The sequence below is a fragment of the Buteo buteo genome, chromosome 3, assembly GCF_964188355.1.
Source record: "Buteo buteo chromosome 3, bButBut1.hap1.1, whole genome shotgun sequence".
NCBI lineage: Eukaryota > Metazoa > Chordata > Aves > Accipitriformes > Accipitridae > Buteo > Buteo buteo.
This window is the reverse complement of record NC_134173.1, coordinates 21647711-21791889: the sequence shown is the minus strand read 5'-3', so window position 1 is coordinate 21791889 and position 144179 is coordinate 21647711.

Sequence of the window (144179 nt, the reverse complement as noted above, 5' to 3'; positions counted from 1 at the left end):
CAAGTATTGGAAATAAATTGGTAGAATAATCTAGTAGACTGCTCTCAAATGAAAGTTAAACACCTTTTTCTTCTGCAACAGCAGATGGATGTGCTTCCAGATACAGGCTGAGGGGTAAATTGTTGACCTCATTCCACCAAGGGATACGTTTCCACCTGGGTCAGGACAAACTTTTGGTTTCCTTGAAGAAATGAACTCTGAGGGGATTACAAACACCACAAGGCAGGATGTAGCTTGGGCTGAGAGATCTTACTCCCCAATGAAGAAGCACTAAGGAAGAGAAAGTCATGTTTGGAGGATATATTGAGGACGCATTGTATAGAATTATCTGATAAGGAAGTTTTGGATCATTACCAATGCTCCCTATAGAATCAGATCTTCCTAGACTTACCACAGACAGTTGGTAGCTTAAATCTGATTGCTTAGTTTCCTGTTTAAAGCTGCTTATTCTTGATAGAAACTAAAGCTGTGACAGTGCCTGAACTAGAAAAAAAATTGGCATTCAGCCTGACAGTAAGTAAAGGCATCTGCAGTCCATAAAGGTAGTAGTGCCAATATTGGCATCTGTCTTGTTTCTGGTCTCACAGCTCTGCTGTTGAGAACAGTGCATATTACAGCCATGATCTCTGGCACAAAAATTGCTCCATTCCACTGAACTTCCATGGTGTTGATGTGAAATTTTCCTCAAACACGTCAAACATACATAATTGAAAGCAAAGCAAAGACTAGCACTTAATGCTTAAATTCTGTAAAGTCTTAAATTCTAGGAGGAATCTTAAAGAAGGGCTCAGAACACTGTGCACATCAGCACATCTCAGTGTGCTCTTCATTACAGCTATTTTGGGAATGAAAACTATTTACTTGTTTCAGTTAGTAGTTCATTTTCTGTGTCTCTTTTTCAATGGGACAGCTGGCAGGGTAAGGTGCTACTCAAAGTCAGTAAATATGACAGACTGGCTTCTTTTTATATCTCAAAGATTCATCTGCATTTCTTTACTAAGTGGTGTGCTCCAGGACCATTTGTTCTTAAGGTGAAATTTGCAGTATCGGTCTTTTTCCAAACATTACATATTATTGCAGTTTTTGACTGCTATGATTTAGAGTTCTTTCTCTGGAGAGAAATTTGAAGCTATAAAACCCTGAGTAATGACTTAATATCTTAATAAGGAGATATGCAACACACTCTTTAACAAGTTCATACTAGCTCTTTAAAGAAAGATATGTGTTTTAGATAACTGAAAAAACCCCCACCCCAACTTAAGGAAGAACCACTACATTTTCTTTGCAAAGAAGTTTCAAGATGAGCACCCAACAAATACTAAGCTGCTTCCAAACATTGGCCTGTCCAGAAGACTACACCAAGACAAATCTCCTTTGTATCTCTGAGTCGCTGTTGTACATAAACTTACAAGAATTTTAATACATAGCAGAATCGAGCCAGTAGGTGCTGTTACTTTAGCTTGGTTACTGGGACATCAGTCTATGTACTTGGCTATCACTGTTTCAAACTGTCCCTGGAAGTACAATCCCAACTGTGATTCCTTAAGGAATATGGCCAAGCATGAGTACAAAAATGTTCCCTGGTCTCTCTGACTTTGTATCACATTCAGAGTTTTTAAGAGAGTACTTTCTTTTTCATTTAGGGACCAGAGGCACAGGGCCTCGCATTTTCCTTTCCATATCCTTGAGACAGGACTCCACATATGGCACCTCCTCCTCTGTGTAGCTCTTTTTGCTGCCTTTGCCCTTGCCATCTTCTGGCAGCGTGATGGGAATGGAAGTAAAACCTTTTCCTATCCCTCTTTCATCTTCCTTCAGCTTCCTCTGCTCATCACAATCTCACAATACTTCTGTGTGCCACCACAGAGCAGAGTGACACCTCTCTGCTTTCCAGCCTGTTTGTTCCCATGTGCTCTTGCTTAGGGCTTATGAGTGTAGTAGGTGAGCAGAGAAGGAGCCAGCTCACTGTAGGGCTGCCCAGCACCCAGGCTTTTTGCATGTACTGTGAACCTGGAAATCCTGTGGAGGCAGACACACCTGCAAAGGCAGCTGCAGCAACATGGAGAAGGACAGGAAAGCTGTGAAAATGCAGAGACATGGGACAGGATGCAGTTGTCTTGGTTTTGGCTGGGTTAGAATTAATTTTCTTTCTAGTAGCTGGTACTGTGTTATGTTTTGGATTTAGTATGAGAAGAATGTTGATAACACTGATGTTTTCAGTTGTTGCTAAGTAATGTCTATACTAAGTCAAGGATTTTTCAGCTTCTCATGCCCAGCCAGCAAAAAGGCTAGAGGGGCACAAGAAGTTGGGAGGGGACACAGCCAGGGCAGCTGACCCAAGCTGGCCAAAGGGATATTCCATACCATGTGACATCATGCCCAGTATATAAACTTGGGCGAGTTGACTGGGGACGGGGGGCAGATAGCTGCTCGGGAACTAACTGGGCATGCGTCAGCGAGTGGTGAGCAATTGCATTGTGCATCACTTGTTTTGTATATTCCAATCCTTTTACTATTATTGTTATCATTTTAACATTGTTATTATCACAATTATTATTTTCTTCCTTTCTGTCCTGTTAAACTGTTCTTATCTCAACCCATGAGTTTTACTTTTTTGCTCCAATTCTCTCCCCCATGCCACTGGGTAGGGGGGGAGTGAGTGAGCGGCTGCATGGTGCTTTGTTGCTGGCTGGGGTTAAACCACGACAGCGGTGCCTGTCAGGACTGACTCCTGTATTACTGAAGCCAGATGTGGAGGAGCAAGAGAATGGCCCAGGCTAATGCTTCTCTCAGAAGTCCTCTTTTCCAGAGTTGTGACCTGCTGAAATGGTGATGTCATGGAAAAGGAGGATCTTTATTAGCTTTCCACTGAGTTACCATACACACGGATTTTGATGTGAAAAATGCAGTGTAGCCAGATAGAGCAGGACTGCCTCAGCGACCTTTCTTCCCTGCAGCTGCCCTGGCCATGCTGCTGTAGCTGTGTGGTGTTCAGACAGGGTCTGACTCATCTCCAGCAAGCTTAGAGCGTGGGCAGAGTAGCACAAGATGGTTTGTACCTCAATGTGCCATAGTGTCCACAGTCATACTTCCTTCAGTTGTTTTGTGATAACAGTCTGTGAAGCCTCCTGTCAGAATAACTATTCTGAAGATGTTTATGTTTATTTCACCTTTTGAAGGGAAGGATGGAGGTGGGTTTTGGGTCTTGAAGTTCATTATATTGCAATAGTCCTGCTAGGGTTTATTAATATAATTAGATTATTTCAAAGTTTTATATATTTAAGGAAGGTTTTCCAATAAATTCGGAAGAAGTATTAGAAGTCTGCTGAGAATTAGTTCAAACTACAAATAAAGGAAGAGGGTGAAGGATGTACAGTAGACAGTTGTACAAGAAAAATAGCAAAATTAGATTCATATTAATTTAGAGCATTCAGGTCTAGTTTTTCAGCTGATTGATTTACAGCACCACATAGAACATTTTTTATTCCTTTTTTTTTCAAGGACAATAAATGTCCTAAACCAGGGATTTGTAATAACTTGGTAAGCCATTCAGAAGGAAGCTTGCCCACGTATAAGATTGCTAAACTGCTCCTTTACATAAATGAACCAGCTGAGCAATAGTCTGTCAAGAAATAACACTTTGTTGTTGTTGTTTTACTAGAATCAGATCATTTAGGAAAAAAACAAAAGTTCTGGAAGACAAACAAATGTCAAATACAAAGCAGCTGGCCAGACAGAAAGAGAGAGCAATAATTTAAGAGAAAATCCATGCTTTTTAGTCAGTGAGAGTTTTGGTTTTGTGAAGCACATTTAAAGGAAGATTTTTTTGCAGCAGCAGTAGAAAAGAAATATGTAAGAGAGATTTTTTAAAAAAATGAGTATTCCTATAGTTATAGCTAGAGATTAATATCACAATATATCAGCATGCCATTGTCATTAAAATAGCATTCCAGATCTTTTCCTGGCTAAGATCCCAGCAATTATAATGACACTAGAATGTAACAGACAATGTACCAAATTTCTCATTGGGTTTAAAGAGGGAGGAATTGCATCCTTTGGTAAATGACAGTGACGATAATCTTGTGAAGAGACAGAAATCAGACAGCCTTGTGATGTAGCTGAGACTGTCTGAGAAAATATTTAAACACAAATTAAAGGGCCACATCTAGTACTTCAGGTCTAAGCAAAGCCCTGCTACCCTGGGTACTTGGCTTACAGAGGAGGAAAGCTTTCTAACACTATTAAGTATACAGTTTTGTAGGACAAGAAAATTCAGGTCAAATTCCACATAATTCTGGACTATTCACACCCCTCTGAAAAGTAAAGAAGGAATAAGACATGAACTAAGTAAGCAGTATGAGTGTTTTAAGTGAGCACACGCTGACTTTTTTCCCAACCCCATATAGGATGCAATATAATATACAGTCATGATCATCTTGACAAAAGATAGCCAGTAACAAAAACCTTGTTTATATAAAATATAACAACCTCCCCTAAAATTAGACAGCTCTTCAGTTTTAATAAGCCATGAAGACCCTTTTAGCAGCAAAAGAAGTCAACCAAAACCTAGCCAGGGTATAGCGCAGCTGTTCAGTTGCTGGTTTAGTTGGATCAGTTCAGGGACACCAAGCAAGCAGAATCAAGCTGTTGTTCTCATCACAATGTATTTTTCTCCTGAAAGGGTATTTGAGAGAAGTACCTGACAGGTAAAATTACTTAGTATATGACCATAAATCTTCTCTGTTTTTTTTCTGCTGTAACCATTAATTATGAAGTGATGAATGCTTGCATAAGACACAGTACAGTCACTTTATTTTCCAGGACTAAATTTAAGTCTCTTGGCTTGTAACATTTCACAAAGTTTGACACTTGCTTTTCAATGAGTAGGTTAATAATCATACAACAAAGCAATTTTTTATTATAAAGGTATGATAATGTATTGCTTTTCCATGGAAATTACAAGTGCCTATAGCAGCTCTTTATTAAAAGTTATAAAATCATACTGGGCACATGCTGATTGATTCACATCAGATTAACTCAGATTTATCTCATTTAGGTTAGATGAAAAAGGAACAGGTATGGGTTCATTTCATTCCAGAAAATGAAATTCGTAACATGTAAAAGATGTATCTACTTTAAAAAGTGTTTTTATTGTTATTTATAGAGAGATATAATATCATAGTGATTAAATTAATAGTTTCAAGGCAGTGATGAGAAAATTGCTGGTTTCATTATACTGCTTAAGTACTGATAATTTTTTGAGACTATTGCAGCTCTTCTCTAAAATCTTGCCCAAATGCATGAAACGTTATCATCCCGTAAGTCTGATGTTTTCTTAGCAGAAAAAACATAAATAAACCAAAGAACTCCCCCACGAGAGACCAGAAGTTCCTCAGGGAGGCATCGCTGGAAGGAAAAAAAATCATTTCAGGAAGTTCATGCCCCGGGAGTCCTGGTTACACAAAAAGAAATCTGAAGTCTTGCTTGAAATTATGTGGCACTTTCTTCACTCAAAGCAGAGTTTCCCCTAAAGCACACATCTCTTTCCCTAGCAATAGTTTGCCATGGACAATCTGGCAAGGATATTGTTGTCTTCACTTTAATCTTGTCATCCAAAGATGATAGATTTTTTCTAATAAATAATTTTCAGCCTGGGAAATCTTACCATACCAGATTCTCCAAACTATTAAAATGACCTGATATAACCAAGAGGCCACAAAAAATTAAAATTGCTATTTGCATAAACATTGCTCTTGAGGTTGTAACTGTTTTAACTATTTTCACTGTCTGGGACTTTTTTATACTTCTTGAGATGACCGTTTGCTGTATCTGTACACATATCCCTGATTTGCTTAATTATCGCTTGCTCTGCCCTCAGATTATGGAAATAAAATGACACTATTCCATCTGTTGTCAATTGCTGTTTGTGGATCTTTGGGTGCACCACTGTAACAAGAGTATGTATCTATATCACTTGGTGCAGACTGAGAATTGTAACGTTATATCAGTGCCTCTAAAAATTGTAACATATGGAACTATGTATATTTTAATCATAAGTATTTTGCCTGTGTAAGACAGTAGGTGCCTCACAGTACATTTGTATGGATGTAGGCATGAGTGCTGTCCTTGTAAAATTAGTAAGAAGACTGTGGATGTTTCAAAAAGCAGGGTGTTATCTAAATAGCTTCCCAATAGCTGCAGAGTACCTCAGTTGCTCAATCAAGCCCCTTTACAGAAATTGCACAGCAGATACATCAACTGAGTGAGCCCTACCCTGTGATCACTTCAGCTGTTCCTACTGAGAGAACAGACTTTAAGAAAACTATACCCTGTGATGGGACCTCATCCAGGGAACGATGGTACGTAATCATGAAGTAAGTTTTTACTCAGCATTAAGAGGTTCTTGAAACCCCATAGGAAGGGAAGGGGATATGTTACGTAGTCCCTGGATAGAACCCACCATTGCTAAAAGTGAGAACTCCCTGAAAATCTGTCACATAGAAATTAATTTATTATTATGCACAGTAAGCACACGCTATGTGTAACAGTTATGCAAATGTGCCTAAGAGTATCAGGATGCTCGTGCAATGCTTCCAAAGGTTTATAGGGAATTCCAAACAAGAAAAAGAAAAATCAAATGTCTGCTATCTGCAAATCTGAAATTCATATAAGCCAGAATACCAGGCTTCAAAAAAAGTAATGAATTACCTATTCCTCAGCTGAGAAGTGAAAAGACTTGTAAAACTTCCATTTTAAACTTAGGGCTTCTTTACTGGTAGCTTAGAAGTGCTATCTTCAAAATAAATGTTTAAGGAATGTTCTCCACATTCTTTTCCTTAAGTACAGACCCTAGCCTGTGTATGAAAAAGCACAAGAGTTTGTTTGTCTGCATTTCTATGTGCAGTTACTACAATTATTAACTCCATTATGCCAATTTAAAATGGAGAAGAATAATCATTACTATATGTTGTTAATTCTGCATCCAAACAGCCATTTATATGTGCATTTAGTCTTATGTCTAGAAAGCAAGCCAATGTTACTAAACAATTTTAATAGCCCTTATGCTCTTAATAGTTTCTCTGATTATTTTGCTCTTGCAAAATATTCCTTTGTATACAATTTTGTATTTGAGTCATGATGTACAGTAGAGAATACTGGGAAGATCCTTAGCTGATATAAATCACTGTAACTCCACTGATTTCTTGCATATGCATGTTTTCGTGAGCTGAAGTATTGGACCAATTTTTCTCCTGCTCCTGTTGTGCAGAACTGTAGAGCCATGCTATTATCTTTTTCTCAATTGTCTGTGGTGAAGCTTGCTAGTTTACCTCAAGGTAAGTCAAGTATCTTCTAATAGTGAAGGACTGAGTCACTCTTTTTGTTATTTCCATAGGAACTGAAGGCATCAGGTTTTAATTCAGCCACAATAATAATTTGAATGAGAAAATGTAAGTAAAATCTTGTGCAAGTTGGCACATTTAATTTACATTTCAAAAGGAATGTAGTGTTGCTTTTGATAGTGCAATCATTTAAGCATGTGCTTAACTTAGAAATTAATCAGACCTGAGAATGTAACAGAGCTTATATACATGCTTAAGTGCCTTGCTAAATCAGAAACTACATCCTCACATCACAGTTTGTCAAGTGATGTGATAAACCTAGATCACTTTTGTTCACAAATCACATAAAAACAGGTCCAGATTTATGTAACTGTATTTATTATTCAGAAGTATTTATTGAATAGTTTATATAGCAGTATGAAGTCTAGGTCTGAATTGCCTGCTTTGGATATGTATTTGTCGCAACAGTCGTGACAGCTATTTTGATTACTAGAAAAAGTTTTTAGTGGAATAATGAATAGCTGAAGACTAGCTGTTTTACAGCTGAATGATACAGATTTGATATGTATATACACCTTTGCCTCCCATTATGTCTCCTCTGCTGTTGTGGTGCTCATGCTAATCATTGATACACCAAGGCAAGGATTCAGTTTAGTGGTAAGCAAGATGATGCAGACTCCATCTGTAATCAAATCCATGCTACCCACTGCTGTTTTATTCTTAAGTATTATTTCCACCTTCATTTTCATGCATAATGTAGCTAGAAGACTAAAATGTTTTATTTACTTTAATATAAGATGAGAGTTCAGCAAAAGTTCAAATTTCTCTGCACAAAAGAGTATTTGGAATTACTGAACTTCAGCAGAAATTGAGGGACTTGATCAGCTTTCAGCAAATAAATACTGTGTTCCTTTTGGTCGAAATAATGAAGCAAGGAAGTACCAGGATCCATTTAGCTATCCTAGCAAGTCTGCTTCTTCCTTAGTAGGGAATATATTCTGCCATCCTTTTCATGCTTATGAATAATTTTCTCCAAGACAAAAATTGACAAACTAGGTCTTGTGAGATCAAATGACTAATATATGTTGATATGGGACCTGAAGCAGACCTAGGGCCCTTCAGATGGTAATACTTCTAGACGTTTTTTTTAAAACATATTTGTGTACTAGCTAATATACTTTAGCTATTCCTGAGGATTTCTAACTATGATGAGGAAAGATGCCTCAATGACTGAGAATGAATTTGATACTCAGGAGATGTCTGATCAATCACTTATCCTGTCATGGGTTTTGGGGCAGTAACTCAGGTGCCTAAACACAGGCATCTGTTGCCAGTTCCAATGTCCTGGCCTCCAGCTGTGGATGCAGAAGAGCACAGGTCACCTATGAGTCCTGTGTCATCATCGCCTGCCTGGTGGACTTGTTTTGGACATAGTTAGTAGCGGGACTACATACCTTCATGAGAGATCCCAAATCTCTCCCCCAGTGTGACTTAAGCAAGTCCCTTAGGCTCCAATTATTAGAAGTCATACATGCAGGTCATTATTTAACGAGACTTGCAAAAACCTCTAAGCGTCTAACTCCGTTTACTGCTGAGAAATGCTTCAACAATATTAAATACATCTTTGGGTACTCTAAATACCTGAATATCCCTTTAAAATGGATCTTGCTCTGCATGTGGGTATTTGTAAGATGCAAAGAAGCAGGGTCAGCAGTGTGGACCCAAGCTAGTATCTCTGCAAGGCTTGAAGTGGTCTTGCACACGAGCCCAGACTGGTTGACACTGGTGTGTCCCCAGAGTGCATCACAATGCAGTGGGAACATGTTTTTGTCACAGATTGCTGGTTGTCGGAGAGTCTTTCTCTTACATAGAGTTATTGTGAGAGTTAGACACCTTAGGAAATAAAGAGCAACAGGAATAAACATTTTCAAAATAGCCTTTTAAAATGCTTAGTTTCCACTACATCTCAATTAAGCCAGTTCCAGTTAGGGCCTCAATTACTTTTGAAATTGTGGTTGTAACAAATTTTTTTTTTCAACATGCAGAGGAGAGAGCAGCTCCCAGTCTATGCTCATTAATTTCTGTCTTTGCAAGAAGCAGCTGAGGGATTATTTTCAAATGTTTTGTAATATTTAAAGTAACTTGTACTGAAAATGTGGTGTTCTTCTTCCTTCATATAAAGAGCAGTGTGTTTTGCCTGTATGACTTTTATCATGGTTGTCCTAGATTCCTGAGACAGAAGTGAAAGGAATGATTCATGTTCTCTCCCTTTAGTTTAGGTAACATGATATTTGGCCTTAATTATTCTCTCAAATATGTTAAAAAAAATAAAATTATGATTAGAGTTTGATAAAATTTCATATTATGGTAGGCTGAAGCAGTAAAACAAAGCCAGAACTACGTAGAGCATGACCTTTCCTTGTATGATGTCTCCTTGTATAAAAATAAGTCTCATCAGGCTGTGATTTAGATGCCAAGCCAAAAGATGGTAACTGTAATTAGAGGCTTAAAATGGCAAGATGAAATATACTTACATTAAGTTTAAATTGAAGCCTTAAAAAAAACAGGCAAATGTTTGATAATTTTTCCACGGTATTTATTCAGTACCCAACTAACTTATTTCTTGTTATTTGTCAGTTCTGCAGCATCTTATATTATGGAAATATCCTCATTAGTAGTATCCTCAGTGGAATAATTGGGGCATTATGATTTTATATTATCTTCTGTACAACCAGGCAAATAACTGCTGTGCCTTTCTAACATTAGTTTCAAATGTACAGGGACAATACAAAAAAGCACTGAAAGAATTATTTATATGATAGGTTTGAAAATCTGGGAGAACTACATCTTCTTATTTGCTGCAGGAGGAGTTTGAGGGAAAGTAGAGCAGAGAATAAAATTTCATTAATCCTATGTTGGTACAGATTGTTTTAATTTCATACCATTTTTATGTCATTGTACACTTTATAACGTGATGGTATCTTGGGTATTTTTTTGGTAGCTGCTCAATTATTATGTGGTTTGTAATGAAAATGCTGACACAGCTTTAACAATTCAAACTCAATTAAATTCAACTGTATGTACAGCATTATTCTAAGAATATGGATAGTCATTTCAGGAATAAGTTTAGACATTTGCCTTGGAGCAAAACATGACTAATACCTGTAAGCTAGCAGTAGAAAAAAAAAAAATAGAGGCAAAAATCTTTTTGACCATGACTGGAGATAGCAAAAATACTGTAATCTCAGTAACAGCACTCTGAGAGGATACTGTAAACACAGTTTATGATATAAAAAAAATTCTGTAACAACTGTAGTGTTTTGGCGATAAATTGTGAAATACAAAGCAGAAGGGGAAAAGACTCCTAAAGAACTAAAAATATTTTCAAAGAAGGGATAAAAAATTGCTTTCCACCTCCCAAAGATAAGGTGGGTGCATTTTCAAAGCAATGCACTGAGACTTAACCAAGCAATTCTTACTGACTTTAAAGAGAGGTCACATTTGTTATCACAACTTTGAAAATCTGCCCGCTAATGTGCTGTAGTAATTATGGAAAACCTGTAGCAAAGAATATGATTTTTTTTTCCCTCACATGCATCAGTGAGATAATTTAGATACGTAATCATCATATATTCTTCACATGAAAGTTTTTAAAGTGATTATGTTCTGTAACTGGGCCTACCCAGAAAATGACACGTGGTTTTTCTAGTTCCCAATCATTCTCTGCCTGTTTATTTCAGTCACCCTGGAATTTCTATCTCCTTCTTCCCAACTTCCAGGTTGCCTTCTGAGCAATACAGCACATCCACAGGGAAGATGGGAAGAAGCTTCGTAGCGCACGGATCCTTCACCTGACTTCTCCACTTGCCTGCTGCCTAGCCACATAAAAGGCATATAGAGGCCAAGGCTAAATGATACACATCCTCTTAATCCTTCCTGGCTTCTCACCTCCTTGCCTCTTCATTCTCTTTCCCATCCCGTCTTCCAACTTTGTTTTAAATTCACACATTTTCCCCATTGCTCACTATCTGGAGTGAGGATCAGGAAAGTAAAATGGAATTTTGCATCATATACAAAATAGTCTTATGCTCTGGCTGTCAATGAAAGAAGAAGAGCTTTTAAAAGAGAAATTACCATCAGGAAGCTGAGACCAAAAGGGACTCATTAACCTGTCTGCTTCCTTTTGACAAATACACGATACGTTTAGTAACAATCAAGCACTGCCAATGGAAAATCTCCTATTATTTTAAATCTCCTGTTGAAAAATAGTTTTCTTACGCAAAATTATTCTGCTTCTATTTTCAGGACCGTCCCTCTCATGATTATAATTCCCCAAGTCAATGTCTGTTATTTATATCCACACTTTACTCCTGCTGAAAAGACTGAGGCTTAGACATCTATTCAGTGTTTTCTGGAGACAGAAAGTGAACTGAAAAAACAAAGTCAGGGGATTTAGTAGAGGGTTTTTTTAAAGTAAAATTGACTTTCTGTAGTCGCTGCAAATCATTTTCCTGGTAAGTAGGCAGGGTTTTCTGATCAAGAGTAATGGCAACTGAATTTTTGCAAATGTTATTTTTATTTCAGTTTTAATGAATGCATATATATAAATCTTAATTTTGAAGAAATTTTTTCTTGAGCCTGTTGGGCTGGACTTCTCATTTCACTGTTGGACAGCCAAGGTATGACGGACAAGCATGGGTAATTCAATTTGGCCAGCCTTGTTGAGTGACTGGAGCTGTGGTCTAACTCAACATCCTGCTATAAGGAAATCAAAAATCATGCCCGAGTGGGCCTAAGTCCAGCATGTTGTACCTCATATCTGTTCACCTTATTCTTCCAGCTTCCTTCTTGCTTTCCTCTTTCTTTTGGCACCAGAGGTGGAGTGAACACATAATTACAGGATAAAGTTGCACAACATCTGCCTGTATTTCATGCCATGAAACTTCCCCTGTTGGCCATCTGCCCCCAGAATATGTTCTCATTCACATGGCTAAGGGGTGCTACAAAATGTTAGCTGGTGAATCCAGACTATTTTAAGTACCTGTTAATATATTCTGCCCTCCTGCTAGTTGTTATGACTTCAATAAATTGTAGTTTTAGAAAAAAAAAAAAGAGAGAAATTTGAAGATAAAGGAAAAGGACAAATAATAAATCAGTCAAAGGTTTACTTTCTTAGCAGAATATATTCCTCTTAAGTTTTTATGTAACATCCATAATGCAAAGCTAAAGACCAAATTCATTTTAGGCAAATGTGATAGTAATTTAGACTAATCTTTATTCTTGTGCCACAAAGAAGAAAAACAGTCTGCTGTCTGATGTTGACCCTAATTCTAGTTTGGATTAGACGTGCACAGTACTAAATTTCCTAATGCAGCTCAAATCTAAATACTTAGGTCCCCTTTCCAGTTGCTACAACGCAGACCTTGGAACCAACACAATGTGGCTGGCAACATTCCCTTTTCCATTTGTGCTCCAGACATTTCTTGTTCTGCCTGTGTATTGGGTTTGCACGTGTATTGTGTATTGGCAAGGTCTTGGTTGCGGCAGGGCTACAGGGGTGGTTTCTGTGAGAAGATGCCAGAAGCTTCCCCTATGTCCGACAGAGCCACTGCCAGCTGGCTCTAAGATGGACTCCAAGGCTGAGCCCATCAGCAACAGTGGTAGCACCTCTGCGCTAACAGATTTAGGAAGGGGGGGAAAGTTGCTGTGCAACAGAAACTGCAGCCGGAGAGACAAGTGAGAACATGTGAGAGCAACAACCCTGCAGACACCAAGGTCAGTGAAGAAGGAGGGGGAGAAGGTGCTCCAGGCGCCAGAGCAGAGATTCCTGTGCAGCCCATGGGGAAGACCGTGGTGAGGCAGACTGTCCCCCTGCAGCCCATGGAGGTCCACAGTGGAGCATAATCCACCTGCAGCCCGTGGAAGACCCCACACCAGAGCAGGTGGATACCTGAATGAGGCTGTGACCCCATGGGAAGCCTGTGCTGGAGCAGGCTCCTGGCACAACCTGTGACCCCATGGAGAGAGAAGCCCACTCTGGAGCAGGTTTTCTGGCAGGACTTGTGACCCTGTGGGGGACCCACTCTGGAGCATTCTGTGCCTGAAGGACTGCAGCCCATGGAAGAGACCCATGCTGGAGCAGTTCGTGAAGAACTGCAGCCTGTGAGAAGGACTCATGTTGGAGAAGTTTGTGGAGAACTGTCTCCTGTGGGAGGGACCCCATGCTGGAGCAGGAGAAGACTTCCTCAGGTTGCATCTCTTTTGCCCGTGATGGTAACTGGTGAGTGATCCTTCCCTGTCCTTATCTCAACCCATGAGCCTTTTGGTATATTTTCTCTCCCCTGTCTAGCTGAAGAGGGGAGTGGCTTCGGTGGGCATCTGGCATCCATCTGGGGTCAACCCACCACAACCTGAAATAGCATTGTATCACTGAAGAAACCTATAAGCCCTGTTTTTTTACTTATATCTTTTATAATTGCTATTAAAATGGCTACATCTCATTTCCACAAAGAATATTTAAGTGAAATAGCCAATCATAATCACTGAGTACAGTAAAGATTAACGTGCAGCATATACTTAAGGACATTAAATTAAAAATACAAAAATAAGGCAAATTATAGCCATGGCTGTGGAAAGGCTCTAACACTGAGCTGTTACAGTTAAGGTTGAATTACAGTCTCTAATGCAACTCTCTGCCACTGCTCCCTCCATTTCTGAATATTTCATCTTGTTGGTAATGTTCTGTTTCTGATTCCTACCCAAGGGCAATTAAAAAAAAGTTAGAACTGAAATAGTCCTTTTTTTTTCCTGAATATAGCTAAACCCAAGCTTTTCCCATTATAAAAATAAAAGAAATAGCATCTCTTTCTTGAGCAGCCTTACAGACAAAATAGCTATGTGCTGTAATATTCAATACAGCACAGGAAGTATAAAAGTCCTTTCCATTGCTCTGAAGGAAATTAATTTTAATCTGCCCCAGTCCTGATCCTACTTTTACCTGTGTCTTTAGAGCAATCAGAACAGATCCAGCAGCAGAAGGCTCATAAATTCCTTTTCCTGATCTGAGGCTATTCTAGGATTAGATCACACAGTCTTTATACAGGAGAGCCCTTGTTCTCAGAAATAATTTTTAAGCACTGCAGTAGGTCTGCTATATGTGATTAAGGCTCATCCACACAAATGAGAGTTGAGCAATTTTTCTTCTAATTGTTATCTGTGCTTTAATCCTTTTTTTGTTAATACTCATACCGCCCTTTTCAGTGGTTTTTCCATTTATGTGAGATATCTGGATTTTAAACGGCTTATGCAAGAGGTCACAGGATATTTAGTAGAGATGCTGCTTTTGCTGCATTCAGTGGCAAATCATTGATTAGCTTCAAAGAAGTTAGAATTAAAAATCACAGAACTTTGTTAGCACAGAACTCTATGATATCTAACAGACCATGTAGTCTCCCCGAAAAACTCTTCAGATGCATTGATCTTCAGCTAGTTACACAGCTTTAAAGCACTGATATTAGGTTCATTTTACAGACTGTAAGACTTAAGACATGCTTTGTCTTAATTTATATCCTTCTCAATGTGAAGTCCAATTTCTCAACTTCTCTGTAGGAAGGAATTTGGGGTTTGGTTTTGTTTTGTTTTCTTTTGTGGTTGTTTTTTTGTTTGTTTGCTTTTGTTTGTTTACTAGTTATCTGTCTTCAAGACCACAGTCTAATTTGTATTCTCCTACTTCTCAAAACTGTTTTGTGGAATCTCATCAAATACCTTGCTGAATTCAAGTATACTTTAGTCCACTTATATTATATCCATAAATCTTGTTTTTACATCTCTGAAAGAGATTAATTTCAGTTGACCAGCTTTGGTTTTGACAATTGCACATAATATTAGCCAATGTACTTAAAATATCTATCCGCTTTATTAATCAACCCTTCCTGTTGTTGAAACAAAATTTTCAGTTTCAAATTTCTGAAGTCTTTCTATATGCTCCATGGGAAAAAGTAGATTCAATATATTCACTTTAAACCTGACGCACTATGTCATGCAGATTTGTCATGCTGTCAAACCAGCCTTCACAAATCCTATGTAATAATTAAAGATGTGTTTCATTATATGCGTTTGTGTCTAAAGGATATTACTATTATCAGCGACTTCTCATTTATGGGAAGAAATCAAAAGTTTATTTTTTAATAACTACATCCCAAATTACTTTGCAGCTCATACAGCTGCTTCCCTTACTCTAGCTTCCACAACTGGGTTTTATAGAGAGAAACACAACTGAACTGTACTCAGCTTTGAGGAAGAAGTGCTCTCCTCCTTTGCTAAGATGCAGTGTTTCCATGTGAGTTCACCCATGCACACCCATGCAAAGTGTTTTTCTGAGCATGCTGGGCCAGTGAACACATCTTCCACAAGGGTAGAAGATGACCATCTGGAAGGTCCTTTTCTGCTGGGCAGCTTTCAAGCCACTCTTCCCCAAGCCTGTAGCATTGCATGGAGTTGTTGTGTCTGAAGTGCAGGACTCAGCACTTGGCCTTGTCTTTGCACTGTGAAGAAGAAAGTGAAGATTTGTTAGAGAGTGCACTAAAAACAAATATATCACATTCATGGTCTTGTTAAAGACCCTAATTTGGCCCATTTCATGAAAAAAAAAAAAAAAGAAAAAAAAAGATTGGAATGACTGCATACAGTCCTAGCTATCCAGAAGGCAAATCAGCTGGAGACTGAGCATGGTAACAGTATGCCAGCTTCTGAGCCCAACTCAGTCTGACAATAAATCCCTGTGGGACCAACGGAGTCTGTCACTAGTAATGAGATACAGCTATCGGCAGTAGAGGTAGCTTTAAGGTGCCTCCTACCTTCCTAGTAACAGCAGGCTCATTGCTGAAAGCACTGAAAATTTTACACATTAGTTATTATGCTAAATTCAGATGGTAAGTTAGCAAATCCAACAATAATATTATTTTTATTGGCAGTTAGGAGATTCTGCATAGTTCCCCATGCACAAGTGTTAGCATTTTTTTTTTTAATTTTTTTTTTGCAAATATTGTTAGGACTGATTAAAGTTTTGGTTTCTGATTCTTATTATAATGTGTCATAGCAATTAAATGTAAAGTAAGGATACATAAATTATATGCTACAATAAGCATGTCTCTAAGGTAGACATCACATGTCAGTACAAAGATTTGGAGACAGACAAATCAGCTGTCAACTATGCTAATTGCAGTGCTCTCTGAAAAATGACTCTACCTTCATCACCAAAAATAGGACAATATAACCTGTAGCTAAATAAATAGCATAATTATGTGTTTGCAGATAAGCCATTTTAATTCATTTGGGGATCAGTCCAGAAAAGACTTGCGCTCTCTCTTACTGCTTATGTCTAACTGCTTAGAAGACCATAAGACCAGAAGTTATTTTTTGTTCTTTCCTAAATCAATAGATGCTTCTTCCTCAAACAAGGTCGAACATGGCTCATTTATTTTATAAACAATAAATTTATTAAACATAACTAGCTATCTATGCTGCAGTGAAGAAACCAACGAACACAGAGGTTAGCACAAACACATATTATAAAATAAAACCTTCTTTTTATCCATCTTCATCCAAAAGTTGTACTTAATAACTATGCTTTTCATGCTTCAGCAAAGTGGTTATTATAATAAGAAAAGTCGGCTTAAATAAAAAAAGATTAGTAAAAGACACTATTTGGAGGACTTCAGTATTTGTTTAGTTCTAAAACTCCGATTTTTGGCAACTTCAAATTTCAGCATACAAAAATGTTTACTATAATTCTGCAGAATTGCTCCCACTGGTCTTCACTGATTGGTTAGACCATGATCCCAAGTCCACTAAACTCAGGAGGCAGGCTATCCATGATCTTGGAGGGCTAGTGCAAGCCACTGGGGTGATCCCACTTCCACTAAGTTAGTAGTGGTTCCTTCATTGTTGTCAAGGTCTAATACCCAGTCTTGTTCGTGAGTACCAGGTGCACAGGACTTTATCACAAAGGTAAGTTGTGAGAACCAGCATTGTTTTAAACACTGCCATGAATAAATGCTTGTCCAGCTAAGAGAGTCCCTGGAGATTTTGTGCTGCGGAGAAGATGACAAAGAAAAAGGAAGCACAGCTCTAGTGAGAGAGGATAGCAACTGCTCATATCCAGAGTGACAGAACAGAAGCTGGGTGTTACTAATGACTTAAATTAATTTCTCTCCTGCCTTGGCCTAAGACAACCTCAGCTCATCTGATCCCAAAGAAGGTGAGGCAAGGGAGAAAATAGAAACCAAAATATCAGAATGAATATGAAATATCAAAGAAAAGAAATAGATACAGATGAATATGTGAGTATTGTAATTGCCTAGTGCAAATACACAAGTGTGTGTTAACTTACTGCAATTCATAATTGTCTTTCATAATTTTATAGAAAAAATATTTTACTCTCCTATAATCCCCTCAATAAGATAAAAAATATATTAATTCTAGCCTGTGAAAAGCCAATTGCTAAAATATTAGTAGATGTTCAGTTTAGTCAGAAGAACTGAAGCGGTCCATTCTTCTTCTGCCTGCTCTCCACTCAGCAGCCTTGCTTCTTCAACCAGCTGAGTGAAATCCTGCAGCTCAGTTCCTCCTGCTCCTAAACCTCCTTTCCAACAGTCTGTCTCAGAGGAATCATCTTCTTTTGATGGCACTCTTTTAACAACCTTCTGATGGCACTCCTTTAATAACCTTCCTAACAGGATTGTGGACAACTCTACTAGAATAAGGGGGATTACCTGATTCAGTTTCTGCAAAACCGTACCAAAAACACAAAGGAAGTTTTCACAGACACACAGTTATATCATAGCACGTGCAACTGGTTGGCTGAGGAGGGGAACAATGCAATTTCCTTGGGCTTATTTTCCTCTTCATTTCTCTCTGCAATACATCCAAGTGGGCAGGAGATAAACACTTCCCTATAGTTGCAGGGTAGCTGGCTCTAGCTGTGCAAAGCTGTGAGAGACTCCAACACCTTAATGTTGCTGAGACCCTAGATACTGCTGTGGACCTGAAGGTAATACTGCTGTTGGGAGAGGTTGAATCAGCTTTCCAGTGCAAACATTTGCCATTTAATGGAAACTTACACATTTCTAACCATGTTCAGCTCCAGGACTGAATCCAGTGACGAAAAAGTAGGCTTCCCATATAATTACTGCTATGCAGCGTGATATATCTTGCCTTCTGTTTCCTGTCTAAAGCAGACTATTCTTTCCACAAAATATAATGCCAACTGCTGTTATGATTTTTTGGCACATTCACGGGACTTTCTGTGAATGATATGGCATCAGTAATGTTATTTATGCAAGCTGCCCATCTAAACTCAAAATACCTTGGCACCCACTCCTATACCAAAGCTCCCAATCAATATGTGAACAGGCTGAATGCTGGCTGAAAACATAGACATGAATGTAGGCAGCCAACACATCCTTTTTTATGATCATATGTGTGCTTAGGGCAGGAGTGCCAGCAGACGGTCTAGCAGCTTGCTGCTTAGACTCAGAGACATACCCCTTTCCTCTTTGAATTTAAACTGCTTTTTTTTTTTTTTAATTTTGAGGAGTACTTGACTATTCTTAAGTCTCTTTAAGAATACTGATGTATTGAAAAGCACCTTGTATTTGTTATTATAATGCACAAATCTTATATTTTTCCTAGAAGAAAATCTTTTCCAAGACAGAAATTCTACTAGTAAATATTTTTTGCCTCTTGGACAACATTTTCAAATGGAAAAAGTTTCAAACAGTTTTCAAACAGTCCTGAAAAAAATGTTAATAGGTCCTGTTATGTGTGATATGACAGAGGAAATACTGTATTCATTCTGACTTGGGGTCATATTAGATCAGGGAGACATGCAAGCCCTGTTACAGATAGATGTGGAATTGCTTATCCCATACAGGCTAAACCTAACTCTGGCCTTTTTTGAGTTGGAGATGATTAGAAAGGATTAGGTCCTTGACACAGTAGTCTGACCTCCTTCTCTCAGGGTATTACAGTAACTCTTTGTACCCACATAAAATTCTCAATTGCTTTTTGAATCTTTTTCATTTCTAGGACAAAATGACTTTCTGTGTAATGAGTTCCTCAGTTTGGCTTCACCCATGCTGGGTGATAAACTATTTTCTCTTTTTTAAAATTTTGAATATCCTATTCCTTGTGCATTAGGAAACAAAGACTTATTTGATTTAAAAATATTCTGAAAGCTGTGTCAGTCTTTTCAAACTCTTTGCAAGAGCTTTTTCTCACCCACTTATTCTTATCACTCTTCTCTGAATGTGCTTCTTTATTGTGCATATTTTACACAATATTCCAGACAGGAATAATAGAAAAAGCTGCATTTTTGTTGCATATAAAATAATTATTATATTCTTCATACTATTGATTGTTCAGTTCCTTATGCATGCTTAGCATAGTATTTGCTTTGTATCTGGAATTGCGTAGTGAAGAGAGGTCTCTGTTTAATTGGCTGCAATGACGTATAAGATCATTGACAATGTAAAATCCTATAAAGTGTATGAACGTTTAATTCTTCTCCCCCTCATCCCTCACACACTTCATGTTACTTGTATTTGTTGGTACTAAAATGCATTTGCCCATTGTTGTAACATGTTTAAATCTTTCTCTGACTATATGTTACCCCATGACTACTTTCCCTAGGAGCATGCGGCTCCTTGGAAGTCAAAAGAAACTGTGGTAACTGAGTCTCTTTTATATATAGGGACATGCTTTATCTATAGGGAGATGTTCAAAGTGTCAGAGAAGATAGGAGAGAGGCACAGCGTTTCTTCTTAAAACAATGCTAATTACAGCCTATCATCTCACACAGGCATTCTGCCATATTAATTCTTGTTTCAGCCAGGTACAGGTATAAAAATTTTGTGTCTCATGCACTTGAATAAGAGGAATTTTAAAAATATAGAAAAAACATTTGCTACCTGTTAGTACTTTGGAGCGGCAATTGTGTTTGATCAGGAATTTCAAATGTTGGATAACAAATAAACCATTTTAGTTTATCTGTTTCAGAATGCTGAACTATATTAACTTCAGGACTAGTAGTTCATTGCTGTTGCTTGAGATATCTGTAAAAATTATTCTTTTGACACTTATTCTTGTTTTCCAGTATTTTTCTTATAAAAAAAGAAAAAAGGAAAAGACAAAGAAACCATTGCTTCTCAGCAATATGCTTGATTGTTGCTTGATTGAATAGTCAGTGGGCCAGTCTCTTCTTTCACAGGCTTCCTACTTCTATTATACCACAAAAATACAAAATCTATGGAATGCTAGAGGTTTTTTGGAATTAAAATCTAGAATACTTAAATTTGAAACAAAATTCTAAGTTTAAGGAATTCCAGGGCCTACTTATAAATATCCTGAGTATTGGCAGTCAGGTTTCTCACTATATAAAAACCAGTATTAAAATATACATACATCATATACATATATGTATGTGTGAATTTAAGGGTCTAAGGTCTAACTTTGTCATTCAGCTTTGATAGTGTTAATGTCAAGATGTATATTCTAGGGCAGAAGAAGATATCTGTTAACTTCATGAACCCAAGTTGTGGTCAACTGTAATATTTATAAAAATGTTACTCTAATGCCTAAAGGTAATATTTGCTAGTTAAGATTTGGTCACTTGCTTTTTTTCCTAGAGCTTGGGCGCATGACAAAACCACATGGTATTGTTACAGCTGACTGTACATGAAATCTGTCAGCCACAGGTATTCTTACAATTAATATCTTTTACAGGATGTTATTGTGCTACTGATTTAAAAAGCTTTTCTTTAACCTATTCTTCTGTCATAGATTTACAATCGAGGAAAAGTAATTCTGTTGTTATGAGGCAAATTCTCCTCCTTTTTATGCAGATGTGAATGTACAAAAACTTCTAATGAAATTTTTATAAAAGGAACTAAAATATCAATGATTTATTTTTAAAATTCAAAGGTATTAGCTTTTGATTCACAATGAAATTTTTCTAACAACATTACCAGGAACTAAAATATCAAAAGAAATAATTGTGGTTTGGAAATACAGACTGTCAGCTTTTAATTTACAGTCATGTCTTTGATGAATGCAAATGCCTTTTCTGGAGTTTTCAAGGCCTTTGTGGACCTAGAGCTCCAAGAATGGTTTGGGAAGCCCAGTGAGGCACAGGGCATAGGAAAGGATGTAGAATAAGGGGTACTTCAGTGTTAAGTTCTGCAATGAAACTAAACATTTGAATGATCACTACTTTTAACCATGCACAATATAGCTAGAGTGGGAGAGGGTAGGTGGGAGAGCCAAAGCTACTTTTGTCCTGTTCAGGTTGTCTGAGTTATCACGTAGGGCTGATATTCCTACATCCCAAATTCACTGAGCAAGACTGCATGCTGGAGAAAAAACAGTTCCTCCTGCATATACTAGCAGTCCTACTTTTAATAGTAGCCCCTGGTGTTTTTTCATAAAGCACCTTAACTGCCAGCATTGCAAACAAGCAAAAGTGTTCCCTGCTCTCTGCAGCTCTCTCCTGGCTGCAGGAACTGAGCAACAGAGAGAAACAAACGCCTCCCATCACTTCGATGTATGCCAGCCTCTTCCTTCTCCATTGCCCAGCCTCAGCCAGGCTGCAGTAAATATCCTCGCGCTAATGCTGCCTCTGTTTATATGACATTCAGAATTGATAGCTTCAGGGAATGGTATTATACAGTGGAAATAGCTTGCAGCTTGGGCCTCAGCTGGTGAAACTAAATGCTGAAGTGCTGTGAAGGGTGACTTATTCCCAGTCAGCCAGCTATTTGGTTTCTCTAAGGTCTTTGACAGATGAGCAAATCTTGTTGCAGTAGTTTAAAATACCATCCCCAGCTGTCAGCTCAGCTATTCTGCTGGAGGGTACCGCCTCCATAATAGTGTTTGCTATTTGCAAAGAATCAGTCCTTCTAATTCGTAGCCTGGCATTTCACTCAAACTCAGTTTTAGTGGAAAATGAGCCTAAAACACTGGACTCCTTACCGGGGGTCAGAAGTACAAGTAGTTACAGCTTTCTCCAAAGCAAGAACTCTTCTGACTCAGCCATACCAACTTGAGATTGAAGGTGTCTCGAAATCGAGTTTTGTGATTCATGGGTATTTTCAAATATTCTTTCTACCAGATATCAGAATCAAAATTAAAGCATTTTTATCATTAAAAAAGTATTCCACATAGCTTTGTTCATCCTAACCTGAAGGGTAGGACCGATAATACTAAGGAGTTTTCAAATTGTTTGCAATATCCTATTTTAAAAACCTATTTCACTGCTTATGGCTTTGCCACACTTGGAAATGTTTAGTCTGAAATTCTGCACAACCTAAGCCTGAATTTTCTTGGAAAACTGTTTTAATGAAAATAGTTCTACTTTCCTGAATCATGAGACAAAAGAAAGAAATATTTTTTTGAAAACATTATGGAAAAAATTAATTCAGTCAGCTCAAGTCTCCTTTTAGGACACCCCTTTTAGAGCAGGGAAAGAAATGCAACAAGAAGTGGCTGTTTGTAACATCAGCATGTCTTCTTCTGGGACCAGGAAATTGCTTTAGAAAATTTGCATATCTCAGTGTGGATTTGCTTGAGTCTAACAGCCAAATCCCCTGAAGTCATCCTTTCTGGAGATCACTGTAGCCTCACATCCCCTGCTGCTGCTAGCTCACAAAAACTGCCCCCCCTGGAAATTAGCTGGACTGTCCTCAACACCTCACAGCTCCTGTCTTGGGCTATACTCTGCAGGGGTCTTCACAAAGTGTCTGACCATGTGATAAGTGGTTGGAACCACGTGATCTTTAAGGTTCCTTCCAACCCGAATCATTCTATGATTCTATGATTCCATGATTCCATAGCTTCAGGCTATGGGAATAAAGTTGTTGTCTAAAATGGCTGAAACATCTCATTCAGTACACATGAAGATTTTATCAAGAGAGAACATACGCATGGCTGCCGTGGGTCCATGTGGTTCCTCCAAGACTGAACTTCTGATACCTGGAGAAGTAAAAGATCCTGGATCCACAGGCATTGACAGGAGTGTACTCTTCCAGTGGTCTGTGGCTTAGAAATTCCTGGACTGAAGAAATTTCTCGACCCGGACAATACATGTTGATTGATTTATTTAACTGCTTTTTGAGCCCCTGTAAACTTTTGGCCTCGGCTATCTTCCATGGCAATGAATGCTATACTTGAACAGTGTGCTCTTTGAAGAATGGATTTTTAATGCTTTGAACCTTCCACCTGCTAATTTCTTGTGATGGCTCGTAGTTTTGTACCATGAGAAGCGTCATTCCCTATTTGCGTTCTCCAAGGTACTCGTGATACCCTGTACATCTGCTGTAGTCCACTTCAGTTATGTTTTTCAAGGCTGAAGAATCCTACTCTGTGTAATCTCTCTCTGCATAGTCGTCTTGCCTTGTAACTGTCATCTTGAATTCTCTTGTTGTATAATACCCTTTCCTGAGATGGGATAGGGAGAGGGGAATACACAAACCATTCAAGATGAAGGTACATCACCACTTCACAATATCATATGCATGTTTTCTGTTCTTCACTCTTTCCTTCTCTTGCTGTTTTTTCCAAATTTGATAGTGTGGTGTTTTGTTTTTTGTTGGTTTTTTTTTTGTTATTTAGTACTGACCTGATACTTTGAACTGCTAAAGTTAGTCTAAATTTTTTTGTCTGAGGAGCAGCAGCTAGTCTAGAGACTGTCAGTGATGTATGGTTAGAATTACTTTTCCACATGTGCAATGCTTTATGTTTATCGTAAATAAATAACACCCTCATTGTATTGCCTAGCTACCCAATAACCTAATAACCTTTAATAATTCTTCTCATTTGGATTTTGGTTTTACTGTGCTGAATAATTTAGTATCAACAGCAAAACTTTTGTATTTGCTATCAGTTCCCTCTTACAAAATCCTTACAGTTATAGGTTGTGCAGGAGAGGCAGTTTCCGGAGTGACTACTTCACTTTTTCAAAAAATGGGAAGTTGTATGGTGAATGAGGCAGGAGTTTGTCAAGAAGAAAAGAAAATCTTAGGTGTCATGCTACATATACATTTAGGAAGAACATTGGCTTGACTTTGCCTGACACTTGATGGCTTGCTTTCAAGGTAGCTGTGCAAAAACATTAATCTTGCATAGACTGAGTTGTGTATAGTACATATTTACATAATAGCAGAGCCACCAACACATTGCTTTGAGCAGAGGCATGGACACAGGCACTGGTGTGTATGTGGCTGTCCACACTGTTTGCCAGCACGCTTCTGGCACAGTTTTATTCTGGGCTGACTGGCACGCTCCACCTGGATGGGGCAAAAGCAGGAATACATCCGGATACATGCTGTTTAGTACCAGCTGTGATTCCCCAGCACAGTGCTCAATTCTTCTGGATACTGAAATACCTCAGAGACCACTCCCTACTGCTTCAGTCTCAGCTGGAGTTCATGATGCCCCTTATGTTCCTATTAACGTTTGCAAACAGCCTTTTGGTTTTTTGCTCACTCTACTGAGAGGTCAACATCTTTAAGAAAAAATCTCTTGGAACACATCACATAACCTTCAATGAAAGTTGTTCTGTGCTGTTAGGCTGGTCCTGCTTTTCATATGTGTACTAATGCAAGTATCATGCTTTTCTGTGCTGTAAGATTACTGTTGTAGTATAACTATAGAAATAGTAGAGAAGTGCCATCTGTGATGCTGAGAATCTGAATGTACAGTGTTTATTCAGCTATGAAGAGTTTATTTTGCAAATACGCATCTGAATCTCTGTAGAATAAACTATGTATAAAGTATTTCATTCTGCCAGTTATGTTGCATATCTAATGCCTTCCCCTTCACTTTCCCATTCTACTCTTTCTTAAAGACACAGAAGGGGACAATTTGAATTCCCAGTGAAGGCTATTTCTCTTTTTAAAAGATTTCCAGGTCTGTTGACTCCTTCAGTGTCCTGGTTTCAGCTGGGATAGAGTTAACTGTCTTCCTAGTAGCTGGTGCAGTGCTATGTTTTGAGTTCAGTATGTGAAGAATGTTGATAACACTGATGTTTTCAGTTGTTGCTCAGTAGTGTTTAGACTATAGTCAAGGATTTTTCAGCTTCTCATGCCCAGCCAGGGCACCTGACCCAAACTGGCCAACAGTGTATTCCATACCATGGGACATCCCATCTAGTTTAGGAACTGGGGGGAGTGGGGGCGGGGAATCGCCGCTGGGGACTGGCTGGGTGTCGGTCGGTGGGTGGTGAGCAATTGCCCTGAGCATCATTTGTACATTCCAATCCTTTCATTTTTGCTGTTGTCATTTTATTAGTGTTATCATTATCATTATTAGTTTCTTCTTTTCTGTTCTATTAAACCGTTCTTATCTCAACCCACAAGTTTTACTTCTTTTCCCGATTTTCTCCCCCCTCCCACTGGATGGGGGGGGAGTGAGTGAGGGGCTGCGTGGTGCTTAGTTGCTGGCTGGGGTTAAACCACGACATTCAGAAGTTCCTTCTGTCTCAGAGGCTCGCTGATCCATCTGTGCTTTCCAGCCTAGAAGATCTCAAAGAGTTCCCACCTAGTTTCTTTGCCATTTCTTTTCTACATGCTGGATCAGATGTGCTTCTGCAAAGGAATTGTGGTGGCGTACTGCAGTACCGGTGAGGTTTACTACCCATACCAAAATCATGAAAATTTTGCAACAAACATTAAGATTAAAAACTAAAGCTGGAGATCCAAGCAGTTTTTTGTTTCTTTGATGTTTTCTTGGCAAAATGCCTCTTCCTCAAGATAGATTTCTGGTGAACTGGGGCAATAATATATTCTAGAATACAATCTGGTATTAGAGAAACATTTAGAAATAACTTTTTTCCCTGATTAATTTCTAGGAATTGTGAGAGGGTTTTGTTTTGTTTTGTTTTGTGGTGTAGCTTATCTGTGGCCTCCCTACAAGTCAGAGGAAAGAGAAATCTAGTGCTACACAGACAGTTCAATAGCTTGATGAGTTTGGCCTAGAGCCTAAAAATAATGATTGTGGGTGTCTATTATTGGGCATCTAAATAAAAAGTTACAAAGCTACAGAGCCACTTTTACTGTTTTACTGTGTTTATGAATGCTCACTGTTGAGACATCAGAATATTTCTGTTTAGGGGTATAAATACATGTTTAGAATATTAACATCCTGAACCTTCGTATGAAGAGTTTTTCCTTTGGTATTTCATAGGAATGATTAAGTGAACAAAAATTTAGATACTCTTATATGAATAAGCATAATACCAAGAGAGTATATGAAGAAGAGCAAAAAGGTTTTGATATTTATACTAAAGGTTTCAGTTTTTTCTATGTATCTAAAATTACAATGTTGTGACCTGAGCAATAATGAAGTAGTTTTTATAGAAGAATTTTGTGCAAGATTTGGTTTCTAAATACCCTGAGTTTCATTGTACCTCTGCCTTGCTGTTTCTAACTTGGAAAGTGTGAGGTTGTGCTGATGTGAAATGGTAGTATTATATAATTCCCCAAGATGGTTGCTTCAGAAGCATTGTTTTTTCCAACTCCTTTGTTATTCACCCTTTCCACTTTTTGTAGTATTAATTTCCAGTAGGTTTGTCACTCTTAGTTCCATAAGCACAGGACAGTCCTGTCTTTAGCCCTGAACTATTCATTCTTTAACTAGCTGTTCTAGGATGTGTCACCCTTCCTTCCATTTGTTAATTAATTATATGCTAATTAGAAGTAGCTTACTTTCCATCTTTTATTCTTTTGGAAATGGCACATTCTCACCATTTCTAATTTGCTTCTTTCCAAGTATATTGCATAAAAGCTGGTAAATATGCTGCAGGATTATTTAAAAAGCAAGTAAACAAAATAAATCAACCAAAATAAAAATGTGGATGCAAAGAAGAAGATAAAGCGTTGAAGCTGGGGGAAAAAATAAAAGATCTTTGGTAGCCAAGATGCAAGTATTTTTGATATGCTTTGCATCAAATTTATTTAGCTGCATGGCTACTTCCTATTTTTTCTTTAACTTATCTTTATGGATTTTAACCCTTTGACAGGTTCACAAATGCTGCAGTTTCTGCTTTTTGTGTTCACAGCAGGAAAATAATAGTTTAATCATTTTAATGACTCACTGCCTGTTAGTTGTAAGGAAAACCCCAATCTTTCACGTACTGAAGAGGTTTGCAGCATTGGCCTGTCTTTTGCCCAGAGTGAGGGAAATGAATCACTAAGATAAATATACTTTTATTTAACCCCCAATGGAGTTTAATACTGGTGCTTTATTGCTTTATTTTGTGTAGAAAACAAAACAAAACAAAACAAAGAAAAACAATCAAATATTTTGCCTTCTTTGTGACAGACCTTTTAAAGGTCCAATTTCCCACAAGCTTTTTGTTCTAAATGGCATCCAAATCTCAAAACATAATTCCTAGGGCCCAATCATACAAACAAAGAAGGAGAAAGTGGCCAGAGTTTGTGGTTTTGTATTTCCTGCCTGCTGGCTAAAAGAACTAGCCGAATTTGGATTTTGAAACAACAGGAACTCATGTCTTTCTGTAGACTTTCTCCTCAGAGTAAAAGAAGAACCCACAGAGAGTTCAGACTTTGTGTATCAAAACACAGTACTTATTCGGGACTGACAGCAAAAGCTCTAACTGGTCCCAAGTGTGTAGAAAGTTTGATCTGAAGTGAGAAAAAATATACAGAGAAACAAATAGAAAAGGCAAAAATAATAACCCTGTAGTTCAGAGGAGGAACATTCTGGCAATATTAACTTCAGATTAATTAGCTAGATGTGTCAGTTCTTGATGGACAAAAAGCATGCATAGAGCAACAGCTCAGAACTGCTGGAAGTCTTGCAAAAACCAGAGGAGAGGGAAGATGATGCTGTTTTAATGGCAGATATGATCACAGGTGGTTCTGACTTCTGAAAACTTAGATATGTTTGCTTCCTTGCAGATTTTATCAGGCAAATCAAGAGAATCACTGCCACACATGCTAAATAGAGCTGAAAGGAACACTTCTCATCCAGAAATCTTGAGTTCCACCTGAATTCTAGTTTAGAAAGAAGATAACCTTTGAACTGCAAAAAACTATAATCCCAATCACCAAATCCAGAGATGGTGGAAGTTATCCTTTGAAGAAACAAGTAAAATTGACTCTGTATGTATATATAATACACTTGCTTCCTCTCCAGCACAGCAAGTTGCTAGAATGGTGGGGACCGACAGTCCCAGTTACTGAATTTGTTTAATCTTGGGGACAAACTCAAGGTTCAGGTAATAGTATAGTAAACAAATAGTGTTATGTTTATATATTAGTTTTACAGTCACCAAAGTTTTCTTAAAGCTAAAATCAGTTCAGATTATTGGTATATACTTGAGGAATTGACTAAGATATTTGCTGCTTGTGCAATATTCCCAGATAAAAATTCAGCTTTTCTAAGGGGAAATGTATGAGAGATATCTTTGTTAATTTTCATTGTGGAGACTGGCAATCAAAAAGTTAGATGTTAATCAGATACAATCAAACAATCTGATACAGTTGTTTCAAAAATTGTAAATTTATACTGATGAGATAAACTTCGTTCTACAAAAGTCAGATACGAGCATGTCACCTGCTGAGAATAAGAGATTAATCCTCATTATTTCTCTTCTTGTAATTTAAATCAGGAGATAAGAGTTTTCCACTTCTCAGATTTTGTTCAAGGAACAAAAAATATGGAAAGAAACTTGATTTTTTTTCCAGTATGAAGACTAAAGACTACCCTAGACATGTCCACAAATCAGTCGAGTTCTCACTTTAGAATTGCATTTCTTTTTAGGCAGCCCTCGATAATATAGCTTGGACAAGATAAAATGAGGTACAGCAGAACAAAGATTAACACAAATAATACAGCACCTGTTCCATTCAATCCATTTTAACTTTTTAAATGGGAATTATGAGGACACTAATCCTCTGTCATGTAACAGCTGGGTCATATGGAGGGTAACATCAGTGATTGTCAAAGTACGTCCTTAAGCTCACTTACGCAGTGTACACTGAGCTCCACAGAATTCAGCTCAGAAAATAGGATACTGTTGTATAGTACAATACAGACATAAAATAATAGAGGTGCTTAAGAATGATCTGCTAGAAAAGAACATTAGTTTGTCATGTTGTTTTGGCTTAATTTAGTGCTTCAAGGGACAAAGAAATTGTCTTGTCTTTGTTACATTGCCTAGAGAATCTGGACAAACTCTGAATAAAAGTCACTTAGGTATCAACAGGGCAACATAAGAGGAAAACATAAACATCTAAATTAATATGAGAGAATGAAAAGACTTCTGCCTAACTCAATTAGCTCCTTGAGAAGCTAAGCTTTTTCTCAGAAAGCTCCTTCTGTGCCTGAAGTTCACCTGTCTTGCAGCTGAGGTGGTAGCCTAAGGACGTTTATTTCATTTAACTTTAGTCACTCTAGTCAACAGAGATTGACAGGCATTTCAGGAAAATAGCTTACTCCATCTCTAAAACAGGTAAAGAGTGGCTGTTTCTCCCCTTACTAAGGAAACCAAGATTGCCAAGCTGGCTAAGGGATCATTCCCTAAGTGCTTGTTCCATCCCATATTGGATGTCCTATGACCCCTAAAGGCCTGGGTTAGTAGGCAAGCTTGAATCGTGTTTGGCATTGGCTGCAGAAGCTAGTGCAGCACCTGATCCGAACTGGTGTTTATGCCTTTTCCACAACAGCCTCGGCGGCAGATCCTGACATCATGGCAAAAGAGAGCATCCCTCATCAAGGCAATAGGAAGACGTTCAAAGGAATGACTCCCTTTTTTTCAGACATCCTTAACATTAGCCTTATATTCTGGGTTTGCTCCAACTTGCCTATTTAACCGGCACTGCCCTGCAGCCTCAAGTATGTGCACAGACACAGATGAAATATGAAATCTGGACTTTCTGGCACAGAGATTGGAGTATCCAGCCGAGGATGCTGTGACTTGAGTAAAGGCCTTTGTTTCTGGGGCTGTATATGCAATTTACATTAAAAAGTTGGCTAAAAGCATGACTCATGCAGTGAAATGCCTGTCTGGGAAGCAGAAAATGTAGGTGTGAATCCTATATGGTCAAGGACTAAGACCCATTCTCAATGAGGGCTTTAACCAACATATGGAAAATGGGTAACCCTCCTCTGGTCCTATCTAAAAGGACCATGAGGCATTCCTTTGTGCCAAATACACAAGCGAGGGGTCCAAGGGAATTGATTTCTAGTTACAAATCTACTTGTGTATAGGAATCTAAGGTGTATATATAGGCAACTAAGGCATATGTTTAAGAGAAAGAATGAATTTTAAATATACTCCCCCCTCTGGCATTTTCTACCAACTGACCTACTTGTTTTTCAGGCAGTTGTCAGTTCCAGGCAGTCTCAGGGGCCCACATTTCTCCATTTCTTATGAAATGAACCGAGGCATCTAAATCAAATTCTCTCTTTTTTTTTTTTTTTCTTCTATCTGGTCCCTTTCTTTCTGTTTCATTAATTTATAATATTTTCTTCTTGTCAAGTGCTTTCTCCTGTGAGAGACTTGAGGTACAAAATTAATGTCAGAGAATGTGTGAAGAAGGTATTAATGTTAATCTGCTACTACAATGGTATTTTCAACATAAGCTCTGTAACAACAGTACCATATAATGCAAGACGAGACTGAAATAGCTGTGAAATTACCAAGCATTTTAAGGGTCACATTACCTACAAAGAAATATGCCAGGGTCTTATGGAAAACAGTGATACTGGATACAATTTGATATTGCCAAATAGGAGAGAACATCTTTTATGAAGCTGATCAGAATTCGTGACCTGCATCAAATAAAAAACTCTTTAATAAGAAGTATATGAACTCTGTACACAGTAGTCTTGAATAGAGAGTGCAGTTTTTGGCAGCTATTCATCTGATTATAAGTTGTTCTTATTGAGCTCACAAGGTCACTGTCCAAAAGAATTAATGTACTCCTGTCATGATTTAGGAGAAAATTGAGTAAGAAACATGAAGATAATTTTACATCTCTGTTTGGTATAGGTGCGACTGAACCCACCTCTGGTATATTATATTACCATTACCAGTTCAGATCTGGTGTCTCCAGGTCAGGAAGCATGTTAATAGATCAGAGTGGGTGCAGAGGAGACTGTAATTAGAAGCCTGGAAATGTGCTACATAGTAAAATGCTTGAGAAGTTGCCAAAGAGAAGGTTAATGGGGCACTTGACCAAAGCCGATGAATATTGACATGGAGGAGTGAAACTTAGGTATGCATCTGAGCCTAGAAGACAAATATAACTAGATCCAGTGGCTGGAGCACTAGAAATGAGCTGCAGGTTCTTAACTTTGCTGGCAGTTAACTGTGGGAAGGGTTTTACAAAGCACTATGGTGAATTCTCTATCCCTTGGCTATTTTCCCTCCACTTTGGTTTGGGTGTTTTTGTTGTGGTGTTTTTTTGTTTGTTTGTTTGTTTTCTCAAAGGGAAGCCCTAGTTTAAACAGGAATGAATTTAGGAATTTTTCTGACATCTGCCATGTGTCTCAAACTGCAGCTCTCAAGCTGGAGTTTAGAAAATATTTTCAGAACAGGGATGGGTGGGTCCCTGAGAAGCCTATGTAAACCAAAAGGGAAATGTGAGGAGAAGGAAGTATCTGAAACAGGTAAAAGCCCACTGGTGGAGAAGTGGGTTTTTACCAGGAAGGCTTATATTCCTTAGCTTTCTGCCTCCTTCCCTACATTAAGAATCATGTGCGAAGCAGATGTTTCTGGGGATGCACAAAGGATTTACTTTCAGAAATGTGACTGCAAAGGGTCGCAGACAGGGTGATTACACGGATGTCTTCTGGCCTTCTAACTTATGTACTGCCCCATCATGCTGGCTCATTTAATATTTTCATTTTTATTTGTATACTAGTTATTCAATTTATTAATAAAAATACAACAGTCAAGAGAAAAATATGGAAGTTATTTCTGAGATTTATATTTTGTAACTTTTGAACCCACTACGTTATACATTTAATGGTCACTTTAAAGGGACATTTTACAATCATATTGACTTCTGATTGTAAAGCAGGAACCGATGAGATAACCTACTTCCTATTTCTCCTCAAGTTATATTGCAACAGTGAGCAATTTCTCAGCTGCCACCTGCAAGTTCTCACAAATCATAACAGAGTTTTTCAAATTGGAAAGCTATGTCAAGACCCTAAATCAGTATTTCAGACATGTCAATATATAACTTCAATTTCAAAAACACTCAGTGCTTAGAAACTCCCACTGACCTCTATGGAAGCTTCTCATTACTGAGTGTTTTAGAATAAGGTTTTAAGATTCCATAATAATGGAGAAGCCTAATTTGTGTCTCGAAGTCTTAAAAACATTGGCTCACTTCTTATTCATGATATCTCACTCATATAGTCACAATTCCTTGGCAGTTTTGGGCCAGGATTTTTTTTTCCCTCTGTGATAATAAAATATTAGGTTTTAATTAAAAAAAAAAAAAAAAAAGGCTTAACACTGTAAAATGATAGAGAAGCTAAAAGAATAATTGACTGTGAAAGTAGCTCCAAAGTAGGTCATATAGCCAAAAGCAAAACCTACTTCTGTTGTACTATCACATTTGTACAGATGTGCCACTAGTATTAAGGATATTTAAAAAATGACAAAAGCAAGAAAATTTCAAGTTAAATGACTTGACTTGTGGAAGTGCTGAGTACCCACAAATCTGACTGAAGTCAGTAGGAGCTGCAAGCACTTAACACCACTGAAAATCATGGAAAATGTTATAGTTTACTTTTAGTTTGTGCTGATATGTCTTTATAATGGTAGGATTTCCAACAGTGAGAGCTTGTGATTTCTGGTGGCACTGCACTGCATAAAGTCCCCAAGCCTTACAAAGAAGTCTGCCTATAGCATTAGCTATATGGGTCTGTGTGACATTTGTTGAGACTGGTGTGAAGGTCTTCCTCCATGCACACATCCCAGAGCCTTGCAGAAATCTCGGCAGCCCATTTATGGGATTGCACTGGTCTTCTGGCAAAGTAGAGGTTATGGGCACCTTGGACTGAATGAAATTCCCCACTGAGAGGGCTTCCCACTATTGAAGGGTCATGTGGGACAGGAAAATACCTAATTAAGCTCAGTGAATATGCTGACCATAAACCTCTTACTGATTGTGGCAATCTTTCTCAATAGTAAAAATTTTGATAGCATTTGAGTGATACCTGAAAGAATAGGCAATAACAAAAGAGCTAGGGAAGAGGGTTCCTCTATGTATGTAATGGCCTCAAATCCAGAGACTAGGAATAGAATGGGATCAGCATTGTTGACTATGCCACATCAAATGTTAAGATTTTGTGTTTTTTTTTTAAATTTTTGTGTATGAGTTATATAAAATGCCAAGTGCTGGATTGTCTTGAAACATCTGTGAAACATCTCACAGAAAAAGTTGAACCTTTCTCAAAATATTTTTTGTTTGAATAGGAGATTAATTGGAAATGTTTTGCTTGAGCAGTTTAGTTTTTGCTAATTGGGGGCAGAAAAAACTGTGCAGAAAAATCCTTTTAGCTACCACTCTTGAAACTCAGGAATCAGTTGTTATTGTCTCAGAGAAACACATTTATTTCTTAATCAACACATTCAAGGATTGCCAATAACCAGCAAGAGACGTAGGATTACATTTAGCTAAACTTTGATATGACTTGACAAATATGTGGAAATTCACAGTGTGTGTTCACTGTATTAGATGGACTGTTTATAACCCTTTGATACTGTTTCACTGAAAACAGCTAAACAGAAGAGATTAGCTCATTTGAACAGTACAAAGCAGTCATCTAAATGACACCATATTATTACTTTTCCTTTATGAAGAAGACAGTGGAGCTCCTTTATTAACTACAGAAAAATATAGAACCTTATTTATGTCCTGATCCCAGGAGGAGTAGGAGGATCCATAATTTTTAGGGTGCCTTCTGTCCTAGTAGATGACTTCAGCAGAGGCTTTAAATGCTCAGCACCTCTTAGTTTCAAGCCATTAGCATTCATGTCCCTCTAGGGAATATGGACTTATTACTCACACATGAAATGAGACGCTGCTGAGGTTAACAGCCCTCATAGCTCTTTCCAGCTTAGTGTCAAGATGAGTAAGTGACACCAATATGTGTTTGCAGCCTAGATTAAGTGCGTGCTTGAAGAGGGCTGTGCAAGGCAAGATGACAACTGTCCTGGGTGGCAGCCTCCTGCTCCTGGGCTGCCAATGTTGCTCTACCTGTAATGGCTCTTCACCTGTATTATGTTCCCAGTAAATTGGACAGGACAGGACGATATGCTGCAAAGGCAACCACAGACACCCTTGGGGAATGAACTCCTTGTTCAGCCTGAATCCAGGAAGTGACATTAGATTTAAAAGGGTGGCTGTCAAATTCAAGTGGTCTTGTTCTATGTTGCAAGGTCACCATGGAGTTGTGGGTTTAGTTTGGAGGAAACTCTTGAACACGTTTCCATAGGAGATGGGTCCCATGTCTAGAGAAAGATTAAAACCAAATGGGGTTAGGCTGTCATCTGATGGTAATTAAGTAGCTCAGCTGAAGTTCAGGCTCTTGGAATGCTACAGCAAGATGAGTGAAATGGTTTAACTGATAATTTAGGGGAGTGACTTTCAACAGGGTATTTGAACATAGCAAGAAAAAGGTTTTTTGCTGTGCTGTTCCGAAGGTTGTGCTGCCATACCTTCACTGCTCTTACTACCAGTTCATGCCAGAATTAAGGCTAAGTACTTCTGTCCATATTAAAAGCATACTTTCATTTTGTAGGGGGAAAATAACCTGTGCAGCCTGGGCGTGCACCTCTGCAGGCCCTTGGAACTTGACTGGGGCAAGGGCACCGGCACCCACAGTTTTAGTGCTGTTGCTGGGGAGCACAGTAATGTATCTTGGTTTGGTATCCCCAAAAAAGAAATTTGCTTTCTTGTAATACCCTGTATGTTGGAGCCTAGACTCCTACAACCACTAGGAATCTGTTTCTCAGGTGCATGTGCCATTGTTTTTTTTGTTGTTTTTTTTAATACACTTTTACTTAATATAGGAAGTATCAGAGCAAATCATTTTATAAATTAGTAATACAGTGCCAAAAAATTCTGTGCCCAGACAGAGGCCACAGTGAAACCAGGAGGATTGCCACCTGCCTGAGTGAGAAATGCCATTCTCAGCTGCTGAAATGATTCTTGACTGTATATTGTCAATATAATAAAAAAGAAAGGGAGGATTTTTAGAGCCCCTCTCTGGCCATGCACTGTTCAAGCTTCCAGCTTTTGAGCTGTGGCCAGATGCATCCCCCAGAGCCCATGTACCACACTTTCCCAGAGCCCCTTCTCTCTCCATCACATGTCTCAGCACAGCACTGTCCAAAAAGCACAGTCACTTTTCCTTTGCTCACTCTGTAGAACGTAGGTGGCTTGCAATGCTGTGCTGAACAATGTGGAACATTATTTGTAATAAATTATTTTGCATTTATTTTCTAGGCAATTGTTTTAGTCAGTGTTGTGGGCAACTATATTGTAATGTATTTAACAAGTATTTTAAGATTATAAACCCCAAAATAACTAAAAGAAGCATTTTCTTATTTGTCTACTTTACCTTCCCAAGACATCAACTACAGGACAAGTACATCTTTGTTAATGTCAGTAAACCAGCATTAAATCAGTATGATTCCTGAGGACTGTCATGAACTTTGCATCAAGAGAAGGCTGAATTACTGAAGACTAAAACAATAAATACAACATTTACTTTATTTACTTTATAGCACGTGTTCTAGCCACTGAGTTCAGTTGTATTTCCTCTCACTCTTGGAAAATAATTGAATATTATGTTAAGAATACAGTATTTTATGTTTATCCAAAAAAAAAAAAGCACAGTCTGGAATTCATATTCACATAAGATCATAGGATGCTTTATATTTTTCAGTAGAAAATTATCTTGTGCCTTTTTCATGGTTGTTGTCCAGTCTGAAATGATACAAGCCATGTTTGAAGAACTGTGGGAAAGTGAAGTGACTGTATGGTAGTGCAGAGTGGAGATGAAGTGGCAAAAGAAATAGGAGTCATATAAATAATAAATGAAATTGCTTCTTTTTCTAGTAAATAAGTGCAAGAGTGATACAATAGGTGCCCCATAAGGCCACTGTAACTATGGCAACAATGATACATGTACTATCTTCATTGCAGATTATCCATATAAATATCCAACTGATGGACCATACATGGTGTATACTTCTACCATAGCCACTCTCTAGCTGTCTTTTTATTGCTATGAGTGGTCTTCAAGTCCCATCTTTATATTTTTAGAATCTTTACAATACCTTCAAAGGGAAAAAAATGTTATAATGCATCCAGCTACAGTTCCTTCTCACTTAATAAGTCAAGACTATTTTCCATGAGAGAAGCAGAATATGGATGAGCGTGTGTAGGTGTGTGCGCATGGGCGATGGGCATGGCCATCAGCCGCTGTGCCCTTTAATCTCCAGGCTTTCAAGGTTCTCGCTTTTGATACTCACCTCTTTTGGAGAGAACTGGTTTAGGCAATATTCTAGTTTATGTATTGCACATCACTTAGACTACAACCTAGAAAGGGAGGATTATTTTGTATATTCTCTAACTGCCTTGTATTAGGTTTGGCTGCAGCTGGGGAAAATTATATGAGATTTCTCAGGACATGTAATTTCCAGCTGCCTCAGAACAGACTGACCTGTTCATACTGCAGATGGATAAAGCTCTTTAAACCCTCAATGTGTGTGCCAGGAACCACAGGGGCACGAGGCTGAGAAGAATTCATACCATGTGTTAATTCTCTGCATCTCATAATCAGAACTTCTTTTTTATGGATCTGTTCCTTTTCCTTGGTTTACGAGGATACTTGCTTGTTTTACCTATTTAACAGTGCAGTTATGTCACCATCCTGCTCATACTGCTATTGCTGCCAAAATGTAAATTGTGTCCAATTTATAAATGCCAATAATTTCAGTCTTTTCTTTGAAATATGGATAAATAGCTCATGATTTCTAAAGGTCAATTCCTATTCAGAATTGCTTGACTTAATTACAGGGAAGAATTTTCAAATGGCATTGTTCATCACCCTGTGGCACACTGTGTCACACTCCATCATTTACATTGCAGGGAATGATTTCTTGTCCCTCTCTGGTCTACCTGTACTGTATAAATGAGGAGCCCCTTTTGTGGTTCACAGGATATCTGAAAAGTATATATTACATATATTCAGTCTGTTACCTCAATTATAAAAAAAGAGACTTTTCCATTCTTCAGAAAACTTACATTACTATTTGCAGTACTGTCACTGTCTGAAAACACTGTTGAAATCAAAAGCATATCTATCTGCAGAATGGCAAATAAACACAAAAACACATAAAAGTGGCATAGATCTGTGGGGTTTGTATTTAGCAACATCTGTGATGACTAAAACTGTAGCCTTCTAGAATTTCTTAGGGTCATCTTGTCCCTGTACGTCTGGAAAAATTGGAGAAAACTGACGGAGAGTTTCTTTGTGATAAACTTTATTAAAGTCCTTTTCCAGTGAAATCCTAGATAAGAATCTGCTGCCTTGGAAGGATGTATTGATCACTGCTGTCCTCCGAATTGTTGCTGCAGTTTCTGACATGGGTGATTGTACCCTTGTGAAGCGGTTTCTTAGCAGTAGATGATCCATTAAGTCTGTGCACTGCCATTACTCTATGGCAAAGTGACTTTACGTAGGAAGTGAAGAGATCCACAGGTACTGCTGAATCCCACAGATAGAGTGACAGGGTTTTGTATTAATATAACTGCTAATCCAGTTGAGCCTCCAATTAGATATTTTATATTTGTTGATACTGACATCCCAAGTGGATGACAGTATTTAGTCATAAAATGCTCACATAAATAATTCAGCTGAATTTGGCATGGCTCACACTGTAGCTACATAGAGTCCATTGCAGCCTCTTTCACGTGCAGTAAAATCCAACCCAAGACTGAAAATACCTCAAGCTTCATCTTCCCAAAATATTACAAACCATTTCTTGCTAAACTGCATAAAACGAAGTCCATGACCCAGAACTGAATATTAGCATTTAATTGGCTATTTTTCCTCTAGCATTTGCTGCTATGCACTTTTTTTTTTTTTTCCTTTTTCAAGGCCCCAGGTACTGAAATAGGACCCTGTGCAGGAGAGGTTTGAGATAAGTTTTCTTGTGCGATTGATCAGCACAATTTCCTGAGCCTATGTCACAAGGCAGCAGCAGCCTAGCAACTACCCACATTTTCCAGTGCCTCACTCTGGACCGGCAAATACATCCAGTTGCTCCTCTATGCACAGCATAATTAGAACAGTTCTATCTTTTCTCTGGATGTCTGTAATGAGTGGGATCTGGTGTTACCAGCTTTATCCGAGTAATAGGCATTTTAAAAGAAACACTGATGACACATACCTCTCATCCTGCTCTTCCGCTTTCACTGAATGCCGAACTGGTTGGTTGATCACCTGTCTGCTACATATTGCATGAGATAAGCATTCCTCACAACTGTTTTTGTGGGGATTCTATTGATCAGTAAAATCAACACATGATTTATTATTGTGTAACCATTTTACAGAGAAAATCCTGAGCAAAAATAAACTAAAACTTACTCAAGACATGGAAAAGACTATAACTCTTGTAAGGGCTACTGCTACAAATACCTGTATTTTTAAACAGCTGTCTCACATTCTCAGTTATTCATTGTGTATAGAGACAAATGACACTGAAATACAGTATTACAATAGTAGTTACTGGAAAATACTCTGTTTTAGCAGTGACATTTTATATATTGTATAACATAATGTGATCCTTTTGATACAAAACACAGAGCAGGACAGAAAACAAAATGAAAGGTGCCACAGACATTTGTAGAAAGATTGTTTGAACAGGAAAATTGGAATTCAGAGCGAATGCCCAATGCTGCTTTATGTTTCAGTATTTCAGTCCTGTTATACATTTACATTTACATATTCCATCTATTTCCACAAGAAGGAAAAAACACCCTGGGTAGGAAGACATGTTAAGGAGGCAAACTGAATTTCTGTGTGCCTCAACCAGTGGACAATTATAGATGCCTACAAAAGACAACTCTATCATGTTCTACTTAGAAAACCGCTTTGGATATAGGATGAGTGGGTGGAAGTTGATACAACACAGCTTCATTTCTGCTCAAACCACCTCTATGAAAACCTAATATACGCTAAAACAAATGATAAATACAGAATGTCTTCCTTAATGTCAAATCTTGATTAAATCGTAAGAAAAGAGACCTTGGCAGTCTAATACTGCTGACTCTGTAGTCGATGAAAGCAGTATGTGTAATGCAGTTTGGATGTCATACATTATAAAGCCGAATATTATGTTGTTTTGAAGTGTTTATAGATGGTTAAGCTCTCAGAGAGGTAGTTTTAGGCATACATCTTAAACATTTGTGTCTTTAAACAATGTTAGGAAAACACTTTCAAGTACAAACATTTTCATACCATGTTTATCATTGCAATGGCAAACTTGTTATGGATATACAGTTTCTATACACTATTGTGATACATTGCCATTCTCCTTGCTCTCTTTAAAGTTTCCCAGGATTATACTTTAGGGGAGTAATAGGATGATAAAAATACCCTGAAGTGGCAAAAGCTTCTATGCAAGTTGTAATGTTAAGCCTAGAATTATTTTTGTTTTAAACAAATTGGGAAGGGAAAATCAATCTGTCTTGTAGTCATAAAGAATAATATTTTTTTTAGATTTTTTTTGTTGCAGTTGAAAAACAGCTTTGTTAGTTCAATGAAATGGTAGTAAGGATTATAAACTAATCCTTTTTGATGAAAATGAGAAATACGAAATAGCATAATAATTTCATTTTAACAGTTAGACATAACAGTTGCCAAATGCACACTGTTGAGAAACCAAGGAGAAAAGGGGCACTCAGCTTGTGAGCTTTATGAGCACAGGTCAGAGGCAGGCAGCTACAGCCTCAGTGGAGTAGTTCCTCAGAGTGCTTAATGAACTGATAAATTGGTTTTCTTACTTCGGAGTACTCAACTTTAAAAAACACATGAATGTCCCTGATCATTTTTACTGCATCTGCATCAATCAGTATTGCAGTGAAATATTTGTATTTGAAGTAAAATGTTTATGCAGGAAGACTGATGTTAATCTGAACTACATTTCAAATGCCACTATCTGTAAGCCAGTATTGCAAAGGGGGGAGCCTCCTGCAGAAGAACGTGGCTGTGGAGAACAGAATTAGGACAATGCCAAGATCATAGTATGAATATCTACAGTACTTTCTTACCTTAGATTGTAGGGTTCAATTATATGGAACTTAGTTATCGGGCCTGAAAGTAGCTCATGGTCACAAGAGTGTTCCAGACGCCTTTAGAAGGCTTTGAACAGACTAAACAAGAAGATAGAAGAAGAAAGATCCCAATTAGAAAAACACAGGTGCACATTCCATGATAAAGGGAACTTGGCACAAACAACCTCAATTCAGGGACTTATCTCGACCAATTGGACTAAGACAAGTCTTGCATGCTCTAATTAATACGGCCAATTATGTCCTATGTTTATGCGCGTGTATAACTAACCTTTTCTTACGTCTGTGCGCGTGGACAGTACCGATGTAACCAATCACCGTTTATGCTTGTGCGCGTGGACACCAAATGCTTGCATGCAGCAACCAATTAGAATTTCTAAACAACTTATAGAATTGTATAAAAATGATCGGCTAAGCAATAAACGACTACTACTTTGATCATCATATTGGTGTTCCATCATCCGGACCCCAGATGGATTAACCCTAAACCCTACATTAGATCATAACTTCTGACATATTAAAAGAAGATTGCCTCATCACATGTTTTAATCTGAAGACAACCAGATTACTCTAACTGGCAGGACTCCTCAGAGGTTTATTGTTCTACAGCATCAGCTGGCACAGTGCTAATTAATCTCAACTAGCTGTGGGTGGAAATATGTATGAGAAAGCCATGGGTGAGCTAGTCCCCCATGCTCCTTTCTGAGTCAATGGACAATAGGCAAATTTACAGTTTGAATATGAATATCTGGGCTGGTTTTGATGTCTACATTAGGATGGGATGCATCACATCTCAGAAGTACGTATTTCTTTCCTTTGACTCCAGAGGGAAGCTATATGACTAATCCATACATAGATGTCTACACTATAGATCAACATACTTTAATCCGAAGAATTGCACCCTTTGAGTGTTTTGGTTAGAAAGATAACAAAAAATTCACACTGCATAGCTCATGTAGTATTAAAACTCCAGATTTGGTAGGAAGTTTGGAAACATAATCACACTCTGAGGTCAGTTTAATTTTTAGGGCTTCATATTGTACCAGCTAAGTCAATTGTAAATTTTTATGGCAGAATGAGGTCTTGCATGCACCCTGGGACTAAAATCTCTCCAGTTAATGAGGTATTTGGTGGATATGAAAGAAGTTTCTTCAGAGATCTGTAGGTGAAATGATTTAAGCTGCTTATACGGTCAAGGTTTTAATGCCAACTTGCCAATCAATAGCACTTCTGCTCCTATCCAGTGAGTACAAGTTGAAGCAGAGTTCATTCACTTCACTTTTTGTGTTACGAGAACTGGAAATTCCTGATGTGAACAGCACCTCAGTGCTGTGGTAACTGAATGGGACACTGTGTGCCACTTCTACTTATTCTGAAGCATGAAAAAATAACATGGTGCCAAAAATAAGGAAGAAGACACGTGCCTGAAAGGAAAAGAAAGAAAAGTTATACCTGCTGCCATTTTATCTGTTTCAGCTGTCTGGCAAAATGAATTTACACCCTGAATCTCTTTGCAAGGAGTTGACCATGTCCTGTTGCCGCACTAATGGAGTGAATGGCATTCTGCTTTTCCTTTAGTGTGTATTCATACTGAAGAAGTACTGAGACAGACCAGTCATCAACGGGGAGGATATTGCTGTGGGCACCATACACACATATGCTTGAGAGAGGCACGTAGAAGGGCAGCTCACTGGGAACTGCAGGGTCCTTTTCCCTTTCTCCTACAAGTAATTTTGTATTCACTGATATCTCTTTTTTAGGGTTCCTTCAAAAGCTGAACCTGAATGCACAGGTCAGTTAAGAATCTGATCAGGCAAAACACTCACATGCATCAGTCCTGTTATATTTAGCTGTGCCCTTTTTATGACTGTAGAGGAAGTGTTTAGCAGAGCTGCAGTTACAACCAGCATTCAGAGTGGTATCCAGATCACTCGGCTGAAAAAAACCCAACAAATCTCAGCTTCTTCTCATTTGGAGGAAGTGGGATACTTATCCCAAATTTGTTATATCATGTTTCTTGCCAGAAGTCTTTTGTGCATGTGTGTGGAAAAAGAAAAAAGAATCATCATTATCTTAAAATTATTTTTATCCAGTGAACAGCTTCGTCTGTCCCCTCACCTTTGCTTTCCAGATATTTATCCTGCAGTACATGCCTGCACAACTAACAGAAATAAAATTTAGACTCATTGTCTTCTGAGATAGAACTAAATCACTGTAGCAGCACTAATCTAAATGAACACCATGGGGCAAACAGCAGCAAATTTTTATTTGTAAGTGTAATACTGTTTTCAGTATGAGAGTGTAAGAATTTGTTCAGACACCACACTGTAAGGCACTTAAATTCTCAAATCAACATTAGGAAACTCAAAACAGACACCATTTATACATAAATCTTTCCCAAATGGTTCCATATTTAGAAGGTCCAGGACAGTGGCAAGTATGCATAAAGCTAGTTTGCTGAATTTAACACTTATTGCTGTCACCTACATTAATCCAAATTGCTTGAGTAATTTAAATGACATTGATGGCTCACAGAAAAAAAATCCATTGAATTCTAGGAAAAATAGAATTATACTTTCTCTCCAGCCATGTGATCTGGTTTTGGCACAACATCAAGGTGTAATTTCCAGTCTTCCAGTGCTATATTCCTGACAACCATAGATGAAGTTTGAGATTATGGGCTTTTTATCCACTACCATATTACACATATAAAAAGCTAGATTTAAATTAACATACTCCGATTAAAATCACAAGGCTATATTGATGAATACTCTTTGAGGAGCTTGCTCAATAGTTGAAGGTATAAAATGGTTTCAGTCTGCAAATGTTTACACAAATACTGGCATATGGCACATGGAATTATTTTTTCCATACTAGGAATAATTCTGTTGGCTAATACCACACAAAAGAAGTATTATACTTTCATTATATCCATATATGCATGTAAATTTTTCATCCTTCCATTTCTTAGTACAGAAGGACTGGGATTTGGGAGCTCTATGCTACAAAAGAAGGAACATTCTCCTTTGACTCAGTGGAAAAGTCCAACAAGTCTATGGGCCTGCTCTTTGAAGAAAATTATGTTAAATTTTAACCATGCATTATAAACTGTAGCTGAACTGAATTGAATGGATGTAAGCTATCCTGACTAAAGACACTTTCTTGAATTCTCTAGATAACAAGAGGGCTCAGCCACTTCCAATATCAAACTCTCAAGCAAATTTTGATCCCAAAGACAGGAACAAAACATTTGTCATAACCTCCATTGTTTTTTTCTCTTCCCTGAGCATTGTTATTTAATGTTTAAAGGCAGCATTGAGCATGAAGGTTTACAGAGAACAAAGAACTCATTCTTGACTCCAGGAACCTGCAGTCTTATTGATGAAATAAAAAAGACACAAAATGATGAAACATCAGCAAAAGTTTGGAGCAATGAGGAAGAAGGCAATGAATCGGATAAGTTTTTTCATGCTATAACATGGTCCTTTTTTTCAGTTGTACAAACAGGGAATGGTGGTTGGATGACTGTTGAACATGGGGTAGAGATGGTGTTACACTGTTTATTGTAAGTTGATTCTTCATCACTGTTTTTAATTTTATGGGATTCAAGAAGAAACATTCAGAATAATTGCTGATTTATGACACCAGTACTAATCCTGTCAAGCTCATGAAGTCAGATTAATTTAACAGAGATTGTGTGAGTGTTTTAGAACTGTAAATAATATATAGCAGCTAGGCTAATATTTTTCTGATTGTTTAATGTATTCAACTGCTATATATTCTTGTCGTGGTTTAACCCCAGCCAGCAACTAAGCACCACGCAGCCGCTCACTCACTTCCCCCCCATCCAGTGGGATGGGGGAGAAAATCAGGAAAAGAAGTAAAACTCCTGGGTTGAGATAAGAACGGTTTAATAGAACAGAAAAGAAGAAACTAATAATGATAATGATAACACTAATAAAATGACAACAGTAAGTAATAAAAGGATTGAAATGTACAAATGATGCACAGGGCAATTGCTCACCACCCGCCGACCGACACCCAGCCAGTCCCCGAGCGGCCAAAAAAAAAAAAAAAACTGCCTCCCCCCCCTTCCCAGTTCCTAAACTAGATGGGACGTCACATGGTATGGAATACACCGTTGGCCAGTTTGGGTCAGGTGCCCTGGCTGGGCATGAGAAGCTGAAAATCCTTGACTATAGTCTAAACACTACTGAGCAACAACTGAAAACATCAGTGTTATCAACATTCTTCACATACTGAACTCAAAACATAGCACTGTACCAGCTACTAGGAAGACAGTTAACTCCATCCCGGCTGAAACCAGGACAATTCTAAAACTGTTTTTCTGAAGATTTTACTGTGAAAACTAAAGGTTTTCTTTAGAAAGTTATTAACAGATTCTTCTTGTCTTATTAAAATGAGAAATTAGGTTCCCCTTGATTTATTTTTTTTTAACTATTAATTACCTCTGTCTGTTGCTTTACCTGTGACACTGTAGTGACATTCTTAGGAAGGAATTCTAATTACTTCAAATTATATTTTTAATTGCTTTGTTTAAGTCTGTTGCACTGGTTTGTGGAAAATGTCAGATGTCTTTCCCAAATACCCACATCAAGAGCATTGCCACTGAGTCCATTATGAAAGAGTCAGTCCTGTTTTCATCAGCAATCTTGAGCCTTCCCAAATGCAGCTCAAAATCTGACACTCCAAAGCAGGCTTTGAAAGTATTAGAGAAACATGAGATGACAGTACTTTGGCCACCGCCCTTGGAGAGCTGGGCATCATATGTCAGTAGGTGTAGGAGGGATGGTGTGATTTCCAGGATTATAACTTGTTTTAAAGGTTATTTTATAATGGTATTAATCCCTACTGGGACAACATTCTTGTTCCTGTATTAATATGTTAAAATTTAATTGTTTTTATACTTGGCAATGTAATATCCAGTTTTAAACTGCCATATACAGTTTTAAAGGTACAGAATATTTGCAGGTAAAAATAACACAGTTTAACTGATTTCAAACTCTCAGCACCAAGACCAAATCAAGTAGACAGTGTTTATATAAATATGACACAACTCAGCCTACAGATGTACAAACTTACTGTTTATTTCAGTAGGAGCTGCATATATGAATCTGGGGGTGGGATAGGTTTGACGAGGTCTTGGCTGGGTGAATAGGAGCCTTTATTACTCCTATGGATGTTAAATTGGAGAATTCAGTATTGCTTCTGTATGGGTATGAGATTTTGGTCAGCATTTCTCATGTGTGTGAGTCCAGACCTCCAGCTCTATATTATCTAATGCAGTCTGGAGGCCCTTAGCTCCTGAGTGGAGGAGCTCCTGGGAGGAAACCAGCAGGACCAGGGCCAGCTTGGATCCTCACGGAGGAGGATGCACATTTAGAGCCTTTGGGGACAAACTTTACTATCCAAGGAAGAGTCACAGAAGGGACAGTGTAGCTGCATAGGTGGGGTAAGACACAGGGAGAACTGTCCTGTAGAGAGCTCCTGAGAGAGGTCCTGGGTAGGAGGAGGGTTGTTAAGAGGGGTCTGAGCTGGGCTCTCCCCAACTTGCAGCTGGTGGCTGGATCCCTGGTGGGTGGAAAGCAGGTGCCACATGGCTGCTGTAGCCTGCAAAAGGATGAAACAGCCGCAGAGTCACTCTGCAGCCAGAGGTAAGGTAAGGATTTAGTCCAGCTGTGAGCAGAAGGCAGAATTTCCCTTCAGGAGATGTGTAAAGTGCAAGCTGGCTGAATTGCTGTTGCTGTGGAAACCATCCTTTGAGTCTCTTTACTCTAGTAAGTGTAATTTCTCAATCATAACATTACACTAATAAAGTTTTGGGTTTTAATATCCCTTTTTAAAGCCAAAAGAGAAAGGAGAAAACAGAATTATGACTGACCGCACATTCAAATAAGTAAACGTATATTTACCTGAATATATGGCATGGTATTGACATTAGTAAGCACTGCACTAACCTTTATTTAAAGGACTAATTAAAATAATTGCAAATGCACGGATTTGATGGTATGGGTGTGTCATGGTTTAAACCCAGCTGGTAACAAAGTACCATGCAGCCGCTCGCTCACTCCTCCCACCCTAGCCCCAGCGGGATGAGGAGGAGAAAATATAAAGAAAGGCTTGTGGGTTGAGGCAAGGACAAGGAGGGATCACTCACCACTTATGGTCATGGGCAAAAGACAGGTTCAGCTTGGGGAAAAAACAAAATCAATTTAATTTACTACCAATCAAATCAAAACAAGTCCCTCCACCGCTACCAGAATCCTGCCACACAAACCCAAAACAGGGTGTCTAACCAGATTTTTTTAAAATGTCTTCCATTTTGCCTTGGGGTTAACATCTATGCAAAATTCACTCACGAGCCTTGAAAAACAGTCATAGTGGAACCATGGGATATTTTAAGGGACACTTCCAAATCCTGTTTAAGCAAAAATATATGTTTATAAAACAAGCTATTAAAAATGGTATAAATGGTTAGAAGTTGTTTTTAAACATTCTTATAAGAATAAAAAGCAATCTCCTTCTGTATGTCTTGTAGCTTTCACAGTGCCTTGCTGTTTGAAATAACTGTTCTTGTAAGCAAAATGAGGCTGGTGGCTTGCTCTTTTTCCCACACACAATGAAACAGCAGTAGCATCAAAATGACAAAGCAGTAATCATCAAGAGCCCTGTGAGATTTTTTTTTTTTTTTTTTTTTAAGTTGTCAGAAAGGATAAAGCTTTTGTTGGAAGCAAAGCAAGGAAATATTCCAGAAGGGATAAATATCCATGGGAACATCTGTCCCCGAAGGGAATGAAGGCAGAAAGCAAAGACTCTGGACATGTACCTTTGGTAAAATTGGTTCATCAGTATTTAGGAGGGATGATTTCCGGTTTTGTAAAGAATGGAGAATCTTAGACAAAGGGAAAGGTCATATTACAGGAGCAGAAGCTCCAATTTTTGGTGACAGATTGGGTGGGTGACAGATTAGTTGAGAGAGGCAGAAAGGCTTTAAAGTATCTAGTAAAGAGGATACATTGGAGCAATCACCAAACCACAGCATCTGATGTCTAATAGATCCAAGCATTGAGGGCCATGTAAGCTGCAGCTGTATTTGTAGCATATTTTATTGCTGATGCCATGAGTGTAGATAGTAATCAAGGTGCTTTGGAGATGTCCAGGAACTGATGAAGTATGGTGGAGTCAGTATTAGTGAACGTGAGTGATAAGTTTTTTCTGACTAGGGTTTATGGATAGTGATTACAGTTGATTCTATAAGGATAAAATTGGAGGAAAAGCAATTACTGATTCAGACCTACAGGCAATGCAGAGTTACAGGGCCCAGATTCTTGTGCACTACAGCTCTGATTAGTAAAAACTAAAGATGAGGGAGCTGTGGGCAGCTGTTAATCTCAGGACAGAACAGTACAAACTAGTTCTTGAACATCCATACCTAACACTAAAGACAAGAAATGTGTGTTCTTGTAGATGGCTCCTTTGGTGTACTCTTGACCATAGTGGAGTTCCAGGCTGGCCCAAAGGACCACGACAATCTCCATTTGTGGACAGGTTCCCCAGCCCTTACAGACTTACTGCCTCCCTGCTCATATACAATGTGCTGCATCTGATGAGGATGCTCAAAACAGGAGACAATCACTTTGTGCAAGAAACTGGGGGGAACCTCTGGTAACACATTTAATAGAGAGACGTTTTAGTATGCTGAAGTCCTACAACTCTTTTGACATCAAACTGTTTTGTCTGAATATGTATGGGGTGATATCCTGAATGCCATATTTGGCCACTGTAAATAATTTGAACAAACTGTTCTTTGTAATGGCCCTGCAATGCTGATAAATCACATTTCTAGAGATTTCTCTCCCTCTCTCTCTCTTTTTCACCTTCATGGATGTGGTAGTGTAGAATTGATTTGAACAAGTGGGCTTTTTTCCACTCAGACAATTCAAACTGTGTTTAACAGTAAAAGTAAAGGGGAAGGCTGCTTTGGGTTTTCATGGCACCCTGCAGTGTGCTGAAAAATAGTCATTTCAAGGACAGGTAAACATAAAGAAATAAAATCATTCTGCCAATGCTTTGCTTCTTGTGACAGAGGTTTGGCTTTCCTTGTGTGCAGGGACCCAACATTTGGAATTTTTTTTTAATGCTTGAAAACTCAGGCAATTTAAAGCACAGATTTGACTCTGACATTTATTTGTTTAGCTAAGTAAACCATGTCATAGGATCTCTAGACTTCAGAAAACTATGTAGTACTATTCCTCCATATACATATCACTTCAGGTCATTCAGTTAAGGTAAACTACGTCTAATAGCTATTTAGAAAGATATTAAATATTTTCATTGTTGAGGAAACAATTGCCGTGGGTTTTTTGCATGGATCTCCTATACATCTATATAATCTTATCAGATCTTCATATTACCAGATATATACCTCTGGCCTTTTTTACTTGGGTCTTTGTATCCCATAAATGACCTTGTCAACAGTTTCCCTTGCTTTGACCTTGGCACTGTGTCCCACCCTGGAGCTTTCAGCAAGTTCAAGAGAACTTGAATCCTATTGAAAACTTTATGCCTTTGCAGCTATGAGTGTTCAGCAAAGTTTGCAGTGGCAGATGGCAGTGCTTCAGGTTTTTGTTAGCCAGGCAGAATATGGTATCTTTATCTTTATATCAGGACAGAAAAGCAAACGTGTTTGTATACATACGGAAAATGTTCCCTGTTTCTTTAGCATCAGTATTTGGGAGTCTTTCTTCCCCCACTGCAGTTGTCAAAGTTCTTATGCCAAGGCGCCACTGCTGCTGTTTCAGATGCACTGGGTGGGATTAATTTAATCTAACTGTAATATCTTAAAAACTACACATTTAGATCAATTCTAAATGTTTGTCTAAGGCAAGTCACACCGAAAGTGCACATTTCTTTCCATTTCTCTATTGCAAGACATGAGACAATTACTTTAAGCATGTAGCCTTTGATTCCTGCCTTGTAGCTAAATGGAGAGGAATCCCAGCCTCTTGTTTTCACACAGTCCATTTCCTGAGCGGCTGCTTGGTTTAGGTCAATGTATGGTTGTTTATCTTTCAGTGCACCATTTGTATTTTTCTGGCACTTAATTATGGGTACACCAACCTGAGGAGCCTAGGGGCATATTTAGGAAGCACTCTAGAGAGTCCGTAGAGCCTACACCACCACAGAGCTTCAAGCTGCTCTGTGTAGTGACATGTCTGGTGACAGAAGAGGTACTGCTGCCTTAGAACAGGATTGCATCCAAGTGGGTAGGGAGCAAGCTGAGCCCTGCTTCACGCTGCTGTCCAGGATATATTGCTTTGATTTTGAAGCAGACTCTGTTGCCAGCATCTCTGAGCTCCATGCACTGGGCACCATTACACAGTGTAGGTCGGACCTGTGTGTCCAGCAGCTGTACTTTATTCTCCTGTCCCTTCAGTCCTAATAAATTACAACACAAAACTCAATGGATACATCGAATCACATATGATGTCCAAAAAATAACTCCACAGTTCCTCACGTGACACGTTGCCACTGATTGCTCTGGAGTTATTCCTGACTTACACTGTTGAAAATAGAATCTGCCTGCAGATGAGTGGGGGTGTAAATGAGGCCACTGCTATTGATCAAATTTTTACCTCTCTCACATATACTGATTGATGTTTTCTGACAAAGTTTTTCTACCAAAACAAAATGTATTCATGGCTTATTAAGCAATGATGGAGGAGTCTATTTACCCTGTAATTGCTTCCTTATTTTGGTCACATATTAGGCAGTAACATGTCTTCTGCAATACAACCATCTCTTGGAACCCCAAATATATCAGGTTACATTGTGGTTTCTTTGTTAAATAAAACTTCTTTGGTACTGTGGGCTGAGGTTTTATTTGGGGCGACGGGTAGGCGTAAGCCTTGTTATTATGTTTTTGGCTTAATTGTAAAACCCTGAGAAAGGTTTATTTATGTTTCCAACTTAAAGTTTGACTTTGGTTTAAGCACCAAAGAAAATCTTGGTACAAATTGAAAACCAAGAAATTGTATCCTTTAGGAAAGTGGATATCTGGAAATTTTTTTCATCTCCAAACCTGATTTTTCCAAAACAAGGAAAACATAAAAGTTTTTTTGATTCAGAACCATCAAAATGCTCGTTTCAATTCTTTCTTCTCCCCTAATATCTTGAATGGAATGTTTACATTAGATATTGCTGTAGTAAAATCAAAGTTGAAACATTTTAAAAAATTAATGTAAAAACAAACTTATTTGATATTATCAGAACAAACCAAGAAAATATTTTTTTTTTTGTTTAAAATTTAGGCAAAACTGGCCCAAAGCCAGGAGATTATTTTAATAAGACTGCACCTTCTGATGGAAGACTAAGTTTATTTTTCCCCCCTGTTCTTTCTTACACTTTTTCACTAAATTTTTAGTATAGTGCTTTAGTATTTTTTGTTACAAGAGACATTCTACTACAGCTGGACTTCTATTTGTTTCTAATGAACTATTCGTGATTCAGTCTAGAAAATTAACAACTGTTGTGATTTTGCTGCTTTTCTTGTAATCTTGGATGCAAAGCATCATTTTAACTTCTGAAAAACATACTTCAGTGCAAGATATGGAAAAGGAGAAGGAAAAGGAAAAGGAAATGGAAAGCACGCGTGCCTCTGTCTGTGGAATGACTCTTTTTGTTCATACAACACAGCACTGGATCCTACCTGAGTAGAATAGGGAAGATCTTCTAGTTGATGAGTGTCACTGGAATGTGGGGAAGAAAAACCAGGTGACGGCTTCCTACTTACCCACTGTGACAGAAGACTTACGATAAAGTAAACATTTAGAGCACCACTGAAAGACCAATCTTCCTTGTAGGATTAAAATCAAAATATGTCACCTCTTCCTGATGACTGAAGAGCCCCAAGTGGGATTTCTGAAATAAGATATTATGAAGGTGAGTGAAGTGGCTCAATGTTTAGCCTTTACATGTCTTTGTTATGAAATTTCCTTATTAATATAAAATTGGTATGGAAGTAAAATGAGTAACAGTTCTTTCTTTTTTATTTTAAAGGAGTAACTTATTAACTCCCAAGGCTACCATGTTGTGATATGAAACAAACATGAAAATTTAGCCATATGTTGCACAGCTGGAAATGGCTAGCAGAAAGCAAAATATGTCTTGACCCAAAATGAAGCATGTTAACTAGAACTAACCTGTGACTGAATATCAGAAGAGACATTGTAAAATTGCCATTTTCCTTTAATTTTCCAAGCAAGCAGTGAACTACTTAGACTGGATAGAAGGGAGACCATGTTTAGAATTCTTAGAGAATTAATTGTAACACAATGAGAAAGGGGCTGGTTCATTTGTCTTTTGCTGGAAGGCTGTTTTTGGAATAAGTATGTCTGATACTATGCAGTAAAGTATATGAAAAAAAAAATCAGGTTCTTTTTTTCCCCTTTTGCTAGAGCTTAGACAGTTTTGAATGAAAAAGGCTGACATGTTGGCTTTGAAGCAGACTGCATACTCATATAAAATATGGTTCTACAGGACTCTGAAAATGAAATCATAAAAAAGTGATTGCTTTTTTTTTTTCCTGAAGAGACTTACAGTTGGTTTGCCTCCCGGGCAGGCTGCAGGGACAGTGGAAGCAACACACTCTAGAGGGGAGCAGGGTAAGGTGTTTAGAGAACATCAGTTTCTACAGTGAGGCTTCGTGTGCCCCCAGCAAGCAAAATTAAGAGAAAGGTGTGCAGCATGATGGCACCCATGCATCTTTGCAGTGCATAGGAGGTGTGGAAGACCACCCAGTTTGGGCTGACTTGTATCTCCTATGCAGCACCAGCATACACTGCTGGAAGAGACTCATCCAGCTCCATAACTCCACTGCCAAACCCAGATTAGTCGTCAGCTAATCTTTCCATGATGACATGACAGGGTTGCATTTTATTTCTCACCTGAATTAATTTATTTGCCTGATATAGAATATCAGATGGACAGTTTATTGGTATAGAAGAAGAGGCCTTTTTAACTCTTCAATGGTGTTTTGGGCTAAACCTTAGAATCATAGAATCATAGAATTTTTGGGGTTGGAAGGGACCTTTCAAGGCCATCTAGTCCAACCCCCCCTGCAATGAGCAGGGACATCTTCAACTAGATCAGGTTGCTCAGAGCCCTGTCCAACCTGACCTTGAATGTTCCCAGGAATGGGGCTTCTACAACCTCTTTTTATATTATCTTCTTAGCTTTATAAAATTTCTACTCACAGAGGCACCTCTTTCAAGAAGAGATTAGAGTAAATATAAATAACCATAATATTATATCATTAAAGATTAAATTCAGTTTATATAAAAACTTAGGTTACTGAGCCGGGCCTTGTTTTCTAATAAAAAGGTTCTGAAATGTATGAGGATTAAAAGAGAAAAGCTGGGAAAGCAGCATACCTCAATTATAAATTTCAGTGCAATTTTTCTTTACGTTTCTCTCAGCCAATGCTAGAGTTCCTCTCCAGCTTCTTAAATGTGTGGCATTTTTCTTTGATTTAGTTAAAACAAAAAATTCAGTACCTATGTTACAGCTGTTGCTTTTGTTGGTAATGCATGAAAAGCAGAATTCTCTTGTCTCTTCCATAGCTTTGTTGACTCTGCAGTGCTGACAGTACTAACAGGCTTTCTGTCTGTCAGTAAAGTCAGGAAATGTGACAATGACTCTGAGGAAGAAGAAATGCTGAGTGTGAAGTGTAATTTTTTTTTTAAAAGTTTGTTTCTAGTGATGTGCCCTAAGGAACACTGGGTTTTGTTTCTAGTGATGTGCCCTAAGGAACACTGGGTTTATTTTTCATACTTCCTTTTGGTCTGGAAGATAAATGTTAAAATTTGATTTTTAAACTAGAAAGTATAGAAATTATACTTATCTATATTATCACTTATAGAAAGTAGAAATTAAGAAAGTATAGAAATCTGGGCACAATCTACTTAGGAAATAAGAAGAGCCTCCATCCCTTAATGTGACTGCCAAGTCCTGAAGGGGATCAAAGTTAACCGGTGTAGCTGAGAAGCACTTGGTGAACATTTATAATAGTGGGGCATGGCACATCCATGCCTAAGATTAACTGCCGGTAAAGATTATGTCTTCTATAGAGAATATGTGTTCTATACAGATTATGTATTTTATGTTGAAAGGTTCTTACACTGGTATGGTGGAGTTGCTTTGGAAGATTAGAAGTATATCATTCTGCTTTTGTGCTGGAATTAATACATTAGTATTCCTATTTTTCATTAATTCTGTTATTTTTACTTTTTTTTTTTTTTGAGTTTATAACTCTGTATGTAGACTTCTAGAGCTGAGTGAGATCAGATGCAGGAGTAACACAGAAATGAACAACCCCATGAAACTGAGGATGAGGGTGAGTGAAAGCATGCAAGGGACATGAGGCAGTAGGGGCTGAGAGTGTGGTTGGGTTGCAGAGCAAGGTGGGAGCTTTCCTGAGTGGTGAACCTGAAGAGACAAGATTATAATCAACAGAGATTATAGAAAAAATACTATTTTCCATCCTTTCTTAAAAGAACATTAAAAATGTAAATTATTATGGCTGGATACAGGCAAGCTTACACAAAAGGACAGCAAGACAGGACTGATCAGTGTGGCAGACTTTAAACATGCACTTTGGCTTGTAGTCAGTTCATTAAAGGGAAGCTGTAAAATAGGTCTGGAAGTGAATAAACACCCCCTCATGTGTTTCCATTCTGAGGACCAGTCTCAAAACCTGAGTGACAGGAGGAGGGTGTGCCCGAGGGCACCACAGGGAATTGGCAGTACAGACTGGTAGTAGTGCCCAGTTACATCTCCTGCACGAAGGCAGTGAGGGGTGGAATGGCCCACCAAAATATTGTGGAGAAAGGCAACAGCCTCATGTGGGCAGAGCAGAAAATTTGCATCAAAAGCAGTATTGCAGGGAGATACAAGAAGGCTAAGACTACCCCTAGGCTTGCCAGAGAAAAATCACTGCCAATTTGCAGGGTCTAGGGACGCTCTCATGGCAGCAAGCTCAGCTCTTCTGCAGAGGGGACAGTCTTGTGGTGTATTGGAAATGATACATCCATTCAATAAATGACACCGACGAGATCTGAGGGGAGGCCATCCACTTGCTTTCAGATGTCAAGATTTGATTAGGGAGCTGTGAGGAGGCTCAGGCTGGGAAGTTTTATAGCAAAGAATGGCTGACTCTCAAAAAATAGCAATGAACAGGTGAAAAGCTATTGCTTTAAGCACAGTGATTATAATAATAAGGAGGCTTTAAATCTTTTTTTTATTGTGATCGCTCCTATATTTGCTGGCAAAACTCTGCACTACCTGTGATGACAGTTCATGTCATGTTTGCTGTTAAAGTATCAGATGACAATGTTCTTCCTCTGCTGGTTTGAAAGCCCAGGAATAAAAAAAAACATCTCTCAGAGGCAATCTACCTTTCATGCTTTATGAAAATGAAAGTAGATTGATTTTTGTAGAGTCAAGGTCTCATGCATTACTTAGCAAGGATGATGCCTGCCATCCGTGCTGGGACAGAGTCAGAGCCTCTGGGGCTGGCAGAACAAGCCTAGGCTAAATATTCTGTAATGGATGGTGGAAAGGACCCAGATTATGTTGGACCAAGCACAGGAATGGACCTATAGCACCTACCAGCTACATATATCCTGTGGGGCAGCCCAATTTCTGTGGGACAGAAATTTTCCCAGAAAAAAAAGTCAGCTTCATTTTAAGATTAAAAAAAAAAAAAAAAAGGTTTAAAATTAATTAGTAAGGTAGTGATTTTAAAACAGTTTAGCTGTCCTTATGGCATTTGTCTTCATATTACCTTTTTTATTGTTATCTTGATACCTTATTTTCATATTTCATTTTTCATCAGCTTTTTATATTGATAAAATGTAACTTAAAGATATCTTCTGGAGTAGGCCTGCATATTGCTGCAGCTGGGCAGGAGATTCTTATAAATAAGGATGGTGGGATAAAGGATTAGGATTCTGTTTAGCAACATTGTCTCTACTACTCACAAATGAAGCTATTTCTGTTAATGTTTCTACTACCATCTTTGGGACTATGACCCTTTTAGTGGAAAAGAGGCAAATCCATCATTGCCAGTTTTAAAACCATTGCACATCTTTTAGGGATCTCCAGCTGGGAAACAGACTACTGAATTTACTTCACTTCATGATTTCGTACTTACTCTTTCAGACCCATGTGAGGATTTACCAGTTTATGTAGGTGATGCAATAAAATAAAACCACAGTAAGCTTTAAAGTAGGAATTAGAATTCTGAAAATTAGGAATCAGCAAACTAAAATATTTTCCAAATGCTTGTTTGATGATGCAGATAGATACATTTCTGAATGAATGATTAAATACAGGCAAATGCAGAGAGAGAGGGGCAAATGCTAAACCAAGCTACAATTACCATGTAGGTTACCCAAATACATGGGAGATCTAAAACATTTCCCTAATAATATAAATGAAGAAAAGACTAGCAGTGTTTTCAGAGTAAAAAAAATTAATCTTCAACTATGTGTCACAACTCCAAAATTAATCTAGACATGTGAAAATGAGAATGTTAACAAAGACCATGGCTTCTGTATGCTAAAGCTGTATTGTTATTACTTAATTTATGGCAACAGAATTTTGAAAATAAGACTGTTCGTGAAACTAAGTAATGAATTTAACTGAGACTAGCACAGTTATGACTATGCAATGGGAATGGGATGGAAGAGGCAAAAGGCAGTGAGAAGCTATTCAATTAGCAACATCTTTAGAACAGCAAGTCAGTGATAGGCTAACACTTCCCCAGGTCTCAAAAAGAGCAATCTTTCGTATTACAAGTTATTTCCATGTGATAAGCAGCAAGGACATTGCATCTGTGTTCAAGAGCATCTGAAATTTGTCAGCTGGGGAAGAGGAGAGGAGGGAAATACTTTTAAGGAGAAGAATGCATACCTTTTTAACAATGTATGGGTACTGGAAAAGGATATTAAGTCATACTAAGGCAGTTTTTCAATAATGACAAAAGTGCAGCTTTTTTTCTCATCAGGATTTCATCCACCAATGGAAATGAGAAACTAAAGATGACATCCTGAGCCAACTGAAATAAATGGAAACACTTCCAGTTCTTTAATGGGAGCCAATTTTTTCTCATTACTAATTTTATCTTCAGAGAATTATATTGAGAGAGAAGACAAGATTGTGGTGGAAATAGTCCTGATCTGACCTGAAGCACACAGTAAGATGAAATGATGCTAGTTAGTGTGTACATGAAGAGGTGAGAAACCTTAATATATGGTTCATATAGTATTGCTTGCTAAGCTACAAGAGTAGGAAATAATAGTGCTGCAAGCAATTTCAAGCAAAAGGTAAAAAATAGGTTTTGGAGTTTTTTTGTGTTGTTTTGGTGGGATAAACAGATAAATACAAAGAAAACTAAAATGTCCCATTCTAATGCTGCTGTATAAGCTCTGAAAGGTCTGTTTCTTATCATACAAGGTATTGAAAAGTCATTGTATTATTTAGGAGGCAGTCTCCTGGGTTAACCACCAAAAAAAATGTTCAGTTATTCCTAATTTCCAGAGTGAGGAGAGCAGCAGAAATCCTGGCCTGAATAAGATCACTTATTTACTTTTCTGGGCCCAGATTATGGTGACTTTGGGTAATAGTGGTTGTGTCTAATATTTAAGTTGTTTTCTACATTAAACCAGTGAATTAACAGAGCAGAGAACTGGTTTGGACTCCCTACTCTGAGCTGCCCTTGCCTCCTGTGCAACTTGGAGCTTTTTGGCAATGACGTTTTCAAACCCAAAGAAAAATTGCTACAAGTGGGTGCAGCCTTGACAGTTAAGACAGCTAATCCCTCTTTATACATTTTGTATGATGCTACGCAGTTTAACAATAGTATACTCACTCTTCAGGCAATGTTTAATGCAGAAGGAAAAACTTCAACGCCAACGGAAAGTCTAGACAGGATTGCATTGTGGATGTCAGCATCACTCAACAGCCATCATCAGGCAGCCTTCACCCTTCCTTTTTCCATGTCAGTAGCAGGAAGGATTATAGCCATGTAATGCTGTTTCAAAGGGAGATTTTCAAAGGGAAGCTCTGTCAGGAACAGCCCCCATTTCTTCCTTTTGACCCAGACAGGAAATTTTTCTTTCTTTCATAAATCCTGGGGAAAAAGCCCACAGCTGTTTCATTCCCCAGAGGCTAGTCCAGGACTGTCCTGCTGTGATACAATCTTCTGCTTTGGCTTCAACAGTGCTGTGCCTGTGAACCATGATAATTTTACCAGGTGTTTATGTCCTGGCATTGAGATTAAAGACTCAATTATTTCCAGCCATTTCTCTTCCTAATTTGCTCAGGAAAAACTGGTTACTCTCAGGCACTGCAATACTCAAGCTAAACTCTATTTATGTAAAGTAATGTAAAAATAAGGTATAGGTAGTGCATCTTTAGTAGGTAAAGTAAAGGCCGCTGAAAAACATAACTTAGAGAAATTGTATCCAGTTAAATCTGCTGTAAATAACAGATTCTGCAAATATCTTCTGCCAGGCTGGCTCTCCTTGGCTTGCATTTCAGCAAAGCTAATTCCACCACTCTTCAGTCTAAATCCGTGAAGTTCCCCCAAAGAAGCCACAGTCAGTGGATACAAAACCTGAGGAAAAATAAAAGCCATCTTTCTCTTTTTTGTTGAACTGGACTGAGCAGTCTGGCATATTATGGGGTACAAAGCAGTTCTGGGATGATTCATTCTGAAATTAAATTGGTTGCAGTCAATATTTTCCAGTATCTCCTCAGGGCAGAGAATGAAATTTTTCCTTAGCACGCTCAGCACAGAAGCAAAGACACTCTCCTTTACATCACGCTTTTTTCTTCTGAAATTTCTTTCTTTCTCTCTTTCTATTGCTTTTTTCTTTCTTGGTTCTTTTCTTGATCTGGTTGAGAAAAATGCAGATTATTCTTTACATCTGACACAAATAGTGTATCTGTACCATTGCCTGTCATTCTGATAATGCATGTTGCTTCGTCTGCTAAAGTTATATGGGAAAGTAAAGCTCCCTATATTCAATACAGTAGCTGAACTCTTGTCATGATACAGAACTTCTTCTCCTCTTGTCAGAGTGTTGTTGAAGATCCCCTTGGATAAAGAAAAATGCCAGATTTTTTCTTTAAAAAATTTGCAGATCAAATTTGGCATTTGTAGGACACCAAAGCCTGTGTCTGGTGTGCCTCTGCCTCACAGCCACAGAAACATTTATCCCTGCTTGCTTTGCAGTTCATGTTTTCTCACTTACGAGGATGTCCTATATTTCTAACTTTACAGGCATTATTATGCAAGGCTGTATTACAAAACCACATGATTTTTTTTGTGAAAGTGATTAGGAAAAGGATGCACAGTCTAATCCAAAGTCAATCTTCACTTCCACAAATTTTAAACCAAATCTGGATTATGGTCCAGAAGGCAGCCCTAACATATATAAATATATTTTTTATTAACTCTTTTAGAGCATCATGCAATGTAGCTACCATACTTATATAGGTATACATATTAAGAAGGATATTCAAAACATTTTATCAATATTTAAGTATGAGAAGTATTTTGATTAAAATTAGGTGTGGTTCAAAGCCCTCTTACATAATACAATATTTAATGGCTAGTTCAGCTAGGTCTGTCTTCAGATTTGCTTGAAATATCATATGAGATTTCTGTATAAAATTACAGTCACTTGGAGAGTCTCCCTAGAGTCCTTAGCAGCTCTCTGACTTAGCCAATTAATATGGATCAAATCATAACTTTTGTTAACTTCCCCCTGTCATCTCTTAAGAGGAAACCAGAAAAGCAGGATATTAAAAATGACAGCTTGTTTCCTTCTAGTCGCCTCTTCCTAGTTTCAAGTCAAAGCAAAACCAGCTGCTATTTAAAGACTTAATGAAAACATGCAATAAATTTCAAGATTCATTGATTCTGAAAATTTCATTTAAAAAATAAATAGATTGGTTGATTTCTTTATCAATTCTTATACCAATGATATCTTCCAAGTGATTGTTCTGATTCCTTATCTATTGCTTACTAACTATTGTTAAAAACAAGATCTGGTCTTGGATGGATGACCCATATAGTCACTTTTAACTTTTAGTATTCATATCTTTACTCCCTAGAAAGTGCAAGTAGCTTTGCTTTTAATCTGTTTTTGGAATAGACTTAGTTGTGAAAATCATTGCAATTTAACTATCTGGGCAGAAGAATTCGAACAAGAATAAAAATCAGAAGCAGGCGGACTATTAAGATGTGTAGGTGTTTCTATCAAATAAAGGAGAATAAGAAATACAACAAATATTAATGTAGCATGATCATATTACACAAGGGAAACTCAAATAAAGCTGCCATGTGTCTCAATCATTGTAGTGTAATGGCGATTTCAGTCCCCTCTTTCATAGTGTAACATCCTTTTATATAATTTGAAAATGTGCTCACTGCCTGAAAATTCGTGGCTTATCCACAAATAAGCCATTATGCATATAAACCATAGTGAATCTAAAAAAATAAGGCTTTCAGGAAACATCAGGCATTAACTTATTTCTTATTATTAACTCTCTTTCAGTTTACTTTGTTTTCTGTTTATTTTTTAGCTTCAGGTATTGCTAGGATTAGACTAAACCTTATATGACCTTTTTCTGGTCATTATTTACTGGGTTACCAGTTTGGCAAATGGCTGTTTTCAAGTGAATTACTTCCCTGCTTGAGTCACCAGTACATTTTAGTAATAAAAATTTGGAAGATATCTATGGTTTTTGCTAAAATCGTAGTGGGTGTAATCACAGGGTAATCAAGGTAAGTTGCTGTATATATGTGTTTATGTTTGTGGCCATAAATATTTAACCACAATGAAAATATCAACCACTATTCCAAATTCTCTTGAGAGGCAAGGAAGTCTTATTTCCGTCACTTCAGAAATGAGAAGTTGAGCCCAGGGAAAATGAATGGTTGCCAAGGACCCCAGCAAGGACCCATGGGGAACGGGTAATTCACCTTACATCTTCCTGAGTGCTGGTCCAGTGTCTTCACAGTAAGATGGTCATTCCAGTTCTTTCCATTCTCAACATTCTTATCAGCCCCACCATATTAATGCTTTAGAATAATAAATAACATATCAGTCAAAAGGTGGAATAGCTTATTCACTTTCCATTCTGAAGGTGAAAATAAAAAGCCTGTAACATTTTTTTCTCAAATAATAGTATCTGACAACTTCAAACAGGAAAATGACTATTCAGGATTCAACATCTGTATTCAACAGATTCATGAGCCACGAGCTGTGCTCCCAGGGAAAGTATGGTAGCTGTTCTTTCAGGAAAAATGAACCACTGCTGCCATCTTATTTGTAGTGCTTAAAGTTATTCTAGACTCAAAGCTCCATAATATTGAAAAACTCAATAAGAAGTTGAGAGTACCAGTGTCAAATTAGAGAAGAAAAAAGTGCACAGACCTCAAGAACTTTGCAAGGGAAGATTTAGTTTTTAATCAAACCAGAAAATCAATATAAATATTACTACAGAGCATGATGAAATACCTCAAAATCAGTGTTACAATTTGGTTTATGGTTAGGCTAAAGATGCATAAAGATGAAGAATTAATTTGCTGAAGTATCCTTTTGAGATGTCTAAGCATTTAGTTATTTATTTGTATTTATGATACACCAGAAAGATTATTAGAAGTGTTAGCTGGAATTTGTCTAACTTTGCACATTAGAAAGTTAGCTGGCTTGACTAAATGTATTATCTAGGTTCTTTTTGTAGCAACAGAGAGAAATAGTAGCCTCCAAGGGATAATATACCATATGGTATAGTCATCTATTTCAGAATGGGATGAATTCCTGTGTGGAAGTGTCTCTTTCTCTCTTCATTGATTATAGAGGGATCCTTGCTAGACAGTACTTTCTGGACTAGAATCCCAAGACAGAGTTTTACTGGTTTTTTTAGGAGAATATCACTGTCTGAATGGGATTGCTCTTTGGTCCACAGTATGTTCTGGTTTTCTAGCTTTTTGCATGAGATGTACAGTATTTCCTAAACCCAGCAGGTGCTAGTATGAATAAATATCTAAGGAACATGGTCTTCCACGTCACAGGCAGGACAGGCTACATGAAGAAAATTACTGTAACTGCCATAAGGTGCATTTAATGTTTTTAAATAAAGGCCTTAGACATAAGATTTCACATCAGACATCAGCGTTGACTTTTTTACCAAAATGGAGGTTTCAAAATCACAGCAAGAAAGTCCACTGAACACTTACCAGTTGAATGATTCATCCTCTATCATTGTATAAGGCCCACTGATTTTAAAATGAGAGTATGATGTGAGCTTTTTACAAAAAAACTGACTTTTTGAGATTAATTATTAGGCAAAAATGTAGCTTGGTAACCTACATAATATCTTTTATGTCAAAAGCTAAAAAAATAGTAATCAATTTTATATGGCTTTTCACATATTGGAAGCCACTGCAAAATTTCTTCTGTTGAATCTTATTTGAATCAAAAGATGAAAAAATTCAGAAATGTTTCCTGAGAAAGCCCTGATAATCTTTGACTGACATTCACATTTACTATGGATATTCAATTTGTTAAATTCAGGAAAATTAGGAAAAAAAAAAGTTTTTTGCATCTTTTTCTTCACAGTACCAAATATCATCTAACTATTGGAAACACATATCAGTTCATTTAAGTTATTGCATCATTATGTGACAATGTATATCTACAATGTGGTTGAAAAGTGTGGCATATTTTAATCCTTGAAGAAAGGAATAAACAATTAGAACATTGATTTTATTGTTCTTACTATTGATTTTTATTATTATTTACTTGGGTAAACCACACACAGCCTAGTAGCTGGAAAAAAACATATTAAGAGTCAAATCCTGACACAAAAAATTTGGTAATCAACAACACAGGAGAGGAACATTTACTAGCTTGCTTTCCTTCATTTGTTATAGATGTACTTAACAGAGTTTAAGAAGAAGCCTAATACACCCTTTTAAAAAGGACTATCTCATTTTAGGATATGTGTTCACAAATTTCATCACAAAAAAGGATGTTAGTAACTGTCCTGGGGTGAGCTCTATTTCTGATAATAGTTAAGATGCTACACTACCAGTTGCATGTACTACCAGTACCATGTTTGAAGATGCTTTAATGGTATAATGTAATGTTGCATAATATGGTATAGATGTAATCTAGATGTATGTGAAATTGAGCAGATACATGTATCCACGTTATACACAGTGTTCTTCAGATCATCATACATGCATACACACGTGTGCAAGCTTTTATTCCATTTTATGGTATGGGAATTAGGTGACTGTGGAAAAGGTGGAATGATTATCCATCTTTAAAAGACATTTTCGGTTTCTATTATCTGTTTGTGGGTTTTTTTTTCTTTTAATAATGGTTAAAATCTAATAAAACTCAATAGAAACAAATAGGATTGTTACTTTTGAAAGAACAATGGGTCATGGAATAATATATACGTTGTTACAGAAGAACATTGTATTGGGTTTGAGTAGCAAGTTTTCAGTGGTGGGGGGCTACAGGGGTGGTTTCTGTCAGAAGCTGCTAGAAGCTTCCTCCATGTCCAACAGAGCCAACACCAGCTGGCTCCAAGACAGACCTGCCGCTAGCCAAGGGCGAATTCATCAGTGATGGTGGTAGCACCTCTGGGAGAACAGATTTAAGAAGGGGGGAAAAAACCTGCACAATTGCATCCAGAGAGAGGGGTGAGAATATGTGAAAGAAACCCCTCTGCAGACACCCAGGTCAGTGAAGAAGGAGGGGGAGGAGGTGCTCCAGGCACCAGAGTGGAGATTCCCCTGCAGCCCCTGGGGAAGACCATGGTGAGGCAGGCTGTCCCCCTGCAGCCCATGGAGGTCCACGGTGGAGCAGATATCCACCTGCAGCCCATGGAGGACCCCATGCAGGTAGAGCAGGTGGGTTGCCGAAGGAGGCTGTGACCCTGCGGGAAGCCCGTGCTGGAGCAGGCTCCTGGCAGGACCTGTGGATCTGTGGAGAGAAGACCCCACGCTGGAGCAGGTTTTCTGGCAGGATTTGTGACCCTGCGGGGGACCCATGCCAGAACATTCTGTGCCTGAAGGACTGCAGCCCGTGGGGAAGACCATGGTGAGGCAGGCTGTCCCCCTGCAGCCCAGGGAGGTCCATGGTGGAGCAGAATCCACCTGCAGCCCGTGGAGGACCCCACGCCAGAGCAGGTGGATGCCCGAAGGAAGCTGTGACCCCATGGGAAGCCCACGCTGGAGCAGGCTCCTGGCAGGACCTGTGGACCCATGGAGAGAGGAGCCCATGCTGGAGCAGGTTTGCTGTCAGGACTTGTAACTCGTGGGGGATCCACACTGGAGCAGTCTGTGCCTGAAGGACTGCAGGCTGCAGAAAGGACCCACACTGGAGCAGTTCATGAAGAACTGCAGCCCGTGGGAAGGACCCACACTGGAGAAGTTCATGGAGGACTGTCTCCTGTGTGAGGGACCCCACGCTGGAGCAGGGGAAGAGTGAGGAGTCCTGCCCCTGAGGAGGAAGGAGCAGCAGAGGTAATGTGTGATGAACTGACCCCAACCCCCATTCCCTGTCCCCCTGTGCTGCTGGCAGGGAGGAGGCAGAGAAAATTGGGAGTGAAGTTGTGCCTGGGAAGAAGGGAGGGGTGGGGAGAAGGTGTTTTAAGATTTGGGTTTACTTCTCATTATCCTACTCTGATTTGATTGGTAAGAAATTGATTTTCCCCAAGTTGAGCCTCTTTTACCCGTGACAGTAATTTGATGAGTGATCTCTCCCTGTCCTTATCTTAACCCACAAACCTTTTATTATATTTTCTTTCCCCTGTCCAGCTGAGGAGGGGAGTGATAGAGCAGCTTTGGTGGGCACCTGGTGTCCATCCAGGGTCAACCCACAACAAGCATGCTTCAGATAATCAAAATATTTCAGGGTCCATTAAATCCATCAATATTTTACACAGGGTTAGAGACATTTCCATGGTTGGAGGCAATCCAAAATGCTTATGGTCTGTAAATATTAAATCTGATCCAAAAATTCTCTTCACAGCCTTGCATGTTAATTATTTCTGAAATACCTTATAAGCAAAAAAATTTACATCTTCCCAAGGAAACAGGTTTAAAGTTAAAACATAAAATTTTAACCTTTCCAAAAACATTATTTAGAAATATACTAATTTTTGCTCCATTAAAATGACATTTTTAACAAATGCACACTTTAAAGAAGTAGTAGATGCTACATGTCTTTAAAATAGATCGGTTTTTTTTCTCATTAATTTTTACAGTCAGATTTTGGCAAAGGTTGACAAAGTTAAAAAAAACTGTCAGAAAATGTATACATTTTTACCAAAGGAAAGTCACAAGCAAAACCAGTTTTTTAGTAGACCATGCACAAATACATTTTGGCAGGTAAGCCATTTGCATTTTAATCAGCCAATAATTACACATTTACCTGACTCGGTGGTTTGGAGAAAAGTTAAAAGCTTCCTAACCAGATATTTTTTCCTGATGAACAATTATACTCTATCCAGTAAGTGTGCCATTAGGGAATTGTGACACAAGTGAATGCCAGATTCAGTTTTCAGCTTAAATCCCTGTCATGGATAGATGCCAGATTCTTAATTGCTCTTGTCCTCCCCCTTGGTTCATCTTGGTTCACACAGGGAAACTGCTGTTCCTCAGCTCTCATCTCAGATACCGTGGGATGGTATCTTCTGTAAACAGAGAGATCACTTTTCTAGCCTTCACCAAAACCATGCACTTCTAAAAGGAAGTTGATAGTCCACTAGTTTGGGAAGAAGACAGGAAATAGAAGTATCTCACCAATCTTCATATTATTATTTATTTCAGGGGGGTTAAGGTTGTTTTTTCATTCAGTGTTTTTCCATGTAAGGACAGCTTCTCTAATTATGCAAAGGTTAATCTTAGCTTTTACAAAAAAAAAAAAAGTACACGGATTGACAAAGCCACTAAAATATAGCACGCTCCTGTTACATACGACTGACTCAGTGGACAACATCAGTACACATATGGAATGCAACTGGATAAGTAATGCTATTTGCACAGTTTTTCTAGAAAGCCATGTAAGAGGATTCAAAGAAAAGATATATCTTGTATTATATGTCAATATTACCCTACCTCAGATGTCCTACTTTAAGTCATGAATAATGTTTTTTGTAGGATGTTTTGGCATGTGTTACTGACCACATTTGCAGTGAGCTTTGCATTCACCTCCAGCCAAGTATGTTAGCTTTTCTTCAATGAACATTTTCCTGAATTTGGACCTTTATGGTCTAGTACTGGAACTATAGTAGTTTTTTTTTCTTTCTTCCAATTATTCTATGTACCCTCTTCCTTCCATTAAATACATTTCAAAGTCTGTTACATGAAATTTTAAAGAGGATTTCACTCAGAACTGATAAGAAAAAGCCTTATTCTGGTCAAAATTACTGGCCTTTTCTTGTATTAATTGCAAGGATCAATTGATGCAAAAATAACAGAACATGCTCTTAAGTTTCACAGTCATGGAAGTGTTATCAGGAAGGGACCTGTGGAGGTCATGTAGTCCAGGCTCTGGTTCAGAGCAGGACTAGGTTGAATTTGCCCAAGGAAAAATCTTTTTTTCATGTATGCCATTATGTATCCAAAGTTATTACACAGAAAGATACATTTAAAGCAAAAGTTTAGAATGCTTTTCAAAGATGTGTCAAATTACTGAGGGTTATATTTAGATTAAGAACAAAATTGCTTCATTCATCTGTAAAACTTCTTTTAAGAGCAAAAAATTAATTTAAGTTTTCTGAAAGTAAAAGTAATCCTGAGAATACAGCATTTCTCATTTAGGTATTATTAAAGGGAAATCTCAAATATTTCATTTAAAAATGCTAACTGTAGTAAAAAGTTACATTGTACAATGTAGAATTTCTATTAGAGGATAAATGTTTTGAAAGAAGAGTTCAAAACAAATGTTTTGAAAGAAACAGGTTTCTATGGTAAAATTTTATCAGTTTTTATAGAAATAATAGAAATATTCTTCATTTATATTTTGTTTTGTCTAACAGATTTTCACTGACTGTGATTAATTACTAGTGGGACAGAATTCATAGATAAGGAATATTTGTCTCAAAACTGGAAACTCCACATTTAAAGACAAACAATTTTAGTGCATGAGTAGCTCCTTTTTTAGTTTTGTTTTCAGGTTTTTTTCAGTAGTCCTCTATGTAGACAGCTAGAAAAGTTAGAATATCTGCTTCCTTTCCCTACATACACGGACAGCTTAGGGTGTTTTATTAAAATACATTGTAGTCATACCAGGTAAATGCTTCCTACGATTCACTCAAGAATTTATCAGCAATGTTACCAGAAGCAGATGTTAGCTACTGAGTTAATGAGTTAATTCCTGTTAATTGCCATAAGCATGAAATCTAGCTGTCAGGAAGGAATATACTGCCACAGTACCCTGCCATAGAGGAACCCAAACCTGAAAGACTCAAATCTTAAATAAGATACAGTTGACATTGATGCAGTTGGCTGAATATTTAGCTGGACCACTGTTTCAGTAAAATTATGTTTTCATTGAATTTTTGCAGTTCCCTTTTTGTGTTATATACTGTAGGAAATGGAGAAGAGGCATGTCACTTGTAGAACAAATGTAAGTTTATTGTGCACACCAAATGTAAAATAGAGGCCTTTGGTATCCATTCATTCATGCAGGTTTTACAATACTGATCCTCTGCTGATTCAGTAGGGTAGTTTAGGTGTAAAATGAAAAGATATTTCAGGACCCCAGTGTAATGTATGGAGTGTAAAAATTAAACTCCATGTTTTCTAATCTATTGGAAATCTGGGTTAATGTGAGTTGGTACTGTCTCTCAAAACAAAGACAGTTTTTACACAATGCAGCTGCTACTCTTTGGAAATCTTTTTAAATTTGAATGTAATTTTTTACATTTTTTCAAACTTTTGCTTTTACATGTGATGAAATAGTGAGAAAATTATTTACATAGATGACTATACAGGAAATGAGACAAAAAAGAGAGACAATCCAAGATACTTGCTGGAAAACTACAATGTGTTATTTATAATCATCATGGGAATTTTTAAAAATTGCCAGGAACTAAATCTGGAACGATGTATTTCCTTTATCAAAAATGAACCATAATCCCAATTGCTAATTTTTATTGTATACATGAATATTTGCAGAATTGTATGTTTTGGGGTTTTTTCCCCTTGGACTAAAAAAGTCCACCACTCTCCTGCAGAGTTTTCCTATTGCTGCAGCCACAGATGATCTTGCTTTCTAATTTGTGTATGGAAGGAAGGCAGGAAATAGTCTGCTAGTAGTTGTAGGAATTAAAAAATTTCCATCTATCCAATATATTGCATGGGGACATGCTTCCCAATTAAAACACAGGTGCACATTCTATGTGTGAGAGATGAGTATACTGCTGCCTAGCAGCTGATTTCAAAGAAAACGTAAATGTGTTTGGGTTTTTTAGGAGTTTGGCCACCAAAATAAGCTAATAATTACTTAGGTGAACAAAACTCCATCAATATTTTGTAGGACATTTTCTGCCTGTATTTTTCTTCACCCTTATTGCACAAGCTGATAACTCTAGTGTGAATGTTCAAACCCTTCAGAGTGACCTGATTCCCTTAAGGTATCATAAGAAGAGATGTTCCCACTTTGTAGGTGTCACTGGCAATCGTACACCAGAGCTGTTTCCATTACCCTACCTCTCCAGTGCCCTTCTAGGTCTGAGAGCTACCACCTCACCTTAGCTTGGTGAGATTGTGTGCTTCACCACCCAGAGAGCTGTCATGGCTGTCAGCATTGTTCTCAGCACAACCTAACAGCTTACAGTTAATTTTACCTGAATGGAGCACATAATTAGAAATGTTAATATAGCCACAGTGTTAACACATTAGTAATAAAACTTGACATTCAGAGTTTCCAAGCTGTATTTATTTAAGGTTTGCTTTGGCTTATAGCTGTTTTTGTTAACCAGTAGCAAAAAAGCCTCATGTTGTGCGTATTTCAGCTGTCCTTTGTAGTCAGGAATCATCTCAGCCAGAAGTCCACTCAAATCCCTGTGTTTTCCTCTGGATTGTTTTGCTGCTTGTGTAAACTGGCTCATGAACCAGTACTTCCACAATCAGGAGGAAAAATGTAGCCTGGTTATGAGTGGATCTTTATTGTCTGATTCTCTCATTGATATAAGCCATGTCTGAATCTTTTTCCTTGTTTGGGATCACTGTAAGGGTGCTGTCTCTGGCATCAAATTAGGGTTGAGCCAAGGCTCTTTAGGATGGGAGTGCTGATAGAGTCTGTCTTCCTGTCACTTATGGGGTATCCTGGGTAACATCTTTGGCCCACTTTGGCAAGAAATGTGATGAAAACTAAGTAACAAATTCAAAGTTATGGGCTGAGAAGGAAGAGATAGAGACAAATGCCCATGGCATGATTGCAAAATCCTACAGTTTAGGAAAACTGTAGATAAAAGGGACTGTAGATAAAATGTGAAAGAATGTGCCCCTTCAGTGATGATCATTTTTTAATAGATGTGACTGCAAACAGAAATGGTGAAATATGTGGGCAAAAGGACCTCTGTCTAATGTATAAAATTCTGTTAAGATGTCTGGAACAGGTACCTTTCCTAGGCTTAACTCCATGAGGCCTTTGCCTTTATAAAGAATCCAGGGTGTATTTCAGAGAGCTTATTCTCAAACGTTTGTCAGGGAAAGGATATGAAACACAACCAGTTCTGTGAGCCAGAGAATTGTGTCTGCTTGGGGTTTGGGTTTTAACTTCAGTGTCCTCTTAAAACACCCCATAATCCTCCTTTTACCCAGATCTTCAGGTAGGGAGATATTCTCTGAGACATTATCAGCTCTTCACCAGGTTCAGCAGCCTGAAGGTTATTTATATTGCTGCCACCACATTAGCAGCGACCATTTTAAAGCCTTAGATTTAGGGCTATGTCAGGGAAAAGCCCCTGGCAGTTGAGCTCAAATGGGTCTCTGTTGACTGGCAGTTACTGGCAACATCCATAACCGCTTGGTCTACTGACAGCCAGACCACCATCTTTTTCCGAGCTGCCATTGATTTTTGTCTGGCTTTCTTTTGCATAGAAATGATGGGTATAGGAGTGGAAATTAAGGGTCAGTGATATGGAGCTGCAAAAGGAGCTGTGCATTAGCATAGATGTAGCTGACAAGCTGCAGTTGCCCAGGGAATTGATGAGACCAGCACCGCCGCTGCCTTGTTGAGCATTGCTCTCACCTGCATGACATACAGGGAAGAGCTCTTCTGAATGGTGCATGCTGACCTCTCCAGCTGGGTGGAGAGGTTCCGGGTTAATTCATGGGGTTGTCAGAAGGGTAACTACTATGGTGCTTCTTATTTGAAGCATAATCGTGACTTTGCTGTCATGCTGTTTTTGAATGTGTCCAGAATAATTTGATGTACATGAGCAGCTTTATGATGCTGTGAAAGCAGAAAATTCCTTCTGTCTTTGAGGAGATGTCCTGCAGTTTTGAAGATACAATATGTATACATATCTGTGTGTACATTCATCTGTCATATTTAAGCATGACACAGACAGATGTCATATGGCCATGGTTATTTATCTACAAAAATATTATGAATTCAATTATCTTATATCATTGTTTTGTTGTCCAACTTTCATTTGAGATTTCTGCCTGATCACTCTGAGAAGACTAAAAATTGTTCTTGCATGTGTGCCTGTACTTCCTTCTGCTTTCAGTTAATGGTACCATGCATGGAAACAGTGAGTCTGGGTTTACAGACTATATCAGACTTACAGTCAGCTCAGATTCAGTATTATTTTTTCAATAAAAAACAAACACTGAGCTACAAGAGCTGAAAGCTAATTTTGATTTGTTGATCTTTTAAGGAATTTAGAATCAGATTATCTGTTTCTGGAAAGGAGGAATCTAAGTATCTGCATTCCCATGTTTTGTGCAAGGCAGCTCAGGACTTTCGTCTGCTGATGGACTGTCCCAAATGCTTACCACATACTGTTTCTTGAGCTACCTCTGCTGAAACTATTCTGCATCAGGAAATACAAAATGGCGTATAATTGTCTATACATCATCATTAAAAGTATATTTTCCAAGTAGAGACCAGAAAAAAAATCATAACTGGAACTTTTTAGCGATTTTTGCAAATACAGTGGTGACACCAGGAGGAATAAAATGTGATCTAGTATGCACTGAATTGATGTGTAGCTTCCATTTGATTTGGTATGTAAAGTGTGTGTGGCCTGATCCAAAGTCAACATAATTAACTCCTGATGTTCAAAATAAGACACGCAAAAAGGGTTCTGTAACAACCAACCAACTGTGCTGTGCATGTGTAAGGAGGTGAGGATGATAACATAAAGTCCAGGACTGAATTGTCTCACACCTTTGTATTGTTTCTTTTTCTAGCTATGGTGCCTTGTTCTGTATTTGTTTTGCCTTCACTATGGCACCCATTCTTGAGGACATAAAGTATATTGACCATCTGATAGACCATTATTTTATTTAGAGTTTTTTCCTTTTTCATGGAAAGCTGTTAAAAGGTTATACGATCTTTATTATTCTTTGTACCTTTAAGAAGCTCAGTGAAGAAGTCATATTCTCAGCATAGCTGAGGCAAAGATTTGTCAGGTAAATAATTTATTTTATGAGATCATCAGTTGTAGCTGAAGAAAAGCCTGTCCACTTTCTGGTTCATAAACATCCCACTATGCTGCTGGTCTGAAAGAGTATCAGTAACTCTCATAAAAGATTTTTTTTGTGTCTCTGCAAACATCAACTTAGTTAATTATGTGGCCCATCATGGCTACTCCACTATACTTTGAACACTGGCTAATAAAAAGGATGAAAATTCAAACCTTTGTGCTAGGCTTTTGAGGGTTATAAAGGTGAAAAAAAGCAGCAAGTTTGGTTCACCCTGTCCCCTTCCCCTGATTTAGCTGTGTGGTCTCCCAGGGCAGGAAGGATGAAGGTGAGCGCAGTTAATCATTTGAGCATCCGTGGCAGGTTAGATGCAGGACAGGCATCGCTGGTATAATACTCTCATGGTATAGATTCAGGCTGTGCTGCTTTCCATAGGAAACCAGATCATCATAATGTGCAAAAGCTTCTGCAAATTGTGTGGTTGAGACTGTGGTACACCCTCCCCAAACAAGAACGAGGAGGAACTTCTCCAGCTGTCCTTTCCCTCTCTCTTACAGCACACAGGCCACATATTCATTTCTAATTTTCAGTGTCAGCTCATGAAGGCAGTATAAATTTACAGCTATTGAATAGCATTTAAAGATATTCAATAGTTTACTCTGAAAATGTTTAACTGCTTTTATCCCACTGCTGGCAAACAGTGACCTTTCCATTTTAACCTCAAATGATGTGTAAAGAAGTGACTGCACAAGCAGGAACGCTGTCAAGAACCTAAAGCTAACCAAGCACTCACTGTCTGAACTATTCAGTACCAATCAGTTGAGCCCAGTCCTGACATGGCAGGGTACAAATTTCTAAAATACAACAAACCATGGATGCTGGGTAAGTGTAGCAGAGCATGGTAAGAATGCATTGATTTTGCTTGTAATTGAAATTTTGCAATAAAACATTACATTGTTAGCATAATTACAAAGTTTTCATAAGGAAAGAAAAATGTTTAAGGCTTGAATACTAGTTTATGAAAGGTGAAAATTGAGTCTCTTTGGTCCCAACTGCAGTTTTGTTGTAGGAATGAATACCAGTACCTTGTGCACACATACTGAAATGTCATAAAAGAATTCACTGCAGAAAAGTAGGATGTCTTACTGCCCCCATCTTGCTGTCAAATGACATTGTTTACATACTGATTCCCTCCTCAGGGATGTGCCTCAGTGGCATGTCTTTTGGCTAATTAAGACTTGAAAATTCAACTTTCTAATCTGCACCTTAAATCCATAAATGGTAGTCAGGGTGAAAATTGATGCTCCTGTGAATATCTCTCCATACCTCACAATGAGACCCATGCATTAACCTTCAAAGATTTCTACAGTAATGGATCAGTGTGCTTTAAACACTTATGAGTGATGTCTTCTAGCTTCATTAATGACTCTGCTAATTACATAGTTAATCATGTCATCTTGAAAGCCGAAAAAAAATAGATAACAAACCATGGCTGTTCTTTTCATAATTTCATTGCTCTTTTTAGTTTCACTGTAAAGACACAATATGATAAATAAAAAACAATCAACTACATGCAAGTACATTTTGACCTTTGTAGAGGAAAACAACTGCTTTTATGGCAAGAAAAAAAATTATATTTGTGTTTCAGGATTTCAGGCCATAATGCTGAGTTTTATGCCTGTTCAGAAGCTCTTGCATGGGTTTATTTCCAGGCTATTCCATCAAAAAACAGGGCAAAGCCACTACTATCTTGGGAGAACTATAATGCCAATGAAGAAATGGCATAATATTAAGCTTAGTACAGAATGGTTCAGACAAAGAACCCCAGTTCTGCACAGAGAGAGTATAGAGCAGACAAGATGCTCTTTCTTCTCATACTGCTTTCTCAAGTGCTTTCCTTTCTGCTAGGCCTTCGATACTCAAGGTACAGTCATAAAAACTGAAATAACATGTTTCCTGGCCTGCTGTCCCAGAACCTCCCTGACATTTGTGGTATGCCTGGATGTGCATCTGAATATATGTATCTATATCAATGTAAAATTAGCTTACCATAAAACCTGTAGTCCAACCCCACATTATTCTATACATAAAATTAGATCAAAAAGAATTTGTTTACCTCTTGCTTGCTTATTATTTAGGTGGTAGTGGAGCTGCACATGCCCTGATGCCTTAAGAACAAATAAGGAAATTATGTTTGTTGACACAGTACTGTCTTGAGGTAGGCTGGAGATGTGCCTATAAATAAGACCAGAGCAGCAGATATTTCACCAGTGGGAAGGGCCTTAAACTGTCAATGCCTTAACAACCTGCAGCAAAAGGAATATCTGCAAAACAAAGCAAACACCAAAGGAGTATCATCTTTAATTGATACTGTCTCCTTCCTTTTATTAAAACAGTTGTAATGAAACCCTGTTTTTCTGCAGCAGGCCTAGTGTTTGAAGTGTTGTCAAGATCTACACACAGCATGCCAAGCTAGAGTGTTCCTAGTAAAGATCCTAAGTGTGGGGGCAATTTCTAACTAGCAAAACACAAAACAGAAGGCATGAAGAGCAGCATTTGTACCTTGATCTTACAACAACAGATGTTGTGTAAGCAACAAAGCCTGTTTGCCACAGTTTTCAGACCAGATCTGCTGTTGAAAAGACTCATGAAGACACAGAGGGGGAAAAGATCCCATCCATGAACTCATGTTAAGAGCCCAGTCTTACACACCTACACTGTAAAACACTGAGCACACCCTATGTCTTTCCTCATGCTTCCATGAGGAGAACATGGAGCCTATGTGTTCTTCTCATGTTTCCAAGCCAGTGCCCAAAGAGTAGCTGCACTGCTGCCAAGACCATTGTCCTTTCTTTTCTCAAAGGAATAATTATAGATATGCCAAATGCCCCTATCTTCTGGAACACTCATGACATTCATGATACAACAAGTAACGATGGTCCTCTGGGCAGGGCAGCTGTCTCTCTTTTTCTGCTTCGGGCTCAGATTTCTTGTCATTCTGAAGGGTCAAAACAAAACCAGGAAATATTAGTTCTGTACTGGGTAAGTTCTACTTGGACCTTACTTGGGCAGAAACAAGAAAAGTAGCAGACAATTAACATAAATAAAACAAGAAGGCTGGGCTTCAGCAATGATGTACCCGCCTTAAAAATGCTTATTTTCAGGCAAAAGAAAGGTATTTACAGCAAATATTAAAAAGGCATAAATAACCATGTTATTGCTCCTCAGGGTTTATTCTGAGTATGGATTTATCTCAACTATTACCTTTGGTATACATGTTAGTTGCTTCTCAGGTTGGTGGTTGTTGAACCACAACCCATATAAAAGTATGAGAAAGCCTCTTCATTTAGTAGCAATTCAAACTCCAGGTGCTAGGGGGGAAAGAACAACCTGGTTAGATAGCAGAGTCATAGAATCATAGAGTATCTCGAGTTGGAAGGGACCCATAAAGATCAACAAGTCTAACTCCTTGATCCTAGCAGGACTACCTAAAACTAAACCATATGACTAAGAGTGTTGTCCAGATGCTCCTTGAACTTGGTGCCATGACCACTTCCCTGGGAAGCCTGTTCCAGTGACTGATCACCCTCTCAGTGAAGGACCTTTTCCTAATGTCCAATCTGAATTTCTCCTGATGTGGCTTCTTTCCTGTCACTGGTCACCAGAGAGAGGTGATCAGCACCTCCCACTCCACTGTCCCCCTTGAGGAAGTTGTAGACTATGATGAGGTCACCCCTCAGCCTTGTCTTTTCCAAACTGAACAAACCAATTGACCTCAGTTGCTCCTCACAAGTTTTTCCCTCATGGCCTTTCACCATCTTTGTTGCCCTCCTCTGGACACACTCTAATAGTCTGATGTCCTTCTTGTACTAAGGCACCCAAAACTGCACACAGTACTTGAGGTGGGGCCGCACCAGTAAGGTGTAGAGTGGGACAATCATCTCACTTGACCAGCTAGCTATGCTGTGCTTGATGCACCCCATGATACGGTTGGCCGTTTTGACTGCCAGGGGATACTGTTGACTCATATTCAACTTGCCATCAACCCAAACCCCCAGACCTCTTTCTGCAGGGCTGCTTTCCAGCCTCTCGTCCCCCAGTCTGTATGTATAACCAGGATTACCCCATCCCAGATGCAGAAACTTGCTCTTTCTAAATTTCATACTTTTATATTTTTCCTTTATTGTTATTCTTTTGTTTGTTTGGTATTAACTTGATCCATTAAAAATCAGGCCAGTTACAGGGAAGAAACTTCTCATTTTAACAAAACTTGAATTTGTTTTAGAAGGATAGGATCTTCAAGACAGGAAACATAAATGTATATTCAGTTCACTATGAGTTGAAATTACTTATTCAGCTAACTGTCTAGAAGTTCATTGTTTTGATAAATGCGCCTTAGCTTGATCTACCTTCTCAGAAGTTAGATGCCCTAGTACACCTGGCCCTTAAGAGACGGAAAAGGAACAATATATGAAATGAATGATAGTGGTTTTACAAGGTGGTCTGATTACATTTGGAAGTCCTGATGATACTTTCCCAAAACCCCTACTTATCTGGAAATACTTCTGAAAAACTTATCTGTTCCATCAGTGTTTGTGGTGCATTTTATACACTTTTGAGTACTTCGGATTTCTGATTGTCAATAGATCAACTGCATCTGATGATAACTGAAATCAGATGAAGTTTTTTTGATTTATAGAGTTTGTCTCAATGAAATAGGTTGATGCTGATATCTTCCAGGTGTGATTTATGTATTTCCATCTGCCACAGGTGAAAAATAGGTTTCTTATTTCCTCACAGACTTTGCAATACTTCACTCAAAAGGGGAAACTTTCGCATTCCTTGTGCATCCAAAGTTTCTTCTCATTTTGGTTGCACTCTGTAGGGAGCACGTGAGCACTACTGAGTAAAGATCATATGTAACAAACAGTTATTCTTAATCATTCTTATAGCTTAGAAAATACTGCACATCTCTCAGAAATTTGAGCTGCACCTTTCAATATCTTAAAATGCCTAAACGTATACATACATAATCAGAGGGAATTAAAAAAAAAAGAAAGAAAGAAAGAAAAAATAACCTATAAACATTCATTGACAACAAGCTTATACATAAAGACTATCTCTAGTTTCCAACTCATCAGACAGTATATTTGAAATGTAACTGGAAGTAATTTTTACTTGATTGTGCTGACATGTAAAAACATCACACGTAAACTAGAGAGTAAAAGCAAGGAAATTCAACTCTACTCTTTCAAGCTTCATTTAAAATTCTCAACAAGCACTTCAAAAATTGTAAAATCAGAACACCTGAGAAAAAATACCTTGATTTTACTGTTAAGTGGTTGCTATATAATAGGTTTATTCATTTTCATGAAGCAGAGTCTGATTCTTTCCTTGTATTGTCTTTTCAATGCAATCATGGGTGTAAATCCTGGTGGGAACATTTGAGCTTTGAGAAAGAGAGTGTCAAAATAGATACAAAGATATTTTCAGAGGCAATTTAGAACAGTGAATATTTGAATCTTGCTCTATTTGAATCAAAACAAAGTAAGCAAAGTCTTCAGAGTTTATTGACACTATCAGTTCATCTGAAATATGTTTATACTAATTAATTGCTTAGACTAGGTTTGTTTTGTATTATGCTTGATAAAATGAAACACATCTCTTGGGATGAAAAGAGGCTGATGCTACTTCCAAAGAAATAAATGATCCTGAATGATGTTTGGTTTTCTGTGCCTCAGCCTTCCAGATTGCCAGCGATGGAAAGAGGATAGCTGCTAGCCCTTGTTGACGGCTCTGTCCATGGTGTATGGGTAACCTACAAGAAGACCTCGTGTATGCCCTTTGCTTTCCAATTGCTAAAGAGGGGAAGTGATACCGTGCCATTTGTAAAGTACTCTGAGGGATGTGGATAAAGGTCTTGATTATCATTAGTGCTTCTACTCTTCAAGATGTTCCACTGTCTGTTTGAATGAGTAAAGAGCATTTAGATCAAGAAACAAGCCAAATTATATTGCTATTTCAACACACTATCTCCTTCTTTAATATTTTTATATGAAAAGTATTCTATATTAGTGATTACATATGCAGTGTGCTCAGCTGTGAAGAAGTATTTCCAAGAATGCAAAGCTATGGTTCTAAAATTGCTTTGCCTCAGCTGAAAATACTCTTAATTCAATAGACAGTACACTGAACGTAAATTATTTTAATAGAATGTATTGTGCTGGGAAAGGAGACTACACTATGCTAGGAATATTGATCTGGGTAAAATGAGATTGTCACTCTTCCTGACATAAATGTTATTACTCTTGAGAACAAATTTCTATCAATATACTTTAATAGTTACAACGTCTAGCAAATAATCATGTTATTGTGTGAACCCAATAGGCAGACATAAAAGACAACATTCTCCTTAGTTTCACAAGTTAAGCGAAGATTCTAGTAGACCTTCTGAACTGGCCTCACCTTATTTTAATCCTGAAATTCATAATTTTTATATAGCTCCTATTTCTTTGGATTTTACCCATTCTTTCTTTTCTTTCAGTTGCTTCTTTCTTTAATATTCCTCATATTTACATGGGAAAAATAGAAGTTTAAATGCCAAGTCCCACCTCTCTTTAGTATTCTGTTAATATAAATTCCCTGTTAACTCTCATTGCACTGTTTTCAAATTCTACCCAAATAATAGTTGAGATTTGTTTCTTTGTTCTCAGACTTTTAAATTTCTCTGCCTCTCGTTTTTGTCTTCTGCATATCCTGTTCCATTTTTATATTCTCTTTTATCTTTCACAAACTCTTTTTACTGCAGTGCAGTGAGCCTGCTTCCAAAAATGCAGCAGAGGCTGAGCTGTGATTCATTTATCGCAAAGGTGGAGTCCCATATCACCCATAGCTTCAGTTGCCTGTAATGCTGTCCTGAGACTAGCCAAAATGCTGCTTTCATTTCCCCCCCATAGTCCCTCAAGGGAATGAAAGGCATCCTAGATATGCATTTTCAGCTGTCATGAAAGGCCATAGGGAGAACTACATCTATGGGCACCAAAGAGCCCTTTTGTTCATGGAAAGCATGTAATGGGTGGTTATACAGACCCTAGAACATATTTTGTTGCTGAACGGAGACTCAGCAGTCCTATCAAAGGAAAGGATCAAAGGAGGATAATGATGCTGATAGTTTAGGTAAGGGGCAATCCTATAAGGGAAGCTTACTTGTGAACAAAAGTTGGGGATTAGGTTGTCAAGCCTGCTTTCACTAAATGCCATGGAAAATACTTAACTAGCTTCCTCTGGGGCAATGGGGAGAATGTAAAGTGTTTTTAAAAATTCCATCTTTGAAGAGAAAAAATGCTACACATTGGAAATTATTATTTTCATACTCTGTTATTGAGGATTCCCTAGAGGCACTGCAGCCTTAACTGGCATCTTTTTTGAGTGAGTGCTGCTGCAAGGACTAAGAGATGCATCAAAACTCATTTGAACCTTTGAGTTACTTGGCTATTGCAAGGGTCATTTATAAAACGGGACAGCATTTGAACATTGACTCAGTATTTGAATATTCACTGTGTTCATACACTTCCTTTTTCCATTAGAAAATGAAAATAAAAAGAGCAAAAGAAGCATGCCTCTTTCTTTTAACCAGAGTAAATTGTATCAAGACAGCAGTTACCATATGGCATCATAAGTGATCACAGTTCTTGGTGACATAGAGTGTAAGAGATGCATGAACATATTCAAGTGGAGGCTTCCTCAACCTTCTCCACTTATAGTCAGGATCCAAAAATGAAAGAATGAACTCTGCAGTTACTGATCAACTAGGGATGTAACATGCTGAATTTGTTGGATGCAATTTTTAATCAATACAAACATACAAAACTTCTCAGAGGCATGCTGGTATCACTTTCCTCTAATTGTCTCAGAAAAAAATTGAATGAAAAGCATTTCTGCTCAGCAGAAACTTTGATAATTTTAGGTAAATGCAGCATGTAGTTGAAAACATGTGTTTGCCTTATCCACCAGTAACACTTTGTTTCTAAAACACAAACTTTCAACTCAGGGGTTATAATTATCTACTTATAAGTTAACCAGCATAGCAGCACTAAACATGGTTGCAGTTCATCACTGATTATAATAATGACACTGATCAATCTTTTTGCAAAGTAACTAGAAAAATGTATTTGTTAGAGGAAAATTTGTCATTGGCAGTCCAGGTGAGGTAAACAATATGACAACCCTGAAAAATTTGGTAAGGGAGAGTATGGAACATGCAGTCAAGTCAAAGTAAATCTTTGTGGCATAAGGAATAATCCATTTGCTTCCTGCCATCAGAAAGCTTTCCTCTTGGTTTGCCTGTCACATTTAATATTGACACCTTCTGCTGAGCAGCAGAAATATTGGGAGCCCTCTGTCTGGGTCTGCTTGAAGAGACATTATTGATACAGAGTGTGCAGTGCATTTTATTTGTGTAATTTATGGGTTTGATTTTCTCATACAAGGGTATTTGCACAGAGAGGAGGGGGTCAAACAGCATTGTTAGCTGTCTCTTAAGCTGTAGCTTTAGGTCTTAAAAGGCCTAAAACATTTCTGGAAATGTCACTCTGACCAAAGAATCAATTGAAGTCACAGAGATTACAGAAAACTTCCAGACACAAAACTTTGACAGAAAATGTATGCAAGAGTATGAAATTCTACCAATCAGTAATTATTTTGCCCTTGTGTTGACTTTTAACCACTTTCTTTTAGCAAAATGTGGCAAAAAAAGGTCAGCCAACATAGAAATATGCCTTCTTGAAAGTTCCAGAAGAAAACATTGATTTTTTTTTTCAAGGTAAAGCTAAGATGAAAAAAAAACCAAAACAGTCAGATGCTCCTTTTGTAGAATATTTTGAGGTGTTCTGGATTTTGTTGTGCTTCAGAATAAGGTAAACTTATTCTAACTTCTTTACCGTAGGAGTCCAGCAGATCTAGGTCTAGCCAATGCCTTTGTTGCTTGCAAAATTTTCTCACATAAGTTGTGTCACCTGGTTGATTATAATGCAGGATTTCTTATCACATACTAAGAGCAAGTACTTATAATATTGCATGTAACACTCTTACTGCTCAGATTTCCTGTGCCATTACTCTGCTGAATTTGCTTACACAGCTTGACTTACACAGATACTTTGTAAACTGATAGAAAAGTTTGTACACAAGATTTTATCCATATTTAACTTTAGACTGTGTCTCATGCACTAACATGCCACAAAATCAGATACAATTTAAGGAGTAAAAGACTAGGATCACTCTTCACTACCTTTCTTTTTCAAAAATAAGAAGTCAAGCAAAGGTAGTGAATGAATAGATTTTGTTGATTTCTCATGGCACTCTTCCAAAAGGAGAAATATATTTTTAGGACACAGACATAACATTTAGATTATCATCCATCTAAACTTTGGCTGAATTAGGACCAAAGATTTTGTACCCTATTAAACACAAGTATGAAATTTTGAATAGGAGATAAGATGCCAAAAATATTCCCCACTGATGTCTACAGGATTCAGATAAAAGGACTTGATTCAAGCCCACAGACACTACCTTAAAATATTTAGGCAGCATTTTCACAAGTGCCATTTTGGGTGAGGCTAAGAAAAATGTTTAAATACTTTAAGAAAGTCAAGTTTTACATGTTCAAAACTCATCTTTGAATATATTGATATCCAAACCAGAAGTAATTTATTCAATATTTAAAAAAACCCTGAAAAGAGAATCTTGTTGAAGGTCAGGGTTACTATGAATATTTGTAAGATAAATGAGCCTATACAAAAATGGCACAAGTTGCTCAGTTGATTGAATTATGGTACAAATGCAAATCAGAACTTTAGCAATGTATTAAGACAAATACACAAATGTAAAGACTTTCTGGAGTCCATTATTTACTTAACAGGGTCTATCATGCAGATGTGTAATTAGCGATTTCTTATAAATTTGTGGGTTTTAGCTGTACCTAATACAGCATAATTGTCTACTAAGTTAATGAGTACATAGGGATTCCTAAATCTGCAGGTTGCATGGTTGCCATGTGTATATATTTAAGTCATGAGCTCAAAATCATCACGGTGATACTGAAAACCTCATCTAGACAGGATACTACTTCTCTCAGTTAAACAGCAGCTATGTTTATTAGCAATTCTTTTTGCCATTAATTGGAATAGCCAAGCTGAATGTCCTTGACCTTTGAAGGGTAAGAGAAGCGACATTTTTGTAAAAAGCAGCTCTTTCCACATGAAATAGGGTACTCCAAATAGTGGGCACATAAAATCAGCAGTGACTTTTGAAATTTGGGTAGTAATTTTTTTTTCATAGCTATTAGCAAGACTCTGTTCCATAGTGAGGTCACCTAAACTGTGTCTGAAGAGTTAAATAGTGGTGCTTCACTTACGTAAAAAACCTATAAGGGAAGAAGTAAAGTGTCGGAACTATAAAACCAAACAATTGTTAAATCCTTTTTCTCCCTCTCAGTGTGTTCAGCGACGGGTGATTAGTTTCTATGAAATTTCTCTGAATCCAGAGCTGATAGCTGATGCTGTGCTTGGCCAGTGTGATTGCTGATATAAAAGGATTTACCTTTATCTTCTCAAGCTGGCCACAGTTCTGTCTTGAAATATAATTTCTGCCTTGAGAAAAGACAGTCCTGAGGAAGGCAGTGTCTCCTCCCCGAAAACTGGGCGCCAGACCTCCCTTCCTCTTGTGGCTTTGCTGCTGTGTGTTTGCATGTGAAACTATTTAGGTGTCTTAAATCTGACGTGAGAGATTGCACTGGGGATTGCACTGGAAAACATAACATGGCCTCTGAGAGAGTATTAAGTATGCTGATATTTCACTCCATTCTCACTGGTAGGTACTACCTAGACTGTATTGCATCGACTTTCTAATTTATTTAAGAACAGGAGATACTTACTTTTCTCAGATGTGGTTGGAGTTTTACTCTGTGTCATAAATGGCATTTCCAGTTCTTAAAAATTTTAATTGACTAAGGAAGGGTTATTTTATTTTGTCTAGCAATGCCAGTGCTGATAGCCATGTTCAAGAAGCAGTCAGATTTTCCTTTGTTATTCTCCCTCTGTGTGCAAGACAACACGTTAGTAAAAAGCACCTTTGGGCCATGTTGTGCCATCAACCTTCTGAAACGCTTTGAAAGTGCATTGAAATCAACAGGCAGTCCTATTTAATTGTACTGCCTCAGGGTATTTACTAAAAGCTGCACTATTTTATTGGATCAGATAAGCAAGAGAAAAGAAATTGGCACGTAATTAGAAAATACAGTTCTTTCCAGTTCTTGTTCAAATTAAAGCAGTCCTGTCACTCTGGATGGAGTTTTGTTGGGCAGGCACAGAAGAATAATCAGGAAAAGAGCGGGACCTTGGATGGCACTGCTCATAGCATGCGAACAGCTTCCAAAAATGTTTTTTTTTGTTTTTTATCAGGAAGTGAAGGGCTGGCAGCTGGTTGCCATGGGCTATAATTCAGCAGAGCACTTTAGCATGTAAGCAAATGAGACTTAAGCAGGTCCTCAAGGCGCTGATTCAGCAAAACCTGCCCTTTCCCCTCAGCAAAGCTCTGACTTGACTGCAGATAGATGGTCTCTGTTACTGCAGTGCCTGCACCCCTCGTGCTCTCCAGTCTACTGTCCCTCAGGAAACGACTGAAAGATAGGTTCTCCTTTTTCAGCCTGGTAATGGAAGTGGACAGAAAGGCAGGGCAGGGAGAGATTTAAACTCTTGCCAAGTTTTCACAAAGCCACACTGAATAGCAAGCTCATCAAGATGCCAGGCAGCAGCACGAACACTACACCACTTTCTCTCCCTCACTTTGTTTTACCTGAACAGGGGCTTGGTTATTCATGTCCTTAAGTCTCCAGCCAAGCAGGGTGGACAGAAGTATTTGCCAAAGAGCTTTGTGCTGACCAGAATATTCTCCATGTTACCAAGGAGTGAAGCACGGTGAGATTATATTTGCTTATGTGCCACTGAAGATAAGAGAAAGCTTCTCAGAGCCTTCTGCAGCGTGAGCAGAGACTCGGCATTTTGTACACAGAGGAAGATGTCGGTAGTACTTTCCTGCACTGGAAGACAGTCACAAAGAGAAAAGGCTTTATTAAGTGCTCTGAAAGGATAGAACTATTCTTTAACAATAAATATGTAATTCGAACATCTGACTAGGGAACCTTGTGTGGTATGAAACTGCCCCAAAGAAACCTTTATATAAAAATACTATACAGGATTTATGAAACATATGGAAAGTAAAAGTTTCTAACATGGCTAGGAACACTATGTGTCAGTTCAAAAGTGCTTTGGAGCCTAGGTTTAGTATTTCAGAAGCTGAAACTGCTGAGTTTAGGGACTTTACCCAAAAAGAGGCTTGCCCCTGGTATTGCGCACCTTGGTGCCAGATGTCCATGTAGTTCACAGTGTTGAGTTAGGCACTTTTTTCCCCTATGCACTAAATGGGAACAGCGCATGAGATTGGGCTGCAGAGCACCCCTCTGGAGACAGCTAAGATGGACATGGGCCCAAAAAAACAGCGTTAATCCTGAAACTGCCCATGGGTGAGCAGAAGCTTTGGAGTTCAATGCAAGCTTGCAACAATTTAATGGGGAAACCTCATCAGCCTTGGAGAACAAAACCTGCAGTTCACTGTCTGCATCCTTTCAGCTGAAGATGGACAGCCCCGCAAAGCGAAGGGCCAGGAGAGCAAGCAAGATGACTTCCTTCTCTTCATAGCTGCAGGATGGATGAAATACAGCTAATCACCTCTCTACACGCTGAAAGTCATTTTACTTAATATCTACCTACTGTGTCATAGTTTTGTCCAGTTGTCCAGCTCTGCCCATGAATCAGGACCATTATCCAGTAGTACAATGAGCCTTACAGTTACTGATATTTGCAAGTTTTTAGAAGGACTAAAGAATGACTTTGAAAGCAGCATATTAAGATTTGAGGCTCTTCACACTGCACAAATACAATTCTGAGGCATTTTCTTACCAGAGCTAGAATCTAACAGGACATGATGCTCTATGAATGCATTTTAGCATATCACTATTATTTGCAGACCAGGTTAACAACTAAGATTGTAAGATTGTTGCTTTTATTATCTAAAATGTCTTCTAGACCCTGCATATTCAAGACTTCTGAAAACTCATTTTGTCTTTCACTGATTGTTCATATTACTATGCCAACAGATTATTAGAATGCCAAATGGAAATTAAATACGACCCCTTATAGATGTGTTTGTAATATAACAAGTAATAGACATGACAAGCTTGAGGAATGAATGAGCACAGAGATCGTGAAGCCTATTTCATACCAGTTTCCACATAGTATGTCTTCCTTTTAATTCTGACCTGTTCTTTGGTAATATTGTAATGGATAGCAAACCCAGATTTGTCATGATGTTCAGATTAAAACTAAGACTTTATTATTCATTCACTGGAAATAAGAGAAGCACAGTAAAAAACAAGGTGGAATACTACTTCTCAGAAGTCTTGGCTGTCAGAAATGATGAATTTTTTTATAATATTCAAAAATAAAAATTGTCAAACAATCAATAACAAATTTTGAGCATTTAAATTAATAATGATCTCATGCATGATAAATTACTTCTAAGAAATGAAAGTTCATTTTCCTTGTAAGAAGAATTACAAACAGCACATCTTGGAGTAAGGGCCAAAATTTTAATCTCCATCTCACAGTTAAGCTTATTTATATGAATAATTAATGCCAGATCTAACAGGTACTTATCTAAATGTCATTCTCTCTATATGACTTTCACTACAAAATGAGAGTTTCTTTGGTCCTACAGTATGGTATCTATGTATAATGTTTCAAAGCCCTAAAATGTTGTTAATATTGATTCTTTGTATATTAGTCCTACTTTTAAGAAAATCAGCAGTGCCAAATAACTGCAAAAAAAACTTTACCTAGATTCTGAAGGTAGTTTTCTTCCTGCTATGAACCTAATAAATCATCATTTGTGGCACCATTTTCCTGTCCTGCTAGCAGAAGGAATATGACCAAAGAAGTGCCTCAGTCAACTCTGTCCCCTCTGAGTCTAAGGTATTGGTAACTACAACATTTAATTTAAGTCAGTAATTGAAGAGTTTCTGGTCTGGAATCTGGACCAGAAATCACTAATTGTAAGCATCTGGATGCCACCTGCCTTCAGTCTTACATTTTACCTAGACCAAAGAACTTGTAAACTAAGACAGTGTCTCCCAGCAAGCTAGAGATGTGATCTGGAGAAGAACAAAGCATTCATCAAAAAAAGTCAAGGGGATTTAGAGATAAAAACTAAAGAATGACGCAAATATTAAGATGTTGGGTTCTTAATTTTCACCTGTGGGAGAACTTTTGCTTTTGCAAACTCTCTGTTATAAAAATCTTTCATCAGCATTCATGGTTACTATTGTACACTGATATATGAAAATATCATCACCCTTTAAAGTTTTTGTTCTTCTACTAATTCTTCAATTCCACCCTGCCAAAACCTATGCTATTAAGGAACCTTATCATTAGGTAGCAATCTTGTTGGAAATTTAATTGGAGAACTCTAATTCTTAAGCAGTTCAGAATGATTGTTTCTGATCAGTTTTATCACGTTCCTCGCCACTGAAGTGCTTCACTGTCATTAACTGTTAGTGTATAAAACTCTTCTGTGGGCACATGATTATTTCTGTTTTGTGGATGGGAGAACAAAGCAGAAAGAGGCACTAGGAATAGGAGTCATTTCACCTTGTTTTGCTGCCTAAACAAATCAGGTGTATAGTTTAAGCTGGTCATCTAAGTCCCTCTCATTAATGTTATTTTAGATGCTTATGGAGTGGGGTAAATTGTCTTCTGGGGAGGCCTGATTCTCTTCATTGACTCTGGGCAGAATTTATAGGAGGGCATCCCATGCTAAGCAGCTTGTCCAAATACAGAGTAGGGGATGAACTCAGGTGCACTGGGTACAAAATGAGTGTGTGGTCCAGGAAACCATCTATCAGGCACTGGCTCAGTTTTCAAAGTTTTTGTGAGGGTTTCCATACAGACTGCATTTTAGATGGTGTAGTCAGGAGGGTTGTTTTGTAGTTCAGAGTAGAATAGATTTTAGGTGTATTAAAATAGCTGCCAATTCCCACTGGGATTAGACCACAAGAACTGACCCAGAACTGGATGTGTTGTCTTCAAGGAGATCCAAACAGTGAAATGCACAAGTGTGGGAAGGCAGAAAGATGGGAATACCTTCCTCCAGCATAACAAACTCATAACCAGGGTCTGCCTTAGCAACAGATGAGGTAGAAAGTTGCCCAAAACTGGGAGTGACCATAGCTCCTTTGTTAAGTAAGAGCCCTGGGAAGCCAGACTGGCCACTGCTCTTGGTGCATGGGAAGGAGCTGTTGTGTTTGCTGTAATGATAACTCCAGAGGAGGGTGGCCCTACATGAGGCAGGAGGATCCTCTCCAGCCCTCCTGTCCTCTTGATGTCAGATACAGAAAATCTTGTGGTGGATTAGGAAGTCCTGTTTTAAATTGTTAGCTAGCCAAGATCATTCTGATCTTTTCTGTTCTTCCTGTTTAATGGTGTCTCACCTGGAGCACCAATTCTGATCCTTTCTGTTCTTCCTGATTGATGGTGCAACCCTCTTGGCAGGAGAATGAACCACTGACCCGATATGGAGCGACTTAGCGGTCAAAGTGAGGAGGGGATACCTCCTCAAACAACCACTGAAGACCACCCAAGACCCCCACGCATGCAGAGAAGGCATCTAATGTGTCATGGTTACGTAATCTTATGCACGTGCATTAGATAGTTTGAATATGTATTGTTGGACTAGTTTAATAAATTAGATGCAATTGTTATTGTATAAAAGAGACACACCTGATGAATCTGGTGTGCTTGATTTGTGGAAAGTCCACCAAGCAATATCTCTCCTGAGTGTGTGAGAATGGTCTATTGCACACCAGGTAATGAATCTGCTTTTAGGACAACATTCTCAGAGAGCTGGGAGGAGAAAAAAAGCTAACTAAACTCTCCATCACTCTCTTCCCCTCTGTTTTCCCCCCCATTCTCTATCCCCAGTCAACCAGAGCTCCTGTTTTCCCCTTTCCAATCAGTTTTGCCCACCCTTTTCAGAAACCTTGGGGCAGCTATGTATGTCTCTGCAAGTAGTCAGTGAGAAAAGGAGACCCTTTCATTCACCACACAAACACATAAAAATCTCATCTGAGGAGCAGAGAAAACTCCCAGTTAGGGACAGTTTTGCTATCTTCCCTGAAAAAAAAATAAAATTAAGATCCATGTATTAATTGCTTATTCAGTATAATTTGGCAGCTCTTTTGGATGGTCATTTTTCAATCCATAACTCATGAAATACATTAGCTGTTAGGACTAGTAGCTGGTTAGACTGTAGCATTATAACTTCATGAACAGGCACTTAAATGATGGGGTTTTGTTTTGTTCAGTGACTGGATGATTGAAGTTTTATGATCAGGAGCAGAACTCCATTAAATTGATAGAGAATTTGACTTTTTCATAGGGAGGATGAGTGTAGCTTGCAAAGAAGACAAAAGCAGTGTGGTGGTGCGTTTCCTTCCCCCTCTCTGGGCTGATCTAAGAACTCAGGGAGTCTCACTAGGCCTTAGCATAAGTGTAATGAGTTGGGTGGTTAAGCGTCCCTTGACCACACCAGTGACTCTCACATGGCTAAGACAGGGAGTCATGAGGACTGTCTCAAGGACTCCTGCTGTCCAGTGACAACAACAAAAAAATGAAAGTAGAGAAAACTATTTCTCTCATAAGAATCTTGAGACATCCCAGCCCTCCCCTGACAACCTTGTAGCGTCCCGTATCTGAATCTTAAGTCATTCTCCAACAGCCTGAGTATTCCTCATCTGAATCATAACTCAGGTGAAACAGTACCAGCACAGCTGGAATCCCAGTAATTGATGACTAAAGTCAATCATCTCCCGAATATATAAGCAGCGGTACTAAGTGAGGCCCTTTGAGCTCTCCTGGACCACAGCAGGCTGTGACCAGCATCTCCCTCTAAGTGGGACGCCTCTCAGAGCTTGCAAACTTTCCTGTTTGCAAAAATTGGGGTCTGTCACTGAAAGCTGACGAGACTGGGCTGATACTCTCCATTCCTTGAGGCTCGACACTTAGCCCGTTGAGAAAGATGTCAAAGCATTCGATATGAATATTTTCACTGAACTCAAGGGGAATTTTTAACAGGTGTACTGCTTTTTCTTGCTTTTATGTATATCTCTTAGTGCCTTTATGCATGTGTGTGTACTAACCTGAATATTCTATAGCAAGTATATTACAAGTTTTTGCTTTTCAAATCTACACTTAAATTACTGTCATGAACTTTATTTGACTATGAATGAATCTCAGGCTGTTATTATACTCATAATCCCTTAGATATAAACTGTTGACCAAGTCTGGGACTAGGAGTCAATCCAGCCACACCTAGACTCTGGCAAGAGTTTAGAAAGCAAGGGGATCTTCTCTGAACCTCGTGACTCAATGGGAGGGTCTCCGTTACCCTTTTTAAATTCCCCATCTCTCTACAAATCACAAGAAATCAATTCTAACTCGATTTTTAATTGTATATTTCTCTTTTTTTAACTTACTGCATTTTCAGTCTCTGTATACCTAATTTTAGTCTGATTCTAACTTAATTTTCCAGTGTGCATCTCATCCATGTATTAAGTAATAGAGTGAACCTTGCCATTGAATCCTGTGAAGTCACTCTTTTATTTAAATTCCTATTAAATCATTTTTCTTTTGCTTATACCATTGGAGGTGATTTTTAAGTGGTCCAAACCACTCCCTTTTGCAACAGGCAGGCAACAGGATGATAAACTTTTAAAGAACTTCCAACTTTCTCGTTTCTGTTTCATACGTGTTATAATTACTAGGAAAATCGTATTATTTTAATATTGCTGGGTAAGGTCAAATTCAAAGTTTCTCTGCAGTCACAGACAGGTAAAGGACTGCTGTTGGCGGGCAGCATTCATATTGCCTTTCAAGCTCAGGACTAGATGTTTCTGTGGGAGCCATTTTAGAATTATACTTGTGTTACATTACAATGGGTAAAATATACGAATCCTACTAAAGAAGGCAGTTGCTTTTCTTCAATGAACTGCATTAATGTGGTCAATAATCTCTTGGATCTAGAACACTTTTCTGGGGACATATCCCCCATTCAACACATGTTCTTAAAAAGTTTCAAAGACATTTTCTGTTTTTCCATGTGCTAGGGGTGCATGCCATCCCCTCCACTGATGATAACAGACAACTTGCTGCAGTGCAAAGTGAAAAGCTCAATCCCAGCTATAACAAGTGCAGCCAAGTAGCTTCTTTCTCATTCAGTCAATTTTCTGCATACCAGTTCCTCCAGCTGGGAGCTGCAGCAAGGCTTCTCACTGATCGGTTAAATTTCCTGTTGTGAGAGATTGAATTGATATCTCGAGTTGTTTGTCTCAAAGATTGTTTGTTGTGAGAGACTGGACTATCATCTCAAGCCATTCCTCTCAAGGATTGTTTGCTGTGAGGAGCCACTTATCCCAGAGATGGCTTGTTTAAGAAGGACTCTCCTCTGTCCAAAAGGACGATTACTAGGCCATTGAGGCATCCAGGGGAGGAGACAGGCCAGAGCTAGCAAAGAATATGGAGACTACCATTCTCACGGAAACTGTAGTCTTTGAGATAAGATACTGGTTTCTGGTACTGATCACACAAAGGTCCTGTGATAGATGAAACCTGCAGCGTGGGAACAGTGCATGAACAGTATGTATGTGCATGCTTCATCAAACTATGCCCTATTAAAAAAACGTGGAGACAAGCCGTGGTGTGCGCCCATCATGAAAGAATTGAAGACTGAGGACCAATGGGACGCCTCTGGATCCATGGCGGTGACTATCCTTGCAACTCTATCCCAACTGCTTGCTTGATTTCTGCCTTTTCTTCCATTCTATCCTATCGCTACTATTTTCTACTTTTGATAATAAAAGCTCTTTTGGATATACAGCATTTGACCTCGTTTGTGTCTTAATCTTGCTCTTGGGATCGTATTGAAACCTTCCCCAACATTGGATCAGGACACCTGTTCAATACAGAATAATATTCTTCCCACTTAATGCCTTTCAGCACAGTCAGCAGCACACATGCACATTTTCCTTCCATTGAGCTGTAAAGCACATCTGGGATGCCTGTGTAAATTCTTAAATGTGAATAAATTGTAAAAAATCTTTGTGGACCTTTGGCACTCAGGTGTGCTCCTTAGTTTTGGCCTGCATGCCAGAGACTTGCTGGTTATCAAAAGATGTTTTACCTCTCTTTTAGACTCTGTGCTGAGAGCTCTTGACCTAACATGACTGTCTTCTGTGGGGACACATTTGGAAGAAATAATGATTGGTTTTGAAGAAATACAAGTTTTCCTAAAAAGTATTTTTCAGGTATCAAGTTGTTCATTACTCAAATGTCCACAGTTATAAGGGTGAAAACATAGTTAAATTAAACCAAGTTCAGTCTATAACTTTCATGATGTAGATTTTTTCATGCTTCTTTCAATATTGATCACATGCCAGAATAATGAAAATGCAAGTATTTTCAACCACTTATAGTCTTCAAAAAATGAAAAATACCATTTCTATTCTGCAGTCCTTTGAGTGGCTCTCTTGAGATGTTATCGCTGTGTAAATTTTCCAGGTAGTCTTTAGCATCCCTTGCTAATCATCATTTTATTCTTATTTTTAAAATGACATAAGGGGAAAAACCCCAAAACAACAGAGTCTAAAGTCATGCAGATCTGTAAAAGTTGTCAAAATAACATTGTTGATTATTATACAAACAGAGCAGAAGACTGGTGTTGAACGGACTTTTGTACCAATCTACTTATTTATTTGAGAGTTATTGATTACCTTGGAAAGTCAGAATCACTAAAGTGTTTGAATTAAGGTACTAGCTAACTAATCCCAGATCAATTTTCTCTTTACTGAGAAGTCTTGGAAGCAAAATTATCAAGGAACATCTTGAATAGGAACAAAGTATGGAAGGGTAAATGCAGAGGGGAAGGTTTTGGTAGAAGGGCAGGAAGCTATCATCTCCCAAGGAAAAAAGAGAAGTTTGGAGATAATCCAATGATAACAATTGCAAATGATAACATTAAAAATAATAAAATATTTATTATAGACTTAAAAGTGGAAATAGAGGGGAACTGATGTTATTTAGAATTTATTAAATACAATACAGAGAGAAGTGTAGCTAAATACAGTAAAAAACTCATGTCACAAGAAGTAAGGGTAATAGTTTTTGAAGGTGTATTAGGAATGAAGAATGCTAAAGTTATTCATAAAGGACGCAAAAAAGCATATATGTTCAATAAATGTTTCTGCTCTTTATTTGCAAAATAACAGAGTTGTGTGATTTGTTTTCAGAGGAAGACTATACACTTTCCAATTTTCTAGTACCCAGGAGAGGTGAGTCACACTTAGCCAGAGATAGATATCTTAAATATCAGCTGGTTTTGATAAACTGAATCCAATCTGTTTGTGATAATCTTTGGTCTTTTAATATATCACAGAAACTCAAACAGAAACAGAATAATTTATTTAAATTTGAAAAAAGCAAGGATCTGAAGAACTGTTGGCTGACCTGAGTGAAATTAAAGGGAGAAGGTTGGAGGTTGGTAGAAGCATTGGCTGACAACAAAACCAAAACTTACGGGTGCAGCAGATGTAAGTCCTTCAACAAAATTTTGTGAAGAGCAAGTCTTATTTCCATTCTTTGAGGTAAGAAAATTGGTTAATAGCAGCAACATAATAAACTTTTATAAGTTTGGTATTACAATTAAAACATTAGCACTCTAGAGCACTAATAAAATTCATGCTAAATGGATAATGAAGGGGCCAGCTGAGAGCTATTGCCAATGGGTATTTGCCTTGAAATAGAGGTCCTGGAAGGATTAGGACTAGCCTGATACTAAGCATTTTCAACAGTGAAGGTGTCAGTGATAAACATTGCCCAAAACATGACTGTAAATGGTGCAAGGACTTGTGGAAGAGCAGTGTGAGACCCATCACATAGAAGGATCTGTATTACATGGTAAGACAGACTCCACTGAAATGGAAATGGAGCTTTTAAACACAGAGAAATGTGAAAATCTCCACCGAAGAGTAGCAGGTACCTGTAGAAGTGGGGATGGTATACTTGTAAGGAATGACTTGAAAATTATCCAAGAGTACAAGGGGGAAACCAGTCTAGTTCCTGATAGAGGATGTGCCAGAGGGTTGAATGCAGCTCCTGGATGAATGCACAAGGGACTAATGAGTAGGAGGAGGGAGCTAATGCTTTTTTTGGAGACTGCCACAGTCAGAGCATTAGTAGGATTTCCCCCATACAATTCTGATGTGTACATTTAACAAATGCTTCGGGGGGGGGGGGAAGATTGGGAGGAAGCTTTGTGATTTGAATGAGATAAAGAAAAAAGCTGGACTGCAAATTCACCATGGCAGACATAAGCTAAGAGATAACATAAACAATTGCTGAATGCAGAGCACCAAATTGTTGCTTGTATTGTTTGATTTATAGAACTTGACAAAAATTCCCTGTGAAAAGCAGCAAGGTAGTTCTTAGCTTTGCAAACACATTTTCTACAATATTAAACAGTCAGTGTATATTCCCCAGACTTAGAATGGAGAAAGGCTAACACTGTCTGTTGTTTATTTTTAACTGCAGCATTATTAAACAGAACTGAAACAGCTACGGTACTGATGTTAGGAATGCAGAATTCAGCACTTGTTGAAATCAACACAAATATTCCTACTTCTCACCTGTCTCTAATTATTAGTGTGGTGCAGAATTAACATATAGCAACGGGTGAGGTCCAGGTCCATAAGTAAACCTTCTAGATGCTGTTATAATGCACATAACAGCTAGTAATAATAAAGAAGTATGATCCCTGGAGTATTTGGAAAATTAACTATGATTTGCCTGGCTCCAATATTTTAAATTCCTGTTTAAATTCATCTAGGGGGAATGGAATAGTTATGAAATCAAGTTTGTTCTTATTCTCATACCTAGTGAACAGTTTCCACAGTAAATAAGCACATAGCATCACATAATTCAGTGTAATTGGGCAGGTTTTGTTTTAATGGGTTTGTAAGCCAAAAAAAAATGGACCCACTGAGAACTAGTTCTCCAATTATTTTGTTTTATTATTATTTTAACTAACAAGTGTAGAATCTCTCCTCAAGAGCACACCCTTTCAACAGAGACAGTGATCTAGTCCTTGTATTCCAGACACCCAAGTCTAAAAATTATTAACTGTAGAAGTTGCTTTTTGTAGTGCCTTTTTAAAAGCCTTTCTTTAAGAGGTATACATTACTCTGTTTCTAAGTGAAGCAAAACAAAAAAAATTTTATATTTCATTACTGAAGAGACTATTTTCTGAATTTACCCTTTCTTAAATTCTATATAGCACGTATCTAGTCTAGATGTACCCCTTTTTTTCTGTGTGTTTATCTAGATGCATTTAACTGGATGGCCCAAACAGTGATTGTGTAATAAGCTATATAATTGATTTAGGATATGGACTTAATAACAGGCAGGTGGTTGAAGTAACCTATTATTACTGCAGAATTAGTTTTCAGTAATGCATTCTCTGTCCTGTTTTTTCTAAGAGAACGATGGCTTAAGTAGCTGGTTGACGAACTGTTGTCACAGATGTTTTACATGTATCTAGTGGAACTGGGCTCAGATAATACTTAGGGTATGTCCAATGACAAATTTGGTGTAAATAACAAACCAAAGCATTATGCCTTAGCATTTTGCAAAGTAATTACCCAAGCTGAATAATTCAAAATAAGCCATTGCTAAATTAAAAATGTGGATGGTAAGCAACCTGTGTAAAATTGCTTGGATTCAGTATCGAGTTACCAAATTGTGGCTGGTGATTTCTTTGAGAAATATGGCTGCAATTGCCAAAGTGTTCCTTAGTCTATATTGGGCCTGATTCTATAACCATGTGCATAAGGCTACTTGCAGCAGGGAGAGTTCTCAAACTGAAGTCCTTAAGGGCCTATCCCCTGCAACAGTAGAAATTACAGTGATTTTTTTTTTCCTGCTTTCATTCTGCTCTCTGCTTCAGCTCTGTCTATTGCTTTCAAAACCTTTGCCCTCTATGTTGCCTGACATCCCAACTTCATATATCTGTGTCCACCCACATAGGATTTTGTGCTCAGAAGACTGCTGAATATCAGATTATCTATAAAACTCAAAGCAGAAGATTCATTCCATATTCTTCTGCTTCAAAAGAAAAAAACCAGTAAATCTGGACCTATAGCAAAATAAGATGCAAAATATTTTCATGTGTATTATACCACTTACTTTCCAATAGCATATACTAATGAAATAAGAATGTAAGTCTTTCTGTCTGTTTATTCCACTACAGATGAGCTGATTTGATTATGCAGACACATGTGCTTACCTCCTTCAATTTTCCAGGAAACCATATTAAAAGTGCTGGAAGCTAGAAGCGCTCCAGCTAGAAGCTAAAGCATTGAAATGATGTGATCTGTAAAAGAACTTACACCTTAAGAAAGATTTAATGTTTTCTTTTCAGACCTAAGTGCAGCATATTCCCATCAGAGTGATTTGTACTAGAAGTTAATAATTAATGGAGTAATATAAAATTTGAAATAGTAGATAGGAGGCTATAATAATACTACAGATGGCATTAGTGTCCGGTATTGCCTCACAAAGGGTGAGAAATATGCAATTTTGAATACAGATTGTTCTCCAAGTAAAAGACCACAGTTTAGAGGATCCTTTTGCCACCTTTCACAAATCAGCTAGAAGAGCTCTGGTAAGTAGATGCCTGATATACAGCATCATTGTCCCACATCCAGCCTGCCACATATGGTATTATATCGCCTGCCCCATCAGACATCTCATTAGCGGTCGGGTCTGACCATTACCATGGTAACAGGAAAAAAAACCCCATTGCTCTGGCAGTGCTGCCCAGCAGCGTTAGGTAACACATCTTGTTTGGTTCAGCATGAGCGCTGCAGCGGCCAGCACAAAACCCTCATCACCACTCAGGGATCCTGCTTCTCCTTCCACAGCTGGTAGCAGCAGCAGGTGTTCCTGTGACCGAAGGAAAAGCTTCCGATGATAACCCTTTTAAGGAGCACAGATGTCATCTCAAATTTTTGTGGGCATGTCTGTATGATTAAACCACAACTTCAATCTGTTTGCGCTGTTGCTCTGTGCGCCTGTTACAGAGCTTGCACCTCTCCAGCTCCAGCCCGCTGAGATGCACTTAGGAGTCCGCTGTGACTGGCAGGATGAGACCCCTCTACAGCACGCTGTCTCTTGGCAGTGCTATGCTGGACCAGAGACCATCCTCTTGAGCTAAGCTCTCTTCAGTCCTTGGGCAGTGTTTCCTCTTCACCTCTTACTAATGGTGATTGAGGACTGTGGCCAAAATCTATTCTTTTTGCTGAGAAGGTTTTAACCTCCTCCACAGCTTTCCAGATCAAGTACAAGTATTTTCCTCTTCTACATCCAATGATCTGGGTTGCTCTGCAGAAAATTTATCTTCATACTTTGGACCCACTAGCCTACTATTTCCAAACTGCACAAGAATTTACTTCAGCAACCCCACTGCATAGGACTGGTATGTGGCTAATGCTGGCATAGTGTTTATGTTTATTGTAACTTACCAAAACCATAAGTAGTTTTTAAAATTACAGGTTTTAAACTGCATACATTCAATAAAAAATTGCAAGCAATTGAGAAGTTTTACTAAAAATAATCTTTCCCTTGTTTACAGCTGAAACCCAGCCATTGTTTACCAATATGCTACTGTTTTAATTATGTGCTGTCTTTAATAGTTTAACTGCAAGTCTGCAATTAAATAATGAGATCTGAAAATCTTCACCCCTTCCTCCAAACAAATTTTAACAAAAAGTATGGAATTCCAACTTCTAAAGAGATTTCTGCATGAAAATATCTGTTGGTATGGATGTACTTTGTATTGGGACTTTAACTGAAATTCAGCAACATTGATAAGTCAGTTTTGTATTACAGATAGTGCAATTTTGCCTTTAAATATCTGCTGCTTATTTCCACCGTCCCTTCTGCAGATGTGCACGCACACATGCATATGTATATAAACTAGTAATGGCCATAGATGCAGAACGTTATTACCCTACACATCTAGCTATAATATCTTCATATAATATGTTGTTTCCATACAGGCACACATTTAGTTCAAATACAGAAGAGTTTAGGCATGTGTCTGTTGGTTTACTTATTTTCTATGACCCACCAGGGCATGGTAGGAGCTCCTCTGTTACTCTAGTTATGGTAGATCTGTGACATGTGACATGTTTTGGACTTCTTTGGACCTTGGGAGCTATAAGCCCCAACAACTTGTTGAAACTCAGAATTCAGCTGTAAACCTAAAAGCCAGAATTTGAAAATCCTTAAATATCTATTATCTTAGAAACAGAGATGCAGAAGACTTTAACTTAATTTTTTCCTATTATCTAAACTGAATCTTCCTTTCTACAGTTTATCCCCATTACTACTGCTCCTGTACTGTAAGGTTATCTCTTCACAGAAGATTGTATGCCTATGGATATTATCACTGGTTTGGGGTTTTTTTGTTTGTTTTGTTGTGTGTCCCGTTGTCCCGTCCTCCCCCCCCCCCGGCATATAGACAACTGCAGGTTATTCAGTTTTTCCTCATAAGTCAGACTTTCTAATTTCTGGGGCATTCCCACTCCCTTCTACTGGGCACTGCCCTGTAGCTCTGCACTGTCTCTAAGCAGATGTACCTGTACCAGTGCCAGTGAGCTAAAATGGTGCCAAATAACGTTCCTCTCTTGTGAGATTTTTTTCTTTCAATTCCTTACACTTTTTTCTTGCTTTGTGACATTTTCAGATTAATTAACATACTTTCTTTTCCATCTCATATGATGAATAATGTGTAGTACTAAACCTAGGATGGATGGTATCTTTATTTTGTATATGCCCTATCCCCTGTGATAGTGATCAATGCTACTCTAAATCCAGACTTCCACCTGGATTTGTCTTCTATAAAACAACTGGAAAGTTTCCCCTGCTGTCATAAGAGAATACCATGATATGATGTCAGAAACTTCTGCTTTTTTCATTATAATGAACAGTCATTAGATACAATAAAATAAGATAAAATTCACTGGTTTTAATACTTTTAACAGGATTAATATTTGTGCCATCTGTGATGTCAATTTTCTGACACTGTTGGCTCATTAAAAAAAAATATAGATATAATCATTATGCTTTGGTGTGCTCACAGAAAGCCTACATATTTTGGAAGTCCGTGACAGAATGGATACAATCAAAGAGTACATCTTGTAAGAAACTGAATTTAAAGTGTCATTACAGTGCACACTGAAGAAAGTCACTGCATTCCTTTGTGCCTCTAGCTGTGTCAACATTACTCTGTCCTCTGTTTTTCTTCAGATAAGGGATCTGAAATAAAGCTGTAAAAGGTGACCTGAAAATAGATTTATTTTAATCTCGTTTGCTTAAGCCTTCCTCTTGTCCACTTCACCATGATGTTTTTTTCCCCTGCATCTCTCTGACCCTACCCTAAGCTGCCAGATGCCTGCCTGCAATGCACTTCTTACAAGTCATCCAAACTCTTTAAAAATCAATGAGACCCAGCTGAGTGGAAACTCTATCACACCCTACGCTAAACAATTGATTTCTGGCAATGCCCACGGGACAGCAGAACATGCTGAAGAGTTGGCAGGCTATTGACGGCTTCCTGAGCTGAAGTTCCCACTGTGCCTGCTCACGTGCTCTCCTTGCGACTTGTCGTCTGCCAGGAAATCCCAAGACTTGTTTTGGCCCTCTGGGTGGGGAGGGAGGAGTGCTAGGAGATGCAGTTTCTCTTTGTGGCAGTCACAGAAATTTCATGTGTAATTAGTGTCACCAGCTGGTACTAACTGGGAGCAGGGGGAAAGGATGGTTAGGAGCTCCATATCTGTTGCATACACTTTCAGTTGAGGCTCCTGCTGGCATCTTAATTACAGGGAATCCTAGAGCATTTTTAGGTTGAATAGTGCAAGTTTTAGCTTAATTAGGTTTAAATTTTCTCAGCTTTTTGTAAGGTGGGGAAATCTATGAAAGCTTCCCACAGTATTGACGATTTGGACCATTTGCCCATTAATTTAAAAGCCTATTTCAGAACTGATTACTTGCAAAGTCCTGGTCCTACTGAATGGAATAGCAAAAGTCCCATTCATCCCAGGCAGGATTTTACCCTTAAGTGAAGGGAAGAGAACTCAATACTTCTCAGGTTTAGGACCAATAGATCTTTTTTTATTCAGTCTTCAGTTAATATTTGTCATGTCAAAGAGCCTGAATGTGACTATGCTTTGAAGCTTATATATTAAAAAATATTATCAGTGTTGGAAAATCCAGCAATAATTATTGCTTTTCATGAAGCATCTTGACATTTGTTGTACATTAGGAAGTAACAAAACAGAAGAATCTACAGGTTTCTATGTTGTGGGTTGCTAGCATAATGGCCCTATAATATACAACAAGCCAGTGTTATAAGACTGCTATGATAAACTGTGCCAGTGAAAAATATATCCTGGAGTTATGCATAGCGAAATGATATACCATTTTAATTATATGTCATCATTTTAAGACAGGGATTTTTTCTCTTGCATTTACAGAGTATACCAATCGCAGGCTAGTTGAAGTTGAAAGGTACCTCTGTGATCATCTAGTACACCTGGCCCTGCTCAGAGCATGGTCAGCTAGAGCAGATGGCTGAGGACCATATCCAACTGGGTTTTGAATATCTCCAAGGTTGTAGACTCCACAGCCTTTCTGGGCAATCATTACAGTAAAAGAAAAGAATAATAATTCTTATGTTTTAATGGAATTTCCTGTATTTCTGTTTGTGGCCATTGTCTCTTGTCCTGACACTGAACACCCCTGAGAAGAGCCTGGCTCCATCTTCTTTACTACCCCATCAGGTATTGATACATGTGGATGAGATCCCCCTGAGCCTTCTCCTTAACATCCAGGTTGAACAATTCCAGTTCCTTCAGCCTCTCTGGACATGAGGGATGCTTTTGTCCTTTAATCATTTTTCTGGCCCTTTACCTGACTCTTTCCAGTACCTTCATGTCTCCCTTATACTGGGGAGCCTGGAGCTGGACACAGAACTCCAAATGGAGTACTAAGGTGAGATTAGCATGTCATGCCTAGTAGACATCCACTTAACTTTCAGATGTAACAATATGTGTACTGTAGTGCTGGTGGTCTCAACGCGTACGATCCAACCCAGGGTCAAGGCAGGCTTACAAACTGCAAACAGCCAAAATACAGTTTCTTGTAATAATAAAAAAAAACCCTAGATGACAGCTAGGATAGGTGCTGTTTATATGAATCAAATAGGGTTGCCTTTGTGATAGGAAATAATCGGATTGCAGTCTGTGAGATAAAATGCAACTTGCACTCCAGAAAACCAAAATGAGAGAATGTATAGAAGTGACATTGCAGACTCAGTTGGCAGGGACTTGTCATTTCCATCCTTTTGCATCTGCCTGGATTTAGTTAGTTATTCTTAGCCATTTCACATAGATTAATATCTCCCAGGATGGCAATTCAACCACTTGCCTCGCCAGCTTTCTCTAGTTCCTTTTTGTTTGTTTGTTTCAGTGTAAATTCCTTACTGATTGTTTTCTTTGAATTATTCCTCTTCATCTTCTCTGCATCATTTTTGTACTTTATTAATATACAATAATAAATGTCACCTTCATTCCTGACTTGGTATCCTTCTTCTTCGCCTCTTTCAAGCTCTCAGATGGCAACATTGCTTTCCTTTTACAATTTTTTTTTCCAACTTCTGCCTTCATTATTTGCATCTTTAAGCAAATTCCCCAAAGCCCTATAGATTCTTGTGGGAGACTTTCTCTACTGGGCTGTTGGATTTGCATCTCTCATCCAGGACACTGTGTAATGTTGCTGCTTGATGGCAACACATTGGAAAAAAGTTCTTTTGTGAACGAGTTGCTGCCAGGCTCCGCTACACCAAGTAGAAAAAACCACCATCAGCCTGGTTAAGCAGGATGCAGTGGTTAAAATGCCAGCCCTCATCTAAACACAGTTTGCACTATTAACCAGCAGTAAGCCTGCAGTCACTCACACATGAGGTGATGGTGACTTAGAAAATCTGTTGGAAGCACATTTCCTTTTCCTCTCCACTCTCTGATGGACTAGAGGTGGCATGTGGGAGATTTTGCTTTTGCCTGGAAGTTATAACTGCCATTGGAGGAGTATCAAAACAGAGTATTTGTTTTGTACACCCCCATGCTGCCTTAAACTGCCAATGGAGTGGGTTTCAATGAGGTTACCAGACTGCACCTGGTACAGACAGTTTTCCCCTCCTAGAAAACTGCAACTTCCCTCTTTTCCAAGGAACTGCATTCTCTGGCATAGTGCCAGTCAGGTTGGGCTGGCGCTTAGGAGCAGTAACATCTTAATCCAGCATGGCTAAATCCTTGATGGTTCATTTCTCATAGCTCTGAGGAAAATCAAATAGAAAAGTTTTCACACAAGATAGTTTCCTTCATATCAGAATATGACTTTGAAGATGGTATTGACTTCTCACTTTCTATGTAATAGGCTTTGCTGCACTTTACTAATGTTATCTCCAGCTGTTAGACTATATTCTTCCCAGAGCCTGGGGAGAGCACAGGGATTTTGAAATTAGTCCTTGTTCACAAATAATTGTGTTTAAAGCTATATGATGCTCCTTAGAGAAGATAACAGCATGACTCTTGCCTCTCCGGTCTCCAACAACTGAAATAAGAGAATAGTAGTTGCATTTTCTGTCAGGAAAAAATATATTTGTGTGTGTTAGAGTACTGGTTAGATTTTGAGAGCTTATATATTGGGGGGACAGGAAGAAGGCAGAAGGGATGGGGGGAGAATACTTCCTCTAAAACTGTGGAAACTTTGGACCCTGGTTTAACACAGTCTCCAGAAAGCAGGTGCCACCTTGCAGGATAAGTAAAGTGAGTATTGAATTAAGCAACCACCTACAACTGTTTGCTTCAGAACATTGCTGGTAAGCTGCAGAGCCATTTGTACCAATTTAGAGTGACCCCGACCAAACTGTGGGACTAAAAATTGTTTTCAGTTTTCCTTTTTTGTTGCTCTGGCCTACCAATGTTCTCAATAAGAGAAACCCCCAAACAACAACATTTCATGGGGTCTACTGTCTGAAGACCAGGAGGAAACAGTTGATTTCTACATTTTCACTTGTTTGAGAGAATTGTAAACTTTGGGTGGCAGGGGAAAGATTGAGGGGGGGAAAGCCTTTTTTTCCCCACTAAATATTTTTCCTGTTAAAAAGAATTGTTGAGTAGACATAACGATTACGTCAGATTCTGTTACAGAGAGAAAAACATGGAATCCTGTACTCATTTTCTTCTCAAACCATCAGTTTAAATAATTTGCTTTCTTTAGAATAGAAGTGAAAAGAGTATTCATTCTCCTGTCTATAAATCTGTTGTCTCTTGCCAATTAGAAATCCAAAAATAGATTGTCTTCAAAGGAATGCATTCTGCGTAATTGCTTACTTCCACAATGGCAAGAAAACCTATAATATCAATATTGCAGCTTGTCAGAGGTGGTAAGGATCTTAAGGGTTTGGAAACTTTATTGAAATTTGAAGCAAAAGCTCAAATGAATCTGTGTGAATTTGAGTGATGTCTGTAATCTGTTTTTATAACATTAAAACATTATTGCAAGACAGCCACATAACCAATGAAAAACATTCTGTTGCAAACAAATATTATTAACACTTGGATACAGTGATTTATTAACTAATCATAATAAAATTATCAAATCAGTGTAAGGAATTCTGCAGCTCTAGATCTTTACTGAATGATCATTGTATTTTAATCAAGCTGCTGAGAAATAAATTATTCATTTTAAGCCTCTTACAAATTTCAGCTACAGTGCCTAGTGGAGGTTTGATACGTCATGTGCCATTTTGTGTACATACACAGAACACAGGTCTGGATCAGCTGAGTGGACCCCAGGGTGCTACAGTTTGGGACACTCGACTTCCAGCTTTTGGCAGATGCTTGGCAGAATATGCAATGTCTAAATCAGCACTTGTGCTTCTGTGCATGGGAAGATTAGCCTTGTAAGAATGTGCCAGTACACTGACTAGAGAGCTTTGCAAGGCTAATTATACCAAATACTGTGTACATCTGAAATCTCAGTCACCGTTAGCATCCACATGCCCTTTTCTGGTCTGCTGGGAAGCATGTCCTCTGCTTTAGAGTTGTAATGCCTGAATCTCCTGTGGTCCTAGGCTCTTCTGCACTGTATTAAAGAAATATTTCAAGTTCAGGATGTCTGAATGTTGAGGATGGAAATCTGAGCTGCTGCTTTTCCACAGTTTCTGCATCATTCATTGGTGGGGAGGCAGGGAGCTTGTTCATCCACAGCTAAGTCCTGCTGCCTCATATTAATATAAGCTAAAATGATGTCAGGGCCTGGTATCACAGTGGGACCTATTGAATCTGCAAAGTATCAGACTAAGATGTACTTCATGTTATTCATTTGGCTTGTGCAGCCTAGATCAGGGCATTTGAACAGATCATAATCTTGTTAGTGATAACCACAGCATAAACATACTTTTCTAATGGGTAATGCAGCAAAATAAATAGGCAGAGTGCTGCTAATAATAAATGCTAATCTGTGTGTTACAGATGCAGAATATCTTGTATACATTAGCAACATTAGTCTTTACAACAAAAAATGTAAATTTAATAGTGCAAATTCGTCCAGAAGACCTGCATTACAAACACTTCCTAGCTTTTACAGCATGTATTTGCCAGTAGGATGCAAAAAAAAGTGATCCATAATTTTCACTTAAATGAAAAAACATTTAATTTTCATTTTGGTGCCTTGATCTTGTTTTAGTGCCTGCTTATACATTTTCTAACTTTTGAAAATAAAATAACTCATAATTATTAATGCGAGCTGCTAGTTGTCTTGCTGCCCCAAGAAAGGTAGACAAAAAATGCCAGTGCTTTTCAGCTCTTGAAAACATTTACATTTTCACCAGGTTAAACATTGTTATCAGTGTATCTAATCCAAGTCTCTTACATGGAGCACAGCCTCCATCTCGTCTCATGGCCACCCTGTCCCCATGAAGTGCTTTGCAAACCTGAACACTGATCTTTACAAGCACCTCATACTGCAATGGTCACATACAATTCAGCTTCAGCCTTGCAGGTGCCCAAGCTTGTCCCCAGTCAGGCACTGAACCAGTCATTTGTGCTGCACACATGAAGAGGGGCCAGGTAGGCTTTGCCAAGCATCCTTCAGGAGCAGGGGGAGGCACAGACAGGCTGGGAAGGTGTGAGGGAGGGACCTGCAGCAGCCTCCTCAGCAGACCTCCACACAAGGGCTAAATGGCCAAAATATCTACTCTCTGCTAGGTAACCCCAGCTGTGACTGTATGCCAAGCCTCCTTGGAGGCTTGCCTTTAGGTACCAATTCAAGAAAACACTGCTTTTCCAGTGCAATAATTTGTATATGTTTATCATTAGGAGCAAGACTACCCATAGCCTTAATACAGTTTATGAAGAGGTTCATAAAATAACCCTTTTGCAATCCATTTGCACAGTCCTGGAAGAAAGGCTCACCAGTGGAGCCCAGAGATGTGCTGCAAGGTGTGCCCTTGGATCCATCCTCCCTGAGGCCAGGGGAGGGGACGAGACAGGCAGCAGGTAGGCAGGGTTAGTTTTTTGCTGTCTGTGCTAAGGAAAAGGGCCCACTGCAACTTTTTAAGGGCTTCTTCAGATGTTTGTTCTGCATAACAAGGGAGTGCTGGAGAAGTGATGTTTCAGATATGAATGCAGAATTTAAGCCTTTGCTTGAGGATGGGATGAACAGCGTTTTATTTAGGGTTCTACATAAAGGCACAGTCTGTCCCTAAGTAGTTGTATATATGACCTAAAATATTTGTTTTTCCTTCATCAAAACCCTGAGTGATTTTCCTCTTGAACCTCATTCTTTGTTCTTTTCAGAAATGCAATAAATACACCAACTTAATGCATTAAATATGAAAAGACTTACTGAAAGGGCGCAACTTATAAATGATTCAAAAGGCCGTATGCTGGAAAGCATCAATTTGAAAACATTTATTATTAATTTCACAGTTTAGATGGGGTTTCTATAGGGCAGTCATTTATTAAATATTGACTTCTGTTAAGTCCACCAAATATGTTTATCTATCTGCACGACATCACATATAACCAAATAGCAGCAGAATACCAAAATGTCCCCATCACTGATGTAGGTAATGAATAGAAAGTGCTTATTTTGCTAAGGTACCAAACAAAATCAAAGCATTTAGTTGAGACAGTAAACATTGTGTCAGTAAAGCACAGAGTGATTTCAGAGTTGGAACAAGTAGCATTAAATCAAATACAGGAAAAAAAAATTTGGCAAAATGTTATAAATATTAATTGAACTAAAATAAGTATGTTAATTAAGGATGTGTCACCTTCAAAAGAAGAAAATTACTTTGCAGACAAAGATTTCATAATCTGAACCAAAACTACTACTGACTTATGGAAGTAATAACATCCTTCTGAAAGGTGTACCTGAAAGCACTGTGCCAAACGCTGGTGAGTTAGCTCATTCCTACTGGCCAGCTCTTTCTAGACTGAACAGATGGTAATTTACTCACACTGTTCACACAGGTATCATTCTGTGATAGAGCCCAAACAAATGACAGTGAAGAATTAACATGATGATGACTTTTTTTCACCCCTTTTGGATCATTTCATGTTAGCCAGTTGGGTGCTGCATTAAAAAAAATGAACAAGTGAGGTCAGACTGTATGGAGGTGCATGTAGACTGACAGGGGCTCTCCAACAACATACAAAATTACTGTTGATTTCCCAAACTCAAAAAAGAAGAGTTAATAGTCATTGTGATGTTATTGCAACAAAGCATTATAATTAATGTTAACTACATTAGCACCAAGATGAAAGAAAAATATATGGCTGTACAAACTTGTGAATTAATTAGAAATTACTGTTGCTGGATCTACTTGAGGTGATCTGAATCCTTGTTATAACTTCCCCACCTCCCCGGTCATGCTGGTCGTTCACTGCGATCACTGTGTCTATGAGCCAGAAAGGAAAGGGCATATCCATAAAGAAAGCCAATTTCAAGAAAGTGTTTTCGTTCAATCAGTTCCACATCTCCCAGGATGGACATTTTGGGACTCTGGATTTTTTTTTGCAGTTCCTGTGGTCAAACTGTTCAATAGCCAAGCAGTCTTCCCACAGGATTAAGAAATACCCAAAGTTGTTCACAGTTCATTAAGCCTGAGTTATATTCACTTTTAGCAGTTCTAAGCAAGGCTAAGTAAGCCTATCCTTACAACCAGAAATTATCCACGCAGAGGTATTTTCCTAAAGCATCAACAGCACATTCAAAGTAAATGTTCTCTAATGCTGGCTGTAAATAGTGTTTCAGCATCAGTGATGCTGGAGATCTCTGGTAAAATTTAAAATAGCAAAGTCAGATCAGAACTTCACTGTGATTCCATGACAAGAGAAGGCTGATCTGAAAGTTGGTGAGAGCCCTGACTCATCCTGTCACTTGCAGTCCTTCGGTGGTAAACAGGGCCAGGAGGAGGTCTGCTTGCAAGGGATCAAGGGATCTGGTAGGGAGGGAAATTCTTTGCAGTAGTAGTGTCATGCAAGAAAGGGAGCCAACTGAGAGACACAGAGTAACACATCAAAAATATTAGTCTAGGTCTGATTCAATACCATACAAAAATTACTTGTGAAATCAGTGTCCGAACTATTTTAAAACTTTCTACTCCACAGTCATCCTGCAGTTCTGTGCATTGCTGTGCTTCTTGATATTGCTTAAATTTTAATTTAACCCCTCCTTTAGCATCTGTACTAACCACGTCTTTAATTTTTAAAGTGCTTTCTCCTTTCATTGTGCTGGGAGAATATAAGTGTGATTAGATGTGGTGTCCTGAACACTGCACTGGACTAATCAGATAGTCAAGCCTAAAATAAAAAGTAAGTTATATACAGTAAGAAAATATACTTAATAATGTCTGTTTAGCTTTTCTATTTAGTTAGCAGTAAAGCTTGGTTATGAGGGGGAAAAATCAAATGCCTAAATACTCATGCTGAAATAATAGACTCCACTCTGATGTCATTTGCATTCACAGGAATTAAAGATGCTTTACCCTGCTATCCTACATTACAAGTCCAGATAATTCTGGAGAAACCTTTATGGATTTACAATAGCCTAAATGTAATTGAGACCCTAACAGCTTACGTTTCCACTCAGCTGTCATTGTCCACATGCATATTTCATGACCATCACTACTAGCTCATCGGCTACTTTGCCATTCGCAATGAGCTACTGCACTGTATATTTCTAACGTAAAAAGCTTTCCAGTCTTCTGTTGAAAACTGATTAAAGAGAAGGCTAGTGGCTCTATGAACAAGTGACAAAAGAAGATCTGTGTGCTCAGCTTGAAGATATTCCTCTGATGAGAGGATATACTTTTAATGTGTGACTGCCATGTGAACAGCAGCAGCACATCTTTAGATGGTTGTCTATGTCAGTAAAGGCACACCTTCAGTTTTCAATACCTCACGTCCTCCCATTTTCTGGGGGAGAGTAATGTTTACAATGTAATGAGGGCCTAATCCAACAAAATGAGAGGCATCAAGAGAAGTTGCTTTGTATAAAGTGACAAATCTATTGCTTATGACCAAACAGCTTCCAGTATTAGGGGAGTGCTGGATTGAACATCCCCACCCCATTAAAAGATCTAGCACATACCTTCACATTGGGCTCTTCAGTACTGAACGTGTGCTATTATAACTGACAGAGCACTGAGGGGACTGTAAAATCAATCCAGCTGAGATGATAATATATCCTTTCCCTATTCACAGCTCCTTTTTTAGATTCAGCTAAAACTAACTTTTGATGCTTGTGTGTAATGCAGGATGAAGTGGTGATCCAGGGACTTGGAAGCTGGAGAAAAGACAGAAGCTTGGTTTAAGAAGCTTAAATCCCATGGGTAGATGCTGTTATTCATGGTTAGGATTTGCTAATTGAGATGTCAGCAGATCTCCTAAAGAAACTGTCCAGCTGTGAAATCCATCATTAGCAGAGTGTTGAAAGAAAGGCATCTTCAAGAGCCTCTAGCTGAGGTGGCATTCACCTGGCTCAGCCACCCGGAGAAGATGCCAGCAATGGGAGCAACTTCTTTCTTTAAAATGCTTCCAGTGTTGTACTTTCCTCATTTTCATGGCTTAGTGATCAAAATAAGTCCTTGGTATTATTGCAACTCTTTGAAGGACAATGCATTTTCAGTGACTTAGTTTTTGCAAAATATTTACTAGGTTTTGCAGATAATTACATTTTTAAATGATCCTTAGTTTTTGCAAGCAAGAAAGATCTCAGTGAAATCTGGAAGAAGTCTATCCCTTCCCTCCTATTGTCTCTACAGGAAAGATTTCTGAGAGAATACCAAGTAAGCAAGTTGGAGAGGGTGACCCATGGATGTGTTTCAGAATTTACCCCGTTTAGAACAAGAAAACAGAGATGAGATTGTGGCTCCACAGAGTTGCAAAAGCTGTGATTGGCAAAGAACCGTCTGAGGTAGGCTAACAAAAATAAACCACGAAGTGGGATGCGAGAGGGAGAAGATGCAGGATTGTCCTGGTTTCAGCTGGGATAGAGTTAATTGTCTTCCTAGTAGCTGGTGCAGTGTTATGTTTTGGGTTCAGTATGAGAAGAATGTTGATAACACAGTGATGTTTTCAGTTGTTGCTAAGTAGTGTTTAGTCTAAAGTCAAGGATTTTTCAGCTTCTCATGCCCAGCCAGCGAGAAAGCTGGAGGGGCACAAGAAGTTGGGAGGGGACACAGCCAGGGCAGCTGACCCAAACTGGCCAAAGGGGTATTCCATACCATGTGATGTCACGTTTAGTATATAAACTGGGGGGTCTGGGGGTGGAGGAATCACCACTCAGGGATTAACTGGGCGTTGTTTGGCAGGTGGTGAGCAATTGCCCTGCGCATCGTTTGTACATTCCAATCCTTTTATTACTACTGTTGTCATTTTATTAGTGTTATCATTATCATTATTAATTTCTTCTTTTCTGTTCTATTAAACCGTTCTCGTCTCAACCCACAAGTTTTACTTTTTTTTTCCCAATTTTCTCCCCCATCCCACTGGGTGGGGAGCAGTGAGTGAGTGGCTGCACCGTGCTTTGTTGCTGTCTGGGGTTAAACCATGACAAGGATATATGCTTACCTAGAAACAAGAAGAAAATGCACTAGCCTTCAGTTCTCCCCAACATGTTAAGGAAGCAAGATGCTGAGATTATTTTCCATGATCACTTCTTCTAGTAAGGTGATGAGGTTGAGGGGCAGGGTAACCTTATGTCCTTTGCTGTGATAACTTATTGACCTTTACATTAATTGTAGTTGACTTTGCACTGAGATGGTGGAAATGTACTCATGCATAAATGAATGGCTGTCTCCTGACCATGAAAGTGTTTGTGTGTTTTTTGAGGGCAAAGTTTCTGCAGGTTTCCTCTGGGCTTTGCTTTTCCTAAACTGATGCTGGAAAGCTCATCCCACTGCCTTGGTGGAAGAGAAATCAAAGAGAATCATTACAGTTGTGATGAGCGTAAGAAGCACTTTGCAAAAGCAAGGCAAGTCTGTGGAAAAGGAAGGGAGCTACCATAGACCAGACAAAGGTAAGCACACTGCATCTCTGAAGGGCTCTCCAGACACTCAGATGCAGTTGAAGGGGGATGTATCATTTGGGCTGAGAGCACACATTTGCTCCTTCTGCCTGCATGGAGGAATTGTCCAGCTGCCTTATGGGAGTCACAAGGGGACTAAAGGACTCCTGGCAACTTGGCCAAGCCAGATGTTTGAAGTGTGTGTGGTTAACTTAAAGGTAATGTATCCATTACAGTGTTTTTCCATTTGACAGTTTGCAAGAGTCTTAAAAGCTTAACTAGTAAGGAGGAAAAAAGGGGTCTCAGTCACAAAGTAAGATTTAGATGGGGTTTGGGAGAACTCTGGATTCAAAACTTGGTTTTGTCATAGACTTCTTTGTAACCTGTGTGTGGTTTTGTAATGTGCCATTTCAGTTTCCCAAAGGTTGCTCCACAGGAGTATTAAATAATGTTAAACCTTTTAAAAAGTATCAGATATGCTTGGCCCTTTAAGATTATTAAATGAATACATATACTGGCATTTGTGAAACATTTATACATAAGGAGTGGGTTGGTTTCAGTATTTTTCCCATATTAACATTTGATCAACCCGAACAGTTACTTTACATTATTTTCCCTTGGTTTAAGAGGTTTTGGGCTTCCTATTCAGTCAATATTCCCATATTGCAAGTGGAGTACTCCACTGGAGTGTGGAATGACAGCAATCAGGGAACAGTTGTTTCCTAATGTTCAGATTTTAAAGTGGAAGCTCAGCTGATGTCAGTAAATCCATCACAAAAGGATAAAGCATCTGATTCAGTGTACATCTCACTCCTCAGTAACTCTCATCTACCACCTCTCTCCTCTACCAAGAAACTTTGTGAAAAGTAAGTTATGGAAAGGGAAGATGATTATAATTTTTAATTAAGATTATATGCAATTATGCTTGAAATCTTACCTTCTCTTTTTTGCTTGCTGTATGCACACCACTGTGAAATAAAATAAAATATGGTGTGCCTATGTTTCTACAAAAGGATTCCTTTCAAAACTGTCTAAAGCCAGTTAGCTATGTCTCTTTGCCTGCAGCAAGAATATCAACACATACTGTAAATCTTCCCGGTTCTCTCATTTCCTTTGGCTGTTTAAATTGCTTTGAGGCAGTGAGTAGCAAACAGAAAATATGTGATTGTGTTCTGTATGCTTCTGTAATTATGATGCTTTTCTAAATGAAAAAGATTATACTTTTCCACTTTCTTTCTTTGTCCCTTTCTCAATAATTGCTCATTATGTGAGAGACAACCTTCTGCCAGTTAAAGCAGTCACACATTCTTTCACCTGAAAACACTTCTGTTTGTTAGTAAAAACTGATGCAGCAACCCTGCCTGCCCAGCCTGCAGCTCCTCCTGTGGATGCCCAGGCAGGGTTGCTGGGTCCAGCCACTGTGGTGCTCCCTTCCAACAGCCGGCTCTTCCTCGCTTCCTCCCTCATTTATAAAGTTAATCACACCCAAAGTGCTTACTTCTCCCTACAGTCAATAAAGAGGAAACTATTTAGCTGTAGATAGCCATCTTCCAGATTTCTGTACTTGGGTTGTGAACCACACCTAAAATAATAAATGTTGCCCTCATAACTAGAGTGGCAAAACTGGGTTTACTGTACATCAATGAGAATTCCTAATCTGGCTCTGGCTAGACCTAGTTTTAGTCTGGACACCACAAAGCCAAGCTCCCGTTAGTTCTGCAGTTCATTCCCAGGTCCTAGTCCTGTGTGTTGCTAATATTCATTCATTAGCTCACAGGTTCTTCACCACCATGACCTATGGGATTTTCTTCAAAAATAAAATGGTGTCATTTAAAGGATTATGGGACCCTTCCCAAAAGGCAATATTAATTCTAGTGAATATCCAGTGAAAACTGCATTAGGTTTTTCTTCTGCTGCTCTAGCTAGTTGTCCAGCACCACCCCATCAAGCATTTCATCCTTAGTCACCCTGATATGCTTTCATGCCATACTTCCATAGCATACAACACATATTTTGAATTTCACACTGCAAAAATACTACTCTACAATAAAATCACACAGAATTTTGCATTATGGGAGCTGAAAAAACCCTGAGGAAAAATCATTATACTGTCTTAGGGTCACAGGAACTCAGGGCTAAGTACCTGATATCATGGACCAGTCCAGTCTGTTCTTGAGGAGGTTAAACCCAAGAGCTGTGTGTGGTGAGCATCCTGCATTGCTTGCCTTCCAGGAGCTGGCCCTGGAGGGAATGCATATGTCAGTGATGCTGTAGAAAATAAGTCCAAGTTACTGCCAAGTTAACATTCACCAGTGCAGTTGGAAAACATATGGGATATGGAGCTTGAAACATTCACACTTATTCTCAGGGTGCTGGTGGAGATTTGATACTGGACACATCAAATTTAGACCCTATCATCTACTCTGTCCACTTCTTAACTCTAATGTATTTTGATTTTCCTTAATGTTTTCCAACAACATTGTGATTGCTCCTCATACTCTTATGAACACAAGCTGTTTTGCCCCCCAGAATAGCAATTACATGTTTCAGGATCTTTATTGCAAATTTAAAACATTCTTGCTTGTATTGAATACTTCCACCTAAAGCCAAATACCAACAGTACCTCATGCATGGACCCTGTATGAGGAAAACAACATCAAAAAGAAAAACTTCAATCTATAGCCCTGTTGAAAGACGGTTGTCAGGAAGCTGTGTTAGGGATGGGCCAAAAAATCACTCTCAGCACATACCGCAGTTCTCTACAGCAGACCTCTAACTGAGGTAGAAGTTGGGTAAGAGGAGGAGAATTTAAGTTGTGAGGGTCCTGTAGCATCGGTCACAGCCTGTCCTCAGCTCTATCCCTTCACTCGATGCCACTGCGCTGGGGATGCTGCTGTGTGGCCAAGTGGCTCTGTAGCCCTGCATGCAAGGGCAGGCAGGGGCCAGCTTCCAGGTCTTCTGCACCAGGGCTGTCAGCCTCCCTTTCACAAGTGCTGACAAAACAACTTGCTGCCAAACCCAGTGTTTATCTGTATGGCAAGATTATCTCTAGCCATCAGATTTTGAGTGTCTGCTAAAGACGAATTTAGTGGGGCGGGACTGTGAATGGATAAGTACAGTGTGATGATGGCAGCGACAGATCCTAGCAGCCTTCTGGATTACAGGCCACCTCGGACTTCATTCTCCAGACTAAGAATTAGACTTATCAACGTCATTTTGTCCAACTATGGTATCAGGTGAGCTGTCAACGTGCTTCGGCGCTGAATCCAGCTTTGTCAAGACAATTGTGTCTGATGAAACTAATGAAAGATTGATTATGGGTTTAGATGGAATATGAAATCAAAAGTTCAGTGGTTGTTTGTCATTGACACATGTATAGACCATTTTACCTCTCCTAAATTACAAAGTATGAACAGCTTTGAGTTAGGTAAAAAAAAGACAAAGGGAAATTATGCATATTTCATTGTTCTTTACAACAACCAGGATTTTTAATTACAGAAAACACTCATCAAGTATTTGCAATCAAATGTAGACAATACATAGCACAACCAAATAGAATGAATAATCTGAAGCTTTTCCAGACTAATAAGAATAACTAATCTCTGAATCAAAGGATAGTTGAATATTCTCCAGTATCTTCCCTGCTTTCAACTATTTAATCCAAGTACCTTCTTCAAATGAGAAAATCTATTTTAGCTGAAAAAAGCGCATGTTTATTAACACAAAAATCAGAGCACAAAAGCAACTGCTAGACAGGAATTTGCATAGCTGAAAACTATGATTGTTTCATAATTTTCTTTGCTGGAAGATCAACTTTTTGTTTTACTTGTATCTTTTTTTCCCTTGACACTTTTCCTTTTCATTGCAATCCCCCAGAATTTAACACAGCTCATTGGGGACAGCTGTCTGGTCTCAGCCCATGCTACTCTACTTTCAAGTATTTAATTGGCCTCAGAAGAGCATTTAGCTATATGTACTGCCTTTTTATCTATACATTTTTCTGAAAACTATGTAATTGATGCAATATAAAAAATATACAATTTCATGTGAAGTATCTGTAAGATGAGATACTAACAAACCTCTTGTGTTTGAGAAAAAAATATTTCTGATGAATCTAAGTGAGGAATATATACATACTTGTAAACCAAAAGATGACTGATTTTATGCATTATTACATTCAAATGAGTAAACATAGCAATTAGAACAACAAGTAATTTTAAACAATATATCTGTTGAATGTTTTACTATAAGAAATAAACTTTTCAGTATTTTGAAATAATATTAACCCTAGTGATAAGGATACCATCTTGTGAAATGTATATAGAATCTTACATAGTCATCATAAAATGTATTTCTCAAAGGTGTCTCCTCTCAGGGAATGCAATCCATTTTAGTCCCAGTGTTTCACACAGATTTGACATGACTTCACTTTTATTTTTGAAGGCCCTGGAAATACAGATATAAAGATGACAATGTGAAAAAAAGTTATGTATGCCATAGGTCTTACATAATTTTCAGCTTGGAGTATGAATAATAGCTCCTATATTTTAGATTTTTTTTAAATTCGGCTAAATGTTCAGCTTACATAAACCAAATCACCTTGATAGTTAAATCTTCAAATAATCCAATTTGCAATCAACTGTTCTATACTACGTCTGAGCCTTGTGACCTCAGTATCAGAAGGTATATTTATGTGAATCATAGTGTTGATCTTCATGTTTATCTCTCTGTCACACTTCTCTTTCTTTTCCTCTCTTTAAATGACAAATATTTTATACCCTTTCAGTTTCTAAGTGAATAGTCTGCTAGGCATGACTGACAGTGCAGTTGTGTATGTGTTTATCTGCTTTCTGTTACTTTTACTTCTATTACTTTTCTGTTACAAAGTGTGTTTGGTGTCAGTCACAAGATCAGTTTGATCCATTTGAAACAAAAAACTTGGGTTTTGTACATACAGAGACCTACTGCGTGGATAGATAGTTACTGTAGCACAATTCTTATTATTAACATGGTAAACTAAAGGTTAAACATGCTCAAACTTAATTTTCAAAATAAGGCTCTCAAATCTTTATTATTTTCCAAAATCAGTAACAATTTGAGCACCTAATCTGAGTCTTTGTTAAATCTTTTGCATTTAGGAAGGGAATAATTTCATAATACAGCATTTGCAAGGGCATAAATGGTGGTGTGATACACTCTCTCTGCAGGTTAGCAAGAGGTTTTCCATCCTCTCCATACACTGACCTGCAGGATGAGCAGCAAATAATGGGCAGCTGTTGATGTCGCACTTTTAAAGAACACAATGCATTTAAAACAGTGGAGGTGAAGCCTCTTTGCACCAATATCAATAGCAGTTTGAAGGGAATCAGAATATCTGCTGGAATAAAGAGAAACAACCCATAGGAACAACAGAATAGTCCTGAGTAAAGCTAACCATTGAAAGCAAATTGGGAGAGTCATTTAATATTAAAACTGATTTTTTTTTTTTAAATAAATAATTATATTCTTTCTACATAACTGTCCTGTAATTAGCAAAAAGTTTAAAATCTCCTCTAGGCTTTAGTACAGATACAGACAGGCAGTGTATGGCCACAGATTTCAGGCTACTGCTTCAGCCTAGTTATTCTGCCCTCAGCCAAAGGAAGGGAACAGTGCCTGTGACAAATCCACTGTGTTTCCTAATCTCTGTGCCCAAGGGGGTGGGTAAGAGTGGGAGATGGCTGCAGAAAAATGAGAAATATTTGATTTTTTTTTTCTGGGAATTGAGAGCGAGTTCCAAAAGACTGCAATTTAAACTGGATTCCAACCCTTGTAGTCCTCAGAATTCCCTCAATTTAAATTGAAAGCGGCACATTGAACCCATAACAAAATGCTGTTGCACTATGGGTGGAAAAAAGTTGTTTGGAAAACATTGATGTGAATAGCTTTTAATATCCTATTGACAATCATCAACATTCTGATTCAAACTGACTGCAGCCATATTTATTAACTACACTTTAAAGAAATCCTAACTAATTCATTGTTTTAAACTTTTCTTCACATTATTTTAGTGACAAACCTGTGCTCTTCTCTCTAACTGGAATTTAAATAGGTGGCAGGCTTTCTGTGCCTCAATGCCTCTCCAACTCTCCTTGGTCTTTTTAACACAGTCTTACTTTCACAAATGTTTGGAAAAAAATTGAAATGCTTAAGTCTCTGCATTATACAATACTGCTTGCCTGTTGCTGTCACTTCCTTTCTACAATAACCTTATTGTAATAAGGTGACCAGAAATGCTGACAGCATATTAAATATGACCTCATTAAGGGGTATAAATGTTCAACTACTATTGCTTTACTTGTATATCACACTATGGGTCAAATCAGCTTTTGGCTGTGTGCATGGACTTCACTGACCTAGTAGTTGTGAGAGCATAATTTGGCTCACTATCTCCAGCGAGCACTTAGTGTTAGTATTTTTCTGTTTGTTTGCTATATGGAAATTAGGGTGGAAAAGGGCCTAGAGCAATATGTCATCTGTTGTGGAAGCATTTTTGGTCCTTACTATGATACGAATGCAAAACATGACTGCAACATTTATTAGTGCAATTCTAAGGTTGGGCTGGAGCTGAGTGGAAGAGCTGCTGCAGGCTCCCTGAGAAATAAAGAAGACAACCAGGTTTGGCTCCCTCTGCCCCCTTTCCTTGCAGGCTTTGTTATCCCAGTTGCCCTATGCTGGCACACCGTGCTCCAGATTATGTTGGACATACCTTCAGGTTTCTGTCTTCCAGTTAAGCTCTTCTCCTGAGCCACCCACCTGAGCATCCCTAACTCATGAGCTTGCCAAATTTCTTCTTTTGTGTATATTTGCATTTTCTATCCTGGATGTGATTCTAGTGTATACCCAAGTAGGAGACAATATATAGCCTTAGTCCATGCTGTAGGCATCATCTTTTCATCATCACTTTAATTCTTTTTCCATCTATGCCAAACGAGCTCAAGAATATTTTGCATTCTGAAAGGGAATAGAAGCATGCTGGAAAGATTGAATGGTTAAGAATACAGCCAGCAGTAAGCAGCACACTTCCAAGTGCCCACTTCTTGGCTTGCAGTCCTGCTTTTTTGAGAGCTCATAGTCTACAAGGAACTGTCACAAATAGATATAAAACATGCAATACACTTTTGAGCTCATTTACATCCTATGATGTGCTGCATGATTATCATCTAACCTTTTAATATAAGTTACATACAAGTTGCATGGAATATATAGTATCTTTCTAAATTAAAAATGGATGCTAAACACCTGCTATAGAGGATAAAATACACAGTCATCAGTCATACACAGTTCAACTCACTGGCTCTGTTACCTTGATAATAATAGAACTAAATGTTCTACAGAAGTTTTTCAAAGCACAAAAAAGAATGTGAGGAGGAAATATCTACACATACCCACTAAATAATTTCCATTTTAATTTACCCAAAACATATGATCCCTTTAAAAATCATGAAATGAAAATGCAAAGCCAATGCAAATCTTGTAGTGGAATTTCTATCTACAGAGAGATCAAAAGAATGTCTAGATTTCCCACCAATCACAAATATTATTCTGCTACCCAGCAGATTAGATTTAAAAGGATTTGTGTGGTCACTACTGCTTTCCCTGCTTCAAAATTGTATCCTGTCATATCTTGGTAAGCATGATTTGAAGAACTGAGAGAGCAGCAAATCAAAACAGCGACAAAAAAACGTCATGGCATAGAAATGGGTTACTGAAGAAATCACAGCAAATACATTTCTGCAGGAACAATGGCAAGTATCAAATAGGAGAGGAAAACATCTTCCTCCAGGCAGTAGAATGTATATTGGCTTTAACCAAAACCAGCAATGGGAATTCCGTAGCTAAAAATTAGCCGACCAAATTCAGCAGCACAAATCAGAACAGAATCTTCTACAATCATTCATAGAAATGATGCAGATTCAAAATGAGCATCAAGAACATCATTCAGGTGCAAGCCATAGCAAATCATAAACTAGACTGTATCCAATATTCATTGATTCACACTGAGGATGAACCCTGCCTTGTAAAAGGCTGCAAAATCTCCTTTCTCACCACCTGCTTTTCCTAGGCATTGCAGAGCCAGTCTGGTAGCAAACCACATTTGCTCTCCAGGCTTGGGCCCATCTGCTGCTGGCCTTCGAGGAGACAGGAGCAAGAAAGAGCCAGTGACTTCAGAAAGTGAGCTCATTTCAAAAGCCCCTAAATCCTGTGCAGGGGATGCAGAAAAGGCCAGGAGCCTTCTGTCCTCCTGTTCCTTTTTATATCCAGGCATGTAGCAGCTATGATCTGGTCTAGCAGACAATGAAACATATCTCAAACTGGGTGCTTGGAACAAAGCACTGAAGTCGTCTTAGCATCAGTGAACTTTGGGTCTGGACACAAATGAATTTCAGAAATAGGACAAGTAGCTTCTTGCTTTTAAAGAAGGATACTCTGGAAAAGCAAAACTTAATGGTTAATGTGTAACTTGGATGTAGCTGGCAAAAAATAGCAAGAAAAAAGTCAAAATGGTAATAAAATCTACAAAACTTTTCCACTTATTTAAGTTGATCGAGTACCTGACTTTGCATATAAATTAATTTCATTTCTAATCTAAGAGAAGATATGATGATATGGAAGAACTAAAACAATTGTGAAAATAATATGTTTAGTGAGTCTACTCTTTTCATCTGATTAGTGAATTTTCTGAGAACATACAGCACTTGTTTTAAAATTGCTTAGTTTTTTACATTTTTTTAAATAAAAAATTCCCACCTTGTGGATTGTTTAGTCACCTACAATTCCTTATTATGGCTGTGATTTTACACCTAAGCACAGTGACCAGCATTGTTTCTTTTCCTGTGGCTGACCTTTATTAACCATAATTGGCTTTCACGCAAATGAATTTTGTTTAGTCACCAAAAAATGTCTTTCTGTGATTAAATAAATCTTGGGTGTTAGCCAACACAAATCTTGATTTGCTTAAACACTTCCAAAAAACATTAGAAAGGAACGCAAACATAATCAACAAAATCTTTTAATTAGAAATTGTTTTCATATTTATTAATTTTTTATTCTAATGTATGACTACTCAGTGATTGTACTCCTGTAATACCTCAGTTTGGAAAAGTTGTATACTGTAATATCTCAGTTTGGAAAAGTTGTGTAATACAAATTATTTCCTCTTTTCTGCTACTTAAAATTTAAGGAATTATTGCAATGATACCTTAACCTTTGTAACTTTACATTTTCCCCTCTAGTCTTTGTCAAAGAAATTCAGACAGTGATGTAAAATAGGTAGCACCTGACTAGTTTTAAGCTTGAATGAGATGAAAGTTTCTTTTTACTTAGAATTTCTGCAGAAAACTGTTTTTCAGACTGAAAGTTGCACAGGCTTGGTAGGCAGCACAGAAAAATAGTCTGAAATAGCTCAAATACAGAAATGTGGATCTTTACAATGTCTTAAAACTTCTTCCCAGAGAAAACTCCGACATCCTAAAATACATATGTAATGGTCACAGACCAGATTTTCACATTTCATATTTGTCTGTTCTCTTCTATCCCAAAATCTCATAAACTTGAAAATGAAGGACTAAACAGATCTATATGCTCTAGCAAAAGGCACTAGGTGGATAGACCATGGCCACTGGAGATTATGGTAGAAAGCATTGCAGACTTCAGAACATAAAAGACTAGAAGAGCATTATGTTTTTCAATAAAATGAAAATCATATCTATATATAGACTGACTGGTACCGGAAAGACTCAACAGTTTCTGGAAACTGACAACAGTAGCTAACCACAACCTATTGGTACAGCCACATTTTATTTTAAAATCCTTCTTGTTATGTCTGTCTTTGTCTATTCTCCATTTCCGTTATTTAATACACCCATTTGTGATATCCTGTACATTTATCTGCCAGGTGGAAGATTATTTCACTGTGGTTACTAATCATTTGGTATAGCATGAAGGATAGCTGATCCTTAATGAGAGTCTCTTAAAAGTTCTGTTCATAGGTTATCCTGGTTAATATAAATTTTATGGGGTAGCAGAGTTCTGTTCCTCATCTCCTTTCATTGCTAGGAGCATTTATACAAAGCACGATAATATTAGTAATATTATTTTATGTTTGTACAGTATTTTCCATCTGAGCTGTTTCAAAGCAATTATGAAAAATACTTAGCATGCAGTAGGTCTGTGAGGAGACTTCTGATTTCCAGTCTTATCTCTGCACAGTGGGGCCCATCTTTCTCATCTGTCCTGTAAGCTGTTGGAGTTCATTATCACCAGTTAAAAATAGCTCATCATACAGCTCAGTTCATGTAAACAGATAAAATTATGCCAAACTCATATAATTTAGGTCAATTTATGCCAACAATTTGGTTGATATAATAATTTCCCAGGCTGTGGATTTTGTAATCCAGAGAGACTATTGCTGCTTATGGATGTCTCCAAAAGGGAGCTGATGCCCTTCTTCCATCACTCTCCTGTCCCCTCTTTCAGTATTTGCTTCATTGTCAGAAACTTTCCTGATCTGTGAGATGGAGCAGTGAACAAGGTCCCCTGCCCGGATAAAGCTTTATCTTTAGGAGCAGTGAGGAGCAGTCTATGCTTTTCTTCTTTGACTTAGAAACACAGAATAATTTAGCTAGTAAGAGCCCTTGGATCCGAGGTCCTGCTCAAAGCAGGTCTAGCTCCAAAGTTACCCTGTCTTGCCCATAGCCTTGACCATCTGAGTTTTGAATATCTCCAAGGACACATGTTGCACAGTTTCTCTGGGAAACCTGTTCCTGGGTTTAACTACTCTCACTGTGAGAACACGTTCCCTCATACCTAATTCAAACTGGCTACTCATGTGCTAGCATGGTCCTGATGAAGGTTCAGTTTTGTTGCTACCAGGACACACTGCTGTCTCCTGCTCATCACGTGTCTGCCATGCCCCCATGTCCTCTCCTTCCCAGCTGCTTCCCAGCTGGCCAGCCGCAGCCCACATGGGTGCCTCGTGGGTTATTCCTCCACAGATGCAGAGCTCTGCATTTGCTTTTGTTAAGCTGTATGAGGCTTCCGTCAGCCCATCTCTCCAGCTTGTTAGGGGCCCTCTGAATGGTGGCCATGCACCCCAGCATACCTGCCACTCCCCCCAACATGGTGGAGCCCACAAACTTGCTGAGGATGCATGCCATCTCCTTGCCAAATTGCTAATGAAGATGATGAATGAGATGAGCTCCCGTGGTCACCTCTGAGGACGCTGCTTGTAAGCAGCTGCTGGTTGCACTTGGGACCACACGCAGCAGTTCAGCCAGTTTTTTCACCCACTTTATAGTTCATCCATCCAGTTCGCTTTTTCTCTCCAAGAAAAACATTTGCAAGAAACCCTCATTCCTTACAGATTTAGAGCTGGATTCTAATTATTCTTTATTCATTTACCAGCCCTACCTTTCCTAAACCTGACAGATTTACGAAATCAGGTAAAGCAGGTACACAAAACTAAAATTATTGACAAAAAATGCTTTCATTTTCTTCTCCCCTCTTCGTTTTTTTTAATGAATGAGTGTTCTAACTATGGGAAACTATGGGCAAAACACAGCTCGCTGTCACTGTTTGTGAGAGAGGTGCTGCTCCTGTGCTGTCAGAGCTGAAGAGTTCCCTCAAATCCAGCCATGGCAGAGATGCTCTTCAGTAAGGGAACAGAAGAGCAGACAAGCTGCCTACAGGTATTGCCACCCAGAGCTTAGGGTTTACCTTCTTCCAGGTTGTTTCTCTCTCCTCTGTAATTACAACTGACATTTGCTCAGCTATCTGTGGGGGCAAGTGATTAGGTGAAGTAATCCTTTTCTGAAGTGCTGTAGATATTTCACTTAGTTAGGCTTTGAAAGGGGACAATGACAAATCAAACCCATTCTGTCTCTCAGATATGATATCCCTTGCTCTTCACAGAGAGCACTTCCAAGCCTGATTACAGATTTTTCAGAGTAAGTATAAATGACTCTGCTCCTTCCACTGGAACAAATGTTTTTTCTCTATTTTTATTCTCCCCTAAAGAAAAAGCCTGTTTCAGTTGTATTTGGTATCAAAATTACCATCAAAACATAATCTGAAATGGTATGTAATTATTTTTTCATTTGCAGATCAGTCTTTGACAGACACGCCTGAAGGCAAAATAGATTCATATCCCTAACAACCTTCTAGCAGCTGAAATCTATAAACAGCTTATACAATGTGCAAATTGCTATTGCAACAATTCAGGAAGGCTTAAAATAAGTCTCTGAAAAGTAAACTAACTAAATTAAACTCCAAATAATGAACACATTTATCAGCAGAGAAAACTGGACACTTAATAAATCTCTTTTTAATTACATTCATTTTGTTAAAGGAAGTATTTAAAAATGAACAAAATGTGGGTTTGTTCTTCTCATTGGTGCACTGAAGTCAAAACAACTCCACCGACTTACTTCTAGAAGCCATGAAAACGCAGCCATGCCATGAGGGTCAGAAACGGGAACTTAGATACCACCCTATGATACATATCCTTAGTACAAAGGACCTTAGAGACAAGTTGTGTTGTAAATAGCCAAAACTCCATTGCGTAAAATTGAGCCATGTCTTCTGCAGTAGCACATACCTTGAGCTTTATTCCTGCAAGCTTTGCTAGAGCAGAAACTTTTTGGATTTCACAGTGAAACTTACCTCTAGGTGTGATATTCAAAGTTGAGATTTTTTTTCGGAATCAGGAAAGTGGATATTCTGAAGAATCTGATTAAATCTAGCACGTGAGTCATTAGGTCAACAAATGCAGAGAGAATATGTTTCACGTAGGCAGCTAGCTATCCTTAGGGACACATCGATGGCCTTAAATGTCCATAAAGAAATGTTAAATAGTCTATTCTTAGAATTTAGTACAAGGACCCAGCCATGCAGTCTTTTCATTGTCCCTTTTAGTTTATTTGTCCAGTTTCAGTAGTCTGAGGAACAGAAATCAGTGTTGAAAAAGGAAGAAAAAAAAGTTGAGTCCCAAGGGAAACAGTTCCTCTCTTTCCTCATCAGCTGAACTCAAACCACACAGCGCTGCGCTGCATTTCCCAGGGAGGAGATAGTGCAGCCAGGTGTGTGAGCCCCCCCTACACTGCCCAGCACACAGGACAGCCCCCTCACCAGCCTGTGCCCCACTGCTTGGCTGCATGATGAAGCTGGCTTGATGTATACCCAGAAGACAGTAAAGCCTCTTTGCTCCATGGACTGATAAGATCGCTATTCTTTGGCTGAAAGGAGAAGAAGATCCCTGTGTCCTTCCTGTGGTTAAATGATCCAAGTGTGTATGTCAGATTTGTAGCCTATTCACCAAGTAGTCCTATAACCATGGAGAAAAATATGGCATGACTTTAAAACTGTCACAACTACTACCCAAATTAGGAGACTGATCTCATTACATTCAGAAATGGTTTTGGTGCAATGAAAAGTAATATTTGCTGAGCTAATGCAATACTAACAATAGTTATCAGATTATTATCAGGATGTTTAAATCTCTACATCTGCTGTTCATCTATGGATGAGACACCAGGTATTAATACTTTTCTCATTATGTGATTATCTGATTTCCAGATTTTGCAATAGAAGTTGGATGCCTTAGAAAAGCATCACATAAACACAGCAGTATCCAAGTGGAGAGTTTCCTCTTACAAGCAGTACCTATGTTATAACTACAGCTGTATAACAGTGAATCAAAATACAATGATCATCCAAAAGATCAAAGTTAAATCTAGGGATGCACCCGTACAAAATGAAGCACAAGCAGATGCTGTCTTGTGGGTTATGAAAATATATACTTAAACATTTTAGCAGACTTTTGTGTTCTCCATTAAGTAGAAATACACTCTGCTAGTTATGCTAGCAAAGCTTAAAGCATTTAAAGCCGTAGAATTTTTCAAGATTTAGCATGCATGATTCTCAGTTAACACTCCCTAGGTATTTTAAAAACTGAATTATCTATTCATGTTTAAATTCTGAAACGTGTTTCATTTAGGTTGCTAGTACAAAGTCTTACTGAAGCTTTTTGATCCATTTCAGCTTTAGCAAACATTCTGCACAGTATACCAGCTGAAGGCCTTCCTGTTTGTCTTAATTCACTGTGCATAAATTTGTTTCTGCAATTAGCACACAGGCCCCTAAAGCCAGAAATACCCTAAATTATTGCTACAGTGCATTTTGGGATGTAACTAAATTACTAAATCTAAGTACTAGAACTACAAGAAGCTTAATCTAAGTATTAGGCAACTTGCAAGACAGAGTTGAAACTTCCCAATGGAAATATGATGATCTTTACACGTTTGCACTAATGAGACCTACTTCAAGCAATGTGAGGCATTATGTAATATTCAAAAATATAGGAGATAAAACAGCTTCCTTTTTAGAAAAAAACTTTTATATAAGCCTGTTGAAGCATATCTGTCAATTAACAGTACTAGGCTTGTTATTTTAAAGTCTTCCAGACAAGCACAGAACCTTTTGTCATTACTGTTGTGGCTATTTGTGGGAACAAGCAAGAAATGTTGTGCGGGTTTAGAGCTTTCCTCAGCCTGTGGATGTGCAGATCAACAGAGCCGATTCCTCTTTGCATAATCATTTCATGTGAAACACATGAACAGCACCAGGTGTAGGGAAAGCACATTTGGCCAGCATTAGCTCGAGCAAATCTGGCTACTGTGCTGAAGGACAGAGGCCTTCCACTGAGCCCTGGAGAGAGGTCTGGGAAGCTAGATGTACAACAGCAAGTCAGACTGCGGGCTTAGGGGTGTGCATCACAACATGCTTTGTCATGCGCAGGGAACCACAGGTGTTGCAAAACTGTGTCAGATTAATGGCAAAGTTAGGTATGACAAAATTATCTTGAAGTTTCCTAAGAAAATATGACTATCCCTAAAATGCCTCAAAAGTAACCAACTAGTAAGTGATGGAGGAAGTTGCAAAGTTGTCTGAGGTAAGCACACCAGGAGAAAAATGAATTTGTCTGCACTAACCATGGTGAAAATTTCCTCATCAGTGTCAGGCACGAATTTGCAGTGCTGTTATACAAGAGACTGAATATTTATATTTCTTTTAAGTGTCATAAGGCAGTGACAACAACAAATGAAAGATATTTGTTAAAGCAGCTTGTTGTTCAGGTTTTTGGGGAAATGCTACATCCATAGCAATAAATGAACTCCTTCTCTGAGAGCACTCGGGGCCATGCCCGCTGGTAGTTTCTGGGAGAAGAGTAAAGCAGTTTCTGAAAGCCTTAGCATTCCTTTGCTTTTACAGTTTTGTCACTACGCCAGCATTTTAACATTGCATGAAACATTTTTTTCATAATAGCATAATGTAAATTGACAGTTTCATTTCTTAAGTTATAATGAAATTTCCATATATGGTTCCACCTCCAGGCATGGCACCATCTGCAACACTGATTGTTAAGCAAACATCGCCACATTAGTCGCTAGACAGGTATGAAAGGAACATGGTCAAAATGTAAAAAACAAAATTAAGCAACAGATTGCTAGGGAGAATAACTCTCTGAAGTTCATATTACCTAGACAGTTAAAACAATGAGTCTTACAATTTTATTAATCTGACTTTAAGTTTTTCATAATACATTAAATAGATGATTCCTCTTCTAATAACTCCATTTCTTATAATGGTCTGGAACAGATACACTAAAGAATATGTCAAGAAAATAATAATATAGTAATACGTAGTAAAATTATACAATCATGCTACTGAGGTTTATCTCCTTCCTAAGAGTAATAGTAACCTGAATGTTGTCATTATCCACATGTGTTTATTTCCTCACTTTGTATTCTTTTGTTATTTTTATATCAACTTTAGATTGTCACAATATCTATGACTAGTACTACTAACTGGCAGATAGTAAGGCAGCAGCTGACCACCAATTGATCTGCCACTGAGGAATGGATTTTGACCTGCATAATGGGCTTTTCTTCTTCTAGAAAATAGGAAGACAAAGGGGAAATTTAGTCTTGCACTTTTCAGGTGGACCTGTGTGAGCTACACATTCCTTTCCTGGGAGCTGGGAAAAGTTGCTGCATCCCTTCTTTTGGACACAGCCAGGGATTATCAGGGATTTGTCTTGGGTAGGTATGGCTTTGCTTTCAATCATTCTTTCACTGGCACTTTTTTTCCTTTTTACATAAGGAAAAGGTGAGCAGAGTTTTCTTATTTACCCTCTCAGAACAATTTATTGCCTCAATTATTTCTATCATTGATTCTTTTGTGCATGTCCTCTCCAGTTCTCTTTTCAGCATCTTTTAATAGATGGTCTTAATACTCATCTTTGCTGTCCTTTTTCTGATCCATCCATTTTTTGGGAGCAGATTCAAGATCTGTATGGTTCGTGCATCCATTTTTATCAAGACAGTGAAACCTTCATTATTTTCTGTTCTATTTCATCCTTTAGATGAATATGATAGCAATTTTTTCACTTTCTTAGTAGATGGTGCATGTTGAAAAGCATTTTTTATTGAGCTCTCCACAATGACATCAAGCCTTTCCTCTGTGTGGTTGCAATTAATTTTGAATGAGGTGATGTGTATGAGTAATTCAAATGAACATTGCCAACATATTGCCGACTTTGATGTGTTGTGCACTGTTCACTCAAATAGTTTTGTTAGCTTCCACTGAAATTTTGGAGATATTTCCTAGACTTTTGTTCCAAGTATGTATTTGTCAGTTGTAAATTTGTCACCCAACAAATCAGTTCCTTTTCAAAGCATGCAAAGTTACACAAATCAGGATGAGATATATTAAATATAACACTTGTTTCCAAACGGAAGCTTGTGGCAGTCCAATATTATTTAGAGTGGCTGGAACAAATACATCATTAGGTAGTAAGGTGTGTACAATTCATGTGCAATTTCACATTTTTCTTGAAGAATCATACCAATGAAAATTGAAAAGGTTCCAGACTGAAAGAAAATCTCAAATAAGAAAGCATTTTGGTTAAACCTGAAAATATCAGAAATATTTCCACCCCCAACACCAAGTCCATTTCAAGGCCATGTTGATGCGCACATTGAATGTATTTTAAATAGTCTAAATTTGGGGTTAAAATATATTTCAATAGTTAAACTAGTCATTCTCTTCTGTGCAGAAAAATGACTATTTCCTCATTTTCTGCTTTTCTTTTCAGACAGATGAAGTTAACCTTATGTCCTGGTTTCAGCTGGGATAGAGTTAACTGTCTTCCTAGTAGCTGGTGCAATGCTATGTTCTGAGTTCAGTATGTGAAGAATGTTGATAACACTGACATTTTCAGTTGTTGCTCAGTAGTGTTTAGACTATAGTCAAGGATTTTTCAGCTTCTCATGCCCAGCCAGGGCACCTGACCCAAACTGGCCAACAGTGTATTCCATACCACGGGACATCCCATCTAGTTTAGGAACTGGGAAGGGGGGAGCAGGGAATCGCCGCTCAGGGACTGGCTGGGTGTCGGTCAGCGGGTGGTGAGCAATTGCCCTGCACATCATTTGTACATTCCAATCCTTTTATTACTACTGTTGTCATTTTATTAGTGTTATCATTATCATTATTAGTTTCTTCTTTTCTGTTCTATTAAACCGTTCTTATCTCAACCCGTGAGTTTTACTTCTTTTTTTTCCCAATTTTCTCCCCCATTCCACTGGATGGGGGGGGAGTGAGTGAGCGGCTGCGTGGTGCTTAGTTGCTGGCTGGGGTTAAACCATGACACCTTACCACTGGGTTTAGCTGGAGGAACAGGTCCAGGCTGAGGTACTATATGTCAGGAAAGATACTGATCAATCAAAGCACAACAAGAAAGATCAGAATAAAAAAGCCTAGAAATAATGACCTTTAAAAAATGATAGGATGAATAGAGGTTATTTAGCCTGATGGAGAAAAGACCACAGAGAACATACTAATAGTTCTGAAATACACAAAAACCTGCTTCCTGTAGGGAAGGTACATTATGTGCATAGAGAAGAAGCAGTGAGCTTAAATAACAGACAAAAATATTCAGTTTGGCTATTAGCAAAACTGATGAAAATGGTGGAGGACTGGAGTTGATTTGGGATATTTTGCAGTCTCCTCTAACACGTCTTTAAGAAGCAGTAAGACAAATATCTGTTCGGAGGGTCATGGATCTTGCTTTCAGGCATAAAGTTGAGATCAGAAGATTTTCAAGATGCCAATTCTGTGATTTCCTGCTTCTAAGTTCTGATTCTTATTAATGATGATTTTTTTTCTGTCTCATTCCATGACCACCCATTTCTTTAGTCAGCTCTTGCAAGGGATCTTATCTTCCTCTGATTCTTTCTTTTAACCGTCTAACATTTCTTCTGATTCCTGATGTACTAAGTAATGTAGTATCATTTGGGTTTCTGTCTTTGCCTATAATTCTATTCAGAAGTCATGCGTAGAGTTTCTAATTTGCCACTGTTGTGGTTTAATCCCAGCCAGCAACAGAGCACCACGCAGCCGCTCACTCACTCCCCCCCCCCCCCGCAGTGGGATGGGGAAGAAAATCAGGAAAAAAAAAAGTAAAACCTGTGGGTTGAGAGAGAACGGTTTAATAGAATATAAAAAGAATAAACTAATAATGATAGTGATAACACTAATAAAGTGACAGCAGTAATGATAAAAGGATTGGAATATACAAATGATGCACAGGGCAATTGCTCACCACCCGCTGATCGACACCTACTTAGTCCCCGAGCGACAATTCCCCTGCTCCCAGTCCCCCCTAGTTTATATACCAGATGTGATGTCACATGGTATCGAATACACCATTGGCCAGTTTGGGTCAGGTGCCCTGGCTGTGTCCTGTGCCAACTCCTTGTGCCCCTCCAGCTTCCTCACTGGCTGGGCATCAGAAGCTGAAAAATCCTTAACTTTAGTCTAAACACTACTTAGCAACAACTGAAAACATCAGTGTTATCAACATTCTTCTCATACTGAACCCAAAACATAACACTGAACCAGCTACTAGGAAGACAGTTAACTCAATCCCAGCTGAAACCAGGACAGCCATTCATTTTATTTTACTGTGAATACGATACTGAAATAATCACACTGCCAGAATATAGTGTAACGTCCCATAATGTATAATGATTCTCCTAATGGTTCAGGTCTGAAATGGAATAATTTTCCTAGACTAATCACCTCATCAAAGTATCATAATGGAAACCTCAAGTAGTCTCTGTAGCCTTGAATTCAAAGCATTACACCAACCTAAATCTCACAATTGACCTTCTAATGCCTCTGTAGCAGAAGCTTCAACAACCTTCAACTGAAATAATGTTGCCAATGCATATTCATATATCTCACATTATAACACTAATACAGCAAGGTCTCCACAAAGTTTCACTGATGCTCTCCTGAGACTATTACTGTCATGTGAACACTATTCTTGTGTGAGCAAGGAGTTCATGAAAGTGACAAATGTAACTATTCTCCAAGGTTGCACATTAAAATGGATGTCTTTGCAATGTTTCTTTTTTAAACTGAACAATTACACTCTATGCACATTCAGCAAATACTAAACTCACCTTGACCTTCAGTTCTTATGTGTAATTGGGGAAATGCTCGGCTGGCTAATATGATTCCTATCTGGTTTGGTAGTGTTTACGTCTGGTTTATTACTTAATTTAGATTTTATGTCAGTTAGAATTAGATATGTCTTTGCTTTGAGGGATACAGGACTAACTGTGGTTTGGTTTTCAGTCTTAAATGGAAACTTCCTGGTTTGCTTAATCATAAGTAAAAGAATATGTAAGATTTTCCTCATGATAAGAGATGCAATATTTAAGTAGAACACAAATATTGTGAATGAATACATTGAGCTGGAAAGTGCTACGTTACCGCAGAAATGATATTGTGTGGGTGCTGCTTGAACATGCATAACGCTTGTTGAAGACAATGAATTCCTTGCAGTGCAGAATGACAGAAAATTGTTGTTGTCTCATTCGAGGGAAGAAGTTTGAAAAATCTCTCAGGAAATGCAGCTTTCTTATAAAGTACAGTTCTGCTCAAATTAAAACAAGAGAGTCGCCAAAGGTGGTGCCATTAATCCACGCTGACAATTTCTTTGCAAAACCAAGCTCTCCAAAGGCTTCAGAAGAACGGTATGGGTAAGTTTGTAATGGCAAAATGCTTCACGTATTAAAATGCTTCACTTAACTCTGAAACCTGAGAAACCTTACAAGAAACTGGGAAGAAATAAAAGCATAATTTCATCATTGCTCTATATTTATGACTATATATTATCCTTAGCCTTGTTACCCAAGGCACAGTCAGAGAAAGTCAGGTTTTTAAAACTGTGAAAAGTTTCCATTTTGTCAGTTCTAACTGACAGTGAAACATTTGCTATGTATGCACATTATTAAAATGCAGGAGAAGATGCACTGCTCTCCAGCCTGCCCTTGTGTCTTAATGAGTCTGTCAGAGAAGTACACTGAAATATAGCATTAATATAAGCGGCAAAGCAGAAGTAATAACTATTTCTGATAATTCCTGTATAATTCAGCAAACCAAGCACAACAATAAGATAGCATTTCCAGGGTGCTAAAATAATCTAGACATTGTTTTTATTGATGGATTAAGTAGATTACCATATAAACACCAACATAAAAAAAAAAAAAAAGATAAAGTAGAAATAAAGCCACACTTCATATGTGATTTTTATTCAATTTTCTTCCAAAATCACAGAAGGTGAATATATCAGGAAAAGGATGAAGTAAATCTCCTTTTATTCAAATTCTGATGCTTAAAAGCCAACTTTTCTTACAAGAATGTGAATATTAATACATGAAGAATAGACTTTTAAAAATGGCAAAGACAAAGAGAGGGTCTAAGAAAATTTCTATTAAATTTAACGGTTTTCTAAATTGTCTTAACTCTCTTTTCTGTATGTGTATCTGTTGCCTAGTAAGATCTCAAGCCATGACTCAGACTACTAGCAGAGTTTCTTTTGCAAGAACAGATCTGTTTAATATTTTCATTTAAGGATTTTTGGACACAGATCTGGTTGCAAGTTGGGGGTAGAGTTTTTATACTCCCAGGTAGAGCAATATCTTTTTGGTAGTTTCAGAAGACCGCACATACCATACTTGCTATACAAACAAGGAATAATGAAAACTTATGTTTTAAAAAGTAATTTATTATATTAATAAAATATCATAATTTTAATACGTAATTTGACTAGTCCATGTCCATTTAATCTACTAATGGTTTTGCAGCTCTACGCTTAAAGAGTGCAATCTTCTTCTTTCCTTTAATCCCAAATTATATTAACCTTTCTCACGAGTTACAGTCTTCCTTCTCTCCTCTACCTGCTGCCCAGATGACAATTAAACATTTATTTTCTGAATTTACAAATCCCCACAGCTCCTGCATGTTTACTATTAAAATCCAGGTCTGGCTCAGGCAGAATATTTGCACTCTGTTTTTTCTTTCTAGTCTTCAGCTGTGGGGTCTGAGATACACAAATTTATTTTTAATTTCTCTGTGGAGAAGAACACATCCTCCTTCAATCATATCTCTGGGAGAGTTCACAAGATTCTGGGTAGCATCTCCTACTCACTGAAATGTCTCCTAATCTGTGCCTCTCAAATGGTGCAGAAACAAGATTTCTCATAAAATAGGTAATTCACTTAAACCTCCTTTAACTGCCCAGCCTCACAATCAGGCCTAGACTCCTGGCCCATTTAACCACAGTTCTGCTTTTCAGCTTTTAGCACTTCATTGCTATATTATCATCTCAATAGTTACTCCTTTGTCTCCTGTTGCATGTTAACTATAGTGGGTGAACATGAACATGAATAACTCTCTGGACAGTGACTAGGTTTTCTTGTATTTGTCAATACAAAGCATAGCTGTTCTGGTTTCAGCTGTGATAGATTTAATTGTCTTTCTAGTAGCTGGTATAGTGCTATGTCTTTGAGTTAGGTATGAGAATAATGTTGATGTCATGGTTTAACCCCAGCCAGCAACTAAGCACTACACAGCCGCTCACTCACTCCCCCCCCATCCAGTGGGATGGGGGAGAAAATCGGGAAAAGAAGTAAAACTCGTGGGTTGAGATAAGAACGGTTTAATAGAACAGAAAAGAAGAAACTACTAATGATAATGATAACACTAATAAAATGACAACAGTAGTAATAAAAGTATTGGAATGTACAAATGATGCTCAGGGCAATTGCTCACCACCCACCGACCAACACCCAGCTCGTCCCCCAGTGGCAATTCCCCACCCCCACTTCCCAGTTCCTAAACTAGATGGGATGTCCCATGGTATGGAATACCCTGTTGGCCAGTTTGGGTCAGGTGCCCTGGCTGTGTCCTGTGCCAACTTCTTGTGCCCCTCCAGCTTTCTCCCTGGCTGGGCATGAGAAGCTGAAAAATCCTTGACTTTAGTCTAAACACTACTTAGCAACAACTGGAAACACCAGTGTTATCAACATTCTTCTCATACTGAACTCAGAACATAGCACTGTACCAGCTACTAGGAAGACAGTTAACTCTATCCCAGCTGAAACCAGGAGAGTTGATAACACACTGATGTTTTCAGTTGTTGCTAAGTAGTGTTTAGTCTAAAGTCAAGGATTTTTCAGCTTCTCATGCCCAGCCAGCGAGAAAGCTGGAGGGGCACAAGTTGGGAGGGGACACAGCCAGGGCAGCTGACCCAAACTGGCCAATGGTGTATTCGATACCATGTGATGTCACGTCTAGTGTATAAACTGGGGGGTCTGGAGGTGGAGGAATCACCACTCAGGGATTAACTGGGCGTTGGTTGGCAGGTGGTGAGCAATCGCCCTGCACATCATTTGTACATTCCAATCCTTTTATTACTACTGTTGTCATTTTATTAGTGCTACCATTATCATTAGTAGTTTCTTCTTTTCTGTTCTATTAAACTGTTCTTATCTCAACCCATGAGTTTTCTTCTTTTCCCAATTTTCTCCCCATCCCATTGGGTGGTGGGGAAGTGAGTGAGCGACTGTGTGGTGCTTAGTTGCTGGCTGGGGTTAAACCACAACAATAGCAAACCTTTGCTTCCTGGAAACTGCTGCAGCTTAAATATCTCCAGGAACTTGTGTGTTTGTTTATTATCAGGGTGTGCTGGTTTTGGCTGGGGTAGCACTAATTTTCTTATCGTAGCTAGTATGGGGCTGTGTTTTGGATTTGTGCTGGAAATAGAGTTGGTAATTCAGGGATGTTTTTGTTACTGCTGAGCAGTGCTGACACAGAGTCAAGGCCTTTTCTGCTTCTCCCACCACCCCACCAGCGAGGAGGCTGTGAGGGCACAAGAAGTTGGGAGGGGACACAGCTGGGACAGCTGACCCCAACTGACCAAAGGGATATTCCAGACCATATGACATCATGCTCAGCATATAAAGCTGGGGGAAGAAGAAGGAAGGGGGGGACGTTCGGAGTTACGGTGTTTGTCTTCCCAAGTAATCATCATGCATGATGGAGCCCTGCTTTCCTGGAGATGGCTGAACACCTGCCTGCCCATGGGAAGTGGGGAATGAATTCCTTGGTTTGCTTTGTTTGCGTGCGCAGCTTTTGCTTTACCTATTAAACTGTCTTTATCTCAGCCCACGAGTTTTCTCACTTATACTCTTCCAATTCTTTCCCCCATCCCACCTGGGGGGGGAGTGAGTGAGCAGCTGTGTGGTGCTTAGTTGCCAGCTGGGGTTAAACCACAACACAGGGGAAAGGGGAAGAAGAGCCACAAACTGATGACAAAGAAGGAATTTTGTTGAATAATTCATTGACATTTCAGTAAAGCAATTTACCATGGCAGTCAGTCCAGTTTCTTATTCAAGGCAGACTCTTTGACCTACTCTATTTCTAGGCATTCTTACAGTTCTAGTAATTAGTAAAGTCACCTCTCTGCAAATTGTTAAGGTTGTGAAGAGACTGGGTTCCTTACAAAACAATGGTATTCTTGATAATACCATACTTGAATAATTTCTCTCTTCCTCCCTAACCCTACTTCAATGACCATCCTCTCCTGAGAGGTCTCTGAAGGTCTGCTGATACAGTTTTCTTTGATGAAATTAAGAGAGCATGGATGGCTTTTGATCCAAAGATTTTTAGGACATTGGAGTTATTCATGAAAAAAAAAAAAAGGCTCTTTTCAAAGACTATCCTTCCTGAAAGACTTGTTTTAATAAAAGCAAGTATTTTAACATTTCAGCTCTGTGTGCCTCACTTTCTAAGTGGGTGTATCTGTAATGTGTTAGGATATCACTGTCTACCTGGGATCATTTGGCTAACATAATTTAAAGAGTGATCTTGTTTGAAAATCTGCAGAAACATTCAAACAGGCAGGAAAATTCCTTCTTTGGAAACTATTAACATGAGGCTTTTGGATCAGGAACATAATGAAAAGTTCCTATTCTCTCAAATAAAAGAATAAAAAAACTCATATAAAACAAAAATAAAGCACTAACTGAATAAAAAATCTTCAGAATTTTTTTTTTTTTTTAAAGACCTTCTCTTGTGACATTTCCCATTGGGAAAAAAAAAAAAAAAGGTAGAATAGAGTTTTCTGTGACTTAATCTCAAACATGAAAGTTTCAGGTGATATTATCATGTATTTATAGTTCAAGCTATTATGGCTCTCTAGTTGCAATACTATTTGTTCAAAAAGAGATAAAACTCATCAAGGAAAATGCAACACTTGGAAAACATATAACAACCCTGCTGTTATCACAAGGGGAAGAATGAAAGTAAAACTGCAGCTAATATAGACTTCTGGGAAATAAAGCACAGTGTAATGGTAAATCTAATAGAGCTTCTGAATTTATTTGAGCAAGGCGATAAGGTGACTTGATGATGCTGCATATAAATTAAGGCACGTCTGGTAGATGTCAATGATGGTGAAGTGTATACATGAGAGACACACACTTTCCAACTTCCCTTTGAAAGCACTAGATTCCTGAGTCAATACACCCAACCATGACTTTGGCAGTTTGCTTATAATTGAACCACTTTACATCACAAGTTCTGGGGAAGGGGGGGAAAGGGGTGGAGGAGTCTCTCAAGCTCCATAAAGAAACTTATTTTTAATTTGTCATGCTCTACCCATTAAAATGGTTCAACCTGCTGAATATAAAATTTTGTTGTTCTACAGTACAGATGGGCCAAATGAAGCTTGTCTTCCTTCTTCTGGCAACTTAATCTCTTACCAAGTGGAAATCCTGAAACAAAAAGTTATATGACATATATTTGAATATCTAAAATTAAATTTATAGCCCTTCAAAGGATGCCTAAGTATGCTATGTGGGGACACACTAATGAAAGAAAACAGATCATATTTGTAAGTAGAGTTGGGACAAGTTAGGACTAAGAGTCAAATGAGAGTGTTAGAAGTCACTACCTAGACCTTTACAGTTTGTCATCTGCATAAATGGTTTATCCAGGGAGACCAACTGTAAATGAATTATCATTAATATGATACATATTGTAATTCTGATCATAAGGAATGTTCAACAAATGGACAGTTTAATTAAAAGGGCAAATAGCCTATTTTTTTCCCTAACTAATCCTACTTTAGCAAATCAAGTAAGCTCGCACATTTAAAATACTGTTGAAAGGAAACATAAAAACTTGCTCCATACAAGTGTGTACAGTGTGAATAACTGCTACATAACTAAGAGCTTGAAGATGTCCTTCCAGCAATAACCAATTCTAAAAAAAACCCACATCCTTTCAGTAAAAAATTGAATAAGGATGGCAGCGAAGTTAGACCAAGTGTCTGACCCCCTGGGAGGCAGGTGCCAATTCTGACATTCAGAGTGAGGGCTCTAAGTCATGGTCCTAAGCAGTTTTATCATGCGCCCATAGAGGCACGGCCTTTAGCAAAGCTCAAGCAGGTCTCTGAGCTGCCCCTGAGCTGCAGTAGCCCCCAGGCAGGCCACAGAGCCCCTGCACTGGCAAGGGGGCTGCCAGACTCATGATGCTTTCTTTACTCCTGCAGCGGGCCTGGCCTGACCTCATTGCTCAGGGACTGCAACACACTTAGATAAAGAAAACAGGTTGCAGGTGTCAAAGGGCCCGATCCTCTGAGACCTGAGACTTGCAGGATGAGACCCGAGACTTGCAGGATGAGACCCTTAGCGGTGGACCTGGTTGACCCCCATAGAAGTTGTTCTAAAAATTAACAGGGTAAAGACACAAACAAACTTTTAAAAAGAACAGGTATAGTTAGGGAGACAAGATAAAATCAGATATTCATAACCAAGCAAAGAGATGTCAATGAAGTAAGCAAAATAATACGTAACACAAATATCAACCAAAGTTACTACTACTGTCTCACTAGATGTAGTTTGATGCAAACATATTACATGTAAAGATCATAAGGAAGCACTTTCACAAAAGGTCTAGTCTGGAGAATAACTTATTAGAATAAGTTGCTGAGCAAAGAAATAGTGATTTTTGTTTTGTAAAGAAAGCAGTAATGGATTAAGCCTGGATTTTTCAACAACCAGTTGGTGGGGATTGTCTTCACTTACAGCACAATATGTCTTCTTACCTTCTTCTCGTTAGTAGTCTATGACATGGTGCAATTCTGCTGTGCTTATCAGTGCCTCCAGTTCCAGAAAAAAGCAGCAGCACCAAAGCAATTGCTGGAGAATCAGGCCTGAGATATTCAGAATGACTAATGATTGACTTCACAATTTGAGAGGAAGGCGCTCATTTAGTGAAGGCAACTGCTGAGTACTTTCTGATAACTGTGTCCTTTAAAATGTAGATGTTCGGACATTTGAAGCACAGCCCTGAAAAACTTTATCTCTTCCTCAGAATGATTGTTGTTATTGCGTGCATTTCTGAGAATGCCATTAGATAGAAGTAGGACACCATTTCCCCCAGGGATAAAGGAAATACGCCCTCTTTCCTCTTTTACAGAATAAAGCTGTTTGCACAGAGGAAACAGATATATCACGTTTTTAAGAATAAGCTGCTATGCCCACTTTGCAATTTTGTTTTAAGGAGAATGTATGCTGCTTCTATGCAGCAAAGATACCTTGTCCCCTGTTACAAGAGTGGGAAGGTGCAGCTTTATCTCCAGGGCTCAGCTGAGGTTGTTAGCCACCAACACTGCTGCCTCCTCCAACCTGCTGTTACGCTTGTCATCCTCTGCCCCAGCAGCAGCGACCGATCGCAGAGCAGGAGGCCCTCTCTCAGGTACATCTGTCTGAGGCATATGTCATTTGCAACTAAAGAGAGCCTACACTCCCTCCAGTTCCCCGTGGTTTGTCGTCTTTATTGACTGGATGGCAGCTCCCTGCCCATTTCTTTATTACAGTTTGTGAGTCACTCTTCAGAGGAATTAAGAAGTGACTATGTCTTTTCACTTACTAGGCACATAAGCTTATGTGACATTTGCATCATCCAAATTTGACACAAGGCTCTTGAAATAGTCTGAAGTTCATATGGGTTCATTTCACCCCAATCCAAGAATGTAATTCATCTGACCTATTTTATACTTGCGGTGAGATGAATCACTGCCGAGAAACACCTTTTTGTCTTTGCTGAGTACAAAAAGTAGCTACAAAACAAGCTCAGATCTAAACAGCTGTACTATAGATAGCTAAATTTGTTAAATCCCATGCAGTGTCAGAAGGACAGGCACAGTCCTGGGTGGGATTTACTCTTTATGGCTTGCCTGTTTGAGGAAAAGTATTTTGGAAGAGAAGGTATTTCTAGATGGTCTTCGAAATTAACAAAGTAACAACAAGGATCAGCTTTAGGAAACAGACTTCAGAGTTGTGCCTAAATGGTACCTAAGACTAAGATGGCCAATTCAAGGAATGGAACATGTAACACTAATTAAGGCAACGAAACTCTTTGCTATTAGGTGCATAGGACAGGTTTATTGGGATGCACAACAGCCAGCAGGCTCCAAGCTAGGACCCCTAACGACCCAGAGGAAATGCCAGAGCAACCCGAGTCTGAAGTGTCCTGCAGGAGGTTATCGTCCTGTATTGTTGTTGCAACTCAGAACCTGCCCTAAGGTGGCAAGTTTACCCAATTTGTGAAAAAAGAAGGCACAGGAGAGTTACTCACATTAGAAAGCACTTCAGATGACTCTGCCAATACGGAAGGGACTGTGGGCACCACTTTCACACATAATCACTGCCATTATTTGAAAGAGGCCTAGAGACAGAGGTTACCCCACCAGCCTTCGAAGGACAGCCTAAAAACTGTGGCTAACTACTAGACGCAAAAGGAAAATGTAACTCATGGGCTCTGAGAGGTGAGGTCTGTAAGACAGTGTGAGACACTGAAAGAGTTAATGTCTCAAACGTCGTGGCGGGGCAAGTTCTGCATAAGGAGGAACTGCCTAGCAACAAACCGCAGGCAGGTCAGAGGATGCGCAGTTCCCTCTTCTGATAGGCTGAGCAGGGCAGTTCATCATATATGGCCAAAGGTCAAAGAACTGCAGGGAGGGAGAAGTTACTCCCCAGATGACCCCCAAGCCCACCGACCCATTTCCTGAAGGTTCTGAAAGCACAAACCACACATGACAGCTAATTAGCCTGATGAGTTTGAGTGCCTGCCCAAAGGAGGGGCAAGGAGACTATAAAAGGGCACAAACTGAAGACCCACATGTGTGTGCCCTCGGGAACTGGACCCTTAGGCTGGTGGGACCAATGCTGCACCTAGGGCTGGTGAAAATTTTCTCTTTTCCTCTTCCTCTCTCTGTCTTGCTCTCTCTTTCTCTCTCCTTTTTCATAATCCCTACACCTCATCCCTTTAGACATAAACCGTTGACCAAGTCTGGGACTAGGACTGGATCCAGCTGCCCCTATGCCTTCTCTGAAAAGGAGTCTAGAGAGCAAGGGGGTCCGCTCTGAACCTCGTGACCCAACCGGAGGGCTCTCCTTATTGTCTTCCCTGAACTGATCCCCAAATAAGCAAGGCCTGTAGTATATGTTTGGTGACGTATGATAGCACGTGTTGGTTTACTGACATAGTTTCATGCCAATTCTTGTTGTGAGTGAATAAAGTTGAGTTTTGTGAGTTAAAGGATCCCTGGTGTCATTTCACCTTAATCCTGACCTGGGAATCGGCGAACCTGAATTGTTGTCCTGAGAAATTGGGATGTGACAGGCAGGCAGATATTGTGCTTCCTAACACCACAAAGGACTGCACAACCTGATGGTGCTTGGTGTGCAGGACCAAAATGTTCCCTCAGTCTCAGGACACAGCTTTTTTGAGATCTAATTTACTTAGGAGATTTTCGATGAAGGCCAGAGCTGATGTCAACATGAAACATGGCGTTTTTTGTGTATGTATATAAAGGCCATGCATTATGCAAAGACAGACTGAGCTGCATTAGATCTCAGCTGGGCTCTCTGCAAGGCTTGCGTGTAAATGATGGGACTGGGGATACAGAGATCCATGACGGAAGGATGATGCCGAGGCATCTGCTCATGTCACATATTTACTGCTCTTATACAGCAAATATAGCTTACACATAGGGCCTGCAACATGGGTGGACTGCCAAAGCTCTGCCACATTATGTCATGCTGTGTTAGTGCTCTTCAAGAGGAAAAGAAATGAGATAACTTTCCTGGCTCATTGTTTCTTGGAGAATTGCTATTTGCCAGAGAGGATGCCTCCCTCACCCTTGTACCGCCTGCACTACCAGCTGAGACTCAGCCTGATGTTAAACCCAGACAAGTTCCACATCAGATATGTTGTCCTCAACCAAGCCCTGTCCCAGTCCTCAGAAGCAGTAAAGAAAAATTGATGTGAATTTGTAGCCAAAATAGAAGACTAAACTTGTTGGTGCTAGGCCTTACTGTAAAGAACAACAATATTTTGTCTGAAAAAAATCACATTTCCTAAACTTTCATCTCTGTGGCAGGAAGAGCTAGAAATAACTCATGTTTCACACAATGTGATAAAAAAATAATTTAAAAGTAAAAAACCAAAGAGCCAGAGGCATGTTACAGTGAAGTCTAGCAAATGTGAAGAAAACAGGCTGTTTTAAACGCAGTCTCTGAAGTGTCTGCTGCCAAGAATACAAATAAATAAAGCTGTAGAGATGACTAAAAAGACAAATGAAAATAAGAAAAAAATATTGGTAGTTATGATGGGTAATGACAGCACTCCTTAGAAAGAAAGAAGAAAAGATTAGGTGACTGGGTAGGAGAATTAAGGTACATATGCCAACCATTAGCAAAGCATCACTTCTCCCAGCTGGGTCAGTCTTTGATTTTGGCAAGTTTCAGTTCACAGAAACCAACTCAATGACTAAAAGGTAGTGGTAATTTTCCAAACACCATTTTCACCCTTATAAGCTACCTCTGTGAAGCAATGAATTAGAAACCCAAAATCATACTCATAAATGTGTCAGATAACTGTAGACAAAACCAATTCCTTCAGGTTGCCTGGAGTCAGTAGACCCTTGCAGTGTTGTGAAACCCACTTCTGCAGGGACCTTGAGCCCAAATGCTGGTATCAACTTTTGAATTTACATCAGAAAGTGTAATTATTGCAATCCCTCTGGCAGTCAGAAGCCTTATTTCAAAAAGAGCTGACAGTTGCTACTTGATTGTCCTAACAAAAACCTAACAGCAACATGGATGTCGTCAGCCTAGGGAACAAGGTTGTGAGGTTAAAAACATGATTTTTCCAGGGTGCTATATGCTAGTTTATACTAAGCAGTAGCCAGTGGAAGGTATTGTCTGTGTGTTGTTGCTTTTGGAAACAGATGTCAGGGTGCTGCAGGGAATGGCTGCCAGGGTAGGGACAATCAGCTTGTTACCATTACTACAGGGCAAGCCACTGAATGTGTGTGGAAAGCCTCAAATCTTTGGTCCTCAAGCATTCAAGCCCTGAAAAATGTATGCGATTCATTGGTGGTCTTAGTGCTCGTCTGGCCAACCATGTTCAAATGGCAAGCCAAAAGCCTACCTAAATTATTAATTTCGGTGATTGTTAGAGATGATGATAAAGCTGTTAATGATGATATGGTGAGGAGTTGGTTATTAGGAACTGGGAGGAGCAAAGTGGTGGTGGAAGTGTTCAGGTGCCATTGTAAAAGCTCTGTGCCTACCCAAAGAACTCTCCCTGAGAATAATTGTGCTATTTGAGTACCAGCAGTGCTCTCCAAAGGCATCTAGCAGAGACAGCAAAACTTGTTCTTGCTCCATTGCAGATGATTTAAGTATTTCATGAATAGACAGTTACATTCTGAAATATAAATTAACCTGCAAATAAATGTGCAGAAAGCTTTTACTGAGCTATAGGGTCCTTAGAACTGAAATGAAGAAACCTTGTCATATATGCAGTATAATCTACCATAAAAACAACATAAGCTTTATTGTCTTAAAAAAATATATTGCCCTAGCACAGTTCTTACTGACAAGCAGCGGGGGTTACATCCAGTGTTTTCTCTCACTAAGCATCAAAATGCCTGATCTTGAGGAAATTGCTGTGCATAAAATCATTCACTTTGCAGTATGCTTTTTAACTCGGCCGGAGTTAAGAAATTTCCTCATTGAAATTACTGTAATTAGTACCATGCTCTTCAGTGGAGCAACAATATTCTGCTTGTTGCCTGTGTGGCTGCTGTTCCCCTATAGGCATCACCCCTGTAATAGGCATCAGGCACACTGTGATTATCTCTTGACTTTAAGATGCCAGATTTCCAACTTGCCTCGAGCCTGCTGTGATCCATCTCTGGGAGGACATGTTTCTAGAAGAGGATCATTACTTGCAAAATGGAATAGCAGTGATGGATACCTCAAGGAGGATGGCCAAGTGTTGATATACACACAAACATATCTGTCTCATTATATGACTCTCTGCTGCAAAGGTAAGAACTCTTTCAGCCTGCTCAAATTGGAAAACCAAGACTTTTGCTTAGACTTCATTGTGCTTATTTTTTCTTTATATTTTTAGTCCACAAAATGCAACTTCTGAACTTCTACTCTAAACAATGTTTGTACAAAAATGTATTGTGGATTTGCAGCTTCTAAACAAAAACTTGGGAGTTTTTTTTTTTAATGACAAATTTACTCAATCAGTTCAAACACCAGCATGTTGAACTGGCTCTTTTTTTGCCATCTAGTTCACATATACCCATCTCGCGATGAATCTGGACTCTGAGCCTTTAAAGGCACAACCTACAGCCCATCTCTCCAATGGCTTGAAAAAGGCACAGTGATAAACCACTGTGGAACAATTTATGGGATGACGATCTAAGAGAGACTCCTCTCACTTAATTTCAACCTTTTAAAGGTTAGTCAAAGCTTGTTGTCCAATATAGCTTTAATAGCAGTGGAAACCTCCAGAGGATCATTCTTTAATCTCAGGACAGGGACTTGAAGCAGCTAGGATAAGAAAGGTGAGATGTTTGATGGTTATTGAAACAGTCTAGATGTCTAATAGTGTCTTGAATTGAACAGTCTGGATGTCTAACTATTAGATGGCTGAAGTTTGATTAAGTAATTTATTCTATTAATGACATAAAAGTTGGCATAGAATCTAACTTACATTCCCACAGTTGTGTTGATTCACAAATGCACAGAAGACCGAAGAAAGGAGTGCAATACTTATTTCTGGCACTAATGAAGTTAAAAGTATGAACAGACATGTTGTCTGCTCAGTTGAGTAAACTAGTTCTAGTTTTACATAGTAATTTTTCAGAATACTTTTACACTGATTTCATGGCAGAAGAACTGCTCTGAATTATGTGACGTTTTCTGCTATTTATAGTGGTCTAAATAAGCTGCATAATGCACATAATAATGATAACTCTGGAATGTGCTCTTTGGTTAACCAAAGAAGAGAATAACAGAGTAATGTTAAACATTACAGATAACATTGACTGAAAACATCATCTGGACAATGGGGACTTAATAAATAAAGCTTGATGACAAGGCAATAGATCATTTTAAACAAATAAATATCACTGAGTTTATTCATACATTTTTTTTGGCTCAAATGACGGAAAACTACTTTATATTCCTATACAGGTCACTGCTCAGTACAATTAAAATAATGGTATTTTTGAACCAGTAAGCTCAAGATTAAAATTTGGCAGTTCATTTTTAAATTGTGTTCCTAATTCTCCATAATTTGTATTTCTCTCTCTTAGTCTTCATGGCTTTGCTCCTTCTCTGGATAACTGGCTGCCCTTGAAAATGCCTTGCTTTCCGTTCCATGCAGATCAACCATTTGAGCTGTTCTGTTGTCAATACATTTCTTCTTACATACCTTCTCCCCTCTGTTGTCCCTTTGCCAAGCACATACACTGAGCTTAGCATCAATGCTTTTATGGTTACTGAAATCAAAGTGAGTAGAATTATTTCTGACTTATTTGTGTGGGGAAATAAATCTTGTTGAATCAAACACAGTAAATAAGATGCTGCAAATACATAAAAGATAACTATCAAGGGTGGGATTCATTTCTCACCTCTATAAACAACTAGAATGCATAGATCTAAATTAGGATGAGATGAAAGCTGCTCTAGAAGTGCTTATTTCTCTTCTGCACCATAATAGGTGTTTAGCTGACTAGCTCATGTGTAGATGACTATGTTAAACACTTGAAGTAAGGTATAGTGACACCCACTACTTGTTCCTCTATTTCTCTTCATCTCAGTTGTTGCTTCACTGAATATTTTTTATTAAGAATGACAAAGACCATGTGCTTCACAATTAAACACATTTTATTTTCCCCTTTTTTTAGTTCACACACATCCCTGCATTTCACTTGGTAGAAAAGCCAATAAGACGTTTCCTGGAGAAACATTTAAATGCATGCCTCCAACAGGTAATGTATGGTAATGCATAATAATGCATAATACTGGTTGCATAACTTTAGATCAGGTGTCATACATGCCTACATTCATAAACCGCATTCTCTTTTATTAGATATTCTTGCAGTAGTTTTGTATAGTTAATTTTTACAAATATTGATATCTGATCATTTTAGATGCCAATTATTTTAACTTAGTAAATGTTTGAAGAGAGTAGTAACCACAGCACATTCATCTGTTCTAATCCTGCTAGTCTTTTCTTAGTCCACCATGATGTGAATTTTACGGGTTAATAATAAGGAAGTCTCACTGTTCTCAAATATCCATTGCTTTTTTCCCCTGCTTCCTCACCAGTACTCCTGTTTGCTTTGGGTTTCTTTGGAGTAGTTGTTTTGTTTTGTTTTGTTTTGTTTTGAGACCTGGCACTACTGTGGAACTAATGAGTCAATAACCATTTTGCTGGATATATGGCTTAATTGGCTGTTTCGGGAACAGGTACAATTAGGTTATTAAAACACTGCAGCATCCTGCTCGCTGCTTAATCCTCTTTTGGAAAGTCTTGCAGTTGGTGCTGCATGGTTTGACAGGGTGTGCTTTTGTAACAGTGTTCCTCTCAGAGCAGCTCTCAAATGACCCCTCCTCTCTCCAGCAGTTCTAACTTCTCCTGGGTTTTTTTCTTCACTTCTAAGGTATCAATTATTTTTGCTGTATTGCTGACAGGTTTGAAAGGGTCAAACAGGAAAACAGATATCAAATAGATGAACAGCCCATTATGCACCCAACAGAAACAGATGAGTAGGACATTATACAAACCCAACAGCAGAAGAGATGCATTTCATGATGTCATCTGCTAGTTTCTCACATGAAGCCCTTACTACAGTGATTGCTGATACAGAAGTGCTGAAATAGTCATTAAGCCTGGAATCCCTTTTCCAGGGATGATGTTATTATCCAACAAGTATTGTTAATTGCCTACCATTGGTACTGTATAC